The sequence below is a fragment of the Acartia tonsa genome, chromosome 15, assembly GCF_053477335.1.
Source record: "Acartia tonsa isolate MP-2025a chromosome 15, ASM5347733v1, whole genome shotgun sequence".
Lineage (NCBI taxonomy): Eukaryota > Metazoa > Arthropoda > Copepoda > Calanoida > Acartiidae > Acartia > Acartia tonsa.
The window spans coordinates 17,524,793-17,668,971 of record NC_137274.1 but is presented as its reverse complement, the minus strand read 5'-3'; the positions used below and the strand labels follow the sequence as shown (position 1 = coordinate 17,668,971).

The 144,179-nt window shown below is 33.4% G+C and overlaps 4 protein-coding genes and 1 long non-coding RNA gene across 7 annotated transcripts; 4 read left to right on the top strand and 1 right to left on the bottom strand.

The window, feature by feature from the left end:
- Positions 1-25,988: 25,988 nt before the first annotated feature.
- On the bottom strand, positions 25,989-29,675 carry LOC145306808 (uncharacterized). The gene is made up of 7 exons (XR_013875226.1): positions 29,522-29,675; positions 29,211-29,353; positions 28,341-28,526; positions 28,030-28,179; positions 27,714-27,863; positions 26,812-26,895; positions 25,989-26,631 (listed from the first exon to the last, which is right to left on the bottom strand). It is a non-coding gene; the product is annotated as an uncharacterized LOC145306808 (long non-coding RNA).
- A 16,824-nt stretch (positions 29,676-46,499) lies between these two features.
- On the top strand, positions 46,500-107,871 carry LOC145307403 (DE-cadherin-like). 3 transcript variants are annotated; one of them, XM_080149827.1, is made up of 35 exons: positions 46,500-46,748; positions 47,949-48,234; positions 49,903-50,030; positions 50,929-51,065; positions 52,462-52,515; positions 53,312-53,431; positions 54,231-54,352; positions 57,515-57,590; positions 58,773-58,871; positions 65,060-65,147; positions 67,351-67,420; positions 74,927-75,023; positions 76,400-76,496; positions 77,231-77,315; positions 79,713-79,811; positions 80,296-80,446; positions 81,363-81,496; positions 82,002-82,083; positions 82,446-82,585; positions 83,445-83,564; positions 83,827-83,896; positions 85,153-85,282; positions 85,575-85,641; positions 86,596-86,743; positions 87,357-87,424; positions 88,276-88,393; positions 88,652-88,741; positions 89,244-89,365; positions 89,596-89,743; positions 90,022-90,186; positions 92,048-92,118; positions 92,274-92,736; positions 92,975-93,088; positions 93,408-93,647; positions 94,033-95,769. In XM_080149827.1, exons 2-35 carry the CDS (start codon positions 48,071-48,073, stop codon positions 94,747-94,749), a joined length of 4,794 nt encoding a protein of 1,597 aa, XP_080005953.1. In that variant the 5' UTR covers positions 46,500-46,748; positions 47,949-48,070; the 3' UTR covers positions 94,750-95,769. The 3 variants fall into 3 exon arrangements, with proteins under 3 accessions (XP_080005953.1, XP_080005952.1, XP_080005951.1); XM_080149826.1 differs by lacking the exons at positions 88,276-88,393; positions 88,652-88,741; positions 89,244-89,365; ... (5 more) ...; positions 93,408-93,647; positions 94,033-95,769 and adding exons at positions 102,165-102,282; positions 102,541-102,630; positions 103,063-103,184; ... (5 more) ...; positions 105,549-105,788; positions 106,181-107,871 and having other exon boundaries at positions 46,546-46,748; XM_080149825.1 differs by lacking the exons at positions 92,048-92,118; positions 92,274-92,736; positions 92,975-93,088; positions 93,408-93,647; positions 94,033-95,769 and adding exons at positions 104,175-104,245; positions 104,413-104,875; positions 105,115-105,228; positions 105,549-105,788; positions 106,181-107,871 and having other exon boundaries at positions 46,546-46,748.
- Positions 107,872-114,160: 6,289 nt separating this feature from the next.
- Positions 114,161-119,723, top strand: LOC145307699 (DE-cadherin-like). The gene is made up of 10 exons (XM_080150211.1): positions 114,161-114,322; positions 114,581-114,670; positions 115,103-115,224; positions 115,476-115,623; positions 115,898-116,062; positions 116,215-116,285; positions 116,453-116,915; positions 117,155-117,268; positions 117,589-117,828; positions 118,221-119,723. Exons 1-10 carry the CDS (start codon positions 114,176-114,178, stop codon positions 118,929-118,931), a joined length of 2,271 nt encoding a protein of 756 aa, XP_080006337.1. The 5' UTR covers positions 114,161-114,175; the 3' UTR covers positions 118,932-119,723.
- Positions 119,724-126,199: 6,476 nt separating this feature from the next.
- On the top strand, positions 126,200-131,270 carry LOC145306751 (DE-cadherin-like). Its single transcript, XM_080149042.1, has 10 exons — positions 126,200-126,361; positions 126,620-126,709; positions 127,142-127,263; positions 127,515-127,662; positions 127,937-128,101; positions 128,254-128,324; positions 128,492-128,954; positions 129,194-129,307; positions 129,628-129,867; positions 130,260-131,270. Exons 1-10 carry the CDS (start codon positions 126,215-126,217, stop codon positions 130,968-130,970), a joined length of 2,271 nt encoding a protein of 756 aa, XP_080005168.1. The 5' UTR covers positions 126,200-126,214; the 3' UTR covers positions 130,971-131,270.
- A 6,969-nt stretch (positions 131,271-138,239) lies between these two features.
- LOC145307406 (DE-cadherin-like) lies at positions 138,240-143,560 on the top strand. Its single transcript, XM_080149831.1, has 10 exons — positions 138,240-138,401; positions 138,660-138,749; positions 139,182-139,303; positions 139,555-139,702; positions 139,977-140,141; positions 140,294-140,364; positions 140,532-140,994; positions 141,234-141,347; positions 141,668-141,907; positions 142,300-143,560. Exons 1-10 carry the CDS (start codon positions 138,255-138,257, stop codon positions 143,008-143,010), a joined length of 2,271 nt encoding a protein of 756 aa, XP_080005957.1. The 5' UTR covers positions 138,240-138,254; the 3' UTR covers positions 143,011-143,560.
- The last annotated feature ends 619 nt before the right edge of the window (positions 143,561-144,179 follow it).

The window sequence follows — 144,179 nt, the reverse complement described above, 5'->3', positions numbered from 1 at the left end:
AGGGTTATGTTCAGAGAACAGATTAATATCTAGAGTAAAAGCTTTCAACATTTTTTCGAATGGTTTATTGATCAATATTCTATTGTTAGCCATTACGAAGCGGCACCCCTCAGCTATGTAGCCAAGGGGTGTCCCTTCGATTTCAACTGTATTACCACTGGGTACTGTTGCTTCCATATGTTCAGGTTCATGACTATTATTCTCAAGAGTGATAATATCGTTCAAAATAGCTTGGTCCTCCGCTGTAAGTGGTGGAGTATTCATCAGAGTATCTTCCATGGTAACGTCCTTGGCTATCAGATCTCCATCTAGGATATATATAAAATAGAAGAACATAATAGATATATATTTTTCCTTCTTTTGCAAAAAAAATCATGTATTATCTTATATGAAAAATAAAGGAATAAATATATATTTTTCTTTTGCAAAGAAAAAAATTCACGGAACCTCTTACAAAATAAAAAGCGATAGACATATATTTCTTTTGCAAAGAAATTCACGGAACCTCTTACATGAAAAAAAAAGTATATATATATATTTTTTTTTGTAAAATTTTCACGGGATTTTCTTTTCTTTTATATGGTGCATTATTTGCCAAATGTACCACTTTTCTGCACTACCTCTCCGATTTTGTTAATACTCTATATTTTGGTCCGTTGGGTGATTCAAGGATGCTGGATGGCCAAAAAAAATTTTCAGAGTCCCTGGATGTCTAGATATCTAGCTATCTATGAAGGTAGGTAACAAAAATTTAAAAAACACCCATTTTTTCACAATTTTAAAAATAAATTTTTTCATCAATCTTACATCCAACCTATACATTTTATACACCAAAATGGTCGTTTATTCATGTAAAAAGCGCACATAATGCTATTTTGGCCAAAACTCTAATTTTACAGGGTGTCCAACAAAAAGTGTATTTTGGATATCTAGCGTAATACCCAAAATACCTGTCCGAAAAAAAATTATTTTTTTTGGCTTTAATCCTGTGTTTTATCTGTGGGCATATGTGGTATATAACGGTTTGGAGGACCCGGGACTATAAGGTTGTCAAATTTCATTTTGGGACACCCTGTAAATGTGATTTTTGTGTCTGTAGAGCTAAAACTTGGTCCAAATTGGCTATTTTTTTCAAATTACTCTAATATGTGTCTTAGTATGTTTGGCCATAGTGTTTTCTGACCAGATCAATATTTTCCTATTTTTAGGACACCCTGTATTTTCAAAAAAAGAGAAAAAAAATTTTATTTTTTTTTTAATTTTTTTTCTATTTTTAAGTTACTTAAAACTGTCATATAGATACAGATTTTGACTAATAACAATAATATTTGCCTATTTTACAAATTTTTACACTTTTGGGACACCCTGTGCATGTTTTTAAAAAATGATGGTTTTTGCCCATTTTTGGGAGGAAGGAGTCGTTTTAGGGCCATAGACTATTTCTTCATTTTTGTAGAACTTTTCAAGATACATCATTTGTTATTTATGCAAAAAGCGCAAAAACCTAACCGTTTTGCCGTTATTTCCTGCCAAAGGCGGAATTTTTTACGTTTTTTGCCGTTCCCGAGGTTCTAATGGGCATTTAAGGTAGGAAGACGTTGATTTTTCAAGATAACTGTGAAATACTTTTATTTAGGCATTTTAATTTACTAAATTTCATGTAAAGTCAAATTTTTTGTATATCCAACTGATTTTTGTCAAAAGGAATTTCAAATGCACATGGTTTATGTTTCTTTTATTATTTATGTTATAGCAATTATTTATATTATATTTTGATTTTTCAAGATAACTGTGAAATACTTTTATTTAGGCATTTTAATTTACTAAATTTCATGTGAAGTCAAATTTTTTGTGCAGCTAACCGTTTTTCGTCGAGATGGATTTCAATTGTTAAAACAAGAAAATGAAGTGAATATAATATAAATAATTGCTATAACATAAATAATAAAAGAAACATAAACCATGTGCATTTGAAATTCCTTTTGACAAAAATCAGTTGGATATACAAAAAATTTGACTTTACATGAAATTTAGTAAATTAAAATGCCTAAATAAAAGTATTTCACAGTTATCTTGAAAAATCAACGTCTTCCTACCTCAAATGCCCATTAGAACCTCGGGAACGGCAAAAAACGTAAAAAATTCCACCTTTGGCAGGGAATAACGGCAAAACGGTTCGGTTTTTGCGCTTTTTGCATAAATAACAAATGATGTATCTTGAAAAGTTCTACAAAAATGAATAAATAGTCTATGGCCCTAAAACAACTCCTTCCTCCCAAAAATGGGCAAAAACCATCATTTTTTTAAATCATGCACAGGGTGTCCCAAAAGTGTAAAAATTTGTAAAATAGGCAAATATTATTGTTATTAGTCAAAATCTGTATCTATATGACAGTTTAAAGTAACTTAAAAATAGAAAAAAAAATATAAAAAAAAATAAAAAATTTTTTCTCTTTTATTGAAAATACAGGGTGTCCAAAAAATAGGAAAATATTGATCTGGTCAGAAAACACTATGGCCAAACATACTAAGACACATATTAGAGTAATTTGAAAAAAATAGCCAATTTGGACCAAGTTTTAGCTCTACAGACACAAAAATCACATTTACAGGGTGTCCTAAAATGAAATTTGACAACCTTATAGTCCTGGGTCCTCCGAACCCTTATATACCACATATGCCCACAGATAAAACACAGGATTAAAGCCAAAAAAAATAATTTTTTTCGGACAGGTATTTTGGGTATTACGCTAGATATCCAAAATACACTTTTTGTTGGACACCCTGTAAAATTAGAGTTTTGGCCAAAATAGCATTATGTGCGCTTTTTACATGAATAAACGACCATTTTGGTGTATAAAATGTATAGGTTGGATGTAAGATTGATGAAAAAATTTATTTTTAAAATTGTGAAAAAATGGGTGTTTTTTAAATTTTTGTTACCTACCTTCATAGATAGCTAGATATCTAGACATCCAGGGACTCTGAAAATTTTTTTTGGCCATCCAGCATCCTTGAATCACCCAACGGACCAAAATATAGAGTATTAACAAAATCAGAGAGGTAGTGCAGAAAAGTGGTACATTTGGCAAATAATGCACCATATATAAAAGTGTTGTTCTAAAATTCATTATTTGAAAATTATAACGAGATTACATGTTTTGAATATATTTTGATTATTTAGTTACATTCTAAAAAAAAACTTTTGCTTTACCTAGAAAGATAAAAAGAGGAAAAAAATTTTTTGTAAGAAAAAAAATAAAAAAAAGTGCTGTTTAGTGAAAAAGGTATAGGTCTTTATTTTTTTTTTTATAAAGGTTTGATTAAAATTTAAAGACAATGTAACTATGTGATTGAAAAAAGGAAAAAAATGTAATAAAGACCTGTTTGCGTTGTTTTCTCTTGACAAGCATTTAGGATGGTCTGGAGCTTGAACTTGCCACCTCCTGTCTTGCCTCTATTTCTAGACAGTCGTCGTTTAGAGAATGTTGTTGTTGCTGTTATATCCATAATTCTTGTATTCGCAACCAAGATTATTTGTTCTTTATCTTTCATACTACCCAGGTGTAGTTTTAGTCCACCCATCCATTTGTTCTTACTTTCCATCAGTTGTTCTCTTAGGACAGTGACTTCGTTTTCACTGACGTACTCCTCAGGCATCATGTAGAATGTACCTGCTTCAGAATTCTCCACCACTAATATTTCTGTAGCTTCGATCCCAATACAGAGAAGTGTGATAACCTAAAAAAAAATATGTACTTGTTATTAGATTTATTATTGCTTTTAATGTTTCCCTTAATCTATAGTGTTAATTGATATATTGATGTTTTAACAACTTAACATTGATTATAAATTGTCTGCAAAAATGTTTTATATATATTGCTTATTAAAATTTTTATATAAATAGATAAAGTATTTCTTTTTCTTTTGTTGTGTTAAAAAAAAACTGTTGTTAAATAAAAAGGGGAAAAAAAAAATAAATAGAAGGGAAAAATAATTGCAAAAGTCATTTCATTTTTTTTTTTTTTTTAATAGAAAATGCTTACATCATTTCGGTTTTGTGTGAATAAAATGTATCTTCTCGTTCTCGTTGTAGGAAAGGAGTCTCTAAAAAAAGCATTGTATTAGGAAAATTTAATTTTCTTTTATCCATAAACTAAGTTGCTAATTTCATGTGTGTGTTTTTTTTTTGCATTTAAATTAGTATTGGAAAGCTCTCAGCGTCCTACATTTTAGCAATATTTTTTATTTAATTAGCGGGAGAAAACTGTGTAGGTTTCGTTTTAAATGTAAAAATTAGTTAGTTATAGGGTAGGTTTAAATTGAAACTATATAGAGAGAAAAAAAAAACTTACATAGCCGTGGCGAGGATTCTGGAAATGGTTGCATTGTCTGCACACTTCTCTAATTCTGCTAAGAGTCCTAAAAAAAAAACAGTTTCTGATTAATTGTGGAAAAGAATGGATGTATTGGCTAGATTCGTTTTAAGTAGACAACCCTGGGCTGATTCAGAAATTATTGAGGAGGTGCCTGAGATAGAAATGGAAACTTCTAGTGTTTCGAGTTTTTCTACTTTGTCACTCGTCCCACATGTAGCTGTGGATATGGATACGACTACCACAACAACACCATCCCTGAAAAGTTTTGAGAATGCTACTACAGTTTCTCTTAAAAGTTTTGACAATTCTGACAGGGAAAATATTCTGACTAGGTAAAGAAATCTATTTTGTACAAATAACATTTTTTTTTGAATATGCTTGTTATTTTTTTCTTCTTTCTTTTTTTTACTTAACTTTATTTAAGGTGGAGAAGTTGTTATGATGACTTTTTCTGCGTTCGGTATATTTTTTCAGTCGTCCTGGCAGTGTTGGTCATCCTTTTTGTGACCATTATTCTCAGCTTATCAGGTCATTAAATTAATATTGTCTCTGTGGAGTAAGGAATTCGTGTGTGCCAACTCCTATAGTTCACTTTTTACATTTTAGTGTCTTATTATTTTTTTTTCTTTTCACGTTATTTGTTTTTGATTAATTATCGTAAATACATAGAAAAATTAATACATAAAAAATATTACATAAAATATTATTATTATTTTTGGCAACCCTGGATAGGCTTCTTAGCTCTTATTTGAATGAGTGTCCAACTTTTCTTTTGGAATAAATTAAATTTGTAAATTAAAGATTTAATTTTGATGATGATCTCAGGGTTAGACAAAAATAGAATTAATAATTTTCATCTTAAATATGTCATATATTTAAATAATCTTAATATAAAGTTTACAACCCTGTTTTTATCATTACATTTAAACGGGGCCTGAAATGGGTTATTTTCTTAAAGATGGCGGTCCTGTGAACATGTGCATAGTAAAAAATATTTTATCATTTTTGTTTTTAGTTTATTTGTGTGTGAACTTCTTTAAACGAAGATCTGTTTTGCCCAATGAGCGCTTACTCGAGGTCGGGAGCAACACTGATAACGAGGATTCTATTGGTCAAGAATTTGTCCGTCCTTCGGTCTCTGGTCAAAGGCCAGCCATCAAAAAAACTGATTTGCCTACTTCAATTTCAAATCCCCTGTATGAGGATATACCTTTAGTCCAATTTAATTAGTAAATATGTATACTTTTATGTAATTTTTATGAAGGCCTTCAAAAAGTGTGTAAATATGTTATAACTTTATCATAAAAGTATTTATAATAATTAAGATTTGAAAAGATTTTCTTGTATTTTTCAGACCCTAGTTATGTCAGCCTTTAATTTTAAAAATGTTGCCGCTGAGGCCGCAGGACATGGACAAGACCTAGCCGCGACTCCTGAGAATAATTCAGTAGACGTCGCAACGCTAGCTTTAACATCTGCCTCTCTTATCATCAGGTAATAATTTATAAAAATATTCGAACATATTATGTTAAAACTTGCAGTTACTGACGTGAAAGGTCGAGGGGGGAAAAAAAACTAATTTTGTTTAATAGTAAAAGGATGCAAAGAGAGAGAAGAAAAAAAAACTGTTAAAAATTAAAAAGAAACTAGTTTACTTGATGCAAAGAAAAAATGAATTATCTAAAGCTAAAAAAAACTTCCTTTTGTTTTAATGTAAACTTTTTTTTTATAAATAATGTCGCATTAGGTTCTAAAAAGATTTTTTCTTTTCAGTGTTCTTTTCATCACCATCCTTTTTCGTTCCTGGCTCTGGTCGCTGTTGCGGTCTGTCTGTGAGTACGTCGGACATTGGTGTCTGTATTTAGGTAATTGCTTTTGATTTTAATTTCCCATGGTTTTGGTTTGAAAAGATTTTTTTTTTTTTCTTAAGCCCCAAAAAAAAATATTACTTAACCTCTGAAGGGGGAAAGAGAAGTATTTCCTTAGGATTTTTAATCTAAATACGTTAGACTAGCAAACGGCATAAAAATAACATAAAAATAATTAACATTATTACAATTATATAATCTACAGCTAAGCTATCTCTATCAGTCATTGAAAAAAAAATTTATTTTTAGCTCAATACGATCCGAGTGAAGATTATGGAGAGGGCAACGAGAGTTCAGATAATGTTTCCGATGAAGAGGTAAATGTAGTAAAATTCTTTTCTTCTTTTTAAGCTTTTATTTTAAGTCAAGATCGTTTATTTATTGTCATGACATGTCATTAAGACTTAAGAATAATAGCTATAGAAAAAACTTACATATCAGTAAAATTTTGAGAGCAAAAGGAAAGAATAGAAAAAAAAAACGAATAAAAATATTTGTATATTAATAAAGTTTTGAGGGAAAGAAAAAAATAGCAAAGAATTTTACTTTTTTTTTAGATTTACAGGTTTTGTTTTCTTTGAATACAAAGTTTTAAACAAAGTTTTATTATTTAGGCTCCCTCGGATCCTGAACCAGTTCCCTCAGCGGCGTCGTTCCCGGTAATGGAACCTACCGCACCTGCGACAGAACCGCCGTTCACGGGAGTGAAACCGGTCGCATCTGGGGCAAAAAAAGTGGGCCCTCCAGATTGTGGTCAAGGTTTCCGCCATAGCAGCCCAATTCCTCACTCGTCCGGCGCTAGCGGCGTTCGCCCTGCGTTAGCCTCGGCTGACCAGAGCTTCGCCTCTAGCGGCGAAAATGTTAATGATACCGTAAAAATGAATTAGTTTTCTTTTCTTCGTGAGTAAATTAGGAGCACCTTGATTTAATTTTATACTTTCTTATAATGGCTTTAAAAATTCTTTTCCTAGTTATAACGATATATTCTTTAATTGTAATGATTAAAAGGTATCTTTTATATTTATTTTTAGAATTCTTGCTTCCTTTTTTACTCATTTAGAAAAGAAAACAGTTCATTTTTAAAAAAAAACTTTGTCTGCTGCTGGCTTTTTCTTTTATTATATTTAAATTATTTTACCTGACTCGGTTATACATCTCACAGCGTGCGCGTAGTTCATGTCAGCCGGTTAAAAGAGGACTAAATACTAAAAATATTTATATTTCCCATGAAGATAGAAAAATCTACTTAGGGGGTTTTGTTTTATTTAGTATTACTTTTTATGTTAATAAAATGTGCGCACCCCATTGAATAATAAAAAAAACGACAAAAAAAAAGCTTTATAGTGCCAGGTTCGAAAATAAAATAGCGAGGAAATTGTATATAGATATCAATAGTAAGATTATTAAAATACCCTTAGGATATATTACCCTGAATGAGAAATGCGTGCTTAAGTTAAATCCAGCTGCAGACATAGTCTAAAAAGTATTTGTTAATAGAAATAGTCTCTTTTTTTATTGGTTATAAGGAAAATAGCTTTTTGATAAAAATTATGTCAATAGAACAAAGGAATATGTTTCTAAATTCAGCAACAGATTATTTCTATTATCGAATGAGTGGAAAATAAAATATTGTATTAATTTTTGTTTAAAGAGGAGGAGTATGAGGATTTTGTCTCAAAATAGTTAGTAATTTTAAGTTAGTTTGTATTTTTGTTAAAAATATAATTGATATCATAAAGGTTTATTCAGATTGTCTGAAAAACTATTTTGGGACATATTCGATCTCTTCTAAAAAAAAACGCTTATGTAAAAACTTTTGGCTGTGAAATTATATTTAGATCCATTTTATAAAATTATAATTCTCTTTGGCAGTAGAAAATTTGTGGGGGGGAACTATATATATAAAAAAAATGCTCAAATCATTTTGTTTGGCTGTGAAAAATTGAAATATTTTGATTAAACATTCAAGATTTTAATTTTTTTTTTGGTTGTAGTAAGGGGGGGGGGTAAATATTAAAAAACGCTTATAATATATAATAACATTTTTGGTTGGGAAAATTTTTCATTAGGTTTATCATTCAAAATTTCAATTTTTGGTTGTGGAAAATTGTAGTAAGGGGGGGGGTAAATATTAAAAAAAAACGCTTATAATATAAAATAACATTTTTGGTTGGGAAAAATTTTCATTAGGTTTATCATTCAAAATTTCAATTTTTGGTTGTGGAAAATTGTAGTAAGGGGGGGGTAATTATTAAAAAAAAACGCTTATAATATATAGTAACAATTTTGGTTGTGAAAAAAAACTTTTTTTTTAGGTCTATCAGTCAAAAATTCCTATCTGTTTTATACGAAAATTACAGTATTAAAAGTTGTATTAATTTTTAAATTACTCTTGCTCATTATATACAAAAGTTTAGGCTGTGAAATTTTTATATTAATATTTAGGCACATAAATTTAAATTAATCATTCTGGTATTTGAAAATTTCTGTGATAAAAAGTATTAAAAAAAAATATATGAGAAAAATTTATATTTGTTATAGCTATATTTGTTAACTTTTAGGCTTATACGTTAAAATTATATATAGAAAATTTTATGTGATTAAAAAAAAGATTATGCTGCAAAGCGCAGAAAAGAAACCGTTATTTTTGTTTTAAATTTATCTTTGTTTAGGCCTATGAATTTAAATTATATATAAAAAAAATTAGAAAAATACTTCAATGAGGAACAAAATTAATATTTTGCAAAGTGCAAAAATATTTTTATGTTTTACTATGATTCATTTGGCCTTATTGTATTTAAAATTAAACTGTATGTAAAAGTTTGAATCTATGGATTCTTTTTAATAAATGAAAATTGTTATGTCTTAAAATATGACAGTTATGGTTAAAAAAAAATAAAAAAAAGAATAATAGAAATTGTTAGTTACTTTAGTTATATATATACGGTAATTTATTTGAAGCGAAGCTACTCTATGAAATAATTATGTTCTCGTAATGTGCTGGAGTAAAAGGGAGAGAAAAAAAATTATTGCTTTATAAGACTGCTAGGTTTAAAAATTTGCTCTTGGTAGGACTAATTATTGTAACGAATGAAGAAAAAAAAAAAAAAATAAAACTTATGTAAAATCCTTTGGTTACAATTATACCTGGTAGGAAGTCTAAAAGAAAATAATTTTTTTGTGTGCCAGTTAATGGCATATTTAGTTATGGAGCGTGGCCGGAAATAACATGGATTAGTCCGTCAGTATAGACGGTGGTAAAAGAGATATTTTTGTAGTACAAGATTTAAACATATTGTACATCTAAAAAAATTAAGTGTAAAGTAAATGTTGAAAAAAGTTGATCGATGCATTTTTAGTACTAAAATTCAGAAGGTATTAAATTAATACTGTTTTGGAAAAAAATATCCTTGTCAAGGGTAGACAAAATATTGGCAAGGTCTAGCTGTGAGAAATAAAATATTTTGGAAATGGAGAAGAAAAAAAAATAGGATATATATAAAGGTTGGTTTATTGTCTGTTAAATCTTTGTCTCATAATTCTTAGAAGCACGATATTCGGATCCGTCGTGGATTTTTGGTACAATGTGAAAAGATATTTGCAACACACAAGGATGATAAGTAGACATAGTAGCGAGAGGATGTTTATTATAATTTCCTCGTAATCATGTAGTAAATAATTTATGAATTCATTATCATTCGCTGGCGGTAACATGGTATTATTAATGAAAGATTTTAAAAACATTTTCATTTTGGGGGTAAGAGAGTGGGATTGTACAGAAAAAGGAGAATATTTTGTGACTGTTACTTTTCCCAGGTCTTTATCTGTAAAAGAGAGGTTGCCATTAAATGAAATAAAAGCTGGAAAAATGTCCGGATCCGCTTCATACTGAAGGTCGGTTGTGATTCCTCTTAAAATACTAGGGGTGGATTTATGGAATAAAATTCCGTTTGCAAAAATGTCAAAAGTTAAAAGATAATTTTGTGGTTTATTTCATCATAAAAGTAATTATTTTCTAAGGATATTCCGTAATAGGCAACTGGGATTTGTTTAGTAATTGACTTGTAAGATTTAATAATTAAATATTCAAGTACGAAAATTGCATTTTCATCGTCTTTTCCTGCGGAAATAAAATTTAAGCTATCAAAATCTACGCGGTCCGATCCGTTTAAAAAGAAATTTACTTTTATATCATCATGCAAGGTTCCCTCAGTTGACAATTTTAGGATATTGGTATGGAGATTTAACATAGAGAAAAAATTCTCCATGATTTCTATGATGTTCTCGGCCGTATTAGCAAATGAAGAAAGTTTTGCAGGTTGTGTTAGAAGCGTTTCCCAGCTGCCTGTAGGACGAATTTGCGAATCAATATTTGCTGCAGCAGTTTCAAGATCTACAAGTAATCGGCTAGCAATGTCGTCGTTTATTGAAATATGAAAGGTTTTATCCACAGGGATGGTAGGTTTTGACCCCAGGGAATTACGAATACGTTTAAACTTTGAATATTCATTTTTAATCTTATTGGCTAGTGCTGAGAAAGCGTTAATGAGAATACAGATTTGGTTGTCTTTTAATGTTTTAAGTTGTACTCCTGTATAGCTAAAGACGTTTAGTTTGGTAGCCGCAGCTGCAATTTTTGTATCTGCAGTTGCCATTATATCAGAATGATTAATAATTAAAGCGGTCCTTGTTTCTATGAAACCACCATCAGCTTGGACGTCAAAATTTTCACTTTTTAAGAAAGTGAATTCAGCTTGAGTAAGAAAGAATGGCAGGAAAAGGAAGAAAAGAGCAGTTTTGTACATGATCTAAAATATATAAATTTTGTCAATAGATATTTAAATAAATGATTCATATGGTGTGTTTTTTATTAAGTTTTTATATGCTTCGTAAAGACGTATAAGGGTCACTATCCATCTTTTTGTCTCATCCGAGTCCAGTGTGCATAATTTTTTATGCCTAGTACAATATTGTTTTTGCATTTTTCTAAAGAAGTATAGAAATTTATTAACTCTAGTTTTTAGCATATTTTTGCCTATAGCTACATGTCTCAAATATATATTACATGCTGTATTATTTGTTACATGGTGGCAGTGGGGAGCGTTTAATCGTGATAAAAGATTTGTTGCATTTGCTTCAATTCTGTTTAGGCACATAATTGCACAATTTAAAGTAAAGCGATCTATCATAGCTTGGGTCATTTTGTCACAATAGAAAAAATAAAATTTTTGAAAAATATTTATGCACGCAAGCTCAGAATCAACAATGTTCATAAGGTGTCCCTCTAATTAATTTGTCTACTTCTAATTGATAACCTTTAAAAAGGGAGATCCATATTTTGTGTACAAAAAGTGACTTCCCGCATATAACTTTATGTTCAGGGCATATATGAAGTCCAAGAGAATAAGTAAGTACAGGGCTTAATCCAAATTCAGTAGGAAAGGGGGGGAGGAGGAAAGTTTTATGCTGTGTGTCAAAAATTTCAGCATGTTGCTGTACTACACTATTTTGTACAGCTTCATTAATAGATGCTTGTAACGATTCTTTATTAACTATAGAAGCTTTATTCGATTCCTCTAATTCATCAAGAAAAATGTTGTAATCATCAATGGTATCATTATAAAAATTTTTAGGCAACGGCGTATTATTTTTTCGAGCAATTTCTACAATATATGCAGTATGATTTAGGAGAATGCGTCCTAGAGGGGTTTTTATAAGTTTACAAGAACTTTTATCTTGCTTTAGCTTAGCTAAAAAGGTGTCGTATTCATTATCAAGTTGAGGGTTTAACCCTGGCACGGAATCATCCTTGTAAGGATGTTCTATTATATCTTCATTATTTATACTTTCTTGCAAATCCGATGTGGATTTATGAAAAGATTTATGCCTTAGACGTTCATTATTTAAGTCTTGTGAAAGAGCCTCTGCAAAAGATTTATCCCTTTCTTGCGATTTACTGCGCCTAAACATTTTATGAAACGGTACGAGAAATATATATTAAGGAATCAATAGGTTATAAAATATTTAGGCTAAGATAAAATTATATCCGGTAATCACGAAACCTCGATTTATATGAATAATCTGTACAATAGATGAAAGGGGGAAGTTGTTAAAGCACTTATATGAAATATATATAAGAGAGTGTACTGTGATTAATCCTAAAATCGGTGACTGTTGGAATATCTCTTTTTTTTTTATTTAAAAATATTAAGAGAAAGTTGAAATGCACAAGTTAAATGTTGTATCTAAAACCGGAAGTAAAAATTGTGCACTTTTACATGTATGATACACAAAGGCTATGAGCGTAGTAAAAGTACAAAGTATGCAGAAAAATAAGGATAAGTATTTTAGTCAGAAAAAAATACCTATAAATTAGTTATAAAAACTTAGCAATATTATAAAAATATTTTGTTTTTTTGTATATGTTCAAAAAAATCGATCGTTTATTTTATTCAGCTGAATTTAAGTATGTTCAGGATACTTAAGAAATATAAGAATATATTCGGAAGTTATCTGTTTAAAATATAATGCAATGCCTCAAATTGTCGATTTTCAGGTCAATAGGAACCGTAGTATATTAGTGCAAATTCGTATGCAAAAATAAAATATGTATAGATTTTCAGGTAAGTCAAACCTTAGATATGCGCAGAATATTATAAGAAAAAATTAGATTTTTAGGCCAACCCTAAAGCCTTACAATAGGGATAAAAAGCAGTCCCAAAAAAAGTATATTGTTGTAGTAATAAGAATAGTTTGGCTAGCACTTTATAAATGAATTTTTATAAAAAAATATACAACAATAAAAATAAGGGTTATCAGGTAAATCGGAACCTAGACTTGTTAGGCTAAATCTTTAACCAAAATTGTTAGGGTAAATCGTAACCAAGAAATATGAGGCCAAAAAAAATTATATGTCGACGTATATATGTTATTGTACTTTAGACAATAAGTAAGATTTGCAGCGCTGCGAGAAATAGTGCTTCCAAAAAAATATGAAAACGGAAGTAGAGGAAAAATATAAATTTTGCCTGTAGCTGTTTAGAATGAGTATAAAATTCTTGTCAAAAAGTTTCTATTGACAAATTCCTGATGATGTATGCTGGATAATCAGACAGTGTTGTACCTAAAATAAATTGTCAATAAAATAATAGGAAGCAATAGTAAAAGCATGCAAAAATTTAAGCAGTACTACTCTACAAGATTTTAGGTTCAGTTAATTTATAAACTGGCCAGGAGAATAAATAAAAGTTTCTTTTAGTAGAAAAATGGAGTTGGTTGTAAGTCAAATCAACATTTAAGATCCGGAAAGGTTGCACCACGTGTTAAGGTGAAATCACTTTCCCTTTGATAAAATCTTTTATTTGTCTTTAGATCAGATCGAAATCTTTTTGAGCGGCGTCAAGAGATGGATATTATATTTCCTTTATTTAGATGTTAATAGCGGAGAGATAGACGAGTAGCAAAATTGGTTCAGTGGTTATACTCAAAAGAAAATTAACCTTAAATCTTATCTCTTGTTTTTCAGGATAATCAAAGAAGTAATGCTTCTGATACTATATCTCTTTTCCTTTCAGTAGAATACAGTAGGCAAGCACGAGTTCGGTCCTTAAAAAAAACAAAAGGGATGCACTACTGCCACTAATGCGATTATTGGGTTAATTATATCTGATGTTATTTTGTTGTTTAGGTACAAGAGCACGGGGACGAGTACCGGGTTTGAGTCGAGTCCTTAAATGCGAAGCGCAAGAATCAACAAACAACCTTTTCTTATTCTGAATGGCAATGGTAGGCTGGATCGAATGAAAAACAATTATTTTTCCTGAGGAGAGAGTTTTCCTCTTATATATCGGATATAATAAAAAAGGCAAGTTATTCAAAATTGTTTTCTTTTTGATTTATTTTTACTTATCAGTTATGCAAGTGAAAATGCTGATATGAAAAATAAAATCGACACTTAATATTACAAGACAACAATAATTTTTTTTTCTTAAATACAGAATTTAAAAATAATTATAAGTGCAATCAAAATAGATATTACAATAGGAAGACAATATAACATGTATTGTAATGTTACCTTATAACTAAAGTTTGATCCTTAAAACTAAACTAAATATCGACTATGTTTTTATACTTTCCTCAAGGAAAAAAAAAGACAGAAGTTTTTTCTAATCCTTCTACTACTAGAACTAAGATGTTTTTGAATATGAAAAACTATGTGAAAATACTTAGGCTATTTTTTTTAATAAGTTCTTTTATTTTTTAGGCTAAGAAAAATATTGCTGTTAAAGTGAAAAAGAAAAGAAGTGGAAAAAAAGAGATGAATAAAAAAAACTGTAAAGTTAGAATAAATGTTTCTCAAACTATCAAAAAGTTAAAGTCCAAAATAACAACAAGAGAATAAGGGAAAAATCAAAGTTAAAGAAAACGCCAGCACAGAAATAGAAAAGCACCTTTTATCTACCAAAGAAAAAACTTTTACCGAACCTAAAAATTTCTAACCTGTGAAGATTTGTTGACCAAGGGACCAAGCTGGAATGACTGGTATCATATCCAGTTGGTTTTCCCTTTTTATACCTGAAGAGATGCATAATCGTTTTCTGTGCTTTTGTATAAAGGGTTGTTTTTCCATAAGGGGTTGAAACGTTTGTATACCTATATATATATATATATATCTATGCATAGCGATGACTCATCCAAAAATACGTATACCCTATTTTGCATTCTTTCTTATGGAGTTATTTTAGACTCACTAACATTATAAAAATAAAAATAACTATCAATGTAATACTTAAACATGTTTCTTAAAATTATAATATTTTTCTTTTTTCTGTGATATCTTCTTTGTTTTATCCTTCTTATTTCTTCTATTGTGTGTATATATCCAATTGTTCATTATGTAGCTGTTTTCTACCTGAAATATTTGTTCTGTTATGTATTTTTTATAGCACTCCATTGTTACTCTAGTATTCGCCTTTTTTCCTTACTATCATAAATATAGTCTGTAACTATATAGGCTGGTTCTCCCCTTTTTATTTTATGCGTGGTTACTCTACAATTCTGTTCTGTCAGTTCGACTATTTATGCCTTATGAAATCGGCATAACACTCTAGGGGCGTAGCCTCTAGTAATTGATATAAAGTAGCAAGCTGTATGTGTCTGTGTGTGTATTATAAGATCTCCTAAACGGATTGAACAATCTCTTTTTTTTGAGGTATTTACACACAAAAAATAGACTAAAACATTATTGAGATCTTATGCTTCAAACATAAAACAATCTTACTAATTCTACACTCTAAAATAGTATTTGTTCCTTTGTCCTTCGTTCTGATTTTATAAGCTTCGCTTTTAAGGATGTGGTCATCCTTGTTTTACAGTAAAATGACGTACATTATATTAGTTTTTCATAAATTAACTTATGATAGAATTACCCTATTGGTTTTAAACTCGTATTTATCAAATATATTTTTTAGTTGTGCAGCTAATATATGATTATGTATGTGTGTGTGTGCGTGTGTGCGTGTGTGTGTATGAGAGAGGGTACCCTCCCCGAAAATAAAAAAAGAAGCGTCACACTGTAAAGAAGAACCATAAAGGTTCAGTGGTAAGCAAAATCCTTTGCCATTCACACACACACGGATAGATATCCTGTTACTTTTATTTAAGGATTGGCCTATCATTATATCTCTGGATATTCCACCAAATTAGCAGAACTGTTTAATTTAGCAATTACTAGCGGATACGCCTCTAGAGGCGATTTCTCTGGAGAGGGTGGTGGTAACCTCCCCCAAAATAGTTATAAACCTTTCCAGAACCTATGAGAAGTTACCCTGAAAAGGAGTTCTATAGCAGTTCAGCAAAAATGCTTCGTTACAGACAAACAAATAGACATCCTGTTACTTTAATAGAAGGATATAAATATAACCCTTCTGCTAAATGATAGCGTGCCTATCAGGTATGATTTTAGACTACAACGTGTTATGCTAGGTATGTTAACTGCTGCTATATCTGGCATGTGACACTAATAGGACAAACTTATTACAATGCACAGTTAGGACCTTCAGATTATTAAACTCCATGACATAAACTGCTTTTAATTCAATCCGCAATTTTAAGACAATCTTAGTGGTGATCAAGGACAGGTTTTAGGCTATTTAGAGATATGGACCAGGAATTAAAAGGTAAAACGCAATAAACAATTTCCTTTTTTTTTCAATAAACAAAAACTTAAATTTGTGATTGGAGAATGGGAGATGCCTCTAAATTTTTACCCAAAGTTTAATAAACATAAACATGCTCTCTCATCGGTTTTAAAACTTAAGGTGCTTTTATTAAATTTTGATTGGTTGGTTCAAACTCTCAATGTTCAAACTTTTCAACCAATACACTTAATCTACATAAAGTTGTATAATTTTCTATTTATACCAATTTTTACCAATTTTTACTTGTTATAGTCTATTAAAATAACAAGGATGACATAAAAAAAGCCAGGGATCTAAAGGGATAAGACAATGGCCGATAAATTGATGTACATCTCCAATATTAATAAATAAAATTACCCCTTCTGTAGATTACAATTTTTGGTTGAAACGTTGGGACTCTCAACTTCAAAAACCAACCAATCAAAATCAATTAAGAGTCCCCTAGGTTGTTAAGCCAACGAATAAGATACGTTTGGGGACTAGTGTAATAAACAACCAATTGTCCCTTTTCTCAATCTGCCATAAAAGCAAAGCTCTGAAATAAAAAACAAACGAACATGAACACTTGTAGAATTTCAAAACTTTATAAGCAGAATATTAATTTAAATTTATAAACATAAATTGTCTATAAATCTATTGGATAATTACTTAAATACAGGACCTGCTTAAGGACATTCTTACATTTTGGAACTTGATTATAGAGATGCTTCGCTTATAATATAGTAATTTGTTGTCCTAGAAATCATTGTCCCAAAAATCAGATAAATAGTATTATCATATTTAACAAAAATGTTGTAAAAAAGTAAAAAACTATCATGTTTTAAATGGCTTTCATTCTGTTAACAATTATAGAGTTACTTTATGCCTTGATTGAACACCCGTCTGAAGTAATTAATATAGGGATAACCGCATCATTTGTATAAATGATAGCATGCCTGCTTGCTATTAGGGAGGAAAACAGTAAAAGTGTCGAACTATGACGTCAGAAAAAATTAACAATTAACCAATAAGAAGCCAGTATTCACTGTGGTAAAATATATAGCGGCCTCTTATTTGTTAATTGTTAATTTTTTCTAACCTGCTTTATTGTCTTATTTTGTCTTTCATGTTTATCATGCAAATTCGCTCATTTTACAGTTGAAATGACAGAAATTTTACATTTCAATTTCTTGCTGTGTAAAAGAGGATTTTACAACAATACTTTGAAATAAGTATATCTCAAAAAGTATTAGAGCTAGAAAAATGTTAGAGACCTTTTTAGAAAGCTCCAATATCTGTTATTTCAACTGTAATGTGAGCGAATTTGCATGATAAACATGAAAGCCAAAATAAGACAATAATATTGGAGGTTAGGTGAAGGTAGTCTAAAAATAAAAGTAAAATTTGATCACCAAAAGTAATTTTAAAGTTTTCTACTATGGGAAGCTACTAACTCAATTTAGGGAAAGCATTGTTCTGAACTCACCATAAGGTCCCAGTACATCCTGTGTAAACCGTTTCTTCGGGGTTTTTTTTCTAACCTAACACGCCTTCGGGTGGGATGTGCTCTAGCTCTAATAACAGCTAAGATACCATGAGGGGGCGTTCAACGCCACCCCTTTCCCACAGGAAAATATATAATTCAAAATTTAACATTGCTTAATGTAACATTTCTATTTTAACTAATATATTAAAAAGTAAGATTTTGAAAGTCGTCTTATGAATATTGATTTATAAAATAATGGATGTGCGCAAATATGATATTTGTATTTATATATATATCCCTTAAAATTAAATTATTGCCCGGCTTGTGTTAATACGCATATCGTTAGAACCACCAAAAGCACTACTTTTTGGAAATTTACCTTTTTTGTATATTAGAATTGTTCTATCAATTTAAAGCTTGATATATTCATTCCCGTAAAACTTTGAAACAACCTTTCCACCTCAGGATTTTCAAGATAATTTTAGATATTATTTAGAAGTGTGAATAAAAATGCTTTACCAACATTAAATATGGACATTTATATATTAAGATTAAAGATGCCTCGAGAGAACACCCCCTCATTTTCAATATATATTTATGGGGGACTGCCATTTATACATCCAAAATTTGGGGTGTTTGCATTTTTTTCTAGAGGAGATTATCTTTGGAGAGTGGTGGAACCCTCACCTAATTAAAACAATAGATCCTTCAGTATTGACAGACTGTTTCTTTTATATAAGGATGTTGTAATTATACTATTCACTTGATATTAGAATTTTGCGAACCTTTTTAACATTCAAATATTGCGACAAATATTGTTAGAACTACCAAAATATCTACTTTTTGGAAATATCAGTTAAATTTTTGCTTATAAGAATTGTTCCTGTTACACTTTGAATGCCTCCACCCTCCCCCACCCCCACCTATAAATAGTGATTTATTACTAAAATAATACAGCAGCCTTTATATTTACATATTCATATATTAAGACTTGTTGAACTTTGCTTTTATGATGTTGTCATTCTTGTTAACCCTTTACAGTCGGGCCCCTAGCCGCACCTTAATCGGTCGGGGGGGGGGGGCGTTCAACGCCCCCCCTTATTATCTCAGTTCCTATTAGAGCTAGAGGGCTAAATTTTTTTGTGCAAGTCCCCTGTTTGATAATGAATTTCCGATCTTTTATAGGTCTAAGTCAATTTTCGCTTCCTTCACCCTTTTATTTAACAACCTTTGTTTTTAGGTCTTTTTTTACTTAAAAATTTCAAACGGCTGTATTTTTCTTATTTTTGAAGCTAAAAGAAAATTTTTTTCCAGAAAATGTTTATCTTTATGTAAATTTTACATTAGAAATATCAAAATATAAATTTCAGCGGCCGCAGCTGTACTTGGCAGCTGCCAGCCGCCGCAGTCGGCGGTCGGCGGGAAAACGGCGGCGGATCTTCATGAAATTTTAATACGTTATGTAGACATGTAAGAAAAGCTTAAGTTTTTAATTTGAAGTCTCTAGATCAAAAATTGCGGCCACAGGAGCCTTTTAAAGATTTCTGGAGACCTGGAGGATCAGGACCTGCAGGATCATACCTGGAACCTGAAAGTGACTTGAACACCTGTATTACATATAAGGATGTACTACTAGAGGATTTTTTAGTAATTTGGTATGATAAAATGCTTTGTTTTAGTCAAAAAAAATATTTTTGCTCTTTACCTGGATGACCCTGCCAGGTTTGCTGGCATCCTGTGCCCGCCAGGATGGAGATATTCAAAAAATTCCAACTCTCAGTTATGTGTCATACCCATACTTAAAAAGTCAAGCAGTTTGGGCTCTTTATCTTTCACACACAGAAAATGAGATAGAAAAAACCGGAGGGGGGGGCGTTCAACGCCCCCCCCCCCCGACCGTTAAGGGTTAAATGTTAGATATTTTCCATTTTAAATTAATTTATTTTTTTTTGTTACTTGTTTAATTAGAAAGATTTAATAATATTGACATAAATTTTATTGCAATTGCTGATTTAATTTAAACAAATTTATCATTTTCATATTATATTATTACAAATATCTTAATATACAAAATTTTATTACACAAAATAGATATCATCAACTTAAACTATTTACATGATTGTGAAGATCAGTATCCTCAATCATATTCAGAAATGGATGATCCGCAGTACCAGTAAACTCCTCAATATTTCCATCATGTATAACTAGTGCAAACTTTGGTCTAATATTAAGAATTAATTTTCTACATTCTGATTTGTATTCCTTAAGTCCATAATATGACCAATACTTCTTATTAGAGAAAATTACAATATTTTTTGCCAATAAGAGAAGATCAGATAATGCATAAAAGAACCCATAAAATTGAATCTCTATGAATATAATCTGTCTAGGTTTGAGCAGTAGATCATTTAGTTCACTCTTGGTGTCTTCATTATAAAGGCTATCTTCATGATAATAAGCACATACAAAGTCACTTGATAAATCAGAAACTTTCTTTACTAATTGTTCAAACACAGCCTTACTTGCCAAGGATACTATTACAAGACTCTCTTCATTCTTATCTTTGAAATATTTGCCTAAAACCCCCAAAATAATGGTAGGTTCATCAAGATTTAGTTTATTCTCATAATGAACACAATCATGTGGAGCAATTTGTATATTATTGTGAAGATCAGTATCCTCAATCATATTCAGGAATGGATGATCAGCAGGACCTGTAAACTCATCAATATCTCCATCATGTATAACTAGTGCAAACTTTGGTCTAATTTTAAGGATTAGGTTTCTACACTCTGAATTGTATTCCTTAATTAGCTCATCAGATAACCAATACTTCTTATTACAGAATATTACAATGTTTTTTGCCAATGGGAGAAGATCCAAACATGCATAAGAGAACCAAAAAGATTGAATCTCTATGAATATAATCTGTCTAGGTTTGAGCAGTAGATCATTAAGTTTACTCTTGGTTTCTACATTCTTAAGGCTATTTTGACGAAAGTGAGAACATGCAAAGTCACTTGAAACACCAGAAACTTTCTTTTCTAATTTTTTAAACAAAGGGCCCTTACTTCTAGGACACAATATTACAAGACTTTCCTCACTCCTATCTTTGAAATATTTGTCCAATACCCCGAGAGTAATGGTAGGTTCATGAAGCTTGTATTTATTCTGGTAATGATAACAATTATGTACATGAAGGTTTCTATCCTCAATCATATTCAGGAATGGATGATCAGCAGGACCAGTAAACTCCTGAATATTTCCATCATGTATAACTAATGCAAACTTTGGTCTAATATTAAGGATTAGGTTTCTACACTCTGATTTGTATCTCTTATGTCCCCCATGATGTGACCAATCATTCTTATTAGAGAATATTACAATGTTTTTTGCCAATGAGAGAAGCTCTAAAAAGGCATAAGAGAACCAAATATAATCAATCTGTATGACTATAATCTGTCTAGGTTTGTGCAGTAGATCATTTAGTTCACTCTTGGTGTCTTTATTTATAAGGTTATCTTGATGAAAGTAAGAACATACAAAGTCACTTGATAAATCAGAAACTTTCCTTTTTAATTGTTCAAACACATCCCTTCTTTGAGGACACAATATTATAAGATTTTCCTTCTTATCTTTGATATATTTGTCCAATACTCCTAAAATGATGGTAGGTTCATCAAGATTGTACATATTATGATAATGATAACAATCATGCTTCAAAATATTATTCAGATCAGTATCCTCAATCATATTCAGTAATGGATAATCAGCAGGACCAGTAAACTCCTCAATATTTCCATCATGTATAACTATTGCAAACTTTGGTCTAATATTAAGAATTAGGTTTCTACAACCTGAATTGTATCTCCTAAGTTCCTCATCATCTAACCAATACTTCTCATTAGAGAAAATTAGGTTCTTTGCCAATAAGAGAAGATCAAAAAATGCATAAGAGAACCCTAAATATTGAATCTCTATGAATATAATCTGTCTAGGTTTATGCAGTAGATTATTGAGTTCACTCTTGGTATCTTCATTTTCAAGGTTATTTTGATGAAAGTAAGAACATACAATGGCATTTGATACATCAGAAACTTTCTTTTCTAATTGTTTAAACACAGCCTTACTTGCCAAGGATACTATTACAAGACTTTCTTCATTCTTATCTTTGAAATATTTGTCTAATACCCCCAAAGTAATGGTAGGTTCATCAAGATTGTATTTATTCTGGTAATGATAACAATCATATACATGAAGTTTTCTATCCTCAATCATATTCAGGAATGGATGATCAGCAGGACCATTAAACTCCTCAATATCTCCATCATGTATAACTAGTGCAAACTTTGGTCTTATATTTAGGATTAGGTTTCTACACTCAGAATTGTATTTCTTAAGTAGCTCATCTGACCAATGATTCTTTTTGGAAAATATCACAATGTTTTTAACCAGGGAGAGATACTTACATAATTCAGAAATGAAATTTGAACATTCAATCTCTATGATTATAATCTGTTTTAGTGGTTTGCACAGTAAATCATTGAGTTCACTTCTGGTATCATCATTCTTAATGTTATTTTGATGAATATAAGAACATACAAAGTCACTTGATACACCAGAGACTTTCTTTTCAAATTGTTTAAACACAGCCCTACTTCTAGGACACAATATTACAAGACTTTCTTCATTCTTATCTTTGAAATATTTATCTAATACACCCAAAGTGATGGTAGGGTCATCAAGATTGTATTTATTCTGGTAATGATTACAATCATGAGGAGCAATTTGAATATTATTGTGAAGATCAGTATCCTCAATCATATTCAGTAATGGATAATCAGCAGTACCAGCAAAATCTTCAATATTTTCATAATATATAACTAGTGCAAACTTTGGTCTAATATTAAGAATTAGGTTTCTACATTCTGAATTGTATTCCTTGAGTTCCTCATAATCTGACCCATACTTCTTATTAGAGAATATTACAATGTTTTTTGCCTCTGAGAGAAGCTCCAAAAATGCATAAAAGAACCCTAAATATTGAATCTCTATGAATATAATCTGTCTAGGTTTTAGCAGTAGATCTTTAAGTTCACCCTTGTTTTTTTCATTCTTAAGGCTATCTTGATCAAAATAAAAGCATTCAAAGTCATTTGATACATCAGAAACTTTCTTTTCTAATTGTTTAAACACAGCCCGACTTCTAGGACACAATATTACAAGACTTCCCTCACTCTTATCTTTGATATATTTGTTCAATACTTCTAAAGTGATGGTAGGTTTATCAAGATTGTGTTTATTCTGGTAATAATAACAATTACCTGCATCAATGTGATCATGAAGATTTATATCTGCAACAATTTTCATGTCAAGGTAATCAATAGGGACACTGTGCTTATTACTTACAACAATTTGAACAAATTGTGCTTTATTTTGAATGCGGTTAAACAACAATTTTGTTGTTCCACGAAGCTCATCGTCAGTTGTTTTGCCAAGTACCAAGTACTGGTCAAAAATTACAAGGTTTCTTGGTAAACATAATACATCTACAACATTATTTAAATCAATTTTTATGTATAATGATATGTTTACTAAAATAACTTGGCAAGGTGTATCAAGCAATTTTCGGAATTCTTTTTTCTTATCCTCTTGTTCTAAATCATGAAGGTCAAAGTAATTGTATGTAATATTATTATGTACATCTAAAGAATTCTTCTTTGGCATTTCTAGAAAAGAGCTATCATAGATCAAAATGACAAGGCTTTCTTTAATTCTATTGCTTAAATATTTGTTTTTTATTCCCAAAGTAAGGCTGTAAAAATTAAGATCATAAACATTTTTGTACTGGAAGCATGTGGGAAGTACTGCATAATCGTGAAGATTCTTATCTTCTTCAAGGCCAAGAACTGGGTCAATTGTATAGCTAACCCCACTTAAAATAACAATCTCCAATGCAAGGGCTCTCAATAAATAGTTTCTAAGCTCAAATGCATTTAATGACACATCAAGAACAATGATACTGTTTCTTGCTTGAGCTCCTTGAAAGCTTTCAATTGTTGTACAAAAAATTCCTTCAGATTTATTTAGAAATTTTTTAAATGAATTAATATCAGTTTCTTCAGAAGAGCATACTATTTTTCTTGTTGGATGACATCTACAGATTGTTTGATAAATATCTTTTAGTTCATCAGATGAGGTCAAAACTACTATATTTTCTAAACTATTGTCAGAAAAATACTTTTCTATTGCAGCTGCAGCTAGAGTTCCTGAAGTATGAGTATTTCTATTTATATAGAAATAGTTGATGTTCCCTTTAATATTTTTTCTTGGTAATAAACTGTAATGTTTATGAGATTGTGGGACACCAAACAGAGATGAGGCATTTACAATATTCTCAGCATTTCTCATATTAAATTTTAGATGAACATCAGTTGCATTAGTTGATTTGATCCACTCTTTTTTTTCTTCAATTTCATGTTCATTAAACTTCATTGATATGCAAATCACCTCAAAATCATTTGGGAAAAGCCATGTTTTAAGTGATTGCTCGTAAGGAACCATTTCATCAATAAAAATATGCCTGAAGCCATTTCTGTATTGCAATTCCTTTAAGGAATGATTGAGGACATCCTCAGTTTTGAGATTTTTCTCTAGAACTGAAGCTTGTTTGAAAAGATTATGGCATGATATGACTGTGACATTTTTTAAATCACTAAAATCTTCCATAGCTATTAAATCCATGACTGTTGGCATTGCATATTTGTTTTTATCAAATGGCTCATTACAATTTAAAAGTCCTGTTAGATTTATGTAAGCTATCTTTTCATCCTTAAACTCTTTGGCACAAGATTTGACTCTTTCCTTCAGTACAAATGTCTTGCCAGTGCCATAGTCTCCATCTATAATTAGAAATGGAGATTTGTTATAGACTGCATTTAGTTGTTCTGTGTTGAGCAAATATTTATGATTATATTCTGATTCTCCTACTATTCCTGGATTTTTTCCTGTTATTAATGCTTCAACTTCTTTGCTTTGATCTAAGGGAGATATTATCAAACCTTTTTTTGAAAAGTCCCCTAGAGAAGAATGTCCAATAATTGATGCAACCAAATTTTCATACTCTGTACTGCTTGTATTTTGGGCATGATTTAGTGTCAATCTTTTAATCCAAGTAAATATGTCTGTTTGTGTTAACATTTCTTTTTCAGTTAGAATATAAATTTGACAGTGTTTGCATGGCTCAGTGGCATCTTCTTCTACCTCCAGATAAGGAACACATGCAGCTTTAATGAAATTCCAATCATCAGTAATTTTTGAACCAAACAGCTTTTGAAAATATAAAAAGTGATTATTGGTCTGCTCTGAAGCCTCCTTAAGTAGATTAAATTTGTTTCCTTCTTCCTTTGGACCACGCTTAACCTCAATATTAATAACAGATTTACTATCAGGAAAAATGGCTAAAATGTCCCATTCCTCTTTAAATTGTTGCAAACTCATGTTGTAATATTGATATGTGTAAAAACTTTCTAATTTTTCTTGAGGGATTTCATGAAGAAATTTCTTTTTTTCATTATCTCTCATATTTTTTAATACCTTAAATATTTGTAATTATACTTTACATTTTTCAGCATTAAATCTTCTCTAAATATAAATTACTTGTCTGCCTGGCTTATTGTGCAGCTAAGGTAAAACATAATATTCTTGTCTTTTATTTAGAAAACTTTTTTGTGCAATTATCATTACAAAAATCAGATGAATAGTCAAATTATCATAAAATTATTTTGTAAATAATCTTAAATATCAACATGTTTTAAATGGACATACAGACTTCTTGGCAACAATTTTTGACAAGAAATATAATTTTCAATTTTAAAATTTAGTCTCTTAATTTTTGTTGTCATATCATTTTATTAAATTTTTCTCTGAATTGTAAAGTATAACTTCCTGTATAAACACCCAACTTTTAGCATCTTTTTTGTCTAATTTATTATTTTTCCACTTTCCATGTTCTTCCAAAGCCTCTTGAAGCTCTTCCACTGAGATGTCTTTTATATTAAGAATTTCTTTAATCTCCTTTTCAAATTTGTTCAATTCAGCAAAAAAACTTTTTCCTCTGGAACTTTTAGCTTTAACAATCAGTAATTTGAGACAATCTTCAGAATGAAATCCATTTAATACTATACATTCTTTCTTTTTCTCTCTGGCATATTTTACAATCTCATGATGCAGAAGTTCCTCACAATGTTTGTTTAAAAAGTCTTCATCTTGTGTCTTTCTTTTAGGAAGTCCAATCACTGATGGCTTTTTTGGTATTGTCCAGTTATTAGGAATAGCTATCACCTGGCAGTTTTTATCATAATAGTATTCAGCAATCTTTTCTTTAATTTCATTAATCTTCTCTTTTACTTTTAGTTGTTCATTTGAACCAGCTGAACCATGAAAATTTATAGTCATATTTTCTATGTCTTCAAGTACATTGTTATATTGTGACTCAAGAGTAGATAAAGGATAAACACCTAGCTTAAGACTGCAGGTGCAAAGTGATGTTTTCTGTTTCTTTTGAGGATGAATTTCCAAATTATTCATGGCTTCATCCAGGTTTGCACTCTTCCATGATCTTTTATGAGCTAATTTTGATTTACTTTCTAAGGATTTGGTTGAATCACTTGTTGTGGATCTAGATGTATCCACATCTTCTTCTGAGTTTTCCTGCATTTCTAAAGAAAGAAATAAACTGAAATATATTTGATTTTTTTAAAATTAGATGAAAAAAGATTTTATATGTATAAACATCTTTACTATTTTCAGTCTTAAAGCTAGTCTATCAATATTTTTTTTAATAGATTAAAAATAAAAAAATAAAAAATCTATGCATAAGAGTTGAAAATATATTTTACCTTGTTTACATGATTAACTTTATTTGTTTCTTTTCTTAAATTTTATCTTCTTTCTTCATTCAAAGTGCACTTTTTTCATCATGTCTAAAATATGCAAAAATAGTTATTGAAAAGGATAAATAAAGGACAAAAAAGGATTGAGAGAAAAAAAATGCTAAACATATTGTTTTAACAGCCAAAAGTTCAAGCTTTTAGAGATGGAAAAAGATTGAGAGATAGGAAAAAACGTTAGAAAAGTTGGAATATGCATCTTGTAAGTGAATCTTGTAAGTGAATCAAATGTTTTTCTTCATGTTCTTATCAACTTTAGAAATCTATGATATGCTCAGGTATGTTTTTTTTTTAATTCTAAGGAGATTTTTGTGTACAACATTTAAGAAACTCAGTATACCATGTATATAATTACAGGATTATGTCTTTAACTTCTATTCAAATGTACTTATTAACAGAAAATGAAGAGTTGAGTTAAATCTAATATAAAATGGATATACAAAATTGCATGGAGACAGATAGATATAATACACTATTCCACATTAATACACAGACATCCCATTACTTTATAGAAGGACTAAAAATTATTTTCAAACAATTTTAGTCTAAAAGTCTTTAAATTCCAATAAATATTTGTAAAATATCACAAAAGCAGGTAAACATTAACTCTAATATTTTAATATATTTTAAAAGGACTGAAATTATTTTCTGGTATTTTAAGTAAAAACTTACCTAAAAGCAATTCAACTTTTAATCTTTATTTTTATCATTCTTATTGAGGGGAATAATTATGAGAAGTTTCATTTGTCTATATTTTATAGGAATGAAAAATCGTTAAAAGGTTTTATAGTTACCTTAGGTTTTACAGACATACCAAAGAGTTACAGAGTAGCTTTACTACTAAAAATTACCTAAGTAGATATCTGATAATTATGATGACCCAACTCTGTGAGCCAGCCAGTGAAGTATCAGTATACTTCCTTCTATGGTGGCACCACTAGAGGTCTCTGGTCTGTCAGTAGGGAAGTAAATTCACCAAACTGCTTAACTGTTCATCAAATCTTAACAAAATGATCTTTAAAAACATACTGGATTTCAAATAGAATTATGAGTATAAGAAACATGAAAATAATTGAAATAATTTAATTATAGAGTATTTTCCCTGAGGCTTTACAGACAAAGAATGGACCAATTGAGTTATAGAGTAGATTCATTACTAAAGATTACCTAAGTAGATATCAGTTAATTATGAAGATCCATTTGTTTGAGCCAGCTGGTGAAGGATCAGTATACTTCCTTCTATGGTGGCACCACTAGAGGTCTCTGGTCTGTCAGTAGGGAAGTAAATCCACCAAACTGCTTAACTGTTCATCAAATCTTAACAAAAAATAACATACTGAATTTCAAATGGAATTATGAGTAAAGACCATGAAAATGATTGAGATGATTTAATTATAGAATTTTGATGTTTCCTGAGGTTTCACATTCAAAAGTATGGACCAAGTGAGTTATAGAGTAGATTCAATACTAAAAATTACCTAAGTAGATATCAGATAAATATGAAGACCAAATGATGTAAGCCAGCCAGTGAAAGATAAGTATGCTTCTTTCTATGGTGGCACCACTAGAGGTCTCTGGTCTCTCAGTAGGGAAATAAATCCACCAAACTGTCTCTGGTCTACTAGTAGAGGACAACCGACAAAAAAAACTCAATTGCTTTTAACCTAAAAAAAAAGATATTGTTTAACCCTTAATGGTCTCAGGTTTTTTCTATCTCATTTTCTTGTAACTAATTGACTTCTTAAATATGGGTATGACACATAATTGAGAGTTGGAATTTTTTTACTATATTCATCCTGGCGGACACAGGATGCCAGCAAACCTGACAGGGTCATCAAGGTAAAGAGCAAAACTATTTTTTTACTTAAACAAAGCATTTTATGTTACCAAAATACATATTTACCCTGTAGTAGTACATCCTTATATGAAATATAGGAGTTCAAATTAATTTCAGGTTCCAGGTATGATCCTTCAGGTCGCCAGAATTCTTTAAAAGGCTCCTGTTACCGCAGTTTTTGACAAATTTTAAATATAAGCTTTTCTAACATGTCTACATAACATACTAAAATTTTCCCACCGACCGCCGACTGCAGCTTCTGGCAGCTGCAATTTCTAATATAAAATATACATAAATACAAACATATTCTGAAAATAAATAAAAGTGTGATATGGGCCTGAATGTTGAGGGTTTGATAACAAAGAGGATTTAAATGGAATTATGAGTATCATAAATAGAGATATAATTGAGATAATTTTACATTAGGGTTAATGTTCCCTGGAGGCCGAGAATTTACAGACAAAAGTATGGACCAAGTAAGTTATAGAGTAGATTTATAACTAAAAGTTACCTAGTTAGAGGTTGATGAAGTCCCAATGCTGTGAGCCAGCCAGTGAAGGATCAGTATACTTCCTTCTATGGTGGCACCACTAGAGGTCTCTGGTATTTCAGTAGGGAAGTAAATCCACCAAACTGCTTAACTGTTCATGAAATCTTAACAAAAAGATCTTTAATAACATACTGAATTTAAAATAGAATTATGAGTAAAAAGCATGAAACAAATTGAGATAATTTGATTATAGAGTGTTGATGTTTCCTGTGGCTTTACAGACAAAAATATGGAACAAGTGAGTTATAGAATAGATTCATTACTAAAGTTACCTAGTCAGAGATTTGATAATTATGATGACCCAACTCTGTGAGCCAGCTGGTGAAGGATCAGTATGCTTCCTTCTATGGTGGCACCACTAGGGGTCTCTGGTTTGACAGTAGGGAAAAAAATCCACCACACTGCTTAACTGCTCATCTATTCTAAAATAATAACATACTAGATTCAAAATGAAATTATGATTGAAAAATCCTAAAAAAGTGATTGAAATAATCAGCAAAAGAAAAGACCTAAAACACTTAAAACAGAGGTGGCTTATTTCAAATTTAGAATGTTTTCAAAGATTTTTTAAAAACCAGACCTATATCTAAAACAATGATATATGTATTGTCCATACACTGTGTGAGTCAAACACTTAAGGATCAGTAGGAGGATTTCTTCAGTAAGTTTAATCTAGAGATATAATATCCTAAAGAATTGTGAAGATATTTTCTTATAGAAAATCACAAAACCTTTATCATGTATATGTTTCTTTCTGTTTACAAAAAGTTATATTATAGCATTTCAACATTGAATAAAATACCTTTCATGCTACAATTTACGTAGTACATTGTGTGTGTGTGTGTATCTGTGTGTATTTCTAAAAATGTCTAATACAGCATTGCAACATAAACTGAAATGTTTTCCATAAGATCTAATACCCCCCACAACTAGTGATCTTAAGAGATAAGACAATGGCCAATAAATTACTGTACATTCCTAATTATGATATGCAAAATTACCCCTTTTGTAGATTAAAATTGGTGGTTAAAACATTTGAACACTCAACCTCTAAATCAAACAATCAATGAATGAGAAAACGTTTTTATAAAACATTGGGGACTAGTTTAATAAACAACCTATTGTCCTCTATCTTTCTGTATAAAATCACTCTGTTGTGTGTGAGTTTATGTGTGTTTGCTTGATTAGATTGCAACTGTAAATGCAATAATATCCAAGACCAAAGATATTTAAAAACAAAAGCTTATAACAATATACTTAGCATTTTTCTACAATTAACACAAGCTATGCAATTTAAATTAAGGTCTTAACTTTCCAACACCCTTTATATAAGAACAGTAAGACTTGCGGGAATACAGTTACTTATAGAGTAGCTTCTCTACCTCTAATTGATTATGTATCTAATAGAGAAAGGGTAGGAAGAATTATTGCAAAATAATATGGAAACTGGAATTTTAAATTGATATAAATTCAAACAAGGATGGCAATATCCATAAGCAGTGAAGCACAAGACAAGCATGGATAATAATAATGACAATGATATTCTAATAGCAAACTGAATGCTCAGAAAAACAGTCTAATTTTAATACTTTTATCCACAAAAACTTTAAAATCAAACAAAAAACATCTAAAAATATCCAAAATGAAAAATTTAAAATACCCAAAACCCTCTAAAAAGCAGTTTGACAGACAAAACTGTTTTATAGTTGATTAATGATGGGAATGTTGACAAGCAGTTTTAGCACTTTTATAGGAAGTAATAAAATCCCGTTTCCACAAAATGTTTTATGTGGACAGACGGACTGATGGACATTTTCACTGTTAGAGAAGCATTGCTACTAAAAATACCTAATTAAGAATAAAAATAAATAAAAATTCTGGGTCTCTGGTCTGTCAGTAGAAGAGCAGTGCATCAACACACTCAAGCCTTTATAAGATCTAAATTAATAAGGTCTCTTAAATAAGACTTATCATGTAAATGTAAACTAAACCTAAATTATGAACAAAGGACAATAATAAAAAGGATGACAACATCCATTAAAGTGAAACAGTAGGACAAAAAACAGTAACACTTGTAGAGTGTCAGAACTGAACAAGTAGAATATAAATATATAAGTCTAAAATTGCAAAACTGCGAAAATAAAGACATACTTACTTTTTCAGGTCCTTATTATAGAAATGCTTTGCATATAACACTATATAAATCAATATTCAATATTAGGATAATTATATCATACAAAACTTTTTGTCAAAAATCTATATAACATGATGTTTAAAATGAAAATACAGACTTTCTGATAATGATTTTAGAGCTGCTACGCTTTCTAAATCAATCCTAAATATTACAGGAATCATTTTGCTAGGTTTGAAATTGATAGGACAATTATAACATGTTTAAATTACCGAATGGACTGAGCTCAATTATAGAAAAGCTTTGCTTTTAAAAATATCACAAGACTTGTATATACAGGATGTTCAATAGAAACGTTTTTTTTAAATCTTAATTATGCATAGAAATAAAATAATTATATAAAATACTTTTTAAAGCATAATTTGTTGAAAAAAATATTTTTAAATATTTGAAACATAAATGTCCCAAAACAGGTTTTCCAATTATATAAAGCATTTTATATAATTATCTTATTTTCTATGCATAATCAAGATTTTTAAAAAAACATTTCTATTGAAACACCCTGTATATATAATATATATATACATATATATATATTTTATAACAGGAAAAGATAAACAAATCATTTTAGTTGTTATTTTTTTGATTCTGTGGCGAAGGAAGAAAATAGCTTTAGAGGGCTGGGGGGTTAAAATCTTGTATAAATCATTTTAATTTTTCATTTATTATCCGCAGAAAGCGGTCTAAAATACTATACTGCGATAAATAACTATTCTTCCATAGTTGTAGAGTAGCTTCACTATTTAAAATAACGATAATAAAACTCACAATTAGTGTGTAACCTTGAGCTCAACTTTATGATAGTAAAGTATGTCCGCCCTTGTCTAAGACTTAACTATTACTACAGACTTCTAGTCAGCACACAGTGGGATCTTTTGACAAATATCGGAACAAAAGTAAACTTCAATATTTAGGCTTGTATTTGAAGAAATGATGTATTTTTTTTAGCTAAGAAATAACTTAAATTTTGCCTTTGTTAACTTCTAATGTGCATTTGGTATGTACAGCTGGCTGTTTTGGCGGAGCAAAGCTACCCTATTTTTAATTCTTACAGATTGGGGGGGGGGGTCATATTGACCCCCCCCCCCCTCTAGTTTTTTCAATGTCATTTTTTTGTAGGTAAGATAGAGAGTTGTAACTTCATGACTTTTTAAGTTTAATAATTATACATAGGCAAGAGTTGATCTTATAAGGATATCTGGTCTGTTTCGGTCGTGGCTTCTGGTCAAAGTCGGTTAGGTGGCACCAAATTTAGAAAAATTCTAAATAAATATAATTTCTACATTATCACTTTTGTGTATAAGGTAGAAACCTAAAAATTTTTTTTGGTGAATACTTATTTTTGTCAAAAATTTAGGTTTCCAGTAACTAATTATATTTTTACAATAAAAATACCCATTTTTATAGTCAAAATCATTAAAAAAAATTAAGTTTTACTTGCGTTGTACCGAATGTACTGTAGCCAATCAGAAGGCTGAATCAGCCTAACAAACAATCACAGCTAAGCTTGTATTAGTTTACCCCTTTGTTTTTGCTATGATTTTTGTTTTAAAATGCAATTTAAATCGAATTTTTTTCATAGATTTTGACTTTGAAATGTGGTGTTTTTATTGTAAAAATATAATTAGTTACATGCAATCTAAGTTTCTGACAAAGATAAGGTTATAATTTTGTGTCTAGGCGACGTAATTTAATATTGTTTTTTTCTTTTATGAGCATTGGAAATCTTTCAACAATTCTATTGTACATAAAATGCTATTTTGAAATGCCTAGAACTTTTTTGTTATTGAAGCTGAAGGCTTTAAATTTAAGGTATTGGGTCTTCTTGTGGCAGTCTTTCAGCAGTTAAAGCGTGTTATTTCTTGCAGGCGTCCTTTAAGGTGGGAATTGGGGCCCGATCTGTAAGGGTTAAGAAAATAGACCTTTAGGATAGGAATATTTTAGCAAAATAAACATCTATGTAAATATTTCTTCAATGCAAACAGGTTTGTGTTCAAGAATATAGCGTCATAGTATAAGTAAAATAGGACACTTATAAGGCATGTTTTCAAATATCTTTTTTACAGATAAAAACAACAACAACATAATTTTCTAAAAACTTTTAATTTTGTGTTAATACCTTTTTTCTAAGTCTAGTTATATGAAGTGTGTTTAAGAACATCACCAAAATTACTTACATTATTTTCTCTCTCAAAAGCATATATAAAGTTTTTACAAAAATTTTTTTAAAATACCTAAAATTTAATTTCTTTTGGACCAAAACCAGTAAGAAATACAATTTTTTTAGAAACAATGAAATTCAATTGCTAAAAGAAAAGAAAAATATTTATAACTTTCTTTAATGACTCCTTTAACCCGTAAATTTCCATTAAAACCGCAAGAACGGCAAAAATCTTTAAAATTTACACCATCAGCGGTAAATAACAGCAAAACAGTTTGCCAGGGGCAAATGATGCAGAAGTAAAGAAAGATCCACTTTTAAAAGTTTTATAACATTGCAGAGATGATCTTTCGCTCTAAAATGACTCCTTCTCCCTTTATAGGGAGAAAAAATTTGAAATTAACAAGAACAAAATTGTTCAAACCATGCCGCGTAAAATGCTCAATTGAAAATGGCCTGGTGGGCACACATGGAGAAAACTGTTTTATACACAAATCATAAATCTGGCCGTTTTTTGGTTAAAATGGAGAAAACTGATTTTTTGGGGTTAAAAATCTTTTTTTAGTGAAATTTTTTACATTATGTTAATTTGCCCCCCCCCCCCCCCCCCCCCAACTAAATGACTGGGTTAGGTTAGGCTAGGTTAGGTTATATGGCTAGGGGGCCGAGCGCCCGCGGCTAGGCAGGCCAGGGGGTTGTTTTTCTTGGGGGGGGGGGGTATAAAAATTGTCAAATTTTGAGAAAAATTTCCTAAGAGGATAATACAGTTAATTTACACCCACAAAAAAACATATATATTTTTAAAATTTTTCTTTAATTAGACATTTGTACAGGTATCTGAAAAATTATTTCATAAGCTGAACATAAATGTATTTTTGGTAGTTTGAAAAAATTGGGTAAAAAAATCTGGAACATCATAAAACTGACAAGAAATTTTTCACAAACTTTTATAAAAATGGCATAAATCCGCCAAAAAAATATATTTTAAAAACAATTCCTTTCTAGCTGTCTACTTAGTGCCATTAATAATTCCTAGGATAGATAAAAGTAGATTTTAAATTTTTTGGATGTCCTGATTTTTGTTAGAATATCCCACTGTGCAACATGCAGCGTAATATTGAGGGAGAGAGGGGACATTGGGTGTTTGTTTAATTAGTCACAAACGTTTTCTTATTTGTTTTAAATATGTCGAATAATTCTTTACCAGTATGGCTTCAAAACCAATTAATATCCACTGGATTAGAACTTGTTCTTAGCCTTACTAAAAAATCATGTATAGCATCGTATTATAGACAATTTTCCACAAATATTAAAATTAAAATGATAAATTAAATTAAAGTACTGTTAGCCCGGGCCTTCGCTAAGAAAACTGGTTTTAACGTAATAATTTTTCATTTTAATATCCGTGGAAATCTGTCTATGCTACGATACAATAAATAACTATTATATATGTTCTAATGGATGTAGAATATACATAGATATTATGACAGGGGAAAATTTCCAATTTATTGCTATAAATTTTATATCAATTATTCGTTTTTCTAGTAGGAGGGGAGGGGATGGGGTAAAGGTAGAGCTACAAGTTTCACTTTATTATAGGAAATGAAAATGTGGTGTAAGATCCAACTAATATTAAATCCATTGGCAAAGATAAGCAAAGAAGTTGTAAAACCTTTTTTTATTTGTTCTTAGTAAATATCCTATATACTGTTCTCCTTTACAGTGATGATTATTATAGGTCCTGAAAAGGTTTTAAACTATTTTTTACTCTTTTTAAACTCTTTAAAATGTGATGACGTCGACTTTTCCCCCTCCTACCTTTAGTGCCCCTAGTGGCTTCTAGGGGCGTAACCGCTAGTATATAATAAAGTAACAGGATGTTTGTAAATCATAAATCTTCTATTTGATAAGGGAACACCCTCCCCAAAAATTTGTGATAAGCAGAATAAATAAATAACAAGGATGACAATATCCATAAAAGCGAAGCACTGAAACGGTAGGACAAACGGACACTAACACTTGTATAGTGTCAGAACTGAATAATCATGATATAAATGTATAAGAGTCAAAGCAAAATTGTAAGTAAATTTGTTGAAAAACTGCTTGATTCAGGATAATGTTTATGGACATACTTACATTTTTAGGACTTGATTATAGAGTTGCTTTGCTTATTACATTATACTTTGTTGTCCCAGGAATCAATATACCAAAAATCAGATCAATCGGATGATCATAGATCACATTGTTGTTTGTTGTTAAAAAAGTAAAAAAATCAACATGTTTAAAATGGACGTACGGACATTTTGGTGATGATTATAGAGTTGCTTTTTAAATCGTACCTAACTATTAAAGGAATCACCATGCAAAATTTGAAATCGATAGGACAATTCTAACATGCCTAAATTAACGAAAAAAGCTATCCGTTACGGACGGACGTATGGACGGACGACCCTAATTATAGAAAAGCTTAGCTTTTAATATTCATGACTAATTTCCATAAATTGTTAGTTAATAAAACGAGCAATAAAGCCAATCTATAAATAGCTAACCCTTCTCAGAAAATTTGTGATAAAGTCATTTTCAGTCCTTGAATAATCCTTATACTAAAGTAACAGGATGTCTATGTGTTTGTGTGTTTGTGTGTCTGTGTGTTTGTGTGTCTGTGTGTTTGTGTGTCTGTGTGTCTGTGTGTCTGTACAGAAGGATTTCGCTAACCGCTGAACCAATCGGTTTCTCCTTAACAGGGTAGATTCTCATAGGTCCCGGGAAGGCTTTTAACTATTCAAACGCAACATAAACATATTTTAAATATAATAAAACATTTAAAGTGCCACTAGAGGCCTCTAGAGGCGTAGCGGCTAGTTTAATGATATTGTGTTTAACCTATAGTATTCATTGTTTACTAAAAAAAGTTTATTTATAAATTTCTAATGAGATGTAATTCTTATTTAAAAGTGAAGCTTTTCTATAACTCACGGTTAGCTCTTTTCGTTAATTTAAACAGGTTAGAATTGTCCTATCAATTCCGAACTTTGCATGATGATTCTTGTAGTAGTTACGTACAATTCAGAAAGCGTAGCAACTATATAATCAATACCAGAATGTCCGTACGTCTATTGTAAACATGTCGATTTTTACCTTTTTTGACAACAAATTTTTGTATGTTAAAATTACCCAACTTTTCTGATTTTTTGAAAATTGATTCTTAATACAACAAGGTACAGTGTTATAATCGAAGCATCTCTATAAAATTAAACAAGTCCCAAAAATGTAAGTATGTCCTTAAACGGCATCATCTATTTATGCAGTTTTGCAACAAATTTACTTACAATATTGTTTGTACTGATGTATTAATATTTTGCTAATTCAGTTCTGACAATCTACAAGTGTTAATGTTCGTTTGTTCTTCCATTTCAGAGCTTCGCTTTTATGGATGTTGTCATCCTTGTTCATTTAATATCCCCGGAAAGATATCTATGATACGATGCGATAAATAACTATACTCGCTTTTTTTGTTGGCAAGGTGTTCATTGGTAGTTTTAGATGCTTTATTTTTAGATTAAAACAAGGATGACAACATCCATAAAAGCGAAGCTCTGGAACGATATGACAGACGAACATTAACTTTTGTTGAGTGTCAGAACTGAATATACAAAATATGAAAATATAAGGTTTGACAAAATTATACGTAAATTTGTTGCAAAACTTCTTAAATACACAATTCTGTTTAAGGACATACTGACATTTTTAATACTTGATTATAGAGATGCTTCGCTCATAATATTGTACCTTATTGTAATAGGAATCAGTGATCTAAAAATCAGATCAATTGGATGATAATATCACATAAAAAATAATGTTAAAAAGTAAAAAGTTCAACATGTTTAAAATGGACGTACGGACATTCTAGTAACGATTATAGAGTTGCTACGCTTTCTACATCGTACCTTACTACAACAGGAACCACCATGCAAAGTTTGAAATTGATAGGACAATTCTAACATGCCTAAATTAACGAAAAAAGCTATCCGTTACGACCCTAATTATAGAAAAGCTTCGCTTTAATAAATGGACAAAGAGATAAAAAAAAACCTGTGCATGCCACTGATCTTAAGTATAACGACTACGGTCAATTGCTGCAAAATTGAGTTAAAAATGATCCATGTGACGTCATAAACATGAGGAATTATCCATCTCTTTTGTAGGGATTTTCTTTCCCACGTCTCCTGTCATCTCCCTCATTTTTATGACGTCACAGGGATCATTTTTGACACAATTTAGTCTTTGTCTTTTGAAGGGGTCCCAATCGCAAGAGTCCCAAACGTCGGAGTGGACACTTAACCTAACCTAACCTATTTTAGACCACCTTAAATGTCTAACCCCTGCAGGGGGCTTATTTGTACATTGATATATTAACCTAACCTAATCGGTATAGAAATACTTAATTAAATCAATATTAATACACTCCGACGTTTGTCCACTCCTACGCCAGTATGACGTCATTTTTTATAAGCACTGTAAAAAGCTTCGTCTTTAATTTAATATTAGATATAATAAAGTAACAGGATGTCTGTCTGTTTGTACCGAAGGATCTCGCTAACCGCTGAACCGATCGGTTTCTCCTTAACAGGGTAGCTTCTCATAGGTCCTGGGAAGGTTTATAACTATTTTGGGGGAGGGTACCACAACCATCCCAAGATAAATCGCCCCTAGAAAAAAATACCTCTCCCAAAAAAGAGACTTGAACGAAACATAAACCAATTAATAGATATTTCAAATAAAAAAAACATTTAAAGTGCCACTAGAGGCCGCTAGGGGCGTAGCCGCTAGTGTTAAATATAATAAAGTAACAGGATATTTGTCTGTTTGTTTGTACTGAAGGATCTTGCTAACCGCTGAACCGAACGGTTTCTCCTTAACAGGGTAGCTTCTCATAGGTCCCGGGAAGGTTTGTAACTATTTGGGGGGAGGGTACCATCACCCTCTCCAGAGAATTCGACAAAAATTTTAAAAATAAAAAACGCCGCCTTGCGGACATTTTTGCAATTAGCTAAAAACATAACTAATACCATCTATCGGCGAAAAATGATTATTGGTAAATATCTGATTTTAAAATAGATTGAAAGAAACAATTGTACGTGTCCCTTTGAGGCCTCTAGTAGCACTTTAAATGCTTTTTTTTTGTTCAAGTCTCTACGATACCTAACTATGTTCAAGCCACGAACATTTATTTCTTGATATTTTTGTGATTTCTCTTGGGAGGGTGGTGGTACTCTCCCCCAAAATAGTTATAAACCTTCTCGGGACCTGTGAGAAGCTACCCTGTTAAGGAGACCCGATCGGTTCAACGGTTAACTAGATCCTTCGGTACACACAGACAAACACACATCATGTTACTTTATAATAAGGATATGATCATTGCTATGGGGTCAACTGTGGCTGTTTGTGGCTATGACAATGATAAATCTGCCAAACCAGAGGTGGATTCTTAAAAAAAAGTTTGCTCCACTAATCACTTAGTAGGGCAAAATTGTTTTCGGGATAAATCCACCAAAATCACATTAAAAATCTACACAAAAAAATAAACAAAATCATAGAAAATAAGATTTTAATTAATTTTTGTAGATTTTTTATGTGTTTTTGGAGGATTTTTCACGAAAATAATTTTGCCCCACTAAGCGATTAGTGGGGCAATTTTTTTTTAAGAATCCACCTCAGATCTGTATGGTTTGTTCCAGGGAGAGAGCGGACAATGGACTGTTTATCACACAAGTCCCCAAAGTTTTATAAAACGTTTTTTTTATTCGTTGGCATAACAACTTTGGGGTGGGGCTTTAGTGAATTTGGATCGGTTGGTTCGTTTAGTTGCATGTTCAAACGTTTCAACCACTATTTGTAATCAACTGAAGGGGTAAGTTTGTGTATCATCATTGGGGATGTATATCAATTTATCGGCCATTGTCTTATCCCTTTAGGTCTTTAACCCACTTAACAAAAATAAGGGTTTGTTGTAATTTTTAGTAGCGGAGCTACTCTATAATTCACTTTGTATGTCCGTCAGTCAGTCCGTAACGCATTGGGGGAAACGTGATTTTCTCGGCTCATATTCAAGATATACCGCTGATTTTTTTAGTGAAGATTCCCATTATATATGCCCATCATATAAATACATTGTTTTGTCCATCTGTCTGTTATTTGGGGTGCTAGATCGATTCATAGATTTTCATGTTTTCGTGATTTTCTCTATTTCTATTCAGGATTGATAGCTGAAATTATCAGGGATTGAATATGCTCATATTCTACATTTTTCCAAAGATTTTCATTAAGATTTTATATCAATTGCAGTGCTAGAACGATTCCTAGATTTTTAAGTTTTCATGATTTTATTGGTTTCGCTATTTCTCTATTTTATAATGTTTTATGTTTTTTGTATGACACTGCTCTATATTAATTTTTTTCCAGATATGCCTTCATCATTTTTGAGCTTCGCTACTTAAGGATGTTGTCATCCTAGTTTATGCCTAAATCTTGCATCTATATTTACTTATTTATTTAGTGTTATTATTAGAGAGGAAGGGGACATTGGGCTGTTGATTACGATAGTCCCCAAAGTTTTATGATAACGATTTCTTATTAGTTGGCTAAAACTTGAGGGACCCTAATAAATTTAGATTTTTTGGTTCATTAAGTTGAGTGTTCGAACAACTAACTGTAACCTGCAGGGGTAATTTTCTGTATCATCATTGGGATGGAAATCAATTTTTCGGCCAATGTCTTATCCCTATAGATCCCTGTATTTATTTACTGATATTACATACGAGGATGACTACATCGATAAGTAGCGAAGCACAAAATTGGAAAGACGTCGAGAAATTAGAAAACAAACACAAAATGCTAAAAACCAAAGAAATCATCTACTTGTGACAGGTTCCCTGGGTACAAAACGAGATTTGTCGCTGCTATCCCAAGCAATAGACATTCTTCCGAAATTTCATCAGAAAATATAACAGTATAGAAATTGTTAGTAGCAAGGCTATATTAAAAGATTAAAAAGAAAGCGTTATGAGGAATTCATAACCCATAAATTTATGGTTTGCAGCACCAGATTTTACCCACCAGAAACTAAAACTTTGATTGCACTACCTTTCTCTGAAAGTCCTGCATATATTCAAAGACATGTCATGCACTTTCAAAAAAAGAAATGAATAATATCTTTAAAACCTTAAGTATGATGCTATATGGTTTGATATCGATAGGACAATTCTAACATACCTCAATTAACGAAAAAAGGTTATCTGTTACGGACGAACTTACGGACCGACCCCAATTATAGAAAAGTATCAATATCATTAGAATCTGAATATAAAAAAAAACAGTTTTGTTACCCCGAAGGAACGCCCTGGCTTACAAAACTGGTTTTATTTTTATGATTTTTATTTCAATATTTGTGGAAAATTTTGTCTGTAATACGATGCTATACTTGATTTCTCAGTATGGCTGAAAACCAGTAATAATCCAGCGGATATTAATCAGTTTCAAAGCCAAACTGAAAAAAAAATTATATTTCAATTATTGGTAAAATTTGAAAGGAAGTATAATTCTTATCAATTACGATTTCATTGAAACTATTTTTCACTCTCTCTCTCTCTCTCTGTCTTCCTTTCTTTCTCTCACTCTCTCTCTCTCTCTCTCTCTATCTATCTATCTATCTCTCTCTCTCTTTTTTTCTCTCTCTTTATCTCTCTCTCTCTCAATCTCTAGAAATGATTCGTTCATAACATTGCACCTTGTTGTAGTAGGAATCTATATTAAAAAATCAGATAAATAGGATAATTTTAACATACAAAAATTTGTTGTCAAAAAAGTAAAAATCATCATGTTTTAAATGGACGTACGGACTTTTTAGTAACGATCACAGAGTTGCTGCGCTTTCTAAATCGTACCTAACTTTTATAGGAATCATCATGCAAAGTTTGAAATCGATAGGACAATTCTAACCTGGTTAAATTAACGAAAAGGGCTAACCCTTACGGAGGTACAGATGGACGGACCGACCTAGAAAAGCATCGCTTTTAATAAAAATATTGAAATAGAATAGAACAAGTTTTACAAACAGAAATTGACAGTCAAAGAATCTATGCGTGGATGTGGGCGTACAACCAGCAATATAAATTCCTTTTAATAAAGATATCAAATATAATTATTGATCTCAAACATGAATCTATTTTCCCGTATCCCTAAGAAACCGATTCATATACAGTGCAGTGGATTAGAACCAGTTCTCAGCCATACTGAAAAATTATGTCTAACATCGTATTATATAATTATACAATTTTCTATGAATATAAAAATGTACAATCGGAAAGCTGTTTATAATACAATACAAGAAATAACTATTTACTATTTATATTTATTTTAGTTTAATTTTAGAATATTCTTTTTTATTAAATGACACAATATACAAAGTAAATACAGTTATGATTATTTAAGTGTGTTCTTACTGTGTAGTTAGCTCTAGCCGCGCGTTTTTTAAGAGTTATGATTATTGTTATGTTAAATTAGTACATTTTAAAATAACTAGCGGCTTCGCCCCTAGCCTCTTAGGGCTTTACCCTATGAGGTAAGGGGAAGTCAACTTTCCTATATAGAAATTTTCTTAGGGCTATAGATATTTTTAAAAAGTTATTCTTTGTCAAATTGTACCAACCTAAAAAGATGGGGGGGGGGGGGGATTAAGAAATAGCCTAAAACCAGCACAGGACCTGTAGGTATATTTCCTGAAGAGTAGAATCCAATCGGTTCAGGCGTTACTGAGATCTGAGGGACAGACAGACTGACAGACATCAAGCTACTTTGTATTATAGACTAGCGGCTACACCCCCTAGAAGCCTCTAGGGGCAATTAATGTTCGAGATATCCTCTCCCAAAATAGGTAAAAACCTTCCCTGGACCTAAAAAAAGCTTAATTGTAAAGGAGAACCATTTCGGATCAGCACTTAGTGAGATTCTTATCTATAGACAAAAAACTTTACTACTTTATATGGAATCAGGATTATATTATATCATTGGTTAGCTTGTTTTTTTTCTTCACTATTTATGAAAATGCAAGCTTGAAATATTGTTGAATTGATAAGTAGATAGCTAGCAGGGGGGAGGATGGAGAATGTTGGAGCGCCAGCTACAGTCCAAGGTCTCTGTGGATTGGTGTGGACTTCAGACGCCAGTCAGCTGCAAGAATCTTGCCTTTCTATGTTATAGGGCTTATCTAATTCTAGGCTTATGAAATATATCTAACTAGCGGCTTCGCCCCTAGCCTTTGCCCCAAGAGGTAATTTAAAAAAAAAGATAGTAAGTACTTCTGGTGCTGCGACCATTAATTTTGCATTAATCTTAAATTAAATGCCTAAAAAAAATTGGGGGGTATTTTTTTGTTTTTTGGGGGGGTTGTGGGTTCCCCCCCCCCAAGAAAATAGCCTAAAACCACCACAGGACCAGTAGGTATATTTCCTGAAGAGTAAAATCCAATCGGTTCAGTGGTTACCGAGATCTTAAGGGACAGACAGACGGACGGACAGACATCAAGCTACTTTGTATTATAGATCAAAATCTCAAATTATGTTCTTTCAATACGACATTTACTCATCCCCTCAAAAACTGCTTAAATAAAGAATATTGTTTAAGGATATACTTACATTTTTAGGACTCGATTATAGTGATGCTTCGCTTATAACATTGTACTTTGTTGTCCTGGGAATCAGTATTCCAAAAAAAACAGATCAATCGGATAATTCTATCATATAAAAAAATTGTTGTTAATAAAGTTTAAAATCATCATGTTTAAAATGGACGTACGGTCATTCTGGTAACGATTATAGAGTTGCTACGCTTTCTAAATCGTATCTAGCTATCACAGAAAACACCATGCAAAACTTAGAATTGATAGGACAATTATAACCTGTTTGAATTAACAAAAAGAGCTAACTGTCTGTGACGGACGTACGGACGAACTGACCCTAATTTTAGAAAAGCTTCGCTTTAAAAAATGTGACATATTAATGACTAGCGTCTATGACCTAGAGGCCTAAAGGGGCACATAAGGTAGAAGGGGGAAAAGTTGACCTCATCCCGTTATAAATTTGAGTTTAAAAACGTAAAAAGACATATTTTTGGGGGGAGGGGGTTGAAGACGCCCTCTCCAAAAATAGTTTAAAACCTTCCCATGACCTATAAGAAGCTTGACTTTAAAGGAGAACAATATCGGTTCAGCGGTTAGCGAGATCCTTCGACAAAAACGCTTACTACTTTATATAATAGGATATCAAAATATATAATTTTCAAAATCAACCAAAAATTATCATAGGGGGATTATATTTGCCAGAAAACGTTATAATACAACTTTGGGGACTAGTGTAATCAACAGCCCATTGTCCCCTCCCTCCCTGCTTTTGACAGACTGACAAAACAATGTGTATATTTGATACGCAACTATCCTATCAAACAATATATGTTTAAACCGTTTGTTTCTTTTTAAAAGCGAAGCTTTTCTATAATTAGGGTCGGTACGTCCGTCCGTCCGTCCGAGACAGATAGCTTTTATTCGTTAACTAAGGCATGTTAGAATTGTCCTATCGATTTCAAACTTTGCATGGTGATTCCTGTAGTAGTTAGGTACAATTTAGGAAAGCGTAGCAACTCTATAATCATTACCAGAATGTCCGTACGTCCATTTTAAACATGTTGATTTTTTTTACTTTTTTAACAACAAATTTTTATGTGAACTAATTATTTGTTTGATCTGATTTTTTGTTCATTGATTCCTGGGACAACAAAGAACAATATTATAAGCGAAGCAACTCTATGATCAAGTCCTAAAAATGTAAGTATGTCCATAAACATTATCCTGTATCAAGCAGTTTTTCAACAAATTTACTTACAATTTTGCTTCGACTCTTATACTTTTATATTGTGATTATTCAGTTCAGACACTATAAAAGTGTTAATGTCCGTTTGTCCTACCGTTTCAGTGCTTCGCTTTTATGGATGTTGTCATCCTTGTTTACTTTAGGTCATGTTAGGTTAGGTTATATATTTGGTACTGGTTAATAAAACAAAGCACTTTGATCAAAAGTCAATTTGTGTGAAATAACCCGGGGAGAGAGGGGACATTGGACTGTATATTTAGTCACTAGTCCCCAAAGTTTTATAATAACGTTTTCTTATTCATTAGATTAAAAACTTTGGTGACTTTTATTGAATTTTGATTGGTTTGTTCATTAAAATGAGTGTCCAAACGTTTCAACCAATAATTTTAATCTCAATAAGGGATGATTTGTGTACTATCATGGAAGATGTGCATTAATTTATCGACCATTGTCTTATCCCTTTAGATCCCATGTGACCACATCTTTTAAATTTGCAAGAATAGTTATTTATCGCAAAGTATTATATATCTGCGGATAAAATGAAAAATTATAAGAATAAAAAATTTTTAACCCCTATAGAGATTGAAGGCCCCGTTTAACAAAACTGGTACTATATAGTACCCAAACGTTTTTTTTATACTTCTCTCAATTTAGCTTTTATACATTGGGAACTTTTATCAAATCTTTTTGTATTATTTCTGTCCTAACTTTTGTTTACCATCATTGGGGCTGCAACGTCTATTAATATCTTCCATTGTCTTGTCCCTGAAGTTTTGAGAAGCATGGCAATCCTTTATAGATAATCTCGAGTCGAGAACTTTACGCATATTTGATGACGCATTCTAGCCCCCCCGAAAAAATGATAATTATTTTATGAGTCAAATATTTTTCATTCAAAATCCCCGCATATTGCATATCACGGCCTATAATCCTTACACACACACACACACACACATAAACACACACACTCACACAAACTCACACACGAACGCACCAAACCTTCCTTTATCCTTCTCAAAGCCAAAGGTTTTTTTTTGTTGACACCCTTTTCATACAAACAGTCAAACTTTAGAAAAATTTTCCCTAAAAAAAACAAACAAATATAATAAAATAAAATTTTACTGAATAAAAAATTTTTATAATGGTTATTATCCCAAAAATACAAGAAAAGAATATTTATGTTGAAGGGATTTTTTCAAATAAAATTCGGCCTCCCTAAATTTCCCCAAAACTACCTGTTTTCTTTCCCCCACTCTCTTTCCCTTTTTTTAAAGTTTCTACCTGTCTTTCTAGAGCATGGCTACCAAACCAGAAACTTAAATGATTCAAATTAAAAAATTAAATTAATTAAGATATTAAATTCGAAGGCATAAAGTATAGCCTTAAAACGATTTTAATCTAAAATACTTCTTCGAGAGAAATTAAAAAGGTCATTGCCCTTCAAAATCGCATATAAGCAGTTGAAATGGCCAAATAATTTATTTATGAATTAATTCAATTGTTGGTTACAGCTTTTAAAGTCGGCAATCCTGAGTTGTTTTCTTTTAATGTGCAGCCTCTAGTAACAAAATCATATCTATTTTTTAAAATAATTTTAGTACTTCTCCTTTTAACTTTATTAAAATTTGGCAACCATGGGATATAGTATTACTACTCTAGGAGGGTGCTTTAATCTGCTAGGGGGGCGATGAGCAGAGCACAGGGGGAAAAGGGGAAGGATATTTTTAGATAAAGGGAACATAAAAAGGAGGGGTGGAGATTAAGGGAGATAATATTTGCCTGTCTACCCTTCGTAAGCCAGATTCCTAAAACCATTAAAATTACACAATCACTACAAATTAATTTTTAAAATAAAAAATCTTCCAAAATAAAAAAAATAAAAATCCACGAATTTTAAATTTTCGTAGATTTTTTTCTGTTTTAAAATAAATATAAAATTATTATAGTTGTTATACATTATGGTGACAATATGCATATTTTTTTTTCGTGGAAACCGCGGCAAGTAAAGTAAGCGGCTACTCTTGTCTTATTAGTCAGAAAATTAAGTTAGGTGTGTTTTCTTTCTTTATTATCCTTCAGATACAAGAAATAAACAAAAGTTTTTATATAAATAAGAGAAAAAAAGTTGTTAAAATGTGAATTTGAAAATATTATGTTCAGAAAAAATGGTGAAATTAAAAAAGTTATGTTTCGAGCTTTTTTAGAAACAAGTTTTATTAAAACAGGTAAAAAAATGATTTAATTTTTGTTGTGAAGTTACTTCATAATTGAATGAAAAATGTACGTTAATATGTCCATCTGTATGCTAAAAAGTTTTTTTTGACGTTATGTTAAGATCTTGGCAATCATTGAACCGTTTGGAGCTTATTTTCGGTGTTTTTGTCTTTTGTTGCGATTTTAGAATTAAACTGATTAGGTATTGTGTTCTTTTTTGGTGAATGTTCCTTAAATTTTTTTCTTAAGCTGCCAAGAATTTTTGATATCTTTTTTTTTTTTTGGGGGGGGGGGGCGGGGGGGGGTGGTGTGAGGGCCATTTCTCATCGGGAGGGTGAAGATAACATCCCCCAAAATAGTTTTTAAACTTCCTGGACCTAGAAGAAGCTTCATTGTAAAGTAGAACCATATCGGTTCAGCGATTATCGAGATCCTTCGCAACTTTATATAATAGGATCTACGTAACTACTCACTTTAAGTTTCGTACTTTCTTAAATTTCGCCATAAAATAGCTTAAACCCCTCATAGCCTCATATTAACATAAAAATTGTCTATTCCCAACGAGCCATTTTCGAGATTTTTTGAACAATAGTTTAAGAAATACTAGCGCTAGAGCCCCTAGCATAGGGGCTCTTTATTCAAAAATAAAGGAAAAGGCTGGAAAAAGCTTAAAAAGTTAAAACCCCATCCCAAAGACTTAAATTAGAAAGCTAAATAGCCTAAAACCATCACGGGAACCTATGTGAAGCCTATTTAAAATAGAAAACCCAATCAGCTCAGTAATTATTGAGATCTTAAGCTACAGACAAAAAAAACACTTGCTTAACTATCTATTATAGTTCTATAGAAATTTCACCCATACGGGATTACCCTCCCGTATGCTAACTAATAACTATCTATCTATCTATCTATAACAATCTATCCAACTATATGTCTTTTTTAATTTATATTTGTTGGAATTGTCCTTGTGATTTTAAACTTTGCATCATTATTTCTATAGGTATGATTTAGGAACCGTAGCAACTATAGGTATAAACATTACCATTTAAAATATAATGATTTTCACTTTTTTGACATCAACTTTTGTTTGATATTTTTATTCTATTGTTCGACAAACAAAGTACAACAATATAAACAAGACATAAATAATCAAATCATAAAATAATTTTTTTTTGTGTAATTCAACTTTTACCTAGGTATTTATTTTTCAGGTTTTAAGTGAAACCCGCCAATGAAGAATTTGTAAAGAATTAAAAGAAATTGTCATGTTATAAACACAGAATATTTGTCAAAAACTTTTTTGTCGATTGTCGACAATATACAAAAGTGAACAATGAAAAACCGGACCTTTAAATCAGTGACAATGTCGGTTTCACGGCTGGCAGTCAGCTGTTGGCTGGCAGCTGCTTTATTATCAATTCCTCCGGCAGAGTCAAGTCTAAATTTGCCGCGGCGGAACCAAGACAAATTTTCATCCTTTTCAAACTTAAACAGCAGGTAAAGAAAGTTAGGGAGGTGTTTATTGCACTAGTCCCCAAAGTTTAATAATAATGAATTATTCGTAGGCTTAACAACTAAATTGAATTTTGAGTGATTGGTTTATTAAGTTCAGTATCTAAAGTTTCATTAATTGTAATCTATAAAAGGGGTAAATTTGTCGTTATTGGGGTTGTACATCATATTATCGGCCATCGTCTTTTCCCTGTAGACCCATGAGGTAGAGTAGACCCTAACTTCAAATGGTGACCACTATTTTAAGTTCCTTAGTAAAGCCAAAGGTGGCAGCTATTAAAAATAGCTAGGAAAAAAGCAGAGTGACTTGATTAAAGGTTTGAATCTTATAATGCATATTTCTACTTTTATCATCTAAAAACTATTTAATGTCCTAATTATATACCTAACCTAGACAAATTTTCAAAGGTGTGGTCTATAATAGTACCTAGTGTGTGTTTGTATGAGAGGGAGTTTCTTCCCACCCAAAATTTAAATGTTCTGAATCACCCAAAAAATCATACAGATGGATCCTGTTACTTTTAATATATAGGATATTTACCATTGTTTGTGTGTGTGTGTATGTGTGCGTGTAGCCGTCGACATGGTGTAGGACATGACACAATTGTATAGCCACCAGCTAGGGCCAATTCAAGCTTCACGATTTAGTATGTTAGGTATGTTTTATAGAAGCCCGACTCTATATTACCTAACACTCCCCAAGTATGGGAGGTGTCCCAAATTAAGTCATTGTTATACTTGGCGCTTTCTGTAAACTAGCTTGTGTTAAATATTGTGTAGGTATCTAAACTACCTAATGTTATCCATTCTTACACAAACGAAGGAGACGAATTTGTTTAACGAGTGAAAGAGGGGACAACGGGCTGTTTATTACACTAGTCCAAAATTTTTTACAATGTTTTATTCGTTGGCCTAACAACTTTGGGAACTTCAGTGAATTGTGATTGGTCTTTTCATTAAGTTGAATGTCTAAACGTTTCAACCCCTAATTTTAATATAAAGAAGGAGTAATTTTGTGTATCATCATTGGGGATATACATAAATTTATTTGCCATTGTCTTATCCCTTTAGACTCTTCTTGGTCGAACTCTCTCTTTTGATTTTAAAGTTTTTCTTGAGAAAATAAATTTTGAGTTGCTCTAACTGTCAAAGTAGCAGGTTTAATTTTTTTCGATGTAAATTAAAAGGGAGGTAGGGGTCATTGGATATTAAATTACACTGGTACCTAACGTTTTTTAACAACGTTTTCTTATTTGTTGGTTTAAATAATTTTTATAAACAGAAGGGGTAGGTAAGGGTAGGTAGTCTTGGGGACTTATTTTATATAGGTACCCTAAAGTTTGTGTGTGTATCTTCGTTACCAAAAATAAACTGTTCATTACGCCCAAGGGCTTCTATTCATGCAAATAATTCTAATTGAAAATGCCGCAAAATTTAATATTTTGTTGGAGTAAAACTTGTTTTTCTCGTAACTGAAGGGGATTGGGTAAGAGGGGGAGAAAAATGAGAAGGGGGTTATGGGTAAATTTTTCCTTTAGAATTGTTTGTCAGAATCACATTACCTTTTCCCTATTTACGCCAATAGAGATACAAAACTGTACTAAAATAATCACACTCTCTAAATCAGCCAATATATTGTTTTTCTTTTTTCAGATGGCGCCGGTCCCCGTCTCCGATACCCTCTGACCCAGACTTACAATGGGAACAGGTGGAGAATATCCACAAACCTAATATTCAAAACTGCCAACACAAACCATCCATCAAAGAAGAACAGCCAATAGGTAGGTTTTATTATTGCAAAGAGTCAAACTTCATATTATACCTACCAAGGCTCTTTGTATGTTTTGTTATTAATTTTTCATCCAGTATAAATGATTTTGAAGAACAGCCAGTAGGTAAGTAACAATCTTCATAATAAAGTAACAGTATGTACATCTGTATATCTGTATAGAGGGATCTCGCCAACCGCTGAGCCGATAGGTATGGTTCTTATTCACATGTATTATCTATCTATCTATCTAACTATATATCTTACTATCTATCTAAATATCTATCGAATTACATATCTATTTAACTATCTATCTAACTATCTATCTAACTATCTATTTAACTATCTATCTAACTATATATCTAACTATCTATCAAAATATCTATCTAACTATCTATCTAACTATCTATCTAACTATCTATCTAACTATCTATCTAACTATCTATCTAACTATCTATCTAACTATCTATCTAACTATCTATCTAACTATCTATCTAACTATCTATCTAACTATCTATCTAACTATCTATCTAACTATCTATCTAACTATCTATCTAACTATCTATCTAACTATCTATCTAACTATCTATCTAACTATCTATCTAACTATCTATCTAACTATCTATCTAACTATCTATCTAACTATCTATCTAACTATCTATCTAACTATCTATCTAACTATCTATCTAACTATCTATCTAACTATCTATCTAACTATCTATCTAACTATCTATCTAACTATCTATCTATCTATCTATCTATCTATCTATCTATCTATCTATCTATCTATCTATCTATCTATCTATCTATCTATCTATCTATCTATATATCTTCCTATCTATCTTTCTATCTATCTATCTATCTATCTATCTATCTATCTATCTAACTAACTTAACTATCTATCTATCTAGATACCGAGGTGATGCAAGTGCAAGCAGTGGACCTGGACAGCAATGCTACTGGCGCTGGCCAGATCCTGTTCAGCATTGTGTCCACCAACAAAAAGTTCAACATCAATCCTTCCACCGGCGTTATCACCACTAATAAGGTAATTTCCGCTTCGAAACCGATTAATATCCGCTGGATTAATACCGGTTTTTATGTTTACTATCCGCGGAAAGCTGTCTAAAGTACGTTATAGCTATACTAGTATAGCTTCAAAGCCGATTGATATCCGCTTGATTAATACTGGTTTTTATGTTTACTATCCACGGAAAGCTGTCTATAGTACGATGCGAATAGTTATGGCTTCGTAACCGATTCATATCTGCTAAATTAATACTGGTTTTAATGTTTACTATCCACGGAAAGCTGTCTATAGTACGATGCGAATAGTTATGGCTTCGTAACCGATTCATATCTGCTGGATTAATACTGGTTTTAATGTTTACTATCCGCGGAAAGCTGTCTATAGTACGATGCGAATAATTATGGCTTCGTAACCGATTAATATCCGCTTGATTGATACCTGTTTTTATGTTTACTATCCGCGGAAAGCTGTCTTTAGGACGTTGCGATTGATTATAACTATTCCAGTATGGCTTCGAAACCGATTAATATCCGCTTGATTAATACTGGTTTTTAATGTTTCTCTCTGTGGAAAGCTGTCTGTAGTGCGATGCGAATAAATATGGCTTTAAAACCGTTTAATATCCGGTGGATCAATACCGGTATTTGTTTACTATCCGCAGAGAGCTGTCCTTAGTATGATGCGAATAATTATAGCTTCGAAACCGATTAATATCCACTGGATCATTACCGGTTTTTATGTTTACTTGCTATCTGTGGAAAGCTGCCCATAGTACGATGCGATAGATTATTTATAACTATTCCAGTATGGCGGCTTCGAAGCCGATTAATATACGCTGGATTAATACCGGTTTTTAATGTTACTATCCACGAAAGCTGTCTATAGTACGCTACGATTGATTATAGCTATTCCAGTATGGCTTCTAAACCGATTAATATCCGCTGGATTAATACCGGGTTTTAATGTTTACTATCCACCTTTTCCTATGGGGGAATAATAGAAAAAAAATTGTGGGAGGGGAGGAAATTAATAATTTAAAGTAGGTACCTACTGAAAACATTTTCCCCCTTTTTTGGGGGGAAAATTTAGGGGAAGGGAATTAGATGTTTTGCAGCAGGGGAATAATATAAATCTTGTGCAGAATATACATCCCCGGTATGTGCTCTCTCCCAAGATACGGCGTACCTAAGCTGGATCTTTAAATCATTTTAGTGGGGAGCTAGATCGTGGTGTGCCATTTTTCCACCAATGAGAGCACAGCATTTTATGAAATGCCGCGCTGTGATTGGCTGAAATTCGGCGCGCCCCGATCTGGCTAACCACTAAAATGATTTAAAGATCCAGCTCTGACAACACCTAATAAATTAAAAATAAACCTCAGTTTTAATGAAAATTAATTTTGTTTTATTTTTAGATCTTCAACCGTGATGAACCAGATAGAGAAAAGGTGGACTACGTCACTGTAAAGGTAAAAATATTAATCATTCAGTTACAAATCTTGCCCAACAAAAGGGTTAGTTGCATGAAGTGCATTTCAGAAAGATGATTTCAAGCATAAGTTAAAAGAATACCGTCTAAAATATGTAATATTGTATAAAAATAAATATTAAACAATTAGGCACCACCAAAATAGTCTTTATGCTGTTAATATGAAAATAGGACAGCCATATAAATTGCATAGGTATTTCCGAAAAATATGATTTTCAAGTCGTGTTATTTTTAAAAACTACCTGGTAGAATTTCAAATAAATGTCCTATGGGTAGATGTAGTTTAAACTATTGAACAGAAAAATACGAAGTTCTCTAAATTTTATTTCGTGCATCTACCCCTTTAAAAGGAAAAGTCTACTTAATCATTCTTCCCTATTCTCTCAATTTTTTTCTTGAAAAAAATAATTAAATCTTACTTATTCTTACAAAATTATTTTAACCCTGCGGGGCATTCACCTAATTCAATATAACCTAACCTATTAAAAGCCATTTTTTTTAAAATACGTCCAATCTCCCCTTAAGGGGCGTTGCCACGAAAGGGACTATACCAAATTATGTATGTGTAGGCAAGTGATCGTTGCAACGCTCCTTAAGGGGCGATTCTTCGTATTTTTCACAGTAGCTTTTCTCCTTTTTTATAGCCCCTGCGGGGCAATCACCTAACCCAATATAACCTAACCTTACCTATTAAAAGCCATTTTGAAAATATGTCCAATCGCCCCTTAAGGGGCGTTGCCACGAAAGGGACTATACCAAATTATTTTTATGTTTAGGCCAGTGATCGTGGAAACCCCTCACTGGAGGATGTCTGCACTATAACTGTTATCATCGAGGATATCAACGACAACGCTCCAATATTCGACAGAGCCAGCTATGAAATTCCTCTGGCACAGGTTGGTCGTAGTTATTTTTAAACTGCTTTGAATCCGCTGGATTAGAACTGGTTATTAGTCATACTATCCGCATAGTATCCGCGGAAAGCTGTCTATAATACTATGTTATAATAGTTATTTTTTGCCTCGTACATAAATAGCTTTCCGCGGATATTAAAAATGTACTTTTGTAAGTTTTTTTAATCCCGAGATGTCAAAGGCACAGGATAACAAAACTGGTTTCAATCTTACGGTTGTACATTTTTATATCCGAGGAAAGCCAGCTATTTATGATACGATGCACAGTTAGGACTTTTCAGACAATGGGCGTGCAATCAAAGTGTGACTTGTATGAAGTTATAGATAGTTATAGTTACAAAATATAACATATGTATTTTCCCGTATTGCTTCGAAACCTATTAGAACCGGTTCTATGCCATACTGAAATTATGTTTAGCATTGTATTATAAACATCTACAATTTATAACATTAGAACCAGTTTTTCTATCCCAGAGATGTCGAAGGCACGGGTTAACAAAACTGGTTTTAATCTTGTGGTTGTAAATTTTTATAATTCGTAGAAAACTAGATATAATATGATGTGGGGGGGGGGGGGTCCTATTGGATAATATACACCCCTGTAAAGACCTGTACAAAGTTTTCATGGAAACTAACCCTGCTGCTCAATTTTCTATCGGCGGAAAGCTGTCTATAATACGTTATGTTATAATTTTGTTTGGTAGACTACGGACTCGTTTGCGGAAGTCTTGCGGCTATCCGCTACGAATATGTCTATAATACTCTACATAATGTATTGTAGGACACGGACGCAGGAGCGGAAATAATGCGGCTATCCGCTACGGATATTGACGAGGGGGTGAACCAGAATATTACATATGAGATCCGGCCCCTGACATATCCCACAGATATCGACTATTTCAGGTAATATTAGTGGTTGAAATGTTTGGACACTCACTTGAAAGAACCAACAAGTTATCAGAAAGAGGACATTTTGGAAGTGTTATTACACTAGACCCCAAAGTTTTAGAGTAACGTTTTCTTATTCGTTAGCCTTACAACTTTGGAGACTTGAATTTTGATTGGTAGGTTTATTAAGTTATTAAGTATCCAAAAGTTTCAACCACTAATTTTAATCTACAGAAAGGTTAATTTTGTGTATCAAGATTGGGTATGTATATCAATATATCGGCCTTTGTCTTATCCCTTTAGATCCTTGCATATAATAGAGCTTTCTAAAAAGATCTTCAGCATTTCTGTACATTAAATACTTTTTGATTTATTTAAATTCAATGTTTTGTTGTTAATATTTTAACAGCAAAAAATAAGAATTTAAATTTTAACTTTGATAGGTTTAAGTAATATGTTAAATACACACACACACACACACACACACACACACACACACACACAGACACACACACACACACATTGAAAGAAGAGACATAGTTAACATAATTAAGTTTTTGTGTTAATATTTAAAATATTAAAGATTTGATTTCACGCCTGTCTTAAATTTAAACAAAATAATATTGATTCTTAAAAAATAGGATAAAAATCCTCCAAAATCATATAAAAAAATCAACCAAAAATAATAAAATCTTGATGTGTTGACTTTTTAAAAGTTAAAATATGAAGGGATAGGTTTTTTTCTATTTGCGATTCCTCATTGCATACGCCCCCAAAGTAATTAGACTATGAGAAGTTACACAAGCTGTAAAGGAGACCAATATCGGTTTAGCGGTTTTTTTGCAACACACACATATACAGACAAACATCCTGTTACTTAGTCATAAAAGAATGCGACTTAATAGTCATTGATTTTTGTTTTGTTAAAATTAAGTAGAGGTGTATTATAACATTTTATGTAAGGCTTCCTTTAAATTAGGAAATTAGAATTACCTTCTTCATTATAAGGACTACTAGTGGCTGTGCGCAGGGATCTAAAGGGATAATACAATGGCCGATAAATTGATGTACATCCGCAATGATGATGCACAAAATTACCCCTTCTGTAGATTAAAATTAGTGGTTGAAATGTTTGAACACTCAACTTAATGAATCAACCAATCAAAATGCCCTAAAGTCCCGAAAGTTGTTAAACCAACGAATAAGAAAACGTTATTATAATACATTTGGGACTAGTGTTATATACAGCCCATTGTCCCCTCTATCTCTTGGCTGCGCCCCTATCACCTAAAGGCTCTGTATAGGAAGGGTTGGGGAAGGACTGAGAAAAGGCCTAAAACTATCCAGCAGCCTATTTGTAGATTTCCTAAGAGGGAGAACTCAATCGGCTCAGCAGTTATCGAAATTTTAAGCTACAAACAAAAAATATTTACTACCTACTTAATTTAATAAAATTATGTCTATTTTTTTTGTCTGTTAATATCAAATAATAATAACCGTTGAACCAATATGGTTCTCCTGTAGCTTCTCATAGGTCCAGGGAGGGTTAAAACAATTTTGGGGAATAAACTAATATCCTTTTTATTGAAAACTAAAATTGTAAGTGGAGGGATCAACTTCCATATCCCCTCCTTAGTTGCCCCTAGTGCCTCTTGGGGCTATCCACAAGCATAAGTTAGGTAACGATATTATAATGTAGATTTAAATCATTAGTAAAAATAGTTTGGAACCGACAAATTTAAAAATAACCCATTTTTTGAGACAACTTATAAGATAACGTGTTTTTTAAACTTTGGTACCAGTGTAATTTAAAGCCCATATTGTCCCCTACCTATCTGTTTTTACTAGATTCAAAAAGATTTTAGGGATTAGATATATGATATACGTGGATATATTGACAGGGAAAAATTAGTCGTCTATTTAGCTTGCAAAAATTGACCCCATTCATTGGTCAGTTCGTTCATCCAGTAGGATGGGATGGGGTAAAAAGGATAGTTTAGGCGGTATTGTTATTTTAGCCAGCTGCGAGCATCACTTTTTTAAGATTACATTAAAATCTGGTGCAACATCCAAGTAATAATATATCTATTTATTCAGAATTGATGAAATAACTGGAGTAGTCACACTGGCCAAGTAATAATATATCTATTTATTCAGGATTGATAAAATAACTGGAGTAGTCACACTGGCCAAGTAATAATATATCTATTTATTCAGGATTGATAAAATAACTGGAGTAGTCACACTGGCCAAGTAATAATATATCTATTTATTCAGAATTGACAAAATAACTGGAGTAGTCACTCTGGCCAAGTAATAATATATCTATTTATTCAGGATTGATAAAATAACTGGAGTAGTCACACTGGCCAAGTAATAATATATCTATTTATTCAGGATTGACAAAATAACTGGAGTAGTCACACTGGCCAAGTAATAATATATCTATTTATTCAGGATTGACAAAATAACTGGAGTAGTCACACTGGCCAAGTAATAATATATCTATTTATTCAGGATTGACAAAATAACTGGAGTAGTCACACTGGCCAAGTAATAATATATCTATTTATTCAGGATTGACAAAATAACTGGAGTAGTCACACTGGCCAAGTAATAATATATCTATTTATTCAGGATTGATAAAATAACTGGAGTAGTCACACTGGCCAAGTAATAATATATCTATTTATTCAGGATTGACAAAATAACTGGAGTAGTCACACTGGCCAAGTAATAATATATCTATTTATTCAGGATTGACAAAATAACTGGAGTAGTCACACTGGCCAAGTAATAATATATCTATTTATTCAGGATTGACAAAATAACTGGAGTAGTCACACTGGCCAAGTAATAATATATCTATTTATTCAGGATTGACAAAATAACTGGAGTAGTCACACTGGCCAAGTAATAATATATCTATTTATTCAGGATTGACAAAATAACTGGAGTAGTCACACTGGCCAAGTAATAATATATCTATTTATTTAGGATTGATAAAATAACTGGAGTAGTCACTCTGGCCAAGTAATAATATATCTATTTATTCAGGATTGACAAAATAACTGGAGTAGTCACACTGGCCAAGTAATAATATATCTATTTATTCAGGATTGATAAAATAACTGGAGTAGTCACACTGGCCAAGTAATAATATATCTATTTATTCAGAATTGATAAAATAACTGGAGTAGTCACTCTGGCCAAAGCCTTAGATAAACCACAAGGATCTGTTTTTCTTCTTCAGGTATTCACAGATAGTTAGATAGTAAGATAGATAGACAGAGATAGTAAGATAAACAGATAAATAGATAAACCTCAAGGATCTGTTTTTCTTCTACATGAATTCACAGATAGATAGATGGATAGATAGATAATTATACCTAGTGATATAAAACGACGTCCAAGCTTTTTCATTTGGAGGGGATAAAAAATTCAAAATTTTGAGGGTGACTACGGCATCCCGAAATTCATTTTAGAGGTAATCACCCCTTTACACCCCCCCCCCTTGAACGTCCTTGGATATATAATTGTATAAAAAAATGAAGATAAATGTTTTTGAAATGGATCGGCATACACCCCCCTTTATATACTTTTTAAACCGGCTTTATTAGGGTGCTCTATCAAGGGGGAGGGGTGGAGATGTAGAAGACCTATGTGTAGAGATATAGAGGGGTGTTTCGTGTGTGTGGGTGGGTGGGGGGGGGGGGGAATTTTCGACCCCTATCAATATTCTGTTTTCTTTTATTTTTAACATTATAACTAAGGGGGGGGGGGGGGAAGTTTTGACACATTTGCGTAAACAGTGAGTATAGGCTTTATCTTTGGACTGAGAGGATAGGTTATTAGGGATAAAATCATTCTTATATGATGAACTTCCCCCAGATTTAAGATTTTTTGGATAGACCTCCAGGTTCCGGAGCTCCAGGCCTCCAGGTCCTCTCTGTACAGGTAAAAATTAAAAAAAAAATTTTTTTAAGAGTTAAAAGTCAACTTATGAAACAAAATATGCATTTTTTTTCTTCAAATATGTGAATAACATTCAAAAATATGCATATTTTGTTTCATAGGTTGACTTCTAAATCTTCAAAAAAAAATTTTTTTTTAATTTTTACCTGTACAGAGAGGACCTGGAGGCCTGGAGCTCTGGAACCTGGAGGCCTATCCAAAAAATCTTAAATCTGGGGGAAGTTCATCATATAAGAATGATTTTATCCCTAATAACCTATCCTCTCAGTCCAAAGATAAAGCCTATACTCACTGTTTACGCAAATGTGTCAAAACTTCCCCCCCCCCCCTTGGACTGGTAAATCGCCACTTCGCCCCCTTAATTTTTAGTTGAAGGGATAATTTTGTGAATCATCAACTTATCGGCCATTGTCTTATCCCTTTAGATCCCTGTATAATTATATTATACCTAATTGTTTAGGCTATCGCCCGCGACCAAGGATTTCCACAGCAGGAGGCGACAACTGACATCACTGTGGACGTCAAGGAGAGCAACAACAAACCACCAATCTTCAGAGAGGTAAGCCGCTTGATATCCGCTGGATTAGAACCGGTTTGGATCCATTTTCCGTTGTATTATTCGCGGAAAGCTGTCTCTAATACTATGTAATAAGTAACTATTCGAGTATGGCATCGAAACTTATTGATATCCGCTGGATTAGAACCGGTTCTGAGCTAGTTTTCCTTGGGAAGCTGTTATAATACGATGCGATGAATTATAAGGTAATATAGGTAAACCGTTTGATATCCGCTGGATTAGAAACGGTTTGGACCAATTTTCCGTTTTATTATCCGCTGAAAAGGTGTCTATAATACGATGCGTTATATTATGAATATTATAATAGTATAATGGCTTTGAATGAAACCGATTAATATCCGCTGTATTACAACCGGTTCTGAGCTAGTTTTCCGCGGAAAGCTGTATATAATACGATGCGTTAAATTAAAAGGTAATAGAGGTAATCCGCTTGATATCCGCTGAATTAGAACAGGTTCGGAGCAATTTTCCGTTTATTATCCGCGGAAAGTGTGTCTATAATACGATGCGTTATATTATGAATATTATAATAGTATAATGGCTTTGAATGAAACCGATTAATATCCGCTGTATTACAACCGGTTCTGAGCTAATTTTCCGCGGAAAGCTGTATATAATACGATGCGATAAATTAATTAAGTAATAGAGGTAAACCGTTTGATATCCGCTGGATTAGAACCGGTTTGGAGCCATTTTCCGTTTTATTATACATGGAAAGTGTGCCCATAAAACGATGCGGTAAATAAATATTCAAGTATGACTTCGTCACCGATTAATATCCGCTGGATTATAACCGGTTATGGGCTAGTTAATTTTAACTTCATTATCTGCGGAAAGTGTGTATATAATACGATACGATAATAGTTATTTCTCGCATCGTATTATAAACAGCTTTCCGCGGATATAGAATGTACGAGGTGCCGAAGGCGCACGGGCTAAAAAAATTGGTTTTCATCTTATGATTTTACATTTTTATATTCGTAGAAAGCTGAATATAATACGACATAGTTTTTTTCGTATGGATGAGAACCGGTTCCTATCCACCGGATTCGAATGAATACGAGATAAAAAAAATTCTAGTATGTCTTTGAAACCGATTTATATCCGCGGAAATAATAATACGATGAGATAAATAAATATTCGAGTATAACATCGAGACTGATTGATATCCGGTGGATTAGAACCGGTTTTGAGACATTTTCAATCTTTATATCCGCGCAAAGCTGTCTATAATACGATGCGATAAATTATAACTAATCGAAACCGTTGGATTAGAACCGGTTCTGGATTCTTTTTATTCGCGGAAAGCTATAATAAAATGCGATAAATAACTTTTCCAGTATCAACTATCTAACATCTCTAAATTAACGAACGAGCTGCTAACCCGGACGGACGGACGAATCGACCCTAATTATAGAAAAGCTTTGACTTTCCAAAAAACAAATGATGAATGAACCGAATATTTTATCAGAATGCCAGCTTTTAAGGTTTCAAATTTCAACAATTTTAAAAATGCAAGTCTTTTCTATATGTAGGGTCCTAGCCATATTGGGCTGTTTATTACCCTAGTCTTATTATATAATAACGTTGTCTTATTCTGAGGCCTTTAAATTTTAGGGGCTTTAATTTTGATTGGCTGATTCTTTAACTCGTAATCTACAGAAGGGCTAACTTTGTAGATCATCACTGGGGATGTTCTTTAATATATCATCCATTGTCTTATCCCTTTAGATCCCTGGGTTTTAGTGGAGGGGTACGTTCCACAAACTGAGGTGGATTCTTAAAAAAAATTTGCCCGACTTATCGCTTAGTGGGGCAAAATTGTTTTCGTGAAAAATCCACCAAAAATCACATTAAAAATCTACAAAAATTAAACAAAATCATAGAAGGGCTATAAACATAACATTTTATTTAATTTTTGTAGATTTTTATGTGATTTTGGAGGATTTTTCACGAAAACAATTTTGCCCCACTAAGCGATTAGTGGGGCAATCTTTTTTAAAGAATCCACCTCTGGTTATAAACCTTCACTAGACCTACCTGTAAAGATCTTACTGTAAAGGAGAACCATATCAGTTCAGTGGTTAGCGTGATCCTACACTTGTAATTATACAAATCCTTATATAAAAGTAACTGGATGTCTGTCTGTAAAACAAAAAATTATATGATTAAAACCAGATAGCAGAGGCCCGAGCTAACAAAACTGGTATATTTCTCGTATTCATTCGAATCCGGTGGATAGGAACCGGTTCTCATCCATACGAAAAAAAAACTATGTCTCGCATCGTATTAATTATTAGACTATAAAAGTTTTAAAGATTTTTAATCAATATAATAGATTTGAAATCTGCATAAAATTTTAAGAATTTTTTATAAAATTCGTTTTTTATATAATTCTTTATTTAAAGGCGCAAATACGATTTAAGTTAATAAATTTTGACCAATAGGATAGCTGGATTGTAAACTACCTACGCTCTAATTGGTTGAATGATGTACGTCACTTAAGCTTCTCCAATCAGAGCGCAGATAGTTTTCAATCCACCAATCACAGATCTCAAAATTATTTAACTTAATTTGTATTTGCGCCTTTAAATAAAGAATTATATAAAAAACTAATTTTATAAAAAATCCTTAAAATTTTATGCAGATTTCAAATCTATTATATTGATTAAAAATCTTTAAAACTTTTATAGTCTATTAATTATATCTAGCTTTTTACGAAAAATGTACATTCATAAGATTAAAACCACTTTTTTAGCCGGCGCCTTCGTCATCTCGGGGCTAAAAAACTGGTTTTAATCTTTTAATTGTACATTCTATATCCGCGGAAAGCTGTTTATAATACGATGCGAGAAATAACTATTATTTTTTTTTATTTTAATATTGTAATACGATGCTATACATGATTTTTCAGTATGGCTGCGAACCGCTTCTAATCCAGCGGATATTAATCTGTTTTGAAGCCTTACTGGAAATATGTTTCATTGTTTTTTTTGTTTTTTTGATGAGTAGGGTAGTGCGGGGTTATTCCGGTCAATTTTTTGCTTCAACTTAAAAAAAGACATACTTCCCAAAAACTTTTACCGGTTTTTAAGAGTGCAAATGAAAGATATGGCAATAACGAAGAAGCCTGTCTTGGTCCCGTTAAGATCTCGCAACTAAAAGTTGGTCAAAAATCGGTTTTAAGGGCGGCGGTTGGCCTATACCGGAATAACCCCACCGGTGGGGCTATTTCGGTCAGTTGACTTTGGGGGGGTGGAACACCCCCTTAAAATATTTTTTTTTAACAGTTTAAACTATGAGTAGAAAGCTGAGGTCATTAGCTTTCTAACGGTACTAGTCGCATGCAGATCAGAAAATTTTTTGACCACATTTTGCCCATTTTAAAAAAGTCGGTAAAATCGCAAAAAAAATCATAGACTTTTTTCATGCAAACTTTTTAAAAAAATCATACTTTTTAATTATATGATTAGGTTTTTTAAGCTTTATACATAAATTAGAGGCAATTTCTGATTCGCAGGTCTTGGAATTTCTTGAAAAAAGTGATTTTTTCCCAAAAAATTTTTAATTTTAAAAATCCTGCCAGTTTTGACAGCAGTTTTTGATACATTTTTTCTTGTCTCAAATTGGCTAGGATTGACCTACAAGGGTGGTTAAGGTGTCTAAAGATGCAAAATTACATGCCTGACAATTAACTCGAAATGATATGGGGTCTAACTCTAATATTTCAACACATTTTATGCAACAGGAATTTTGAAAATGCAAAATCTTGAATATGTACTCTAAATCTTGGAGATAGAACCCATATCTTGGGGAGTTTTTGTTAAGACATGGAAAGAGCTTTCTATAGACACCTTAAACACCTTTCTAGCTTAATCCTAGCCGATTTGACATAAAAAATCCAAACCGCGCAAAAATCTCGAACACCCTCTTATACGAAAAAGATGCAAGGGTTTCATATGGAATTTTAAATCTTCTAGCAGTCTTTCTAATAGACATACCCCTTCTTACATGAGCCAATGCAGCTGATACATCTTCAGGAAAATATTTAAGGCGTTCCTTTGGGTGATATACTCTTCCCATTACTATAAAAATGTGTCTGAAAATTTTTTAATGTCTTTACAAATTGAAAAGCTTAGGCAACAAAACATGACATAATACAAGCAGTAAAATGACTTGTAATGTACATCACACAACAGGCAAGGCAATGATTAAAGCTTAGGTCATGCATTTAGGTTGTTTATGCTTCCAGATCACCTAAATAAAACATTAGGGCATTATACAGTTATAAATACAGTAATAAAAAAAAGTGACCGGAATAGACCCTTTTTTTGAGACGAAAAAAAAATTATGAAAAAATCAAGTTAGAACAACGCCTCCAATTGCAAACGATAAATGAATGCCATATCTTTCATTTTACAAAAACCCGGGGGTCAATAGGATTTACCATTTTTTCACAATTTTAGATTGAACATGGCCTATTTTGAAATTTTTTTTTTGCAAATTTTTTGCAACTTTTTGAGGGCAAAAAAATCATAGAAGGAGTGATCTGACTAAAATTTGCTGAAGTAAGAAATGAAAGTATAGGCAATAAACTACAACTTTGCTTTTCTGAAGATCTCTCGCAAACGTTTAGAACACCGTTAAAAAACGGTTTTAAAAAAGTTGGTCGAGTGACCGGAATTAGACCCCCCTACCGCATTAACCCCGCACTACCCTAAGAATTTTTGTTAATTTTTATTTAATTGCGCAATTTATTAGGTATATTATATTATTATTTTAAGCAAAGCTTCTCTTTGATACTAAGTGTATGTACGTCTAAACGTTCGCACGTTTAAAGCACAATAATTTTCTTTACTTTGGAGGAAATCAAAATGATTCCCATGAAGATTGGGTTTAATTTTTAAAGATTTTAAGGTTTTTCGATGTCAACATTAACAACTAATAAGGTTAATGATAATCTTTCTAATGCTCCGTATAATAGTTATTTCTTTCATCGTATTATAAACCGCTTTCTGCGGATATAGAATGTAATTGTACAATTATGAGATTAAAACTAGTTTTTTAGCCCCGAGGTACCGGAGGCACCGGCTAAAAAAAAACTGGTTTTAATCTTATGATTGTACATTTTTATATTCGTAGAAAGCTGGATATAATACGATGCTAGACATAGTTTTTTCGTATGGATAAGAACCGGTTCCTATCCACCGGATTCGAATGAATACGAGAAAAATGTTTATTTCTGTATAGCCAGCCAATTGATTCCAATTGAAATTGCTGCAAAACTAAATATTTTGTTTGGGTAAAGTTGGCGTATAACTTGTTTTATGTAACTGAAGGGGAGTGGGTAAAAAGGAGAGAAAAAGAGAAAAGGGTTGTGGGGAAATTTTCCATTAGAATTGTTTATCAGAATCACATAATCGCATTCCCTTTTCCCTGCTGTATAACAATCAACTAATAATTGCAGAGATTTAAAGGGATTAGACAATTGACGATAAATAAATGTACAATACCAATTTTTAAAACAAAATTACCCCTTCAGTAAAATCATTGATTGGAAAGTTTGAACACATTGAGATTTAATTAATGTACCCAAAGTTTTCAAGAGATCATATTTTTAAAACTTTGGGTACCATTGCCCTTCCCGTCCCCCCTGACTAATTGTTATTATAACAATTAAAAAGCACTTTAATTTGCTGATTATCAATGGATATTATAAATTTAATAACATAAATAACAATTTTTGCTTGAACATCATCTTTTTAAATAACTATTACTTTAAAATTGGATTTTAAAAGCCAACCTATTCTACAATTAGGGTTAGAATTGTCCTATTGCCCTTAAACTTGGCATGTTGATTCCTATAATAGATAGGTACGATTTAAAAAGCGAAGCAATTCCAAAGTCATTGCATTATCTTAATGTCCGTACGTCAATTTAAAACATGTTGATTTTTAAAAGCGAAGCATTTCTTTAGTTAGTCTCAGCCCGTCCGTATCGTAACGGTTAGCTCTTTTCGTTAATAGACATGTTAGAATTGTCATATCGTCTCCAAATTTTGCCTGCTGATTCTTGGAACAGTAAGGTATAATTTAGAAAGTGTACCTAGCACTTCTGAAATCATAATTTTAATGTCCGTACGTCCATTTAAAATGATGTTATTTTTTTAGAATCCCAATACTGTGATAGAACTATCGGAGATGTACAAAGACTTCAACACTCCTATAGCAAGTTTTGTGGCAGAGTCTCAGATTCCAGGTCAGTAATACAGACACCTATCTGTTTAGATAACTATTTATGTATCTATCTATAGTCTCAGATTTCAGGTCAGTAATACAGGCGCCTATCTATTTAGATATCTATATATCTATCTATCTCGCTATCTATCTAGAGTCTCAGATTCCAGGTTAGTAATATATACACCTATCTATTTAGATATCTATATATCTAACTATCTATCTACAGGGTGCGCCACATATCCTCGGACTTTTTCTAAATTGTAAACAAATGAACATAAAATCGTCAATTTTAAAGATTTTATTAAATTTTAAAAACTGGGAAGCAAACTAGGTATATGACTATTAGATCATTGATTAAAATCGCCGCCAGCATCAATCAATAAGAAAATAACAAGGATGACAACATCCATAAGTAGCGAAGCACAAAAAATCGTCGATGGGAATACGTACAGGTAGATTTAAAAGGTTTTTACTAAAATCAAGAATAGATTTTTTGGATAAAATAAACATGAAACCTTGTTTTATTTTGCATGATGACGATGGTCAAAGTAAATTATATTAAAGATGCTCATAACAATGGGAAAAATTATTTTGATACTGATATCCCATAAAAGTTTGAAAATTGCATCAAAATAAACAAAGATATGGGGAAATATGTAAAACATATAAAAATAGCCAAAAACCTGATAAAAGGCAGTCTGGCCGTCATGGTTGTTTTATTAAAACGACAAAAAATTTAATTTTTAAATCCTTAACTTAAAAAATTTGGAAAATCGGACCATATACACTGAAGATATGGAAAAAAAGTGTTAAATATATAAAAATAGCCTAAAACCTGCCAAAAAGGCAGTCTGGCCGTCATGGTTACTTTGTTTAAAAGACGGGAAATTTATTTTTGATATATATAACTGAAAAATTTTGAAAATCGGACTATAAACACTGAAGATATGGAGAAAAATGTTAAATATATAAAAAACAGCCTAAAACCTGCTAAAAAGGCAGTCTGGCCGTCATGATTGTTTTCTTTAAAAGACGGGAAATTTAATTTTGATATCTATAACTGAAAAAATTTTGAAAATCGGACCATAAACACTGAAGATATGGAGAAAAATGTGAAAAATATAAAAATAGCCTAAAACCTGCTAAAAAGGCAGTCTGGCCTTCATGGTCGTTCCTTTAAACGACGGGAAATTTAATTTTGATATCTGTAACTGAAAAAATTTTGATAATCGGACCATAAACACTGAAGATATGGAGAAAAATGTGAAAAATATAAAAATAGCCTAAAACCTGCTAAAAATCGATCCGAACGCCAATGATGTTTTATAGTCAATTGTGCTCCTTAATGATGGGAATGTTGTCAAAAAATTTCAGCATTCTATCTTTTATAGGAGCTGAGTAAATCCAATTTCCCCCATAGCGTTACGGACTGACTGACGGACTGACGGACTGACGGACTGACGGACTGACGGACTGACGGACGGACAAAGTGAATTATAGAGTAGCTTCGCTACTAAAAATAGACTTAAACAAATCTAAAAATAAAATAGCTGAAAACCACCCTGGGACATATGTAAAGCTTCCCTGAAAGGATAACTCAATCGGTTCAGTGGTTATCAAAATCTTAAGCTACAAAACCTTGGGTATTACTTTATATAAAATAGGATTAGAGGCTGTGTCCCTTGTGGGAAATAGGGGAGGGGGGGGGGGCAGCGTTGCGGAGCCGTTTGATTTTGGTGCGGTTCTGGCTCTGCGGAGCTGTCTGTGATGATGGCGGCTCCGGCTCCGACCTAAAGCTTGACATATTTTTTTCCCCACGTCTAATTTTGACTTTAGAAGGTTTTAAAAGTTCAATTTCTGATAAAAAAAAGGACTTGAAAACTTAAAAGGGGCCTTTTGCACATGACAAAACAGAGTTTTAACGAAAATTACGGCTCCGGCTACAGCAAAATTAGGCGCAGACGGCTCCTGGCTCCGCAACACTGGGGGGGGGGGGTGCAAGTCGATCCTCCAATTTGAATTTTAGTTTTTAATATATAGAAGTAAAGAAAAGATGGTAGTTATTTTTTCCATTAGCGTTGGAACTTTGCAACCTTCTCTCCTTCTAGCTTCAATTTAATTTTTTTTTTTTTTCTACTCATTTTTTATCTCGTAAAACTCCTACTGCTAATAAATATAATCGCACTTATGTGCTTAAACTTATCTATTTTTTTTAATTTCAGGGGATCCTACGGTTTTCTTTGAGTTGAATATTGGTAGAACTGAACAAACTAATTCTGGAAGCACTTTCAGGTTACATATTATTAGTTAGTTGTCTGTATGTCTGTCTGTCTTTCTGTATGTCTGTCTGTCTCTGTCTGTCTCTGTCTGTCTCTGTCTGTCTGTTAGAGTTGAATATTGATTAGACAAATTCTGGAAGCACTTTCAGGTTATATATGGATACTTAGTTGTCTGTGTGTGTGTGTGTGTGTAAGTATGTGTCTGTCTGTGTGTCTGTCTGTCTCTGTGTCTGTCTCTGTCTGTCTGTCTTGTTGAATATTGGTAGAACTGAACAAACTAATTCTGGAAGCACTTTCAGGTTACATATTATTAGTTGTCTGTGTGTGTGTGTGTGTTTGTGTGTGTGTGTGTATGTGTCTGTGTGATTGTGTGTTTGTGTGTGTGTGTGTGTGTATGTGTGTGTGTGTGGACTGAACAAACTAATTTTGGAAGCACTTTCAGGTCAGATATCGATACTTAGTTGTCGAAATTACCGAGATTAGCCCCTTACTGAAAATAGACCCCCTTACCCTATTTAGCTAAAAGAAAAAATTTGATTCCGTTGCGACGGTGTGTAAAGGGGGTGAATCATTAAATACGTTTACAAAAGCATAGTCTATACCTAGTCTTTTCCATTGCATATATATGATAGGAAATGAATATTTGGTTACGGTAAAAAAAAGCTACTGGCGCACACAGTAAAAATTATTTTTCAAAAATTTAAAAAGATTCATTAGTTTTGATAAAAATCCACCCTTTAAAGCCTACATGATTCTAAATATCTTTTGATGATTGAAATATGAACACACGTAATTTATTTTGACTTCTGATGCTACGGTGTGAAAAATGGTGAATCATCAAATATGTTTACAAAAGCATAGCATATACAACTAGATCTTATTTTGATGCATCTCTTAACCAAATCTTGCTTAATGAAGTTCATGATGATATATTAACTTAAAAAGGTAAACGCCCTTCAAACAACCAACACTTTGATTGCACGACCTTTGTATGGAAGACTATCTGTTTATAATGGTTATAAATTGCGCCTGTTTCATGCCAAAGAATTCCCCCATGTTCTAACAATCTCTCTTATATTTTTTATATCAGTGGAAAGCTGTTAATATTGATAGGATTGGATGCGATAAATAACTATTCAAAAATAATATTTTTAATTTACTGTATATTCTAATCCAGGGAGGGCGGAGACACTTTTTATTACACTAGTCCCAAAAGTTTTTTAATACCTTTTTCTTATTCGTTGTCTTAACAACTTTTGGGACTTTTATTGAATTTTGTTTGGTTGGTTCATTAAGATGTGTGTCTAAACTTTTCTACCACTAATTTTGTGTCTCATAATTTGAGATGAAAATCAAATTATCAGCCATTGTCATATCCCTTTAGATCCCTGCTATAATTCACCGTTTTATGAAAGAGAGCAAATTTTTGAAAGGATTTTAACTGTTTATAAGACGTCTTTATATTAGCAAGTTTCATGATATGCAGAGGAGCAAAGGATCTTTGTAAAATTAAGCAAATTCATATTCAAAGCTTTATATTAGAACTAGTGGCTACGCCTCTTGGGGCACTTAAATGGGGGGAGGGGATCATGGATCTAAAGGGATAAGACAATGGCCAATGAATTGATGTACATCCCCAATGGTGATTCACAAAATTACGCCTTCTGTACATTACAATGAGTGGTTGAAGCTAGTTTTGGACACTTAACTTTATGAATCAACATATCAAAATTCAATAAAAGTCCGCAAAGTAGTTAAGCCAACGAATAAGAAAACGTTACTATAAAACTTAAGGGACTAGTGTAATAAACAGCACATTGTCCCCTCCCTCCCTCCCTGCCTAAGCTAGTATTTGTAATAATTTTTTTAAGGCCGGACAAACAAAGTAAATTGTATAAAAACTTGACTTAGCTACCATTGCATTGAATATTATCATTGGCAAAATCTTTTTTAACCAAGTATACTACCCCCCCCCCCCCCCCCCATCCTAATATTAAAGTAACAGGATGTCTATCTGTAGTTAAACATCATGCTAACCGCTGAACCGACTTGGTTCTTCTTTACAGTGAAGCTTCTGTAAAAGATGGCTTTTAACTATTTTGATGGAGGTTACCTCCACCTTTCCAAGAGAAATCGCCACTGGAAAAAATTTCTTTTCTCTTTAATCCGATGAGAACCCTTTCTCATCCATACGAAAAAATTATGTCTAACATCGTATTATATCCAGTTTTCTACGAATATAAAAATGTACAATCATAAGACTAAAAACCAGTTTTTTTTAGCCCCGAGATGCCATTTTATATCCACGGAAAGCTGTTTATAATACGATGCGAGAAATAACTATTCTTTTCTTTTAAAACAAATAAAGTTAAGTATTACACACAGACAGGCACGCCATTAATATTTAATGCCGTTTTATGTTGAGGGAGGGGGGGGGGGGGTGACTTTCAACTTCTAGATGCATGATTCTGCCTCCACAGTTTTTCAGGGAGGGAGGGAGGGGACATTGGGCTGTTTATCAAACTAGTCCCCAAAGTTTTATAATATCATTTTCATATTTGTTGGCTTAACAACTTTGGGGACGCTTATTGAATTTTGATTATTTGGTTCATGAAGTTGAGAGTCCAAACGGTTTAGCCACTAATTGTAATCAAATTTTGTGTGTGTATCAACATTGGGGATGTAAATGAATTTATCAGCCATTGTCTTATCCCTTTATATCCCTGACTGTTTTGTTCTGCCTAATTCCTTAAACAGGCCACACCCAAAAATTTGAAACAATTTTGAACAAAGCAGGGATTTAAGGGATAAGACAAATTGCTGATGTACATCCCCAATGATCTTACACAAAATTGCCCCTTCTATAGATTAATATTAATGGTAGAAACGTTTCAACATTCAATTAACCAATCAAAAGGCCCCAAAGTTGTATTAATGAATAAGTATACGTTATTATTAAACATTGGGGATTAGTGTTTAGTAAACAGCCCATTGTACCCTCTCTCTCACAGCTGTATATAAAAAAGAAAAATATAAGTATTTATCGCATCGTGATTTAAATAGCTTTCCGCGGGTGTTAAACGAACAATTTTAAGATTAACTACAGTTTTGTTAGTCCTAAGATTGCTAAGGATCCGGCGAACATAACTGTAATTAAATTGCTCTGCACGATTTTTCAGTATGGCTCACAACCGGTTCTATTCCAGTTGATAATAATAGTTACTAAGCCTTACTAGAAAGTTTTAAGAACGATTAACTGTTATACAGAAATCCTTATAATAAAGTTAAAAGGGATCTGTATATGTGTGTACCTAAGGATTTCGCTAACCGCTGAACCGATAAGGTTCTTCTTACAGTATTGCTTCTCATAGGTCCTGTGAAGGTTTAAATATTGATATTAAGAAAAGGAATTATGGAAATTATGCATTGAAAATTGCATAATTTTTTTTTTAATAGGGCATTATCAAATAAGCATTTTTGCAATGTAAATTGTAGGTATGTAATGGTCTGTTTATTACACTTTGATTAGTTAGTTCCATAAGTTTAGTGTTCTTACGTTTCAACCACTAATCGTAATATACAGAAGAAGTAATTTTGTATATCATCGTTGGGGATGTACATCAATTTATCGGCCATTGTATTATACATTTCAGCAATTTTTTCCTTTCGATTTAAAATTTTTGTGCCAATATTTAAATTGTTGGGTTTCGCTTTTATGTTTGTTTTTATCCTTGTATGCATGTGTTAGTTTGTGTGTGTGTCTGTTTGTTTGTCTGTTGTGTGTGTTTTATTTGTTTGTGTGTGTGTGTCTGTTGTCTGTTGTGTGTTTGTTTGTTTGTTTGTTTGTGTGTGTGTGTGTGTGTGTGTGTGTCTGTTGTTTGTTTGTTTGTGTGTGTGTCTGTTGTTTGTTTGTTTGTGTGTGTGTGTGTGTGTGTGTGTGTGTGTGTGTGTGTGTGTGTGTGTGTATGCTAAATCTAAAGGATCTAAAGGGATAAGACAATGGCCGATAAATTGATGTACATCCTCAATGATTGTACACAAAATCTTCTGTATATGACAAATAGTGGTTGAAATGTTTGTACACTTAACTTATTAAACCATTTAATTAAAATTAAAAAGTCCCTGAAGTTGTTAAGCCAATGAATTAGAAAACGCTATAAAATTTTCGGGTTTAGTGTAATACACAGACCAATATCCCCTCCCTCCCTGGAGTGTATGCGATTTTAAGCAGAGAGGGAAGAGTCAATGTGCTGTTAATTACACAAGTCCCCAAAGTTTTACAATATTTAATGTTTTTTCTCAATAACTTTGGGGACTTTTATTGATATTGATAGGTTGGTATATTACGTTGAGTTTCCAAACGTTTCAACCACTAATTTTAATCTACAGAAGTGATAATTTTGTATATAATCATTGGGGATGTACATTTATTTATCTTCCATTGTCTTATCCCTTTGGATCCCTGGATTCTAAGAGATCAGCGGATGTATTTAAACAAGGAAGACAACATCCATAAGTAGCGAAGCATTAAAAAATGTATGGACAAACAGACAAAAAGTTATGGAGCAGATGTTAAGTTGTAATTAAAAGTAATATGCAACAAAAAATCATGAAATCTTTATTAAAATAGTATTTTTGTCTTATAATTTCATACAAAAGAATAATCTATCTGACTCCAGTTTTCGTCAATTTTTAAAAAGCTTACTTTATCCTAAGAAATTTAATTAGTCACAACTAACTTGTCATGTGGTTTGTTATGTGCTTCACGGTATATTTTACCCCATAAAAAGATTTACCCTAAGAAATGCGACAATTTATAGCTGCCTCATAATGCGTACGAAATGGAAAAAAATTATACATACTCAAATCTGTAAAATGTTTGAACCAATGACAGGTCTGAGACTATTCTCCTAATTTAGTCATAATGTTTTTTGGTTATCTCTATTTTACAAACAGACAGACGGACGAATGTACGGACGGACAGAAGGACAAATATTCTTATGGACAGACAGACAAATATACTTATGGATAGACAGACAGATGAACAAATAAACATATGGACAGACAGACAAATATACTTTTGGATAGACAGACAGACGGACAATTAAACTTATGGACAGACAGACAAATATACTTTTGGATAGACAGACAGACGGACAAATACACTTATGGACAGATGGACAAATGTACATATAGAAGACATACATACGGACAAATGCACTTTTGGAAAGACAGACATAAGGACAAATATACTTATGGACAGACAGACAGACGGACAAATATACTTATTGATAGACAGACAGAAGGACAAATATACTTATGAACAGAAAGAGAGACAGACAAATATACTTTTAGACTGTCAGACAAATATACGGACAGACAGACAGACTGATGGACAATATACTTACGGATAGACAAACGGACTAATATACAGACAGACAGACGGACACGTTACAACTGTACAAAAGATTGGTTGAACTCTGTGTGAACATGACATGAGACAAACAAACGGAAATAAAATACAACATGCATACAAGGGCAGCAATATAAAGGGATAAGACAATAGCTGATAAATTGATGTACATCCACAATGATAATACACAAAATAACCACATCTCTAGATTACAATTAGTGGTTAAACATATGGACACTCAACATAATGAAAATTCTACAACAAAAAAAAAACAAAGTTGTTAGGCCAACAAATTAGAGAACTTTATTTTCAAACTTTGGGGACTAGTGTAATAAACAGCCCATTATAGAGAGAGAGGGGGGACAATGGACTGTTTATTACACTAGTACCCAAAGTTTTATAATAACGTTTTCTTTACGTTTGCTTAACATCTTTGGGGAATTTTGATTGGTTGATTCATTAAGTTGAGTGTTCAAACGTTTTAACCACAAATTTTAATCTACAAAAGGGGATAGTTTTGTGTATCATTATTGGGGGATGTACATCAATTAATTTATCGGCCATTGTCTTATCCCTTCAGATCACTGGTAATTAGCTGTAACCGTTTATATCAAATATTCTATATATCCAGGGACGGAGAAATCATTGGACTGTAAATTGGACAGATACCCAAAGTTTTATAACAATGTTATCTTTTCGTGGGCTCTAAAACTTTGGATACTTTTTATTCAATTGATTTATTCCAAACAAGTAGTGTCCAAACTTTTCCGTCAATAGATTAATCATCATTAGGGATGTTAATCTATTAATCGTCCATTGTCTTATCCCTTTAGATCCCTGTTTATATTTAAAGGAAAATTAATGTTTTGCCTATTAAGGAGCTATCTATTTATACAAAACTACTATTTTTTTATGATTTTATTCGCTGGAGGCTACCAAATTCTTTTGATGGTGTATGGATTAGAAATAATCTAAGAAATCAGAGACAACTAAGAAATTCTAGTGAGTTTTATATTCCAATAGCCAAATTTAAAAAAATTGAAAGGTTTCCATTCTTTTCATTTCAAAGACTATGGAATAATTTTTGTCATGAAAAAGATCTTTTAAATGAGAATATTCCTAAAAAAACATTTGCATTAAATCTTAAAGATGAACTTTTTAAATCTATATGTAATATTGAAGAATGTAATGAATGTACTTAAAATATATTGATTTGCCTGGATTTATTAAAAACCTTACATTATTGATTACAGAAATGATTTTAAAATTTAAGAAAAACTAGCCTTAGAATTTGTTGTAACCCTTCTTTCCTTCTCTTTTTCCCCTGTCCATTTAATTTTACCTACATTTATTTTGACATTATTATTTCTTATTTTTCTTATTAACTTAATGCCAACCTAAAAAAGGCAATGCAAACATCTCGGATACGCATATTCCTACTTTTAGGGAAGCCTAATCAGTGCCACACATAACATCTAGTGTTAGTCATGCAATTTAATTTTATAAATATTATGAAAAATTGTAAAGTACACCTGGTACTAAGCAGTAGCTTGGTGTACTATTGTATGTACTGCTTCGTAAGACGGGGCGTAATCTGTCACTGAATAAATGTTTTTTATGTTTTTATGTTTTAAAGTAGCTTGATGTAAGTATATCTTTTTGTCTGGTTTTAGGCTGTTCTGTGTAGTAAAACACACTATTATTTACTAGTAGCTGCATCCTTAGCGCCTAGGGACGCTTTGTTCGAATGGGTAGCGATCCAGTGAAAAATAGCATAAAACCATCTAGCTTAAAACCACCAGAGGACCTCCATTAACCGAAGAACTCAATCGTTTCAGTAGTTTTTGAAATTTTAATCTTTTGACTAAAAATCTTCCTTTAATTACTTTGAAATGAAAATAAAAATAAAATCTAGAATCTTAACTTTGTGGATGCTTTCATTCTTGTTTTTAATGAATTTTTAATTAGTTGGTTCATTAAGTTGAGTGTTAACCACTAATTGTAATCTATAGAAAGTGTAATTTTGTGTATCATCATTGGGGAAGTACATTAACAAATCGGCCATGTCTTATACCTGACGTTTTTTAACAATCTTTTTCTTTGCAGAGCTCTGCCGGATGAGAAAAACGACCAGAAAGTTAACATATACTTGAGTAAACCTTTGGAGTACGAGAAGGAACAATCTTATATTCTCACACTCAAGGTAAGATATTACATTAAAGGGATTGTGCACTTACAAGAGCAAAGGGATTGTGCACTTTCAAGAGCAAAGGGATTGTGCACTTTCAAGAGCAAAGGGATTGTGAACTTGCAAGAATAAAGGGAATGTTCACTTAAAAGGGCAAAGGGAATATGCACGTAAAAAAGCAAAGGGAATATGCACTTATAAGAGTAAATAAAGTATGCATTTTGATAGCAAAGCGAATAAGCACTTGCAAGAGCAATGGGTTTGTGCACTAAAAGTACGAGAAAGAACAATCATATATTCTTACATTAAAGGCAAGATATTACATTAAAGGGATTCTGCACTTACAAGAGCAAAGGGATTGTGAACTTGCAAGAGCAAAGGGTTTTGAACTTGCAAGAGCAAAGGAAATAAGCACTTACAAGAGCAAAGGGAATGTGCACTTACAAGAGCAAATAAAGTGTGCATTTTTAACAAAAGAGGAGTATGCACTTTCAGGGGCAAATAAAGTATGCATTTTTAATATAAGAGGATTATGCACTTACAAGAGCAAATAAAGTATGCATTTTTGATAGCAAAGCGAATAAGCACTTGCAAGAGCAATGGGTTTATGCACTTTAAGTACGAGAAAGAACAATCCTATATTCTCACACTTAAGGTAAGATATTAAATTAAAGGGATTGTGCATTTACAAGAGCAAAGGGATTGTGAACTTGCAAGAGCTAAGGGAGTGTACACTTACAAGAGCAAAGGGATTGTGCACTGACAAGAGCAAAGGGAGTGTGCACTTACAAGAGCAAAAGGATTGTGAACTTGCAAGAATAAAGGGAATGTTCACTTAAAAGGGCAAAGGGAGTATGCACTTACAAGAGCAAAGGGAATATGCAGTTACAAGAGCAAATAGAGTATGCATTTTTAATAGCAAAGGGATTGTGCACTGTAAGTACGAAAAGAACCAAACCTAAATTCTTACACTCAAGGTACAAAATTACATAGGGAGGGAGAGGACATTGAGCTGTTTATTATACAAGTCCCCAAAGTCTTATAACGTTTTCTCATTCTTAGGCCTAACAATTTTTTTTTGTTTGGTTTATTAAGTTGAGCGTCCAAACGTTTCAACCACTAATTGTAATCTACAGAAAGGGGTAATTTTGTGATATTATTAATAACATCATTGGGGGTGAACACCAATTTATCGGCCATTGTTTTATCCCTTTAGATCTTTGATTTATCCTGTGAAGGTTCATTCGTTTGTTTCTATGAGATAAAATTTCATAATGTGAACTCTAAATTGTCGATGGATAGCAGCAATTGATAGTAACGCATGTGATATCTCCTAAGCTAGGGGGTACCTGGCAGCACCTAATAAACATCATCATTATTATTATTATTAGGTTGGTAACCGAGAGAACCTTGTCTCTGAAGTACAGCTCACCATCAGGGTCAAGGATGAGAACAACAAAGTCCCTGTCTTTGTCAACATTGAACCAGGTATTATAGACAGCTTTCCGCGGATATTAAGGGGGAGAACCGGTTCTAATCCAGCGGATATTAATCGGTTTTGAAGCTAACCATCAGGGTCAAGGATGAAAACAACAAAGTCCCAAAGTTTCCCCGGTTTTATTCCAGCGGATATTCATCGGTTTGAAGCCACACTGGAACTAAGGATACGAACAATATTAATAAAATCACGAAACCTCTTGGAGTTATATTGGTTCTGGATAATAATCGTACTATAGGCAGCTTTCCGCGCGGATAGTAAGGCAGAGAATCGGTTCTAATCCAGCGGATATTTATCGGTTTCGATGCCAGCTTGGAATATTTATTACTCTTTTAAAATACTTTTCCGGTATGGCTTATTAACAGATTAATATCCACTGGATTAGAACCAGTTCTCAGCTATAATGTAATATCTTGTGTAGCTTAGTATTACAGACAATTTTTCACGAATATTAATATTAAATAATTTGAAATACGTTGCCATACATGATACACGATTCACTACTTTGAAGACTTTAAGGAATTTTCATTAGTTAGTTTATTAATTCGAGTGTACAAACGTTTCATCCACTAATTGTAATCTGTAGTTGGGTTAATTTTAAGGATATGCAACAATTTATCTCCTTAATCTTATTCATTTAGATCCCTGATTTTTGACTGGTTTATAACCCTCCTCATTGAGACATTTTAAATTTCCAAATTTAACTTCTATTTCTATTTTTCAGGCGCAGTTCTGGAACATGAACCCGTGGGAACTGTTGTCATGTCCGTTACAGCTGTTGATGGTGATGGTACTTATCCTAATAACAGGTAGGCATCATTCCTGCTCTCTGTTAGGTTCTCTCTAGAGTATTACTGTTCTCTGTTAGGTTCTCTCTCTAGAGTATTACTGTTCTCTGTTAGGTTCTCTCTAGAGTATTACTGTTCTCTGTTAGGTTCTCTCTCTAGAGTATTACTGTTCTCTCTAGAGTATATCTATATAGGGTTGGCAATCCGAATCCGGAAACCGCCCAATTTTTGGCCAATTTTGGAATACATAATCCGAATCAAGAATCCGGATCGTATCCTTAATTGTTAGGCAAAATTAGCATCTTGAGTTTTTTCTTTCACCAGCCCCCCCCCCCCCCCCCCCCCCTCTTTCAAGGCAAAGAGCACCACCCCACAGTGGTCTATTTTGGCCTTTTGGTGGACATTTCACCTACCTCTACTCAAAGTCAATTTTCTCAGCTTGTAGTTGATAGAATCGTTCAAAATAAAAAGCCTGCGCCTTATTATTACCCAATGCAACTCGTATATTCATCTAGAGAAGAAAAACAAAAGACAACTGGTCTAGAAAATACTTTGAAACTTAGCTAAAATTTCATATTTTCATAATAATTTCTTAATTGTAAAAGAGCCTAAATTCGATGTTTTATAGCAATAAAACATTGAAAAACCTTGAAGCATTAATAAATATTACTGTAGAAATGATTATATAAAGGTAAATGCCCAATCACCAACCTTGTGCAACATACATTTGATACAACTAATTCAAGTTTCTTCACCCTTTTTTACGAAGTTATTTTCTCTTAGATAAGTAATAATACTTAATCTATATAGTAATGTTTTTAGCTGTTTAACAGCTAAATCTAGAAATTAAAAAAATTATTAATATATCTAGTAAAATTAATTAGAAATGGGTATTAATGAAAGAAGTTAAATTTACCGAAATTGTTATTGATAAAAAATATCATTAAATAGTCTTATAAAATGGCTAACAGCTGAGCAGAAGCCGTTTCCCAGCTGCCATATGGATGGGCCCCCACTATTTTTGGAAGTATTTTTGAGCTTAACACCCATAAAAACCTACCCCTAGCTAGACACGACACAAGCCCTATCTACACATCATACTCTTGGCCAATCCCAGCCGTTTCCGCTAGTTCTAGCCGTTGAGCAGCTGGTACAAGAAATTCTTAAAATGGCTATTGGTAACATTTAACATCAATTATAGCAAAATTATGTTTCAAGAAGTTGTTTCCCATGTATTAAATGATGGATTTGCCCTGAATATGGCAAAAAAACTGCTAAACGGCTGAGCCACCAGCCGTTAGCCATTACTTTTCCAACTTTTTGTTTGATTTAGGGAAAATAGACCTACCTAGGAATATTCATGAGAAGTTTTATAACAAAATTCGGATTCTAAGTGCCATTTGCACATTGATTACGAAAAGGATGCATTAAACACCCCCCCCCCCCCTTAAAAAGATTAAAACATTCATTTTATATCTCTTAAAGTCTCTTAATTTATCGTAGGCACTTTATGGGCAGTTTAAATGCATCAGAAATTAAAATTAACAATGAAAAGAAAAAAAAATTGCAACAATTTTTTCTTCTTGTATTGTAATTTTAGAGTTTGGCCCCTTAAATTAAAGTTAAAATTTGCAAGAAACCGGGCCCTGCAACAACCTAAACTAAACATCAAACTATGGCATTATACCTGTATATTAAGAATAATATATGGTTTGGTATGTTGCGGGGCCCGGTGTTTGGTGAAAAACTTAAAAAACTGAAAATTATTGCTAAAATTTTTGGCAAAAATATTTAAGAAATGACATGCAAATTTTTCAAAAACAACATAAAAATGGATGAAAAAAGTAAAAAAAAATTTTTAAACCCCAGTTTCCTAATAGATCATGTAGTATTATAAATATAAATAGGTAAAAAAACTTCATTGTATCAATGTAACACTGAAAAAAAATATTTTTTCCAGAGATGGTGAAAATTCAAAAGGTAAAATTCATGACGTGAAAATAATCCTTAACCTTCATGTTTCAAAGTTCATAATTCATCAACCAATAGTTAAAAAGACAAAAACTCTTCTGTTTTATATGAGATAGGGTATATATTTTCAAAATAATTTATTAATTTAGAGAAACTCCGAAGTTGATTTTTGGCGAAATGTCCGGCCTTAGACCGCTGTGCACCCGCCCCCCCCCCCCTTTACCACCAAGAAATAGGAAAAAATTTGAAAAAAACACAGCTTTAGATTCTTCTCAGTATCTCACTGGAAAAATTTAATTGCTTAATTTATTTTTAAAAATCCGAAATCCAGAATCCGTAACAAAAATTATTTTCGGACGGATTCATGTAAGAATCTGAATCCGGTCCCAAAATTAGACGGATTCCTAACCCTAATATCTAGGTTCTCTCTAATGTTTATTTTTGCAGGGTGAAGTTCCGAATTAGTGACAAAGACAAGGATCTAATGGACATGTTTGCTATTAATGAAGATACAGGAGTTATTACAACTAGAGTCGAGTTTGACAGGTAATTACAGTTGATTCATTCGAAACCGATTCTAATTCGGTGGATTAGAACCGGTTCTCATCCACCATACGAAAAAACTATGTCTAGCATCATATTATATCCAGTTTTCTACAGCGGAAAACTGTTTCTCATATTCATTCGAATCCGGTGGATAGGAACCGGTTCTCATCAATACGAAAAAACTATGTCTAGCATCGTATTATATCCAGCTTTCTACGAATATAAAAATGTACAATTATAAGATTAAAACAAGTTTTTTTATCCCGTGCCTCAGGCTTTAATCTTAGAATTGTACGGAAAGCCGTTTATAACCGGAATCAGGCAGGATATCTGGCTAATGCCGGATATCCGGCGTTATAAATCAGCCAGATATCCGGTATCAGGATAGTTTCAATATCCTATATCCGGCCGGATATTGAAAATGGCTGGATATCCGGCCAAATCGGATAGCCAGCCCAACCCAAATAAATATTGATGTGTTTAGGGAGGAGAAGTCATACTATGCGCTGGAGGTGATAGCAGAGGATGGTGCCCCCAGTGCTATACTCAACAACGGGGCCCCTAACCGCACTCCATACAGATTCAAGATTGTAATCAAGGACAAGAATGACAACCCTCCATACTTTCCCAAACAGGTATTTTAATATCTATCAGCTTAAACCAACAACAAAATTAATCCGAAAAATCAAGAAACTTATTCCAGATTTTTAGCTGGCTTTGTGGGGGCAACACAGAGTAGAATTGACGACCTTTACATCTGCCCCCCAAATATTATTTTATATTTATTTCGCTTCATAGCCATACCTTATTCCTGGGTATCTATATTATTACCAAATGCATATATATGAAATGGTCCATAATTTAGAACAGTTTGACTTAACAAGCGCATTTGACTAACCGGTAACACACAACTTTACAAACAAAATACACGAAAATTTAACCCTCTTTATAGTCCATTGTGTTATCCCTGGCTTGTAAGATATCTTCATAAAAACTTAGTAGAACTAGTTTTGTTATCCCGTGCCTTCGGCATCTTGGGGCTAACAAAACTGGTGTTAATCTTATAATTACATATTTATATCCGCGGAAAGCTGTTTAAAATACGATGCAATAAACAACTATTCCAGTTTTGCTTTAAAAAGGATTGATATCCTCTAGATTAGAACCGGAAAGCTGTCTATAGTACGATTAATATCCAGAACCTTGAAAACGCCAAGAGGTTTCGTGATTTTACTAGTTCTGTTGGTCGGAGAGGCATTCCCTAGACCCTGATTTCAGTGTCGCTTCAAAACCGATGAATATCCGATAGATTAGAACCAGTTCCTAGCTATAATGTAAAAAACATGTGTACCTTAGTATTACAAACAATTTTCCACGAATATTAATATAAAATAATTTGTAATACTATAATACGATGCTATACATGATTTTTCAGTATGGCTGCGGTCCAATTCGTTGGTTTAACTACTTTGGAGAATGTAAGGAATTTTGATTGGTTATTTCATTAACTTTAGTGTCTGCTGGACTAAAAATGTTTTTTTTTTCTTGTAGATGTACCGGCCAGAAGTTCCCGAGGACGCCGACATCGGGTCCAAGGTGATCGAGGTGAGAGCCAAGGACGAGGACAAGGAGGCCAGTGTCATCTCATACTCAATAAAGAATGGAAACTTGGACCTGGCTTTCAAGTGAGTTTTCTCGTGGTTATGGCCACAATACCTGATTATATATTGGGCTGTTTTTTACACTAGTTTAATAAGAACGTTTATTGGGAACCTTTCAGTTGGTTCATTAAGTTTAGTGTACAGTCAAAGACTTCCACCAATAGTTGTAATTTACAGAAGGGGTATTTTTGTGTCATTATTGAGGATGTACATCAATTTTTCGGTCATTGTCTTATCCCTAATATCCCTACATTATCGGTTAAAATACAATGACCGATAAAAAATACATCCCCAATGATGATACACAAAATTATTCCTCGCGTAGATTGCAATTAGTGGTTGAAATATTTGAACATTCAACTTAATGAACCAACCTATTTAAAATTCAATAAAAGGTTGTTAAGCTAACGAATAAGAAAACATTAGTATATAACTCTGGACTAGTGTAATAAACAACCCAATGAATGAGTATAAAAAGTACATGAAAATCAGGTGCAACATCCAAGTAATAATATATCCATTAATTTAGGATTGAGGAAAAGACTGGCATAATTCGAGTTGCCAAGGAATTGGATTATGAAAAGATAAAGGAGTATACTCTCATAGTACAGGTAATTTATCCTTTATTTACCGTGGGAAAAAATATTAAAGCATGGGAAAAAACGTGAGAAAAAATATGTTTTAGTGTAAAGAATTGTTCTATCGGTTTCAAACCTTTTTTATTTAATAGATCTTACCGACTTTGGAAAAACTGTCAGACCGATTTTTGAAATTCAATCTGTGAAAAAAGATATTCAAGATTTAATTTTTGATATTCAAGTTCCTTAAAATATTTTTAAAAATTAATTTTTACAATGAAAAAAATCTTTGAACTTAAATTGACCAATAATTCAACGATTTTTCTATTTTATTTGGAAGATTTTTTTTCAATATTAGAAAATTTTTTGTTTTATTTAATAACTTATTACTGCAGGCGTATGACGGAGCCTTTAGCAACGACACAACTGTCCACATTGATGTGCTGAATGTGAACGACATGAGGCCAGAGTTTGAGGAGCAGGAGTACAGAGCTACCATCAAGGAGAATGATGTTCCCTCTGGGGCAATTCTTAGGTAACTAATGGTTTTTTAGTGCTACTAGTAAGGAAGAACATTGGGCTGTTTGTTACACTAGTACCCAAAGTTTTATATTAGCCTTTTTGTATTTTTCAATTGCTTAACAATTTTGGGGACTTTACTTGAATTGGGTGTCCCTCATGGTAGTGTTCTATGACCAGTATAGTACTTTACTTATATCTTTGAAAAACCTGGATCATTTTATAATGCATTCTATATTTTTCTGGATCTTTCGTTTATGGCTGTCTATAAGTGTACAACTTTACCGTGCATTGTTTACATTTTGTTAAAGTAAACATATGATAAAGAAAACTGATTCTCTTTAAAGTAAAATGCTTAAATTCCAATCTATAGCTGTAATATTTGATTTTTTACTGCCACTTCATTATTGTTTTTCAAACAAAATTAGTGGTAGGGGGGATATTGAACTAGGAGGAAATTTTTTTTTTTTTTGTACAATTTGGTTAGGTTATATGCTAGGGGGCCGAGCGCCCAAGGCTAGAAAGACCAGGGGGCCGAGAGTCGCGACCAGAATCATAGGGGGGGGGGGGGTTACCAAAATTTAAAATTGAAAAAAAATCTGAAGAGGATACACCATTTTGATTACCTAATGACTATTCCAAATTATAATTCTGTGCTAGCAAAACCACGGTTTTGGCCGTTAGCAGCCTTCTAGTTCAAGATTTTTGGAGATATTTGTTATCAGGAACATTTTACATGTTTTTCTAGATAAGTCTGCGGACAATTGAAAAGTCTGGTTTTAACTGGTTAAATCGGGGAAAAAATCTAAAAAATTGGGAGTGCTCCAAGGTAGTGTTCTAGAAACAATACTTTAATTATATGCATTTGCTTACAGAGTGGTTGCTTGGGACCCAGATATTGAGGACAGAACAGCTCCGCAGAACATCACCTACTTCCTGGACAAGACCAATGATTTTGCTGACCATTTCAGCATCGACAACCAGGGATATTTCAGGTTAGTCCTACTTCTAGGGAGGGAGGGGACATTGAGCTTTTTATTTTACTTGTTTCCAAAGTTTTTTTTAACATTTTCTTATTCATTGGCTCATCAATTTAGGAAATAAAAAATTTTTTTTGGCGTTATCCGTTTAAGAATTAAAAAATGTTCCAATTTTGAATAACAAAATTCAAATAAAATCCACTCTATCTTTTTTTCTCGCTCACTTAGTCCTTAGTCCAAAAATGAAATAGAAATATTTATTATTTTTTATCTGCAGAGTTGTGAAGGCACTGGACCGCGACCCACCAGAAGGATCTCCCACATATCATATCTTTGTATTTGCAAAGGTAAAGTAGTCATACCTACTTATGCTTATGCAAGGATTAGCTTATCCTTATATAAAAGTAACATGATGTATGTCTGTCTGTATGTTTGTCTGTATATCCGTATGTATGTATGTCTGTCTGTCTGTATGTCTTACTGTCTGTCTGTATGACCCCCAAGAATGATCTCCAACATATCATTTCTTTGTATTTTAAAAGGTAGAACACCTTTCATAGCTTATCCTTGTATATGTCTATATGTCTGTATGTATGTATGTCTATCTATCTGTATGTATGTCTGTCTGTCTATCTGCTTGACCACTAAAAAGTGTCTCCAACATATCATATCTTTGTATTTGCAAAGACAAACACTCATTCCAGTATTAGCTCATTCTTATATAAAAGTAACATGATGTCTGTCTGCATGTATGTCTGACCGTCCGTTTGTCTGTATGACCCCCAAGAGGGATATCATATCTATGTTTTTGTATTTCTTATAATTCAGAGAGGGAGGGGAAATTGGATTGTAAGCAATACTGGTACCCAAAGCAACTTTATCGTATAATATAATTTTCTAAGAACTTCATTTTTAAAATATTGGTTAATATGAAAATTAGACACAATGCTATGATAAGCAAAGCATCTCTTTAGTTAAATCAACACGGGAAAAAGTCCATATCATTAATTATGCGCTTTGACTTCCGTCCAATAAAATGTTGAATTTTAATTATATTTTTAGTTTGTCTTAACAAGCTTAGCTTTTATGGATGTTGTCATATGGGTGTATATTCTGCACAAAATCATTTTTTTCCCCTGATGCAATATTTTCATTTGGATCATGGAAAGAAAACGAAGTTTCCGGTTTCGTCGTTTTTTCACAGTAGCCTTTCTCCTATTTCTAGCCCCTGCGGGGGGCTCTAGCCCTGCGGGGCATATTTTCTAACCCTGCGGGGCAAAAATTAACTTTTACTTAACCTAAAATAACCCTTCAAAAGCTACTGTGAAAATACGATGAAACCGGCAACTTCGTTTTCTTTCCATGATCCTTTCATTTTTTCCCATCCTAGTTTTTTTTTCTAGCAAGGAAGGAGAAAACATGGAAAAATATTTACAGACCTCTTAATTTTATTCATATTATCCCCCCTCCCATGTTTTCATTTCTCTTAGTTTTTACATTTTTCCCTGCAACATATTTTTTTATTCCCCCCGTCCTTTAGCAGGGTCAGATTTGTAGAATATACACCCCTGTTTCACTTAAATTATAAATTTTCATTTCTCAGGATGAAAATGGAGGTCCAAAGGGTCGGGAACACTTTGTTGAGTGTATTATCACCTTGGAGGATGTGAATGACAATGCTCCCACCCTGGATATGCCTGATGGACTTGTATGGTATGAGAATACTGATCCAGGTAAATACAAACTCGTGTTTTTGAATCTCGGACCGACACTGCGTCATAACTAAAGACGTTCCTACTGCTACTATGTCATGTGCGCGACATTAAAAGTTAGAGTAGGGGGAATGCCTAGGCCCATAAACATGTGCAACCCATTACTATGCACGGTAAGATCGTGTAATCAAAGTGTTAGTTGTCTGTTGGATGTTACTTTACCTAATATTCACTAGTGGCCCGTGGGTGTTAGAGTATTGCAACCAATTACAAGCAGATAATGTCCTTAGGTTCTCTTTATATATATATTTAGGTGATGTTGGAGAGTTGTTTGCAACAGACAAAGACACAGACGCCAATGGACCACCCTTCACATTTGGGTAAATTTTTAAAATCTTCATTATTTCTTTTTGTCCGAAACTTAAGATCTTGGTAACTTCTTTCTGAATGAAACGGTTAGGTTGTGCTTCTTAGGGAATATACCTACTGGTTTTATTGTGGTTTTAGGCTTTGTTTTCTTAGAGGGGGGGGGGGGTAATTTAATTGTTTGTCTGATTGTCAGTTATACAACAAACTTATGTTTTTAATTATGGTGGTTTTCTTAATTTTTTTTATGACCATTAGGGTGGGCCCATTTCCCCCTTTTTTTAGATTTTACTGTTATCATAAGTTGTGGAAGTCATATATATGTATGATAAAACCCATTCAAGTTTCAAAAGTGACTTGGCTCTTATGGCTGCCGGCGCGCGGGGGGTATAAAAAGTACCCACCCCCTTATAAAACCAAAAATTTGAATTCCTTCAAACACAGGCATGTTGCATATCAAAATGACCGCATTGAAATGCTGATTACGAATCTGGAAACCGTTTTGAAAAATATTGCTCCTAGTTCGAATAATATCTCATTAAGTACCTAAAAACAGATGATTTAGTCAAAATTGTTCATTTTGGTAGGTTATTTGAAAATTATTTCGGACTGAATCAATATTTTTCAAAACGGTTTTCAGATCTGTAATCAGCATTTCAATGCGGTCATTTTGATATGCAACATGCCTGTGTTTGAAGGAATTTAAATTTTTGGTTTTATAAGGGGGCGGGCACATTTTATACCCTCCGCGCGCCCGTTGTTATTGGATTAAAAAACCTCTTTCAAAATTCACAGGGTTTTATATTGGCCCAGTAACCCTTGCAAATGTCTACTAATGTGAAATTCCAAAATCGACCCGCCCTAATGACCATTGAACATTTTCTCCACATATGTCCGCTTGTCCACCATCCTTAACTTTGTTGTGCCTCGCTTCTTATAGATGTTGTCATCCTTGTTTTTTTTTCTAGAATTGACCCTCAAGCAAGTGCTGATTTTAAATCCAAGTTTGACGTGAAGTCCCAGGGGGGAGGAAAATATGTTCTTGTCACCAAGAAATTTTTTGATAGGGAGGCGCAGAAAACCTATTCTGTCCCCATCAGAATTGCCGATAACCAGGTGAGTAAATGGCATTTGTATGTGTGTGTGTAGCAATTGTTTCTTAGTGTTAGGACCTAAGAAGTCACGGAAAATGACAAGACACTTTTGTATAGCCACTAGGGCTAGATTAAGCTTTACGCTCAAGTACCTGACCTGCTTTCTCTTGGGAGCTACTCTTAATTACCTAATCCTCGCCAAATATGGCAGGTGTCCCAAATTAAATCACTCTAATGAATGACGCTCTCCGCAGAGGAGCTTAAGTAAGGGTTGTACAGATATTATGTACATGACTTTTAAGTATCAAAACCAATCAATAATATCCCTTCTTACACAACCCGGAGAAGTTGTATGGTTGGATTCAACTAAAAGGTCATCTTGTGCGAAAAATGCCCCGTAAATTTACGAGAAATGAATGTCGTCGTCTTGTGTTTAAATATTCTGAAATATCACCGACCCGATATTATTTTTATAATAGGTTCCTATCAGGGATCTAAAGTGATAAGACAATACATTGTACATCCCCAATAATGATACATAAAATTTCCCCTTCTGTAGGTTACAATTTGTAGTTGATTGGATGTTGGCATCTATGTTTTTATTTAAAATAAACCTTTTTTCTTTTTATTTTTAGGGTAAAGCAGGCATCAGTTTGTTGACCCTGATCATTGGAGACAAGAATGACAATGATATGGCGCCAGGAATATATTACCAACATAATCCAATCCAGATTAATATCCGCCGGATAAGAACCGGTTTTGAGCTATTGTTTCACTTTTCTATCCGCGGAAAGCTGTCTATAATTTGATTCGATAACAATTCTGTATAAATCCTTGGATAAAAAATGGCTAATACATGGGTGTACTGTACATCCCCAATGATGAAACACAAAATTACTTCTGCTGTAGATTACAATTAGTGGTTGAAACGCTTTGACACTTAACCAAATGAACCAACCAATCAAAATTCAGTAAAAGTTTCCACGGTTGTTAAGCTAACAAATAAGAAAAAGTTATTACAAGACTTTGGAGACTAGTGTAATAAACAGTCCAATGTCCCCTTCCTCCCTTTATCTGAAGGGATAAGACAATGAATGGCAAATAGATGAACAGCAACATTGAATTTATATAATAATGTTCTCATATTCGGTGGCTTAACAACATTGGAAACTTTTACTTAATTTTGATTTGTTTGATCATTTAGTTAAGTGTCAAAAGGTTTCATCCACTAATTGTAATCTACATAAGGGAAAATTTTGTCTTGTCATCATTGGGGATGTACATCAAATTATTGGCCATAGTCTTATCCCTTTAGATTCCTGGCCTAAACTTGTTTGTGGATAATATAATGGACTTGAGCTCATTTATAGACATTTATTTTCTATATAGATCTGTCATGGATCTTGATGCAATAAAGCAGACCGTTTTGTAAATGTTAAAAATTTGGAAGGTTTCATTAAACAAAAGTTCTCGCATATATACTTATTAAATAATGTATACTCTTTGTAATATTTAGTTTAATATAATGGATGATATAATATTATGGATAACAGGTTCTAGTGAGATATTTGTATACAACTACGAGGGCCGGGCACCCACCACAAAGATTGGCAGAGTCTTTGTGGATGACCCAGACGATTGGGACCTGCCAGATAAAACTTTTAGATTTAAGGTTTGTATTTATATTCATCATACAAAATATAATAAGGTTTTGTCTTAACTTTCTCCAATAAATCTATTCTTGATTTTAACAAATAAATTTTAAATCCACGATTTTTTGTGCTTTCCTACTTAATGGATATCCTTGTTTTATATAGGTAATAAAACACCATTTCTGAGGAGAACTGGATTAGAAGCAGTTCTGAGCCATTATTTCACTTTACTATCCGCAGAAAGGTGTCTATAATACTATAATAATTATTATTGGCAGGATGCCTCCAGGTACCCGGACTTTTCCCTGGATCCAAATACTGGAATTATCTCCATGAAGGAGGGAATCAAACTTGATGAAGAAATTAAGGTAAAACTTTTAGGTATTGGATTCTCATTGGTTGGTTCATTGAGTTGAGTGTCAGAACGTTTCCACTACTAACTTTAATCTACACAAGGGGTAATATTGAATATCATCATTGTAGATGTACATTAATTTTATGGCAATTGTCCTATCGCTTTAGATCCCTGGATTAAAACACACAGAAATAAAATATGATGAAATAAAAACAGATTCTGCACAAGATTTCATTTTCGTGCTGCAAAAAAAATCATTTCTAAAATTCAAATTGAGGTGGAAAGTTATTCTTTTCTAGGGATGATTTCTCTTGGGTGGGTTGCGGTGCCCTCCCCCCTAAATATATAAACCTTCCCATGCCCTATGAGAAGCTTTACTTTAAATGAGAACTATCTCACCTCAGTTCAGTGGTTTGCAACACAAGACAGACAGACACAGATCCTGTTACTTTTATGTATGATTTATTATCCATTGTCTTATCCCTTTATGATCCCTGACATTTAAATCTATTCAGACATACCACATGGAGTTCGAGGTGGATGATGTGTCCCGGGGACAGCGAGCTGTGCCTGCTAATGTCACTGTCACAGTTAAAAAGATTTCTGCAGAGGCTGTCAAGAAAAGTGGTAGCATTAGGTATACACACACCAACAATGGATATATAAAATATGTGGATATTATGACCACAATAAATATTCAATATAGATAATTACTTTATTCCACTTTTCAGTAGCAAAGCTACTCTATAATATACTTTCTTTGTCTGTGAAATATGATTTTCTTGGCTGCTAATGTTATTCTATAAAAGATACCCAGTACCCATTTTACCTAACCTAACTTACCTATTTAATTTCTTGTCTATTTAGAATTGATGTACCACCTGAAAAGTTTCTTTCTGGCGGCAGCTTGAGTGCTGACGGCCGCCAGCAGCTGACAAAGCTGCTGCGTGGATATCTGAATGCATCTGTGGTGGATGTGTTCACACTGCTGCCCGCAGATCTGCCAGATAAAAAGGTGATTTTTCTACTGACAATAGATATAATCTCTAGATACTTGCTCTCTAGATCAGCCAATAGGAAAACGAAATATTTTTGGTTAGAAAATGTTCGGATTCTAGTAGTTAAGGGAGTTATTTTTTCATTTCATTTGCACAATGAGTCAGCTATAAATAGTTGTATTGCTTAGGATAAAGGTTTTGTAATTAATATTTTTGTAACATCTAACCACATTATCTTATTCGTTGGCCAACTTAAACTTTGGTTTACTTTTATTAAATTTTGTTTGTGTTGCAGGGTACAGATGTAAGGTTCTCAGCCCATGGATCTCCGTACTATGCCCCTGAAAGGATGGAACTGAGTGTGGCCAGGAGGAAGACAGACCTAGAGAGACAGATGGATTTCAATATTGTCATGATCAATATTGACGAGTGTCTTATTGAGAGATCACTCAGTGATAAGGCAGGAGTAATCATCAAATAACTTTAATTTTATTCAATTTTTAATAAACCACTACTAGTATCTATATTTCCTGAAGAGTAAAAGTCGGTTCAGGGGTTCTACTTTGTACACACCCCACCTGAAGATGTGTTAGGTAAGAAAAACCCCCCCGCAGAAACGGTTTACACAGGATGTACTGGGACCTCATGGTGGTTTCAGAACATGCTTTCCCTAAATTGAGTTAGTAGCTTCCCATAGTAGAAAATTTTAAAATTACTTTTGGTGATCAAATTTTTACTTTTATTTTTAGACTACCTTCACCTAACCTGCTTTATTGTCTTATTTTGCCTTTCATTTTTATCATGCAAATTCGCTCACATTACAGTTGAAATGACAGATATTGGAGCTTTCTAAAAAGGTCTCTAACATTTTTCTAGCTCTAATACTTTTTGAGATATCTTATTTCAAAGTATTGCTGAAAATCATCTTTTACACAGCAAAAAGTTGAAATATAATATTAGTTATTTTAGAGAAAATTACAAGTATCTTCATCTAAATCTCTGTAATATTGCTCCAAATTGGACAGTTAAGGTGCCTAAAACTATCTACATTCAATGGAAAATCCAAATACATACTTTTTAAGACTATATAAGCCAACAGGAGCATACTGAAGTGATTTTTGATAATGCTAAAGGAAAATATATTTCCTGTTTTCTTAAAATAAATTGAAATATAATGGACTTTAGCAAGGATTTTAAGGTAAGTTATGGTGTATAAAGTTGTCACTATGTAATTAGAAAGCCAATAAAACACAATCATCTGATATTTTGAACAAATAGAAACATATCGTAAAAAAAATAGACATAATCATAGAAAATAAACCAAAAATTGGTTAGAATTTTAAGCATTTCCAAGCAGTTTACAAATGTAATCTACTAATTCTAGTAATTTTTTTTAAGAATAGTTTATTGGCCTTTTAAATTTCTTATAACCTTATGAAACAAAATTATTTTTTGACACCTTAACTAAGAAAACATAGTAATTAAAAGACTTTCATAAATGATCTCATATATAATAAAAGACAAAATTTATTCTTAGGCCACATTTTTTTTTTGTTAATATACACTATTAGGTACTTTAAACTAGTACTGTGATTTGTAAAATCATAAATCAAAATTAATTAGGAGTTTCTATTAACTTAAAACACCTTTTACATTATTAAAAATGACTTAAAAGTGATTTATAATTAAAATTAAATTAAATTTGTTTTTTTGATATTACATTTTAGCATTCTCCGGTTGACTTATAAAGTCTCAAAAAGTGTGGATTTGGATTGTCCATTGAATGTAGATAGTTTTAGGCACCTTAACTGTCCAATTTGGTCAATTTGGAGCAATATTAGAGAAATTTAAATGAAGATACTTGTAATTTACTCTAAAATAACTAATTTTATATTTCAACATTTTGCTGTGTAAAAGATGATTTTCAGCAATACTTTGAAATAAGATATCTCAAAAAGTATTAGAGCTAGAAAAATGTTAGAGACCTTTTTAGAAAGCTCCAATACCTGCCATTTCAACTGTAATGTGAGCGAATTTGCATGATAAAAATGAAAGGTAAAATAAGACAATAAAGCAGGTTAGGTGAAGGTAGTCTAGAACTAAAAGTAAAATTTGATCACCAAAAGTAATTTTAAAATTTTCTACTATGGGAAGCTACTAACTCAATTTAGGGAAAGCATGTTCTGAAACCACCATGAGGTCCCAGTACATCCTGTGTAAACCGTTTCGGCGGGGGTTTTTTTCTAACATAACACGCCTTCGGGTGAGGTGTGTGTATTATAGATTAATGTGTAGTTATTTGAATGATTCCCTGATGTCAGGCTAAATGTGATGGAGCATGCTATAACAAACTGGAGATAGAGAATCAACCCACAGCAGTCATGACCAATAGGAAAATAAAGTTTATTTTTGTATCTTTTTTTGTATCTGTGTAGCTGTGTGTAGTAGCCAAGGAGAAATTGTTTTCATTGTTTGTGTTTTACATATCACACATCCCAATATACATATATGGTATTAGCATCAATAACTTTATTTGCTTGGCTTTAGAACAACATTTGTTGGTGTAACAGCTTTGACCGAGGCCCGTTGTGGTTGCCCCGCCCCACCCCGCCAGTCATGCGACCTGGACAGCAGCAGCAGTTCTAATCTGTGGCGGTCAGCCTACAGCCTGGAGCAGCAGCAGGTGTGCCTGGAGGGCAGCTGCACAGTCACGGGCAAATGTCAGTGTGCCATTGATCAGCCCCAAGTGTATGGACCTTTCTGTGAGAAAAGATCTGCAAGCATTAGATATGGATGGACAACACACCAGGGCATCAACTCGTGTGGCAACACAACAATAAGGCTGAGATTTACTACCAAGCAGTCCCGGGGCCTGTTGTTGTACCAGGGCCCCTCCCCCAACACTGTTGTCCAGGGGGTTACTGACTTTGTGGCCCTGGAGATACACGAGGGCAAGCTCAAGTATTATCTCAACTATGGCAGAGAAACTAGCACTGGCATTTTACAGAAGGTAACAGAATTTTTTTATTTTGATGTGTATGGAGCAAAGGATCTTGGTAACATTTGCAGTGAAGCTTTCTATAGGTCCAGTGAAGGGTTATAACTATTTTTTTGGAGGGGGGAGGGTATTTCTACCCTACTAAGAGAAACTGTACATTGTAAAGAAAAAGTCGCTCACATACAATAACAAGTGCCTCTAGGGGCATATCTTAACATAAACTATACATATTAATATCCTGAATATTAAGATTGTCTCTGATGGTGTGGAGCATAGTGTGGAGTTCTCCTGGAGTAATTCTACTGTCCATCTCATCCTGGATAATGGAGACTGTCTTCCAAGTATCCAGGATTGTCAGCTTCAGGTATGCTGTACGCAGTCAACAAGTTTCAAAATGATAGGACAATTCTAAAACAGACTGACTCAAAATTTGGAAAAGCTTCACTTTTAACAGGGACAATTATATCCATAAGTTGGAGAAGCACAGTATTGAATAAATAATATTTTTCACGGAGCACTAGAAAGATTAGCATTAGCATTATTGGATGTTTTTATTTTTGTAAACCATTTCATAAAAATTCGAAGATTTTTATTTTTTTGTTGGAACATTTTTGTTATTTTAAAATGGTACAACATTCCCTATAGTTATGGGAATCTAAACCTATCTTTATTTTGTTTTGCAGGCCTCTCGTCCACGTGGGAAAGCCCAGTACATGAATTCCAATGGTCCACTACAGGTTGGAGGACTTTACTTTGGCAAGGACCGGCTGCGGGACCTGGCAGCTGAGCTCAAGGTTGCCAGGGAGACACTGCCAGCTGGTGACAGTTTTGCTGGTTGTCTGCGTGACCTGCAGGTGTCAGAGAATGATGGCAGCCCGCTGTGGATCAGTCTGGGTACACCAGCAGATGGCGAGCAGTACCAGGTACCATTATCAGTGCAGTCAACAAAACAAAAAATGCACAAGAACAAAGTTTTACTTTTTCAACAATTATCTATGCTTTCTTATCATTTAATGCAAACCCAATACGATTGTCTGTGTATTACTTCTAAATGACTTTTTAAAAAGAAAATGTATTTTACTTTTCAATGCATTCTGGTCATTTGTAGGTTACTTTTGGGACCTCTAAAACAGTGGTTTCTAAAAAGTTTGACTTAACTTGTCCAATTTTCGTTGGTTGACACTGTATGGGGTTTCTATGGCTGTCCTTGGGAGTTAAATGGCATCAGTTTTCATGAAAACTAATCTTGTTAATGTCCTATATACCCTACCATAATTATTATCCATTTATCCTAAATATTTACTTTAGGATGGCTGCTCCATGGAGTATGTATTGGCCGTGGAGGCCACTGGCATGAACCTCAACTTTCTGCTGATAATCCTGGCGATATTGGCCATCATTCTGACGGCCATGTGTGTGCTCACAGTGTACAGGAGGAGGAGGGTGCCCTACAGCGACAAGGACATTGACTGCGACATCAGAGAGAATATTATCAACTATGATGACGAGGGAGGAGGTGAGGGAGATGGTACTGGCTATGATCTGTCAGTCCTGCGTCTGCGCAGTGGTACAACACAAGTACAGGAGAATGGATATGGACATATGACATTAAATGGACAATACCTGCCACCAGCAGTGGACAAACAACAGCAGCACCAGCAGCAGGAGTTACCTGGAGTCGGCCACTTTCTGGATGAGACTAAGGACAAAGTTGACCAGGATCCAGAAGCCACGCCCTATGATGATCTCCGGCATTATGCTTATGAAGGTGATGGTAACTCTGGCACTGGCTCCAGCTTATCCAGCCTCAACTCTGGCAGCGAGGCTGATCAGGATCTGGAGTTTGAATACCTGCACAATTTTGGGCCACGCTTCAAGAAGCTGGCAGACATGTATGGACGTGAGACAGAGACAGATAGCAGTAGTTCCGAGACAGGAGAGAATAATCTGGGCTATCATGACTATCATGATCATGTAGTACAACAACAACAACAACAACAGCCAGGATCTGAATCTTGGTGTTGAGTAATATTTAGTCCTACCACCACCACTACACTTCTAGTTATATTCTCTGTATGTATGTATATATCTGCCATAAGGACATAATAACATACACACACACACACACAAGAGATAATTAGTGATAATTAAGAAACCTTATTCCATCCATGCATATCTAGTACAGAGCTCTGTATTAGATCATATGATTATGTACCATATTATATTATTATTATACACATTTGTAAATATTATTTTATACTTTTATACTCTCCTTTGCTTAAATTAGTTTTGTTCTTGTTAAAGATCTCAAAAGTCTATGTCTAATACAGTAGTTTATATATATTCTGATATAGCCAGGGGGAGGGAGAGGACATTGGACTGTAAACTATGCTGGTATCCAAAGTTATAACAACCATGTTATTTTAATTCTTATAGCTTTAAAGCTTTAAATATGCATTGGTTGGTTCCAAACCAATAGTGTCCAAACTTTTCAAACAGAATCTACAATGGTTATAATTTTCTTTATCATCATTGGGGAATGGTTTAACGTCCATTGTCTTATCCCTTGAGATCCCTGGATGATGATATAATAGAAATAGGGAGGGATGGGTGTGTGGAATGTTAATCCTTTACAAGGAAAACAACACATACCTATCCAATCCATTCTTTAATTCAATTTTTATAAAAGGTTGTCTGTTTATGTTTGATGTAATATTTCTTCTTTTTTTTTCAATGCTGAGCTTTTATTAACCAAAAAAATACAAAATTATGTTTTGAAAAATGTAAAAAGATGGGGGGGGGGGGGGGTGTGTGTGGATAGATTATTGTAATATCAGAGCAATAAACATTCCATTGGTTTGATCAAATATTTTAGCTTTTATTTCTCTAAAACATTGTAATTTAAATTATTTAGCATAATGTTTGATAATTTGCATAATTTATGCTAAATTTTAGAATTGCTAACATGACATTTTTGTTGCAATATAGAATGTTATTTAATAAAACAAAAACTTTTTACAGCTCTTTATGTTACGAGAATTATCTAACATCCCCCCCCCCCCTGTGTTAAAAATGAAAATTGTTGATTATTATACAGTACAGACTTCCAAAGTGCCTTTATATATAAAAAAAGAGGGTCATTTTTTTCGTGTATTCATGTAAAGTTGGGTGTTGGTTTGTAGTCAAATGCTCTTGTTAAGTCAAACTGTTGTTAACTATGGATCATTTCATATTTATATACATTTGGTTATAATTAAAAACACTTTGACTTAAAAAGAGTATTTGACTACAACCCAACACTAAAATTTGTGGAATTATGCAAAAAAATGACCCTTTTAATTCCTTAAAAAGTAGAAAATTTGTAAAAATGAAGCTAAATAATCAAAATCACTATATTTTGATACAATAATGATCTATTCTTGTAAAATAGTTAGTTTTCTATATATTTAATATTCATTACATCCATTATTCTCTTCTAGGCCTTCATCTAGATAAATTTTACTGTGCATTTTTTTTATTTTCATAGCAATAAATTATAGTTTATAAATAATTGTTTGATATTATATTTCAAAATAACATATATGTATCACTTTATGTGCAGTCATGTGACATGTTTGGTTGAATATATTTCCATGTCTAAATTAGCGGCAAATCCGGTATTTGGCGGCACCCTAACATAGCTTTAGCCCGCCCCCCCCCCCTCACTCCTCCCATTTAAGTCTAAATTGGCGGCATATCCGTTTTTGATTGGTTGATTGATTTATATTGTAATTTCTATAGCCTTATCCTTAAATTGGCAGAGTCCAATCCTTAAAAATTGATTGATTATTTTTCTTTGTAATTTCTAAGCCCAATCCTTAAAAATTGATTGGTTGATTGTTTCTTTCTTGTAATATTAGAGCCCATTACTTAGAAAACTGATTGATTGATTGATTTTTTTCTTTTCATAATTTCTAAGCCTGATCCTTTGATTAACTATGTTTTTCTTGTAATTTCAAAGCTCAATCCTTAAAAAAGGGTTTGATTGCTTGTTTTTTTCTTACGATTTCTAAGCCTAATACTTAAAAATTGATTAATAGATTGATTTTTTGTTATTTCTAAAGTCCCATCCTTCAATTGACATAAAGCTCAATCTTTAAGATTGATTGATTTTTCTTGTAATTTTAAAGCCCAATCCTTAAAAATTTATTGATTAAATGATTTTCTTGTAATTTCTTAGCCCATTTCTTAAAAGATTGATTGATCAATTGATTAATCGATTTTTTGTTCCAATCCTTCAATTGACATAAAGCCTAATCCTTAAAAGTTGATTGATTGATTTTTTTGTAACTTCTAAAGTACAATCCTTCAATTGACATAAAGCCTAATGCTTAAAAATTGATTGATTAAATGATTTTTCTCATTACCCAGGTAAAAAATACAGTATTTAAAGTCCAATCCTTCAATTGACAGGAAGCCCAATCCTTAAAAATTGATTGATTGATTGATTTTTTTGTAACTTCTAAAGTCCAATCCTTCAATTGACATGAAGTATAATCCTTAAAAATTGATTGATTTTTTTGTAATTTCTAAAGTCAAATCCATAAAAACTGATTGATTTAAGGACTTTTCTTGTAATTTCAAAGCCCAATCCTTGAATTGACATACAGCTCAATCCTTAAAATTGATGGATTGATTGATTTTTGTAATTTCTAAAGTCCAATCCTTCAATTGACATACAGCTCAATCCTTAAAATTGATTGATTGATTGATTTTTGCACTTTCTAAAGTCCAATCCTTCAATTGACATAAAGCCTTATTCTTAAAAATTGATTGATTGATTGATATTTTTTCCAATTTCTAAAGTCCAATCCTTCAATTGACATAAAGCCTAATCCTTAAAAATAGATTGATTGAATGATTTTTCTCATTACCCGGGTAACAAATACAGTATTTAAAGTCCAATCCTTCAATTGACATAAAGCCCAATCCTTAAAATTGATTGATTATTTGATTTTTGTAATTTCTAAAGTCCAATCCTTCAATTGACATAAAGCCTTATTCTTAAAAATTGATTGATTGATTGATTTTTTTTGCAATTTCTAAAGTCCAATCCTTCAATTGACATAAAGCCTAATCCTTAAAAATTGATTGATTGATTGATTTTTCTCATTACCCAGGTAATAAATACAGTATTTAAAGTCCAATCCTTCAATTGACATAAAGCCCAATCCTTAAAATTGATTGATTGATTTTTTGTAATTTCTAAAGTCCAATCCTTCAATTGATTTAAAGCCTAATCCTTAAAAATTGATTGATTGATTGATTTTTTTTTATAATTTCTAAAGTCCAATCCTTCAATTGATTTAAAGCCTAATCCTTAAAAATTGATTGATTGATTGATTGATTTTTTTGTAATTTGTAAAGTCCAATCCTTCAATTGACACAAAGCCTAATCCTTAAAAATTTATTGATTGATTGATTTTTTTGTAATTTCTAAAGTCCAATCCTTCAATTGACATAAAGTCTAATCCTTAAAATTGTTTGATTGATTGATTTTTTGTAATTTCTAAAGTCCAATCCTTTAATTGACAAAAAGCCAAATCCTTAAAAATTGTTTGATTGATTGATTTTTTTGTAATTTCTGAAGTCCAATCCTTCAATTGACATAAAGCCCAATCCTTAAAATTGATTGATTGATTAATTTTTTTTGTAATTTCTAAAGTCCAATTCTTCAATTGACATACAGCTTAATCCTAAATTGATTGATTGATCGATTGATTTTTTGTAATTTCTAAACTCCAATCCTTTAATTGACATAAAGACTAATCCTTAAAAATTGATTGATTGATAGATTTTTTGTAATTTCTAAAGTCCAATCCTTCAATTGACATAAAGCCTAATCCTTAAAATTGATTGATTGATTCTTTTTTGTAATTTCTAAAGTCCAATCCTTCCATTGACATAAAGTCTAATCCTTAAAAATTTATTGATTTTTCTCATTACCCAGGTAACAAATACAGTATTTATTACCCAGGTAACAATTATAGTATTGAAATACCCAGTTTACAACTAGAGTATTGATGGATATACCCAGGTAACAACTAGAGTATTGATGGATATACCCAGGTAACAATTGGAGTATGGATGGATATACCCAGGTAACAACTAGAGTATTGATGGATATACCCAGGTTACAACTAGAGTATTGATGGATATACCCAGGTTACAACTAGAGTATTGATGGATATACCCAGGTAACAACTAGAGTATTGATGGATATACCCAGGTAACAACTAGAGTATTGATGGATATACCCAGGTCACAACTAGAGTATTGATGGATATACCCAGGTTACAACTAGAGTATTGATGGATATACCCAGGTAACAACTAGAGTATTGATGGATATACCCAGGTAACAACTAGAGTATTGATGGAAGGTAGAGGGGCCTGTACATCAGCCATAACGTGCCATAGTAGATAGTTAGATAGATAGATAAATAGAGAGATTGATTGATTGATTTTATTCTGGCAATTTCTAAGTGAGACAGGAAGAGGAGTCTGGTTTTTTTCCATGGGTGTAGTTTAAGTGTCTTTAACCTGAGCGAAGCGACATGTAATAGAAGGAGAGAGAGAGGGGGGGTAAGGAGGGAGAGAGAAGGGGGGGGGGCGTGAAGTAGAGAGAGACAGTAAGAGGAGTCTGGTTTTTAACTGTTTTTTTCTTTGGGTGTAGTTTATGTGTCTTTAACCGGAGCGAAGCGACGTGTAATAGAAGGAGAGATAAAAAGGGGGGGGGGGAAGGAGGTAAAGAGAGAGAGTAGGGGGGGAGGGCAGAAAGAGGAGTCTGGTTTTTAACTTTTTTTTCTATGGGTGTAGTTTTTTGTTTATTTAACCTGAAACAAATCTTCTCCCAAAATTTGATTAGCTATTTGTCAAATTTTATTAATACAACTGTAACAGGGAAAGAGTTATTTTATCCATAAGCATAGATTTAAAAATACGTCTAAAATTAATCACCAAACCTTTCAAAATTAACCTTTAAAAGTGGGTCAACTTTGCAATGAAATATCTGACGTGTTTTTCAATTCTGAGCGTTGTACTTTTCAGCATGGCTTATCCTAAGAGTTTATTAGCTGTGTGTTAAGTTTTATTGACACAACTTTAACAGGGAAAGAATCATTTTATCCGTAAGCAGAGGGGTAAAAATGCGTTAAAAATTAACCTTTAAATCTGGATCGACTTTGCAATGAAATAGCCGTCATGTTTTTTAATTCTGAGCGTTGTACTTTTCAGCATGGCTTCTCCCAAGAGTTAATTAGCTGTGTGTCAAGTTTTACTTATACAACTTTTACAAGGAAAGTATTATCTTATCCGTCAGCAGAGGGTTAAAAATGCGTCTAAAAATCACGCAACCTCTCCTTTTAATTATTGATATTTTTAAGGTAAAATTAGAATTTTTGAAATCAGTTAATAAAATGAATAAGGGGGAGGTAGGGAAGAAAAGGGACAGTCTGAGAGAGAGAGAAAGAAAGAGAATAAAAAAAGAAAGAGAGGGAGAATAAAAAAAGAAAGAGAGAGAGAAAACACAAGTGGAAAATTTAAAATTAAAAAAAAAAATTAAATAAAGTTTTTTTTGTATATACTTCATATAGCTTATCATTTTAAGCCAATAAAAAGAATTGTCTAAATACATAAAATCACATTTTGTAGCAGTCTAATACTCTGCAATATCTATTGAGGATTTAACCCCAGCTATTCCAGACCAAAATAACCGGCTCTATATATTAGTAAAGAAATCTCCCGCAAGGATTCGTTATACCCAACCAATACAAAACTCAAACTTATCATCCTACACACAATATTAGGTTAGAAGGTGATAGATTCAAGACCCTAAATGCATGACAAATCAATTTCAATATATAAAAAAGACAATTTAATCAAAATTAACCTGCAGATAGTGGCCTCTGCCAACATATAGTAGTACCTCAATACATTTTCACCCTAATATATACAAGTCCATCTAATGCCTAATGTATGCACCAGTCTGAAATCCATTAGACCACGTTGACAGTTAGACTGATACAAAAAATGAAAAGTTTAAAATAACCTAAAACACGTTATACCACTTACCAAACCAAAATTATTGTCCAAACTTTTCAACAATCAGTTCTATATGGACTATATTAAAGTAACAGAATGTCTGTCTTTCTATGTGTGTGTGTGTGTTTGTAGCAAAGGATCTCAGTAACCTATGCAGTGAAGCTTTCTATAGGACCAGGGTAGGTTTATATACTTTCTATTTGGGTATATAAACCTTACTAAGAGAAACCGTACATAGGAAAAAATAACCCTCACATAGAAAAAATGTTTTTTTCAAAAACTGATATAGAAAGAGTAGGGTTGACTCACCCCCCCCCCCCCTTTCTTAAGTGTCTCTAGGGGCATATCTGCTCTATCTTAGAACATAAACTTAGGGGATAAGATAAGACAATGGCCGGTACCACATCCCCAATGATGTGATACACAAAATTACAATTATTGATTGAGCAAATTTTGAGATCAGGTAGGTTCATGGTTATAAAATTTAATATTTTTACAATTTTGAAGAAAAATGGATTTATTATTACTAGGATCCTACCTACCCTGGATTATCATGTACTCTAAAAAGTGAATCATTTCACTTTGCTATCTGCGGAAAGCTGTTTATAAATTGATTCCATAACAATTCTGTATAAATCCTTGGATAAAAAATGGCCCATACATGGGTGTACTGTACATCCCCAATGATGAAGCACAAAATTACTTCTGCTGTAGATTACAATTAGTGGTTGAAACGCTTTGACACTTAACCAAATGAACCAACCAATCAAAATTCAGTAAAAGTTCCCAAGGTTGTTAAGCTAACAAATAAGAAAACGTTATTACAAGACTTTGGAGACTAGTGTAATAAACAGTCCAATGTCCCCTCCTTCCCTGGATCTAAATGGATAAGAGAATTGGTGACAATTTGATGAACATCAACATTGAATTTATATAATAACATTCTCATATTCGTTGGCTTAACAACTTTGGCAACTTTTACTAAATTTTGATTGGTTTGTTTATTTAGTAGAGTGTCAAAACGTTTCAACCACTAATTGTAATCTACATAAGGGAAAATTTTGTCTTGTCATCATTGGGGATGTACATCAAATTATTGGCCATTGTCATATCCCTTTAGATGCCTGGCCTAAACTTGTTTGTGGATAATATAATGGACTTGAGCTCATTTATAGACATTTATTTTCTATATAGATCTGTCATGGATCTTGATGCAATAAAGCAGACCGTTTTGTAAATGTTAAAAATTTGGAAGGTTTCATTAAACAAAAGTTCTTGCATATATACTTATTAAATAATGTATACTCTTTGTAATATTTAGTTTAATATAATGGATGATATAATATTATGGATATCAGGTTCTAGTGAGATATTTGTATACAACTACGAGGGCCGGGCACCCACCACAAAGATTGGCAGAGTCTTTGTAGATGACCCAGACGATTGGGACCTGCCAGATAAAACTTTTAGATTTAAGGTTTGTATTTATATTCATCATACAAAATATAATAAGGTTTTGTAGCAACTTTCTCCAATAAATCTATTCTTGATTTTAACAAATAAATTTTAAATCCACGATTTTTTGTGCTTTCCTACTTAATGGATATCCTTGTTTTATATAGGTAATAAAACACCATTTCTGAGGAGAACTGGATTAGAAGCAGTTCTGAGCCATTATTTCACTTTACTATCCGCAGAAAGGTGTCTATAATACTATAATAATTATTATTGGCAGGATGCCTCCAGGTACCCGGACTTTTCCCTGGATCCAAGTACTGGAATTATCTCCATGAAGGAGGGAATCAAACTTGATGAAGAAATTAAGGTAAAACTTTTAGGTATTGGATTCTCATTGGTTGGTTCATTGAGTTGAGTGTCAGAACGTTTCCACTACTAACTTTAATCTACACAAGGGGTAATATTGAATATCATCATTGTAGATGTACATCAATTTTATGGCAATTGTCCTATCGCTTTAGATCCCTGGATTAAAACACACAGAAATAAAATATGATAAAATAAAAACAGATTCTGCACAAGATTTTATTTTCCTGCTTCAAAAAAAATCCTTTCTAAAATTAAAATTGAGGTGGAAAGTTATTCTTTTCTAGGGATGATTGCGGTGCCCTCCCCCCTAAATATGTAAACCTGCCCAAGATCCTTCAAGACAGACAGACACAGATCCTGTTACTTTTATGTATGATTTATTATCCATTGTCTTATCCCTTTATGATCCCTGACATTTAAATCTATTCAGACATACCACATGGAGTTCGAGGTGGATGATGTGTCCCGGGGACAGCGAGCTGTGCCTGCTAATGTCACTGTCACAGTTAAAAAGATTTCTGCAGAGGCTGTCAAGAAAAGTGGTAGCATTAGGTATACACACCACAACAATGGATATATAAAATATGTGGATATTATGACACATTATCCCATGTATTCTATATATCTATTACTTCAATATAGATAATTACTTTATTCCACTTTTCAGTAGCAAAGCTACTCTATAATATACTTTCTTTGTCTGTGAAATATGATTTTCTTGGCTGCTAATGTTATTCTATAAAAGATACCCAGTACCCATATTACCTAACCTAACTTACCTATTTAATTTCTTGTCTATTTAGAATTGATGTGCCACCTGAAAAGTTTCTCTCTGGCGGCAGCTTGAGTGCTGACGGCCGCCAGCAGCTGACAAAGCTGCTGCGTGGATATCTGAATGCATCTGTGGTGGATGTGTTCACACTGCTGCCCGCAGATCTGCCAGATAAAAAGGTGATTTTTCTACTGACAATAGATATAATCTCTAGATACTTGCTCTCTAAATCAGCCAATAGGAAAACATCTGGGCATATTTTTGGTTAGAAAATGTTCAGATTATAGTAGTTATTTTTTCATTTCATTTGCATAATGAGTCAGCTATAAATAGTTGCATTGCTTGGGATAAATGTTTTGTAATTAATATTTTTGTAACATCTAACCACATTATCTTATTCGTTGGCCAACTTAAACTTTGGTTTACTTTTATTAAATTTTGTTTGTGTTGCAGGGTACAGATGTAAGGTTCTCAGCCCATGGATCTCCGTACTATGCCCCTGAAAGGATGGAACTGAGTGTGGCCAGGAGGAAGACAGACCTGGAGAGACAGATGGATTTCAATATTGTCATGATCAATATTGACGAGTGTCTTATTGAGAGATCTCTCAGTGATAAGGCAGGAGTAATCATCAAATAACTTTAATTTTATTCAATTTTTAATAAACCACTACTAGTATCTATATTTCCTGAAGAGTAAAAGTCGGTTAAGTGGTTCTACTTTGTATTATAGATTAATGTGCAGTTATTTGAATGATTCCCTGATGTCAGGCTAAATGTGATGGAGCTTGCTATAACAAACTGGAGATAGAGAATCAACCCACAGCAGTCATGACCAATAGGAAAATAAAGTTTATTTTTGTATATTTCTTACTCAGTTCAAAGTAACAGGATATCTGTGTAGCTGTATGTAGCCAAGGAAAAATTGTTTTCATTGTTTTTGTTTTACATATCACACATCCCAATATATATGGTATTAGCATCAATAACTTTATTTGCTTGGCTTTAGAACAACATTTGTTGGTGTAACAGCTTTGACCGAGGCCCGTTGTGGTTGCCCCGCCCCACCCCGCCAGTCATGCGACCTGGACAGCAGCAGCAGTTCTAACCTGTGGCGGTCAGCCTACAGCCTGGAGCAGCAGCAGGTGTGCCTGGAGGGCAGCTGCACAGTCACGGGCAAATGTCAGTGTGCCATTGATCAGCCCCAAGTGTATGGACCTTTCTGTGAGAAAAGATCTGCAAGCATTAGATATGGATGGACAACACACCAGGGCATCAACTCGTGTGGCAACACAACAATAAGGCTGAGATTTACTACCAAGCAGTCCCGGGGCCTGTTGTTGTACCAGGGCCCCTCCCCCAACACTGTTGTCCAGGGGGTTACTGACTTTGTGGCCCTGGAGATACACGAGGGCAAGCTCAAGTATTATCTCAACTATGGCAGAGAAACTAGCACTGGCATTTTACAGAAGGTAACAGAATTTTTTTATTTTGATGTGTATGGAGCAAAGGATCTTGGTAACATTTGCAGTGAAGCTTTCTATAGGTCCAGTGAAGAATTATAACTATTTTTTTGGAGGGGGGAGGTATTTCTACCCTACTAAGAGAAACTGTACATTGTAAAGAAAAAGTCGCTCAAATACAATAACAAGTGCCTCTAGGGGCATATCTTAACATAAACTATATACCTATTAATATCCTGAATATTAAGATTGTCTCTGATGGTGTTGAGCATAGTGTCGAGTTCTCCTGGAGTAATTCTACTGTCCATCTCATCCTGGATAATGGAGACTGTCTTCCAAGTATCCAGGATTGTCAGCTTCAGGTATGCTATATGCAGTCAACAAGTTTCAAATCCATAGGACAATTCTAAAACAGACTGGCTCACAACGTAGAAAAGCTTTATTTTTAACAGGGACAATTATTTCCATAAGTTGGAGAAGCACAGCATTGAATAAATAACATTTTTACACGGAGCACTAGAATGATTAGCATTAGCATTATTGGATGTTTTTATTTTTGTAAACCATTTCATAAAAATTCGAAGATTTTTTCTTTTTTGTTGGAACATTTTTGTTATTTTAAAATGGTACAACATTCCCTATAGTTATGGGAATCTAAACATATCTTTATTTTGTTTTGCAGGCCTCTTGTCCACGTGGGAAAGCCCAGTACATGAATTCCAATGGTCCACTACAGGTTGGAGGACTTTACTTTGGCAAGGACCGGCTGCGGGACCTGGCAGCTGAGCTCAAGGTTGCCAGGGAGACACTGCCAGCTGGTGACAGTTTTGCTGGTTGTCTGCGTGACCTGCAGGTGTCAGAGAATGATGGCAGCCCGCTGTGGATCAGTCTGGGTACACCAGCAGATGGCGAGCAGTACCAGGTACCACACACCATTATCAATGCAGTCAACAAAACAAAAAATGCAGAAGAACAAAGTTTTACTTTTTCAACAATTATCTATGCTTTCTTATCATTTAATGCAAACCTAATACGTTTGTCTGTGTATTACTTCTAAATGACTTTTTTAAAAGAAAATGTATTTTACTTTTCAATGCATTCTGGTCATTTGTAGGGTACTTTTGGGACATCTAAAACAGTGGTCTCTAAAAAGTTTCACTTAACTTGGCCAATTTTCGTCGATTGACATTGTATGGGGTTTCTATGGATGTCCTTGGGAGTTAAATGGCATCAGTTTTTATGAAAACTAATCTTGTTAATGTCCTATATACCCTACCATAATTATTATCCATTTATCCTAAATATTTACTTTAGGATGGCTGCTCCATGGAGTATGTATTGGCCGTGGAGGCCACTGGCATGAACCTCAACTTTCTGCTGATAATCCTGGCGATATTGGCCATCATTCTGACGGCCATGTGTGTGCTCACAGTGTACAGGAGGAGGAGGGTGCCCTACAGCGACAAGGACATTGACTGCGACATCAGAGAGAATATTATCAACTATGATGACGAGGGAGGAGGTGAGGGAGATGGTACTGGCTATGATCTGTCAGTCCTGCGTCTGCGCAGTGGTACAACACAAGTACAGGAGAATGGATATGGCCATATGACATTGAATGGACAATACCTGCCACCAGCAGTGGACAAACAACAGCAGCAGCAGCAGGAGTTACCTGGAGTCGGCCACTTTCTGGATGAGACTAAGGACAAAGTTGACCAGGATCCAGAAGCCACGCCCTATGATGATCTCCGGCATTATGCTTATGAAGGTGATGGCAACTCTGGCACTGGCTCCAGCTTATCCAGCCTCAACTCTGGCAGCGAGGCTGATCAGGATCTGGAGTTTGAATACCTGCACAATTTTGGGCCACGCTTCAAGAAGCTGGCAGACATGTATGGACGTGAGACAGAGACAGATAGCAGTAGTTCTGAGACAGGAGAGAATAATCTGGGCTATCATGACTATCATGATCATGTAGTACAACAACAACAACAACAGCCAGGATCTGAATCTTGGTGTTGAGTAATATTTAGTCCTACCACCACCACCACACTTCTAGTTATATTCTCTGTATGTATATATATATATATCTGCCATAAGGACATAATAACATACACACACACACACAAGAGATAATTAGTGATAATTAAGAAACCTTATTCCATCCATGCATATCTGGTACAGAGCTCTGTATCAGATCCTATGATTATGTACCATATTATATTATTATTATTATACACATTTGTAAATATTATTTTATACTTTTATACTCTCCTTTGCTTAAATTAGTTTTGTTCTTGTTAAAGATCTCGAAAGTCTATGTCTAATACAGTAGTTATATATATATTCTGATATAGCCAGGGGGAGGGAGAGGACATTGGACTGTAAACTATGCTGGTACCCAAAGTTATTTTAATTCTTACAGCTTTAAAGCTTTGAATATGCATTGGTTGGTTCCGAACCAATAGTGTCCAAACTTTTCAAACAGAATCTACAAAAGTTATAATTTTCTTTATCATCATTGGGGAATGGTTTAACGTCCATTGTCTTATCCCTTGAGATCCCTGGATGATGATATAATAGAAATAGGGAGGGATGGGTGTGTGGGATGTTAATCCTTTACAAGGAAAACAACACATACCTATCCAATCCATTCTTTAATTCAATTTTTATAAAAGGTTGTCTGTTTATGTTTGATGTAATATTTCTTCTTTTTTTTCAATGCTGAGCTTTTATTAACCAAAAAAATACAAAATTATGTTTTGAAAAATGTAAAAAGATGGGGGGGGGGGGGAGGGGTTTGGATAGATTATTGTAATATCAGAGCAATAAACATTCCATTGGTTTGATCAAATATTTATGTTTTTTAGCTTTTATTTCTCTAAAACATTGTAATTCAAATTATTTAGCATAATGTTTGAAAATTTGCATAATTTATGCTAAATTTTAGAATTGCTAACATGACATTTTTGTTGCAATATAGAATGTTGTGCACTAAAAACTTTTTACAGCTCTTTATGTTACGAGAACTATCTAACATCCCCCCCCCCCCCCCTGTGTTAAAATGAAAATTGTTGATTATTATACAGTACAGACTTCCAAAGTGCCTTCATATATAAAAGAGGGTCATTTTTTTCGTGTATTCATGTAAAGTTGGGTGTTGGTTTGTAGTCAAATGCTCTTGTTAAGTCAAACTGTTGTTAATTATGGATCATTACATATTTATATAAATTTGGTTATAATTAAAAACACTTTGACCTAAAAAGAGTATTTGACTACAACCCAACACTAAAATTTATGGAATTATGCAAAAAAAAAATGACCCTTTTAATTCCTTAAAAAGTAGAAAATTTGTAAAAATGAAGCTAAATAATCAAAATCACCATATTTTGATACAATAATGATCTATTCTTGTAAAATAGTTAGTTTTCTATATATTTAATATATATATCATTCATTATTCTCTTCTAGGCCTTCATCTAGATAAATTTTACTGTGCATTTTTTTTATTTTCATAGCAATAAATTATAGTTTAAAAATAATTGTTGGATATTATATTTCAAAATAACATATATGTAACACTTTATGTGCAGTCATGTGACATGTTTGGTTGAATATATTTCCATGTCTAAATTAGCGGCAAATCCGGTATTTGGCGGCACCCTAACATAGCTTTAGCCCGCCCCCCCCCCCTCACTCCTCCCAATTAAGTCTAAATTGGCGGCAAATCCGTTTTTGATTGGTTGATTGATTTATATTGTAATTTCTATAGCCTTATCCTTAAATTGGCAGAGTCCAATCCTTAAAAATTGATTGATTATTTTTTCTTGTAATTTCTAAGCCCAATCCTTAAAAATTGATTGATTGATTGTTTCTTTCTTGTAATATTAGAGCCCATTACTTAGAAAACTGATTGATTGATTGTTTTTTTTCTCATAATTTTTAAGCCTAATCCTTAAAAATTGATTGATAGATTAATTTTTCTTGTTATTTTCTAAGCCCAATCCTTAAAAATTAGTTGATTAACTATGTTTTTCTTGTAATTTCTCAGCCCAATCCTTAAAAACAGATTGATTGCATGTTTTTTTCTTACAATTTCCTTAAAAATTGATTGATTGATTGATTTTTTGTAATTTTTAAAGTCCAATCCTTCAATTGACATAAAGCCCAATCCTTAAAATTGATTGATTTTTTTGTAATTTATAAAGTCCAATCCTTCAATTGACATAAAGCCTAATCCTTAAAATCTATTGATTGTTTTTTTTTTGTAATCCAATCCTTCAATTGACATACAGCTGAATCCTTAAAATTGATTGATTGATTTTTTGTAATTTCTAAAGTCCAATCCTTCAATTGACATAAAGCCCAATCCTTAAAATAGATTAATAGATTAATTTTTCATTAATTTCTAAGCCCAATCCTTAAAAATTGATGACTGTTTTTTCTTGCATTTCCTAAGCCCAATCCCTAAAAATTTATTGATTGATTTTTTTCTTGTAATTTCTAAGCCCAATCCTCAAACATTGATTCTTTTTTTTGTAATCTCTAAGCCCAATCCTTAAAATTTATTGATTTTTTTCTTTTAATATCTAGGTCCAATCCTTAAACATTAATTTTTTTCTTGTAATCCTTAGAAAATGATTGATTGATTTTTTAAAATTTCTGAAGTCCAATCCTTCAATTGGCATAAAGCCTAATATTTAAAAATTGATTTATTTTTCCCATTACCCAGGTAACAAATACAGTATTTAATTAAATACAGTCCAATCCTTCAAATGACACACAGCTCAATCCTTAAAATTGATTGATTTATTTATTTTTTTTGTAATTTTTAAAGTCCAATCCTTCAATTGACGTAAAGCCCAATCTTAATATTGATTGATTGATTTTTTTGTAATTTCTAAAGTCCAATCCTTTAATTGACATAAAGCCCAATCCTTAAAATTTATTGATTGATTTTTTTTGTAATTTCTAAAGTCCAATCCTTCAATTGACATAGAGCCTAATCCTTAAAAATTGATTGATTGATTTTTTTGTAATTTCTAAAGTCCAATCCTTCAATTTACATAAAGCCTAATACTTAAATATTTAATTGATTGATTTTTCCCATTACCCAGGTAACAAATACAGTATTTAATACCCAGGTAACAGATAGTATTGAAATACCCAGGTTACAACTATAGTATTGATGGATATACCCAGGTATGGATATGCCCAGGTAACAACTAGAGTATTAATGGATATACCCAGGTAACAACTAGAGTATTGATGGATATACCCAGGTAACAACTAGAGTATTGATGGATATACCCAGGTAACAACTAGAGTATTGATGGATATACCCAGGTAACAACTAGAGTATTGATGGATATGCCCAGTTAACATCTAGAGTATTGATGGATATACCCAGGTAACAACTAGAGTATTGATGGATATACCCAGGTAACAACTAGAGTATTGATGGATATGCCCAGTTAACATCTAGAGTATTGATGGATATACCCAGGTAACAACTAGAGTATTGATGGATATACCCAGGTAACAACTAGAGTATTGATGGATATACCCAGGTAACAACTAGAGTATTGATGGATATACCCAGGTAACAACTAGAGTATTGATGGATATACCCAGGTAACAACTAGAGTATTGATGGATATACCCAGGTTACAACTAGAGTATTGATGGATATACCCAGGTAACAACTAGAGTATTGATGGATATACCCAGGTTACAACTAGAGTATTGATGGATATGCCCAGGTAACAACTAGAGTATTAATGGATATACCCAGGTAACAACTAGAGTATTGATGGATATACCCAGGTAACAACTAGAGTATTGATGGAAGGTAGAGGGGCCTGTACATCAGCCATAACGTGCCATAGTAGATAGTTAGATAGTTAGATTGATTGATTGATTAGCCATAGTCTCTTAGGGTTTGGACCTAAGTAGTCATGGAGTAGGCTGAGACACTTTTGATAGTTAGATAGATAGATAGATTGATTGATTGATTTTTTTCTGGTAATTTCTAAGTGAGACAGTAAGAAGAGTCTGGTTTTTAACTGTTTTCTTTCATGGGTGTAGTTTAAGTGTCTCTAACCGGAGCGAAGCGACGTGTAATAGAAGGAGAGAGAAAGAGGGGGGGGGGGAGGAGGTAAAGAGAGAGAGAAGGGGGGGAGGGCAGAAAGAGGAGTCTGGTTTTTAACTTTTTTCTATGGGTGTAGTTTCTTTAACCTGAAACAAAGCTTCTCCCAAAAGTTGATTAGCTATTTGTCATATTTTATTAATACAACTGTAACAGGGAAAGAGTTATTTTATCCATAAGCATAGAGTTAAAAGTGGGTCAACTTTGCAATGAAATATCTGACGTGTTTTTCAATTCTGAGCGTTGTACTTTTCAGCATGGCTTCTCCTAAGAGTTTAATAGCTGTGTGTCAAGTTTTATTGATACAACTTTAACAGGGAAAGAATTATTTTATCCGTAAGCATAGAGTTAAAAATGAGTCTAAAATTAATCAGCAAACCTTTCAAAATTAACCTTTAAAAGTGGGTCAACTTTGCAATAAAATATCTGGCGTGTTTTTCACTTCTGAGCGTTGTACTTTTCAGCATGGCTTCTCCTAAGAGTTAATTTGCTGTGTGTCAAGTTTTATTGATACAACTTCAACAGGGAAAGAATCATTTTATCCGTAAGCAGAGGGGTAAAAATGCGTTAAAAATTAACATTTAAAAGTGGGTCAACTTTGCAATGAAATATCTGACGTGTTTCTCAATTCTGAGCGTTGTACTTTTCAGCATGGCTTCTCCTAAGAGTTAATTTGCTGTGTGTCAAGTTTTATTGATACAACTTCAACAGGGAAAGAATCATTTTATCCGTAAGCAGAGGGGTAAAAATGCGTTAAAAATTAACATTTAAAAGTGGGTCAACTTTGCAATGAAATATCTGACGTGTTTCTCAATTCTGAGCGTTGTACTTTTCAGCATGGCTTCTCCTAAGAGTTGATTAGCTGTGTGTCAAGTTTTATTAATACAACTTTAACAGGGAAAGAATCATTTTATCCGTAAGCAGAGGGGTAAAAATGCGTTAAAAATTAACCTTTAAATCTGGATCGACTTTGCAATGAAATAGCCGTCATGTTTTTTAATTCTGAGCGTTGTACTTTTCAGCATGGCTTTTCCCAAGAGTTAATTAGCTGTGTGTCAAGTTTTACTTGTACAACTTTTACAAGGAAAGTATTATCTTATCCGTCAGCAGAGGGTTAAAAATGCGTCTAAAAATCACGCAACCTCTCCTTTTAATTATTGATATTTTTAAGGTAAAATTAGAATTTTTGAAATCAGTTAATAAAATGAATAAGGGGGAGGTAGGGAAGAAAAGGGACAGTCTGAGAGAGAGAGAAAGAAAGAGAATAAAAAAAGAAAGAGAGGGAGAATAAAAAAAGAAAGAGAGAGAGAAAACACAAGTGGAAAATTTAAAATTAAAAAAAAAAATTAAATAAAGTTTTTTTTGTATATACTTCATATAGCTTATCATTTTAAGCCAATAAAAAGAATTGTCTAAATACATAAAATCACATTTTGTAGCAGTCTAATACTCTGCAATATCTATTGAGGATTTAACCCCAGCTATTCCAGACCAAAATAACCGGCTCTATATATTAGTAAAGAAATCTCCCGCAAGGATTCGTTATACCCAACCAATACAAAACTCAAACTTATCATCCTACACACAATATTAGGTTACAAGGTGATAGATTCAAGACCCTAAATGCATGACAAATCAATTTCAATATATAAAAAAGACAATTTAATCAAAATTAACCTGCAGATAGTGGCCTCTGCCAACATATAGTAGTACCTCAATACATTTTCACCCTAATATATACAAGTCCATCTAATGCCTAATGTATGCACCAGTCTGAAATCCATTAGACCACGTTGACAGTTAGACTGATACAAAAAATGAAAAGTTTAAAATAACCTAAAACACGTTATACCACTTACCAAACCAAAATTATTGTCCAAACTTTTCAACAATCAGTTCTATATGGACTATATTAAAGTAACAGAATGTCTGTCTTTCTATGTGTGTGTGTGTGTTTGTAGCAAAGGATCTCAGTAACCTATGCAGTGAAGCTTTCTATAGGACCAGGGTAGGTTTATATACTTTCTATTTGGGTATATAAACCTTACTAAGAGAAACCGTACATAGGAAAAAATAACCCTCACATAGAAAAAATGTTTTTTTCAAAAACTGATATAGAAAGAGTAGGGTTGACTCACCCCCCCCCCCCTTTCTTAAGTGTCTCTAGGGGCATATCTGCTCTATCTTAGAACATAAACTTAGGGGATAAGATAAGACAATGGCCGGTACCACATCCCCAATGATGTGATACACAAAATTACAATTATTGATTGAGCAAATTTTGAGATCAGGTAGGTTCATGGTTATAAAATTTAATATTTTTACAATTTTGAAGAAAAATGGATTTATTATTACTAGGATCCTACCTACCCTGGATTATCATGTACTCTAAAAAGTGAATCATTTCACTTTGCTATCTGCGGAAAGCTGTTTATAAATTGATTCCATAACAATTCTGTATAAATCCTTGGATAAAAAATGGCCCATACATGGGTGTACTGTACATCCCCAATGATGAAGCACAAAATTACTTCTGCTGTAGATTACAATTAGTGGTTGAAACGCTTTGACACTTAACCAAATGAACCAACCAATCAAAATTCAGTAAAAGTTCCCAAGGTTGTTAAGCTAACAAATAAGAAAACGTTATTACAAGACTTTGGAGACTAGTGTAATAAACAGTCCAATGTCCCCTCCTTCCCTGGATCTAAATGGATAAGAGAATTGGTGACAATTTGATGAACATCAACATTGAATTTATATAATAACATTCTCATATTCGTTGGCTTAACAACTTTGGCAACTTTTACTAAATTTTGATTGGTTTGTTTATTTAGTAGAGTGTCAAAACGTTTCAACCACTAATTGTAATCTACATAAGGGAAAATTTTGTCTTGTCATCATTGGGGATGTACATCAAATTATTGGCCATTGTCATATCCCTTTAGATGCCTGGCCTAAACTTGTTTGTGGATAATATAATGGACTTGAGCTCATTTATAGACATTTATTTTCTATATAGATCTGTCATGGATCTTGATGCAATAAAGCAGACCGTTTTGTAAATGTTAAAAATTTGGAAGGTTTCATTAAACAAAAGTTCTTGCATATATACTTATTAAATAATGTATACTCTTTGTAATATTTAGTTTAATATAATGGATGATATAATATTATGGATATCAGGTTCTAGTGAGATATTTGTATACAACTACGAGGGCCGGGCACCCACCACAAAGATTGGCAGAGTCTTTGTAGATGACCCAGACGATTGGGACCTGCCAGATAAAACTTTTAGATTTAAGGTTTGTATTTATATTCATCATACAAAATATAATAAGGTTTTGTAGCAACTTTCTCCAATAAATCTATTCTTGATTTTAACAAATAAATTTTAAATCCACGATTTTTTGTGCTTTCCTACTTAATGGATATCCTTGTTTTATATAGGTAATAAAACACCATTTCTGAGGAGAACTGGATTAGAAGCAGTTCTGAGCCATTATTTCACTTTACTATCCGCAGAAAGGTGTCTATAATACTATAATAATTATTATTGGCAGGATGCCTCCAGGTACCCGGACTTTTCCCTGGATCCAAGTACTGGAATTATCTCCATGAAGGAGGGAATCAAACTTGATGAAGAAATTAAGGTAAAACTTTTAGGTATTGGATTCTCATTGGTTGGTTCATTGAGTTGAGTGTCAGAACGTTTCCACTACTAACTTTAATCTACACAAGGGGTAATATTGAATATCATCATTGTAGATGTACATCAATTTTATGGCAATTGTCCTATCGCTTTAGATCCCTGGATTAAAACACACAGAAATAAAATATGATAAAATAAAAACAGATTCTGCACAAGATTTTATTTTCCTGCTTCAAAAAAAATCCTTTCTAAAATTAAAATTGAGGTGGAAAGTTATTCTTTTCTAGGGATGATTGCGGTGCCCTCCCCCCTAAATATGTAAACCTGCCCAAGATCCTTCAAGACAGACAGACACAGATCCTGTTACTTTTATGTATGATTTATTATCCATTGTCTTATCCCTTTATGATCCCTGACATTTAAATCTATTCAGACATACCACATGGAGTTCGAGGTGGATGATGTGTCCCGGGGACAGCGAGCTGTGCCTGCTAATGTCACTGTCACAGTTAAAAAGATTTCTGCAGAGGCTGTCAAGAAAAGTGGTAGCATTAGGTATACACACCACAACAATGGATATATAAAATATGTGGATATTATGACACATTATCCCATGTATTCTATATATCTATTACTTCAATATAGATAATTACTTTATTCCACTTTTCAGTAGCAAAGCTACTCTATAATATACTTTCTTTGTCTGTGAAATATGATTTTCTTGGCTGCTAATGTTATTCTATAAAAGATACCCAGTACCCATATTACCTAACCTAACTTACCTATTTAATTTCTTGTCTATTTAGAATTGATGTGCCACCTGAAAAGTTTCTCTCTGGCGGCAGCTTGAGTGCTGACGGCCGCCAGCAGCTGACAAAGCTGCTGCGTGGATATCTGAATGCATCTGTGGTGGATGTGTTCACACTGCTGCCCGCAGATCTGCCAGATAAAAAGGTGATTTTTCTACTGACAATAGATATAATCTCTAGATACTTGCTCTCTAAATCAGCCAATAGGAAAACATCTGGGCATATTTTTGGTTAGAAAATGTTCAGATTATAGTAGTTATTTTTTCATTTCATTTGCATAATGAGTCAGCTATAAATAGTTGCATTGCTTGGGATAAATGTTTTGTAATTAATATTTTTGTAACATCTAACCACATTATCTTATTCGTTGGCCAACTTAAACTTTGGTTTACTTTTATTAAATTTTGTTTGTGTTGCAGGGTACAGATGTAAGGTTCTCAGCCCATGGATCTCCGTACTATGCCCCTGAAAGGATGGAACTGAGTGTGGCCAGGAGGAAGACAGACCTGGAGAGACAGATGGATTTCAATATTGTCATGATCAATATTGACGAGTGTCTTATTGAGAGATCTCTCAGTGATAAGGCAGGAGTAATCATCAAATAACTTTAATTTTATTCAATTTTTAATAAACCACTACTAGTATCTATATTTCCTGAAGAGTAAAAGTCGGTTAAGTGGTTCTACTTTGTATTATAGATTAATGTGCAGTTATTTGAATGATTCCCTGATGTCAGGCTAAATGTGATGGAGCTTGCTATAACAAACTGGAGATAGAGAATCAACCCACAGCAGTCATGACCAATAGGAAAATAAAGTTTATTTTTGTATATTTCTTACTCAGTTCAAAGTAACAGGATATCTGTGTAGCTGTATGTAGCCAAGGAAAAATTGTTTTCATTGTTTTTGTTTTACATATCACACATCCCAATATATATGGTATTAGCATCAATAACTTTATTTGCTTGGCTTTAGAACAACATTTGTTGGTGTAACAGCTTTGACCGAGGCCCGTTGTGGTTGCCCCGCCCCACCCCGCCAGTCATGCGACCTGGACAGCAGCAGCAGTTCTAACCTGTGGCGGTCAGCCTACAGCCTGGAGCAGCAGCAGGTGTGCCTGGAGGGCAGCTGCACAGTCACGGGCAAATGTCAGTGTGCCATTGATCAGCCCCAAGTGTATGGACCTTTCTGTGAGAAAAGATCTGCAAGCATTAGATATGGATGGACAACACACCAGGGCATCAACTCGTGTGGCAACACAACAATAAGGCTGAGATTTACTACCAAGCAGTCCCGGGGCCTGTTGTTGTACCAGGGCCCCTCCCCCAACACTGTTGTCCAGGGGGTTACTGACTTTGTGGCCCTGGAGATACACGAGGGCAAGCTCAAGTATTATCTCAACTATGGCAGAGAAACTAGCACTGGCATTTTACAGAAGGTAACAGAATTTTTTTATTTTGATGTGTATGGAGCAAAGGATCTTGGTAACATTTGCAGTGAAGCTTTCTATAGGTCCAGTGAAGAATTATAACTATTTTTTTGGAGGGGGGAGGTATTTCTACCCTACTAAGAGAAACTGTACATTGTAAAGGAAAAGTCGCTCAAATACAATAACAAGTGCCTCTAGGGGCATATCTTAACATAAACTATATACCTATTAATATCCTGAATATTAAGATTGTCTCTGATGGTGTTGAGCATAGTGTCGAGTTCTCCTGGAGTAATTCTACTGTCCATCTCATCCTGGATAATGGAGACTGTCTTCCAAGTATCCAGGATTGTCAGCTTCAGGTATGCTATATGCAGTCAACAAGTTTCAAATCCATAGGACAATTCTAAAACAGACTGGCTCACAACGTAGAAAAGCTTTATTTTTAACAGGGACAATTATTTCCATAAGTTGGAGAAGCACAGCATTGAATAAATAACATTTTTACACGGAGCACTAGAATGATTAGCATTAGCATTATTGGATGTTTTTATTTTTGTAAACCATTTCATAAAAATTCGAAGATTTTTTCTTTTTTGTTGGAACATTTTTGTTATTTTAAAATGGTACAACATTCCCTATAGTTATGGGAATCTAAACATATCTTTATTTTGTTTTGCAGGCCTCTTGTCCACGTGGGAAAGCCCAGTACATGAATTCCAATGGTCCACTACAGGTTGGAGGACTTTACTTTGGCAAGGACCGGCTGCGGGACCTGGCAGCTGAGCTCAAGGTTGCCAGGGAGACACTGCCAGCTGGTGACAGTTTTGCTGGTTGTCTGCGTGACCTGCAGGTGTCAGAGAATGATGGCAGCCCGCTGTGGATCAGTCTGGGTACACCAGCAGATGGCGAGCAGTACCAGGTACCACACACCATTATCAATGCAGTCAACAAAACAAAAAATGCAGAAGAACAAAGTTTTACTTTTTCAACAATTATCTATGCTTTCTTATCATTTAATGCAAACCTAATACGTTTGTCTGTGTATTACTTCTAAATGACTTTTTTAAAAGAAAATGTATTTTACTTTTCAATGCATTCTGGTCATTTGTAGGGTACTTTTGGGACATCTAAAACAGTGGTCTCTAAAAAGTTTCACTTAACTTGGCCAATTTTCGTCGATTGACATTGTATGGGGTTTCTATGGATGTCCTTGGGAGTTAAATGGCATCAGTTTTTATGAAAACTAATCTTGTTAATGTCCTATATACCCTACCATAATTATTATCCATTTATCCTAAATATTTACTTTAGGATGGCTGCTCCATGGAGTATGTATTGGCCGTGGAGGCCACTGGCATGAACCTCAACTTTCTGCTGATAATCCTGGCGATATTGGCCATCATTCTGACGGCCATGTGTGTGCTCACAGTGTACAGGAGGAGGAGGGTGCCCTACAGCGACAAGGACATTGACTGCGACATCAGAGAGAATATTATCAACTATGATGACGAGGGAGGAGGTGAGGGAGATGGTACTGGCTATGATCTGTCAGTCCTGCGTCTGCGCAGTGGTACAACACAAGTACAGGAGAATGGATATGGCCATATGACATTGAATGGACAATACCTGCCACCAGCAGTGGACAAACAACAGCAGCAGCAGCAGGAGTTACCTGGAGTCGGCCACTTTCTGGATGAGACTAAGGACAAAGTTGACCAGGATCCAGAAGCCACGCCCTATGATGATCTCCGGCATTATGCTTATGAAGGTGATGGCAACTCTGGCACTGGCTCCAGCTTATCCAGCCTCAACTCTGGCAGCGAGGCTGATCAGGATCTGGAGTTTGAATACCTGCACAATTTTGGGCCACGCTTCAAGAAGCTGGCAGACATGTATGGACGTGAGACAGAGACAGATAGCAGTAGTTCTGAGACAGGAGAGAATAATCTGGGCTATCATGACTATCATGATCATGTAGTACAACAACAACAACAACAGCCAGGATCTGAATCTTGGTGTTGAGTAATATTTAGTCCTACCACCACCACCACACTTCTAGTTATATTCTCTGTATGTATATATATATATATCTGCCATAAGGACATAATAACATACACACACACACACAAGAGATAATTAGTGATAATTAAGAAACCTTATTCCATCCATGCATATCTGGTACAGAGCTCTGTATCAGATCCTATGATTATGTACCATATTATATTATTATTATTATACACATTTGTAAATATTATTTTATACTTTTATACTCTCCTTTGCTTAAATTAGTTTTGTTCTTGTTAAAGATCTCGAAAGTCTATGTCTAATACAGTAGTTATATATATATTCTGATATAGCCAGGGGGAGGGAGAGGACATTGGACTGTAAACTATGCTGGTACCCAAAGTTATTTTAATTCTTACAGCTTTAAAGCTTTGAATATGCATTGGTTGGTTCCGAACCAATAGTGTCCAAACTTTTCAAACAGAATCTACAAAAGTTATAATTTTCTTTATCATCATTGGGGAATGGTTTAACGTCCATTGTCTTATCCCTTGAGATCCCTGGATGATGATATAATAGAAATAGGGAGGGATGGGTGTGTGGGATGTTAATCCTTTACAAGGAAAACAACACATACCTATCCAATCCATTCTTTAATTCAATTTTTATAAAAGGTTGTCTGTTTATGTTTGATGTAATATTTCTTCTTTTTTTTCAATGCTGAGCTTTTATTAACCAAAAAAATACAAAATTATGTTTTGAAAAATGTAAAAAGATGGGGGGGGGGGGGAGGGGTTTGGATAGATTATTGTAATATCAGAGCAATAAACATTCCATTGGTTTGATCAAATATTTATGTTTTTTAGCTTTTATTTCTCTAAAACATTGTAATTCAAATTATTTAGCATAATGTTTGAAAATTTGCATAATTTATGCTAAATTTTAGAATTGCTAACATGACATTTTTGTTGCAATATAGAATGTTGTGCACTAAAAACTTTTTACAGCTCTTTATGTTACGAGAACTATCTAACATCCCCCCCCCCCCCCTGTGTTAAAATGAAAATTGTTGATTATTATACAGTACAGACTTCCAAAGTGCCTTCATATATAAAAGAGGGTCATTTTTTTCGTGTATTCATGTAAAGTTGGGTGTTGGTTTGTAGTCAAATGCTCTTGTTAAGTCAAACTGTTGTTAATTATGGATCATTACATATTTATATAAATTTGGTTATAATTAAAAACACTTTGACCTAAAAAGAGTATTTGACTACAACCCAACACTAAAATTTATGGAATTATGCAAAAAAAAAATGACCCTTTTAATTCCTTAAAAAGTAGAAAATTTGTAAAAATGAAGCTAAATAATCAAAATCACCATATTTTGATACAATAATGATCTATTCTTGTAAAATAGTTAGTTTTCTATATATTTAATATATATATCATTCATTATTCTCTTCTAGGCCTTCATCTAGATAAATTTTACTGTGCATTTTTTTTATTTTCATAGCAATAAATTATAGTTTAAAAATAATTGTTGGATATTATATTTCAAAATAACATATATGTAACACTTTATGTGCAGTCATGTGACATGTTTGGTTGAATATATTTCCATGTCTAAATTAGCGGCAAATCCGGTATTTGGCGGCACCCTAACATAGCTTTAGCCCGCCCCCCCCCCCTCACTCCTCCCAATTAAGTCTAAATTGGCGGCAAATCCGTTTTTGATTGGTTGATTGATTTATATTGTAATTTCTATAGCCTTATCCTTAAATTGGCAGAGTCCAATCCTTAAAAATTGATTGATTATTTTTTCTTGTAATTTCTAAGCCCAATCCTTAAAAATTGATTGATTGATTGTTTCTTTCTTGTAATATTAGAGCCCATTACTTAGAAAACTGATTGATTGATTGTTTTTTTTCTCATAATTTTTAAGCCTAATCCTTAAAAATTGATTGATAGATTAATTTTTCTTGTTATTTTCTAAGCCCAATCCTTAAAAATTAGTTGATTAACTATGTTTTTCTTGTAATTTCTCAGCCCAATCCTTAAAAACAGATTGATTGCATGTTTTTTTCTTACAATTTCCTTAAAAATTGATTGATTGATTGATTTTTTGTAATTTTTAAAGTCCAATCCTTCAATTGACATAAAGCCCAATCCTTAAAATTGATTGATTTTTTTGTAATTTATAAAGTCCAATCCTTCAATTGACATAAAGCCTAATCCTTAAAATCTATTGATTGTTTTTTTTTTGTAATCCAATCCTTCAATTGACATACAGCTGAATCCTTAAAATTGATTGATTGATTTTTTGTAATTTCTAAAGTCCAATCCTTCAATTGACATAAAGCCCAATCCTTAAAATAGATTAATAGATTAATTTTTCATTAATTTCTAAGCCCAATCCTTAAAAATTGATGACTGTTTTTTCTTGCATTTCCTAAGCCCAATCCCTAAAAATTTATTGATTGATTTTTTTCTTGTAATTTCTAAGCCCAATCCTCAAACATTGATTCTTTTTTTTGTAATCTCTAAGCCCAATCCTTAAAATTTATTGATTTTTTTCTTTTAATATCTAGGTCCAATCCTTAAACATTAATTTTTTTCTTGTAATCCTTAGAAAATGATTGATTGATTTTTTAAAATTTCTGAAGTCCAATCCTTCAATTGGCATAAAGCCTAATATTTAAAAATTGATTTATTTTTCCCATTACCCAGGTAACAAATACAGTATTTAATTAAATACAGTCCAATCCTTCAAATGACACACAGCTCAATCCTTAAAATTGATTGATTTATTTATTTTTTTTGTAATTTTTAAAGTCCAATCCTTCAATTGACGTAAAGCCCAATCTTAATATTGATTGATTGATTTTTTTGTAATTTCTAAAGTCCAATCCTTTAATTGACATAAAGCCCAATCCTTAAAATTTATTGATTGATTTTTTTTGTAATTTCTAAAGTCCAATCCTTCAATTGACATAGAGCCTAATCCTTAAAAATTGATTGATTGATTTTTTTGTAATTTCTAAAGTCCAATCCTTCAATTTACATAAAGCCTAATACTTAAATATTTAATTGATTGATTTTTCCCATTACCCAGGTAACAAATACAGTATTTAATACCCAGGTAACAGATAGTATTGAAATACCCAGGTTACAACTATAGTATTGATGGATATACCCAGGTATGGATATGCCCAGGTAACAACTAGAGTATTAATGGATATACCCAGGTAACAACTAGAGTATTGATGGATATACCCAGGTAACAACTAGAGTATTGATGGATATACCCAGGTAACAACTTGAGTATTGATGGATATACCCAGGTAACAACTAGAGTATTGATGGATATGCCCAGTTAACATCTAGAGTATTGATGGATATACCCAGGTAACAACTAGAGTATTGATGGATATACCCAGGTAACAACTAGAGTATTGATGGATATGCCCAGTTAACATCTAGAGTATTGATGGATATACCCAGGTAACAACTAGAGTATTGATGGATATACCCAGGTAACAACTAGAGTATTGATGGATATACCCAGGTAACAACTAGAGTATTGATGGATATACCCAGGTAACAACTAGAGTATTGATGGATATACCCAGGTAACAACTAGAGTATTGATGGATATACCCAGGTTACAACTAGAGTATTGATGGATATACCCAGGTAACAACTAGAGTATTGATGGATATACCCAGGTTACAACTAGAGTATTGATGGATATGCCCAGGTAACAACTAGAGTATTAATGGATATACCCAGGTAACAACTAGAGTATTGATGGATATACCCAGGTAACAACTAGAGTATTGATGGAAGGTAGAGGGGCCTGTACATCAGCCATAACGTGCCATAGTAGATAGTTAGATAGTTAGATTGATTGATTGATTAGCCATAGTCTCTTAGGGTTTGGACCTAAGTAGTCATGGAGTAGGCTGAGACACTTTTGATAGTTAGATAGATAGATAGATTGATTGATTGATTTTTTTCTGGTAATTTCTAAGTGAGACAGTAAGAAGAGTCTGGTTTTTAACTGTTTTCTTTCATGGGTGTAGTTTAAGTGTCTCTAACCGGAGCGAAGCGACGTGTAATAGAAGGAGAGAGAAAGAGGGGGGGGGGGAGGAGGTAAAGAGAGAGAGAAGGGGGGGAGGGCAGAAAGAGGAGTCTGGTTTTTAACTTTTTTCTATGGGTGTAGTTTCTTTAACCTGAAACAAAGCTTCTCCCAAAAGTTGATTAGCTATTTGTCATATTTTATTAATACAACTGTAACAGGGAAAGAGTTATTTTATCCATAAGCATAGAGTTAAAAGTGGGTCAACTTTGCAATGAAATATCTGACGTGTTTTTCAATTCTGAGCGTTGTACTTTTCAGCATGGCTTCTCCTAAGAGTTTAATAGCTGTGTGTCAAGTTTTATTGATACAACTTTAACAGGGAAAGAATTATTTTATCCGTAAGCATAGAGTTAAAAATGAGTCTAAAATTAATCAGCAAACCTTTCAAAATTAACCTTTAAAAGTGGGTCAACTTTGCAATAAAATATCTGGCGTGTTTTTCACTTCTGAGCGTTGTACTTTTCAGCATGGCTTCTCCTAAGAGTTAATTTGCTGTGTGTCAAGTTTTATTGATACAACTTCAACAGGGAAAGAATCATTTTATCCGTAAGCAGAGGGGTAAAAATGCGTTAAAAATTAACATTTAAAAGTGGGTCAACTTTGCAATGAAATATCTGACGTGTTTCTCAATTCTGAGCGTTGTACTTTTCAGCATGGCTTCTCCTAAGAGTTAATTTGCTGTGTGTCAAGTTTTATTGATACAACTTCAACAGGGAAAGAATCATTTTATCCGTAAGCAGAGGGGTAAAAATGCGTTAAAAATTAACATTTAAAAGTGGGTCAACTTTGCAATGAAATATCTGACGTGTTTCTCAATTCTGAGCGTTGTACTTTTCAGCATGGCTTCTCCTAAGAGTTGATTAGCTGTGTGTCAAGTTTTATTAATACAACTTTAACAGGGAAAGAATCATTTTATCCGTAAGCAGAGGGGTAAAAATGCGTTAAAAATTAACCTTTAAATCTGGATCGACTTTGCAATGAAATAGCCGTCATGTTTTTTAATTCTGAGCGTTGTACTTTTCAGCATGGCTTTTCCCAAGAGTTAATTAGCTGTGTGTCAAGTTTTACTTGTACAACTTTTACAAGGAAAGTATTATCTTATCCGTCAGCAGAGGGTTAAAAATGCGTCTAAAAATCACGCAACCTCTCCTTTTAATTATTGATATTTTTAAGGTAAAATTAGAATTTTTGAAATCAGTTAATAAAATGAATAAGGGGGAGGTAGGGAAGAAAAGGGACAGTCTGAGAGAGAGAGAAAGAAAGAGAATAAAAAAAGAAAGAGAGGGAGAATAAAAAAAGAAAGAGAGAGAGAAAACACAAGTGGAAAATTTAAAATTAAAAAAAAAAATTAAATAAAGTTTTTTTTGTATATACTTCATATAGCTTATCATTTTAAGCCAATAAAAAGAATTGTCTAAATACATAAAATCACATTTTGTAGCAGTCTAATACTCTGCAATATCTATTGAGGATTTAACCCCAGCTATTCCAGACCAAAATAACCGGCTCTATATATTAGTAAAGAAATCTCCCGCAAGGATTCGTTATACCCAACCAATACAAAACTCAAACTTATCATCCTACACACAATATTAGGTTACAAGGTGATAGATTCAAGACCCTAAATGCATGACAAATCAATTTCAATATATAAAAAAGACAATTTAATCAAAATTAACCTGCAGATAGTGGCCTCTGCCAACATATAGTAGTACCTCAATACATTTTCACCCTAATATATACAAGTCCATCTAATGCCTAATGTATGCACCAGTCTGAAATCCATTAGACCACGTTGACAGTTAGACTGATACAAAAAATGAAAAGTTTAAAATAACCTAAAACACGTTATACCACTTACCAAACCAAAATTATTGTCCAAACTTTTCAACAATCAGTTCTATATGGACTATATTAAAGTAACAGAATGTCTGTCTTTCTATGTGTGTGTGTGTGTTTGTAGCAAAGGATCTCAGTAACCTATGCAGTGAAGCTTTCTATAGGACCAGGGTAGGTTTATATACTTTCTATTTGGGTATATAAACCTTACTAAGAGAAACCGTACATAGGAAAAAATAACCCTCACATAGAAAAAATGTTTTTTTCAAAAACTGATATAGAAAGAGTAGGGTTGACTCACCCCCCCCCCCCTTTCTTAAGTGTCTCTAGGGGCATATCTGCTCTATCTTAGAACATAAACTTAGGGGATAAGATAAGACAATGGCCGGTACCACATCCCCAATGATGTGATACACAAAATTACAATTATTGATTGAGCAAATTTTGAGATCAGGTAGGTTCATGGTTATAAAATTTAATATTTTTACAATTTTGAAGAAAAATGGATTTATTATTACTAGGATCCTACCTACCCTGGATTATCATGTACTCTAAAAAGTGAATCATTTCACTTTGCTATCTGCGGAAAGCTGTTTATAAATTGATTCCATAACAATTCTGTATAAATCCTTGGATAAAAAATGGCCCATACATGGGTGTACTGTACATCCCCAATGATGAAGCACAAAATTACTTCTGCTGTAGATTACAATTAGTGGTTGAAACGCTTTGACACTTAACCAAATGAACCAACCAATCAAAATTCAGTAAAAGTTCCCAAGGTTGTTAAGCTAACAAATAAGAAAACGTTATTACAAGACTTTGGAGACTAGTGTAATAAACAGTCCAATGTCCCCTCCTTCCCTGGATCTAAATGGATAAGAGAATTGGTGACAATTTGATGAACATCAACATTGAATTTATATAATAACATTCTCATATTCGTTGGCTTAACAACTTTGGCAACTTTTACTAAATTTTGATTGGTTTGTTTATTTAGTAGAGTGTCAAAACGTTTCAACCACTAATTGTAATCTACATAAGGGAAAATTTTGTCTTGTCATCATTGGGGATGTACATCAAATTATTGGCCATTGTCATATCCCTTTAGATGCCTGGCCTAAACTTGTTTGTGGATAATATAATGGACTTGAGCTCATTTATAGACATTTATTTTCTATATAGATCTGTCATGGATCTTGATGCAATAAAGCAGACCGTTTTGTAAATGTTAAAAATTTGGAAGGTTTCATTAAACAAAAGTTCTTGCATATATACTTATTAAATAATGTATACTCTTTGTAATATTTAGTTTAATATAATGGATGATATAATATTATGGATATCAGGTTCTAGTGAGATATTTGTATACAACTACGAGGGCCGGGCACCCACCACAAAGATTGGCAGAGTCTTTGTAGATGACCCAGACGATTGGGACCTGCCAGATAAAACTTTTAGATTTAAGGTTTGTATTTATATTCATCATACAAAATATAATAAGGTTTTGTAGCAACTTTCTCCAATAAATCTATTCTTGATTTTAACAAATAAATTTTAAATCCACGATTTTTTGTGCTTTCCTACTTAATGGATATCCTTGTTTTATATAGGTAATAAAACACCATTTCTGAGGAGAACTGGATTAGAAGCAGTTCTGAGCCATTATTTCACTTTACTATCCGCAGAAAGGTGTCTATAATACTATAATAATTATTATTGGCAGGATGCCTCCAGGTACCCGGACTTTTCCCTGGATCCAAGTACTGGAATTATCTCCATGAAGGAGGGAATCAAACTTGATGAAGAAATTAAGGTAAAACTTTTAGGTATTGGATTCTCATTGGTTGGTTCATTGAGTTGAGTGTCAGAACGTTTCCACTACTAACTTTAATCTACACAAGGGGTAATATTGAATATCATCATTGTAGATGTACATCAATTTTATGGCAATTGTCCTATCGCTTTAGATCCCTGGATTAAAACACACAGAAATAAAATATGATAAAATAAAAACAGATTCTGCACAAGATTTTATTTTCCTGCTTCAAAAAAAATCCTTTCTAAAATTAAAATTGAGGTGGAAAGTTATTCTTTTCTAGGGATGATTGCGGTGCCCTCCCCCCTAAATATGTAAACCTGCCCAAGATCCTTCAAGACAGACAGACACAGATCCTGTTACTTTTATGTATGATTTATTATCCATTGTCTTATCCCTTTATGATCCCTGACATTTAAATCTATTCAGACATACCACATGGAGTTCGAGGTGGATGATGTGTCCCGGGGACAGCGAGCTGTGCCTGCTAATGTCACTGTCACAGTTAAAAAGATTTCTGCAGAGGCTGTCAAGAAAAGTGGTAGCATTAGGTATACACACCACAACAATGGATATATAAAATATGTGGATATTATGACACATTATCCCATGTATTCTATATATCTATTACTTCAATATAGATAATTACTTTATTCCACTTTTCAGTAGCAAAGCTACTCTATAATATACTTTCTTTGTCTGTGAAATATGATTTTCTTGGCTGCTAATGTTATTCTATAAAAGATACCCAGTACCCATATTACCTAACCTAACTTACCTATTTAATTTCTTGTCTATTTAGAATTGATGTGCCACCTGAAAAGTTTCTCTCTGGCGGCAGCTTGAGTGCTGACGGCCGCCAGCAGCTGACAAAGCTGCTGCGTGGATATCTGAATGCATCTGTGGTGGATGTGTTCACACTGCTGCCCGCAGATCTGCCAGATAAAAAGGTGATTTTTCTACTGACAATAGATATAATCTCTAGATACTTGCTCTCTAAATCAGCCAATAGGAAAACATCTGGGCATATTTTTGGTTAGAAAATGTTCAGATTATAGTAGTTATTTTTTCATTTCATTTGCATAATGAGTCAGCTATAAATAGTTGCATTGCTTGGGATAAATGTTTTGTAATTAATATTTTTGTAACATCTAACCACATTATCTTATTCGTTGGCCAACTTAAACTTTGGTTTACTTTTATTAAATTTTGTTTGTGTTGCAGGGTACAGATGTAAGGTTCTCAGCCCATGGATCTCCGTACTATGCCCCTGAAAGGATGGAACTGAGTGTGGCCAGGAGGAAGACAGACCTGGAGAGACAGATGGATTTCAATATTGTCATGATCAATATTGACGAGTGTCTTATTGAGAGATCTCTCAGTGATAAGGCAGGAGTAATCATCAAATAACTTTAATTTTATTCAATTTTTAATAAACCACTACTAGTATCTATATTTCCTGAAGAGTAAAAGTCGGTTAAGTGGTTCTACTTTGTATTATAGATTAATGTGCAGTTATTTGAATGATTCCCTGATGTCAGGCTAAATGTGATGGAGCTTGCTATAACAAACTGGAGATAGAGAATCAACCCACAGCAGTCATGACCAATAGGAAAATAAAGTTTATTTTTGTATATTTCTTACTCAGTTCAAAGTAACAGGATATCTGTGTAGCTGTATGTAGCCAAGGAAAAATTGTTTTCATTGTTTTTGTTTTACATATCACACATCCCAATATATATGGTATTAGCATCAATAACTTTATTTGCTTGGCTTTAGAACAACATTTGTTGGTGTAACAGCTTTGACCGAGGCCCGTTGTGGTTGCCCCGCCCCACCCCGCCAGTCATGCGACCTGGACAGCAGCAGCAGTTCTAACCTGTGGCGGTCAGCCTACAGCCTGGAGCAGCAGCAGGTGTGCCTGGAGGGCAGCTGCACAGTCACGGGCAAATGTCAGTGTGCCATTGATCAGCCCCAAGTGTATGGACCTTTCTGTGAGAAAAGATCTGCAAGCATTAGATATGGATGGACAACACACCAGGGCATCAACTCGTGTGGCAATACAACAATAAGGCTGAGATTTACTACCAAGCAGTCCCGGGGCCTGTTGTTGTACCAGGGCCCCTCCCCCAACACTGTTGTCCAGGGGGTTACTGACTTTGTGGCCCTGGAGATACACGAGGGCAAGCTCAAGTATTATCTCAACTATGGCAGAGAAACTAGCACTGGCATTTTACAGAAGGTAACAGAATTTTTTTATTTTGATGTGTATGGAGCAAAGGATCTTGGTAACATTTGCAGTGAAGCTTTCTATAGGTCCAGTGAAGAATTATAACTATTTTTTTGGAGGGGGGAGGTATTTCTACCCTACTAAGAGAAACTGTACATTGTAAAGGAAAAGTCGCTCAAATACAATAACAAGTGCCTCTAGGGGCATATCTTAACATAAACTATATACCTATTAATATCCTGAATATTAAGATTGTCTCTGATGGTGTTGAGCATAGTGTCGAGTTCTCCTGGAGTAATTCTACTGTCCATCTCATCCTGGATAATGGAGACTGTCTTCCAAGTATCCAGGATTGTCAGCTTCAGGTATGCTATATGCAGTCAACAAGTTTCAAATCCATAGGACAATTCTAAAACAGACTGGCTCACAACGTAGAAAAGCTTTATTTTTAACAGGGACAATTATTTCCATAAGTTGGAGAAGCACAGCATTGAATAAATAACATTTTTACACGGAGCACTAGAATGATTAGCATTAGCATTATTGGATGTTTTTATTTTTGTAAACCATTTCATAAAAATTCGAAGATTTTTTCTTTTTTGTTGGAACATTTTTGTTATTTTAAAATGGTACAACATTCCCTATAGTTATGGGAATCTAAACATATCTTTATTTTGTTTTGCAGGCCTCTTGTCCACGTGGGAAAGCCCAGTACATGAATTCCAATGGTCCACTACAGGTTGGAGGACTTTACTTTGGCAAGGACCGGCTGCGGGACCTGGCAGCTGAGCTCAAGGTTGCCAGGGAGACACTGCCAGCTGGTGACAGTTTTGCTGGTTGTCTGCGTGACCTGCAGGTGTCAGAGAATGATGGCAGCCCGCTGTGGATCAGTCTGGGTACACCAGCAGATGGCGAGCAGTACCAGGTACCACACACCATTATCAATGCAGTCAACAAAACAAAAAATGCAGAAGAACAAAGTTTTACTTTTTCAACAATTATCTATGCTTTCTTATCATTTAATGCAAACCTAATACGTTTGTCTGTGTATTACTTCTAAATGACTTTTTTAAAAGAAAATGTATTTTACTTTTCAATGCATTCTGGTCATTTGTAGGGTACTTTTGGGACATCTAAAACAGTGGTCTCTAAAAAGTTTCACTTAACTTGGCCAATTTTCGTCGATTGACATTGTATGGGGTTTCTATGGATGTCCTTGGGAGTTAAATGGCATCAGTTTTTATGAAAACTAATCTTGTTAATGTCCTATATACCCTACCATAATTATTATCCATTTATCCTAAATATTTACTTTAGGATGGCTGCTCCATGGAGTATGTATTGGCCGTGGAGGCCACTGGCATGAACCTCAACTTTCTGCTGATAATCCTGGCGATATTGGCCATCATTCTGACGGCCATGTGTGTGCTCACAGTGTACAGGAGGAGGAGGGTGCCCTACAGCGACAAGGACATTGACTGCGACATCAGAGAGAATATTATCAACTATGATGACGAGGGAGGAGGTGAGGGAGATGGTACTGGCTATGATCTGTCAGTCCTGCGTCTGCGCAGTGGTACAACACAAGTACAGGAGAATGGATATGGCCATATGACATTGAATGGACAATACCTGCCACCAGCAGTGGACAAACAACAGCAGCAGCAGCAGGAGTTACCTGGAGTCGGCCACTTTCTGGATGAGACTAAGGACAAAGTTGACCAGGATCCAGAAGCCACGCCCTATGATGATCTCCGGCATTATGCTTATGAAGGTGATGGCAACTCTGGCACTGGCTCCAGCTTATCCAGCCTCAACTCTGGCAGCGAGGCTGATCAGGATCTGGAGTTTGAATACCTGCACAATTTTGGGCCACGCTTCAAGAAGCTGGCAGACATGTATGGACGTGAGACAGAGACAGATAGCAGTAGTTCTGAGACAGGAGAGAATAATCTGGGCTATCATGACTATCATGATCATGTAGTACAACAACAACAACAACAGCCAGGATCTGAATCTTGGTGTTGAGTAATATTTAGTCCTACCACCACCACCACACTTCTAGTTATATTCTCTGTATGTATATATATATATATCTGCCATAAGGACATAATAACATACACACACACACACAAGAGATAATTAGTGATAATTAAGAAACCTTATTCCATCCATGCATATCTGGTACAGAGCTCTGTATCAGATCCTATGATTATGTACCATATTATATTATTATTATTATACACATTTGTAAATATTATTTTATACTTTTATACTCTCCTTTGCTTAAATTAGTTTTGTTCTTGTTAAAGATCTCGAAAGTCTATGTCTAATACAGTAGTTATATATATATTCTGATATAGCCAGGGGGAGGGAGAGGACATTGGACTGTAAACTATGCTGGTACCCAAAGTTATTTTAATTCTTACAGCTTTAAAGCTTTGAATATGCATTGGTTGGTTCCGAACCAATAGTGTCCAAACTTTTCAAACAGAATCTACAAAAGTTATAATTTTCTTTATCATCATTGGGGAATGGTTTAACGTCCATTGTCTTATCCCTTGAGATCCCTGGATGATGATATAATAGAAATAGGGAGGGATGGGTGTGTGGGATGTTAATCCTTTACAAGGAAAACAACACATACCTATCCAATCCATTCTTTAATTCAATTTTTATAAAAGGTTGTCTGTTTATGTTTGATGTAATATTTCTTCTTTTTTTTCAATGCTGAGCTTTTATTAACCAAAAAAATACAAAATTATGTTTTGAAAAATGTAAAAAGATGGGGGGGGGGGGGAGGGGTTTGGATAGATTATTGTAATATCAGAGCAATAAACATTCCATTGGTTTGATCAAATATTTATGTTTTTTAGCTTTTATTTCTCTAAAACATTGTAATTCAAATTATTTAGCATAATGTTTGAAAATTTGCATAATTTATGCTAAATTTTAGAATTGCTAACATGACATTTTTGTTGCAATATAGAATGTTGTGCACTAAAAACTTTTTACAGCTCTTTATGTTACGAGAACTATCTAACATCCCCCCCCCCCCCCCTGTGTTAAAATGAAAATTGTTGATTATTATACAGTACAGACTTCCAAAGTGCCTTCATATATAAAAGAGGGTCATTTTTTTCGTGTATTCATGTAAAGTTGGGTGTTGGTTTGTAGTCAAATGCTCTTGTTAAGTCAAACTGTTGTTAATTATGGATCATTACATATTTATATAAATTTGGTTATAATTAAAAACACTTTGACCTAAAAAGAGTATTTGACTACAACCCAACACTAAAATTTATGGAATTATGCAAAAAAAAAATGACCCTTTTAATTCCTTAAAAAGTAGAAAATTTGTAAAAATGAAGCTAAATAATCAAAATCACCATATTTTGATACAATAATGATCTATTCTTGTAAAATAGTTAGTTTTCTATATATTTAATATATATATCATTCATTATTCTCTTCTAGGCCTTCATCTAGATAAATTTTACTGTGCATTTTTTTTATTTTCATAGCAATAAATTATAGTTTAAAAATAATTGTTGGATATTATATTTCAAAATAACATATATGTAACACTTTATGTGCAGTCATGTGACATGTTTGGTTGAATATATTTCCATGTCTAAATTAGCGGCAAATCCGGTATTTGGCGGCACCCTAACATAGCTTTAGCCCGCCCCCCCCCCCTCACTCCTCCCAATTAAGTCTAAATTGGCGGCAAATCCGTTTTTGATTGGTTGATTGATTTATATTGTAATTTCTATAGCCTTATCCTTAAATTGGCAGAGTCCAATCCTTAAAAATTGATTGATTATTTTTTCTTGTAATTTCTAAGCCCAATCCTTAAAAATTGATTGATTGATTGTTTCTTTCTTGTAATATTAGAGCCCATTACTTAGAAAACTGATTGATTGATTGTTTTTTTTCTCATAATTTTTAAGCCTAATCCTTAAAAATTGATTGATAGATTAATTTTTCTTGTTATTTTCTAAGCCCAATCCTTAAAAATTAGTTGATTAACTATGTTTTTCTTGTAATTTCTCAGCCCAATCCTTAAAAACAGATTGATTGCATGTTTTTTTCTTACAATTTCCTTAAAAATTGATTGATTGATTGATTTTTTGTAATTTTTAAAGTCCAATCCTTCAATTGACATAAAGCCCAATCCTTAAAATTGATTGATTTTTTTGTAATTTATAAAGTCCAATCCTTCAATTGACATAAAGCCTAATCCTTAAAATCTATTGATTGTTTTTTTTTTGTAATCCAATCCTTCAATTGACATACAGCTGAATCCTTAAAATTGATTGATTGATTTTTTGTAATTTCTAAAGTCCAATCCTTCAATTGACATAAAGCCCAATCCTTAAAATAGATTAATAGATTAATTTTTCATTAATTTCTAAGCCCAATCCTTAAAAATTGATGACTGTTTTTTCTTGCATTTCCTAAGCCCAATCCCTAAAAATTTATTGATTGATTTTTTTCTTGTAATTTCTAAGCCCAATCCTCAAACATTGATTCTTTTTTTTGTAATCTCTAAGCCCAATCCTTAAAATTTATTGATTTTTTTCTTTTAATATCTAGGTCCAATCCTTAAACATTAATTTTTTTCTTGTAATCCTTAGAAAATGATTGATTGATTTTTTAAAATTTCTGAAGTCCAATCCTTCAATTGGCATAAAGCCTAATATTTAAAAATTGATTTATTTTTCCCATTACCCAGGTAACAAATACAGTATTTAATTAAATACAGTCCAATCCTTCAAATGACACACAGCTCAATCCTTAAAATTGATTGATTTATTTATTTTTTTTGTAATTTTTAAAGTCCAATCCTTCAATTGACGTAAAGCCCAATCTTAATATTGATTGATTGATTTTTTTGTAATTTCTAAAGTCCAATCCTTTAATTGACATAAAGCCCAATCCTTAAAATTTATTGATTGATTTTTTTTGTAATTTCTAAAGTCCAATCCTTCAATTGACATAGAGCCTAATCCTTAAAAATTGATTGATTGATTTTTTTGTAATTTCTAAAGTCCAATCCTTCAATTTACATAAAGCCTAATACTTAAATATTTAATTGATTGATTTTTCCCATTACCCAGGTAACAAATACAGTATTTAATACCCAGGTAACAGATAGTATTGAAATACCCAGGTTACAACTATAGTATTGATGGATATACCCAGGTATGGATATGCCCAGGTAACAACTAGAGTATTAATGGATATACCCAGGTAACAACTAGAGTATTGATGGATATACCCAGGTAACAACTAGAGTATTGATGGATATACCCAGGTAACAACTAGAGTATTGATGGATATACCCAGGTAACAACTAGAGTATTGATGGATATGCCCAGTTAACATCTAGAGTATTGATGGATATACCCAGGTAACAACTAGAGTATTGATGGATATACCCAGGTAACAACTAGAGTATTGATGGATATGCCCAGTTAACATCTAGAGTATTGATGGATATACCCAGGTAACAACTAGAGTATTGATGGATATACCCAGGTAACAACTAGAGTATTGATGGATATACCCAGGTAACAACTAGAGTATTGATGGATATACCCAGGTAACAACTAGAGTATTGATGGATATACCCAGGTAACAACTAGAGTATTGATGGATATACCCAGGTTACAACTAGAGTATTGATGGATATACCCAGGTAACAACTAGAGTATTGATGGATATACCCAGGTTACAACTAGAGTATTGATGGATATGCCCAGGTAACAACTAGAGTATTAATGGATATACCCAGGTAACAACTAGAGTATTGATGGATATACCCAGGTAACAACTAGAGTATTGATGGAAGGTAGAGGGGCCTGTACATCAGCCATAACGTGCCATAGTAGATAGTTAGATAGTTAGATTGATTGATTGATTAGCCATAGTCTCTTAGGGTTTGGACCTAAGTAGTCATGGAGTAGGCTGAGACACTTTTGATAGTTAGATAGATAGATAGATTGATTGATTGATTTTTTTCTGGTAATTTCTAAGTGAGACAGTAAGAAGAGTCTGGTTTTTAACTGTTTTCTTTCATGGGTGTAGTTTAAGTGTCTCTAACCGGAGCGAAGCGACGTGTAATAGAAGGAGAGAGAAAGAGGGGGGGGGGGAGGAGGTAAAGAGAGAGAGAAGGGGGGGAGGGCAGAAAGAGGAGTCTGGTTTTTAACTTTTTTCTATGGGTGTAGTTTCTTTAACCTGAAACAAAGCTTCTCCCAAAAGTTGATTAGCTATTTGTCATATTTTATTAATACAACTGTAACAGGGAAAGAGTTATTTTATCCATAAGCATAGAGTTAAAAGTGGGTCAACTTTGCAATGAAATATCTGACGTGTTTTTCAATTCTGAGCGTTGTACTTTTCAGCATGGCTTCTCCTAAGAGTTTAATAGCTGTGTGTCAAGTTTTATTGATACAACTTTAACAGGGAAAGAATTATTTTATCCGTAAGCATAGAGTTAAAAATGAGTCTAAAATTAATCAGCAAACCTTTCAAAATTAACCTTTAAAAGTGGGTCAACTTTGCAATAAAATATCTGGCGTGTTTTTCACTTCTGAGCGTTGTACTTTTCAGCATGGCTTCTCCTAAGAGTTAATTTGCTGTGTGTCAAGTTTTATTGATACAACTTCAACAGGGAAAGAATCATTTTATCCGTAAGCAGAGGGGTAAAAATGCGTTAAAAATTAACATTTAAAAGTGGGTCAACTTTGCAATGAAATATCTGACGTGTTTCTCAATTCTGAGCGTTGTACTTTTCAGCATGGCTTCTCCTAAGAGTTAATTTGCTGTGTGTCAAGTTTTATTGATACAACTTCAACAGGGAAAGAATCATTTTATCCGTAAGCAGAGGGGTAAAAATGCGTTAAAAATTAACATTTAAAAGTGGGTCAACTTTGCAATGAAATATCTGACGTGTTTCTCAATTCTGAGCGTTGTACTTTTCAGCATGGCTTCTCCTAAGAGTTGATTAGCTGTGTGTCAAGTTTTATTAATACAACTTTAACAGGGAAAGAATCATTTTATCCGTAAGCAGAGGGGTAAAAATGCGTTAAAAATTAACCTTTAAATCTGGATCGACTTTGCAATGAAATAGCCGTCATGTTTTTTAATTCTGAGCGTTGTACTTTTCAGCATGGCTTTTCCCAAGAGTTAATTAGCTGTGTGTCAAGTTTTACTTGTACAACTTTTACAAGGAAAGTATTATCTTATCCGTCAGCAGAGGGTTAAAAATGCGTCTAAAAATCACGCAACCTCTCCTTTTAATTATTGATATTTTTAAGGTAAAATTAGAATTTTTGAAATCAGTTAATAAAATGAATAAGGGGGAGGTAGGGAAGAAAAGGGACAGTCTGAGAGAGAGAGAAAGAAAGAGAATAAAAAAAGAAAGAGAGGGAGAATAAAAAAAGAAAGAGAGAGAGAAAACACAAGTGGAAAATTTAAAATTAAAAAAAAAAATTAAATAAAGTTTTTTTTGTATATACTTCATATAGCTTATCATTTTAAGCCAATAAAAAGAATTGTCTAAATACATAAAATCACATTTTGTAGCAGTCTAATACTCTGCAATATCTATTGAGGATTTAACCCCAGCTATTCCAGACCAAAATAACCGGCTCTATATATTAGTAAAGAAATCTCCCGCAAGGATTCGTTATACCCAACCAATACAAAACTCAAACTTATCATCCTACACACAATATTAGGTTACAAGGTGATAGATTCAAGACCCTAAATGCATGACAAATCAATTTCAATATATAAAAAAGACAATTTAATCAAAATTAACCTGCAGATAGTGGCCTCTGCCAACATATAGTAGTACCTCAATACATTTTCACCCTAATATATACAAGTCCATCTAATGCCTAATGTATGCACCAGTCTGAAATCCATTAGACCACGTTGACAGTTAGACTGATACAAAAAATGAAAAGTTTAAAATAACCTAAAACACGTTATACCACTTACCAAACCAAAATTATTGTCCAAACTTTTCAACAATCAGTTCTATATGGACTATATTAAAGTAACAGAATGTCTGTCTTTCTATGTGTGTGTGTGTGTTTGTAGCAAAGGATCTCAGTAACCTATGCAGTGAAGCTTTCTATAGGACCAGGGTAGGTTTATATACTTTCTATTTGGGTATATAAACCTTACTAAGAGAAACCGTACATAGGAAAAAATAACCCTCACATAGAAAAAATGTTTTTTTCAAAAACTGATATAGAAAGAGTAGGGTTGACTCACCCCCCCCCCCCTTTCTTAAGTGTCTCTAGGGGCATATCTGCTCTATCTTAGAACATAAACTTAGGGGATAAGATAAGACAATGGCCGGTACCACATCCCCAATGATGTGATACACAAAATTACAATTATTGATTGAGCAAATTTTGAGATCAGGTAGGTTCATGGTTATAAAATTTAATATTTTTACAATTTTGAAGAAAAATGGATTTATTATTACTAGGATCCTACCTACCCTGGATTATCATGTACTCTAAAAAGTGAATCATTTCACTTTGCTATCTGCGGAAAGCTGTTTATAAATTGATTCCATAACAATTCTGTATAAATCCTTGGATAAAAAATGGCCCATACATGGGTGTACTGTACATCCCCAATGATGAAGCACAAAATTACTTCTGCTGTAGATTACAATTAGTGGTTGAAACGCTTTGACACTTAACCAAATGAACCAACCAATCAAAATTCAGTAAAAGTTCCCAAGGTTGTTAAGCTAACAAATAAGAAAACGTTATTACAAGACTTTGGAGACTAGTGTAATAAACAGTCCAATGTCCCCTCCTTCCCTGGATCTAAATGGATAAGAGAATTGGTGACAATTTGATGAACATCAACATTGAATTTATATAATAACATTCTCATATTCGTTGGCTTAACAACTTTGGCAACTTTTACTAAATTTTGATTGGTTTGTTTATTTAGTAGAGTGTCAAAACGTTTCAACCACTAATTGTAATCTACATAAGGGAAAATTTTGTCTTGTCATCATTGGGGATGTACATCAAATTATTGGCCATTGTCATATCCCTTTAGATGCCTGGCCTAAACTTGTTTGTGGATAATATAATGGACTTGAGCTCATTTATAGACATTTATTTTCTATATAGATCTGTCATGGATCTTGATGCAATAAAGCAGACCGTTTTGTAAATGTTAAAAATTTGGAAGGTTTCATTAAACAAAAGTTCTTGCATATATACTTATTAAATAATGTATACTCTTTGTAATATTTAGTTTAATATAATGGATGATATAATATTATGGATATCAGGTTCTAGTGAGATATTTGTATACAACTACGAGGGCCGGGCACCCACCACAAAGATTGGCAGAGTCTTTGTAGATGACCCAGACGATTGGGACCTGCCAGATAAAACTTTTAGATTTAAGGTTTGTATTTATATTCATCATACAAAATATAATAAGGTTTTGTAGCAACTTTCTCCAATAAATCTATTCTTGATTTTAACAAATAAATTTTAAATCCACGATTTTTTGTGCTTTCCTACTTAATGGATATCCTTGTTTTATATAGGTAATAAAACACCATTTCTGAGGAGAACTGGATTAGAAGCAGTTCTGAGCCATTATTTCACTTTACTATCCGCAGAAAGGTGTCTATAATACTATAATAATTATTATTGGCAGGATGCCTCCAGGTACCCGGACTTTTCCCTGGATCCAAGTACTGGAATTATCTCCATGAAGGAGGGAATCAAACTTGATGAAGAAATTAAGGTAAAACTTTTAGGTATTGGATTCTCATTGGTTGGTTCATTGAGTTGAGTGTCAGAACGTTTCCACTACTAACTTTAATCTACACAAGGGGTAATATTGAATATCATCATTGTAGATGTACATCAATTTTATGGCAATTGTCCTATCGCTTTAGATCCCTGGATTAAAACACACAGAAATAAAATATGATAAAATAAAAACAGATTCTGCACAAGATTTTATTTTCCTGCTTCAAAAAAAATCCTTTCTAAAATTAAAATTGAGGTGGAAAGTTATTCTTTTCTAGGGATGATTGCGGTGCCCTCCCCCCTAAATATGTAAACCTGCCCAAGATCCTTCAAGACAGACAGACACAGATCCTGTTACTTTTATGTATGATTTATTATCCATTGTCTTATCCCTTTATGATCCCTGACATTTAAATCTATTCAGACATACCACATGGAGTTCGAGGTGGATGATGTGTCCCGGGGACAGCGAGCTGTGCCTGCTAATGTCACTGTCACAGTTAAAAAGATTTCTGCAGAGGCTGTCAAGAAAAGTGGTAGCATTAGGTATACACACCACAACAATGGATATATAAAATATGTGGATATTATGACACATTATCCCATGTATTCTATATATCTATTACTTCAATATAGATAATTACTTTATTCCACTTTTCAGTAGCAAAGCTACTCTATAATATACTTTCTTTGTCTGTGAAATATGATTTTCTTGGCTGCTAATGTTATTCTATAAAAGATACCCAGTACCCATATTACCTAACCTAACTTACCTATTTAATTTCTTGTCTATTTAGAATTGATGTGCCACCTGAAAAGTTTCTCTCTGGCGGCAGCTTGAGTGCTGACGGCCGCCAGCAGCTGACAAAGCTGCTGCGTGGATATCTGAATGCATCTGTGGTGGATGTGTTCACACTGCTGCCCGCAGATCTGCCAGATAAAAAGGTGATTTTTCTACTGACAATAGATATAATCTCTAGATACTTGCTCTCTAAATCAGCCAATAGGAAAACATCTGGGCATATTTTTGGTTAGAAAATGTTCAGATTATAGTAGTTATTTTTTCATTTCATTTGCATAATGAGTCAGCTATAAATAGTTGCATTGCTTGGGATAAATGTTTTGTAATTAATATTTTTGTAACATCTAACCACATTATCTTATTCGTTGGCCAACTTAAACTTTGGTTTACTTTTATTAAATTTTGTTTGTGTTGCAGGGTACAGATGTAAGGTTCTCAGCCCATGGATCTCCGTACTATGCCCCTGAAAGGATGGAACTGAGTGTGGCCAGGAGGAAGACAGACCTGGAGAGACAGATGGATTTCAATATTGTCATGATCAATATTGACGAGTGTCTTATTGAGAGATCTCTCAGTGATAAGGCAGGAGTAATCATCAAATAACTTTAATTTTATTCAATTTTTAATAAACCACTACTAGTATCTATATTTCCTGAAGAGTAAAAGTCGGTTAAGTGGTTCTACTTTGTATTATAGATTAATGTGCAGTTATTTGAATGATTCCCTGATGTCAGGCTAAATGTGATGGAGCTTGCTATAACAAACTGGAGATAGAGAATCAACCCACAGCAGTCATGACCAATAGGAAAATAAAGTTTATTTTTGTATATTTCTTACTCAGTTCAAAGTAACAGGATATCTGTGTAGCTGTATGTAGCCAAGGAAAAATTGTTTTCATTGTTTTTGTTTTACATATCACACATCCCAATATATATGGTATTAGCATCAATAACTTTATTTGCTTGGCTTTAGAACAACATTTGTTGGTGTAACAGCTTTGACCGAGGCCCGTTGTGGTTGCCCCGCCCCACCCCGCCAGTCATGCGACCTGGACAGCAGCAGCAGTTCTAACCTGTGGCGGTCAGCCTACAGCCTGGAGCAGCAGCAGGTGTGCCTGGAGGGCAGCTGCACAGTCACGGGCAAATGTCAGTGTGCCATTGATCAGCCCCAAGTGTATGGACCTTTCTGTGAGAAAAGATCTGCAAGCATTAGATATGGATGGACAACACACCAGGGCATCAACTCGTGTGGCAACACAACAATAAGGCTGAGATTTACTACCAAGCAGTCCCGGGGCCTGTTGTTGTACCAGGGCCCCTCCCCCAACACTGTTGTCCAGGGGGTTACTGACTTTGTGGCCCTGGAGATACACGAGGGCAAGCTCAAGTATTATCTCAACTATGGCAGAGAAACTAGCACTGGCATTTTACAGAAGGTAACAGAATTTTTTTATTTTGATGTGTATGGAGCAAAGGATCTTGGTAACATTTGCAGTGAAGCTTTCTATAGGTCCAGTGAAGAATTATAACTATTTTTTTGGAGGGGGGAGGTATTTCTACCCTACTAAGAGAAACTGTACATTGTAAAGGAAAAGTCGCTCAAATACAATAACAAGTGCCTCTAGGGGCATATCTTAACATAAACTATATACCTATTAATATCCTGAATATTAAGATTGTCTCTGATGGTGTTGAGCATAGTGTCGAGTTCTCCTGGAGTAATTCTACTGTCCATCTCATCCTGGATAATGGAGACTGTCTTCCAAGTATCCAGGATTGTCAGCTTCAGGTATGCTATATGCAGTCAACAAGTTTCAAATCCATAGGACAATTCTAAAACAGACTGGCTCACAACGTAGAAAAGCTTTATTTTTAACAGGGACAATTATTTCCATAAGTTGGAGAAGCACAGCATTGAATAAATAACATTTTTACACGGAGCACTAGAATGATTAGCATTAGCATTATTGGATGTTTTTATTTTTGTAAACCATTTCATAAAAATTCGAAGATTTTTTCTTTTTTGTTGGAACATTTTTGTTATTTTAAAATGGTACAACATTCCCTATAGTTATGGGAATCTAAACATATCTTTATTTTGTTTTGCAGGCCTCTTGTCCACGTGGGAAAGCCCAGTACATGAATTCCAATGGTCCACTACAGGTTGGAGGACTTTACTTTGGCAAGGACCGGCTGCGGGACCTGGCAGCTGAGCTCAAGGTTGCCAGGGAGACACTGCCAGCTGGTGACAGTTTTGCTGGTTGTCTGCGTGACCTGCAGGTGTCAGAGAATGATGGCAGCCCGCTGTGGATCAGTCTGGGTACACCAGCAGATGGCGAGCAGTACCAGGTACCACACACCATTATCAATGCAGTCAACAAAACAAAAAATGCAGAAGAACAAAGTTTTACTTTTTCAACAATTATCTATGCTTTCTTATCATTTAATGCAAACCTAATACGTTTGTCTGTGTATTACTTCTAAATGACTTTTTTAAAAGAAAATGTATTTTACTTTTCAATGCATTCTGGTCATTTGTAGGGTACTTTTGGGACATCTAAAACAGTGGTCTCTAAAAAGTTTCACTTAACTTGGCCAATTTTCGTCGATTGACATTGTATGGGGTTTCTATGGATGTCCTTGGGAGTTAAATGGCATCAGTTTTTATGAAAACTAATCTTGTTAATGTCCTATATACCCTACCATAATTATTATCCATTTATCCTAAATATTTACTTTAGGATGGCTGCTCCATGGAGTATGTATTGGCCGTGGAGGCCACTGGCATGAACCTCAACTTTCTGCTGATAATCCTGGCGATATTGGCCATCATTCTGACGGCCATGTGTGTGCTCACAGTGTACAGGAGGAGGAGGGTGCCCTACAGCGACAAGGACATTGACTGCGACATCAGAGAGAATATTATCAACTATGATGACGAGGGAGGAGGTGAGGGAGATGGTACTGGCTATGATCTGTCAGTCCTGCGTCTGCGCAGTGGTACAACACAAGTACAGGAGAATGGATATGGCCATATGACATTGAATGGACAATACCTGCCACCAGCAGTGGACAAACAACAGCAGCAGCAGCAGGAGTTACCTGGAGTCGGCCACTTTCTGGATGAGACTAAGGACAAAGTTGACCAGGATCCAGAAGCCACGCCCTATGATGATCTCCGGCATTATGCTTATGAAGGTGATGGCAACTCTGGCACTGGCTCCAGCTTATCCAGCCTCAACTCTGGCAGCGAGGCTGATCAGGATCTGGAGTTTGAATACCTGCACAATTTTGGGCCACGCTTCAAGAAGCTGGCAGACATGTATGGACGTGAGACAGAGACAGATAGCAGTAGTTCTGAGACAGGAGAGAATAATCTGGGCTATCATGACTATCATGATCATGTAGTACAACAACAACAACAACAGCCAGGATCTGAATCTTGGTGTTGAGTAATATTTAGTCCTACCACCACCACCACACTTCTAGTTATATTCTCTGTATGTATATATATATATATCTGCCATAAGGACATAATAACATACACACACACACACAAGAGATAATTAGTGATAATTAAGAAACCTTATTCCATCCATGCATATCTGGTACAGAGCTCTGTATCAGATCCTATGATTATGTACCATATTATATTATTATTATTATACACATTTGTAAATATTATTTTATACTTTTATACTCTCCTTTGCTTAAATTAGTTTTGTTCTTGTTAAAGATCTCGAAAGTCTATGTCTAATACAGTAGTTATATATATATTCTGATATAGCCAGGGGGAGGGAGAGGACATTGGACTGTAAACTATGCTGGTACCCAAAGTTATTTTAATTCTTACAGCTTTAAAGCTTTGAATATGCATTGGTTGGTTCCGAACCAATAGTGTCCAAACTTTTCAAACAGAATCTACAAAAGTTATAATTTTCTTTATCATCATTGGGGAATGGTTTAACGTCCATTGTCTTATCCCTTGAGATCCCTGGATGATGATATTGTGATGTATAGTCCCTTTCTTCCTGAGTTTAAGAGCAATACATGTATTTTATAGTTTAGCTTTTAGTTCTGGTATCCACGGTTTCGGAGCAAGTCATTGCTCTGCAACAGGATACGAACATAAAGTGAATAGTTGTCTTAATATTAATGTTATTATTATATGTTAACCTTGTATTGAATTAATACACTTTATGAGAATATTTAGCTGTTTGTTCTTGCTATTACTATACGTCATTTTGGCGCAGTAGTGTAGTACGAATCTATAGCTCAGATTTTCTTTTAATTGTATTATTTCTTTTCTTTTTAGTTTGTTCAGGTATTTTTTGTGTTGGAACGATGGGATTGTCCATTGAAGAGTGGAGGAAGTTGTCTCAGGAAGAGAAGGATTTGCATTTGATTAATGAGATCCATGCTCTTGGGACTAGAATTGATAATGTGACGACAGAGCTGGGTGGACGTATTGATAAGGTGGCGGCGGAGCTAGGTGGGCGTATAGCGCCGCTAGAGACGAAAATTCAAGAGTTGACGGATAATGTTGATACTAATGTTGCTGCGGTTACTGGACTGGCTACTCGGATGGACGATTTGGAAGATCGTCTTAATAAGGTGGTGG

Excerpts from the sequence above, each read along its gene's own strand:
- LOC145307406 (XM_080149831.1), top strand. The coding sequence starts at position 138,255 with ATGGATGATATAATATTATGGATATCAGGTTCTAGTGAGATATTTGTA. Across the intron at positions 138,402-138,659 it reads ATAAAACTTTTAGATTTAAG|GATGCCTCCAGGTACCCGGA; the intron begins GTTTGTATTTAT and ends TATTATTGGCAG. Across the intron at positions 140,365-140,531 it reads ACAGCAGTCATGACCAATAG|AACAACATTTGTTGGTGTAA; the intron begins GAAAATAAAGTT and ends GCTTGGCTTTAG.
- LOC145306751 (XM_080149042.1), top strand. The coding sequence starts at position 126,215 with ATGGATGATATAATATTATGGATATCAGGTTCTAGTGAGATATTTGTA. Across the intron at positions 127,264-127,514 it reads AAGAAAAGTGGTAGCATTAG|AATTGATGTGCCACCTGAAA; the intron begins GTATACACACCA and ends TTGTCTATTTAG. Across the intron at positions 128,325-128,491 it reads ACAGCAGTCATGACCAATAG|AACAACATTTGTTGGTGTAA; the intron begins GAAAATAAAGTT and ends GCTTGGCTTTAG.
- LOC145307699 (XM_080150211.1), top strand. The coding sequence starts at position 114,176 with ATGGATGATATAATATTATGGATATCAGGTTCTAGTGAGATATTTGTA. Across the intron at positions 114,671-115,102 it reads AACTTGATGAAGAAATTAAG|ACATACCACATGGAGTTCGA; the intron begins GTAAAACTTTTA and ends AAATCTATTCAG. Across the intron at positions 115,225-115,475 it reads AAGAAAAGTGGTAGCATTAG|AATTGATGTGCCACCTGAAA; the intron begins GTATACACACCA and ends TTGTCTATTTAG.
- LOC145307403 (XM_080149827.1), top strand. The coding sequence starts at position 48,071 with ATGAAAAACCGGACCTTTAAATCAGTGACAATGTCGGTTTCACGGCTG. Across the intron at positions 57,591-58,772 it reads GATCTGTTTTTCTTCTTCAG|GCTATCGCCCGCGACCAAGG; the intron begins GTATTCACAGAT and ends CTAATTGTTTAG. Across the intron at positions 83,565-83,826 it reads GACAACCAGGGATATTTCAG|AGTTGTGAAGGCACTGGACC; the intron begins GTTAGTCCTACT and ends TTTTATCTGCAG.